Below are 144,179 nucleotides of genomic sequence, written 5' to 3'. Positions count from 1 at the left end.
AGATCCTAGCTTAGCTGTGTTGGTGACTTCAAGTGTGTGGCTGCAAACCTTGTTGGGTTCCTGGTCTCAAAGAGGAAAGTGTGGACTTAGGAACCAAAGAAAAGACCAAGAAACAAAGAGAGGAAGAGTCAAAAATCAATGGGAGTCAATGGGAGAGGAAGAGGTAGGTTCTGGGAGGAAGATGAACTTTTTATGTGGAAAAAAAAGACTGTATTTAAAATGCAGGTTCTGAGGTTGCTGTGGGAAGGAGGGGGAACCAGGAGCAGTGTCAGCATGGAGCAGAGTGGTCAGAGTCCAGAGATCAGGTTCAGAAAAGAGGCTGTGTTGACAGAAGAAGGACATGGAATGGCTGGAGTGGGTCCAGAGGAGGGCCACGAAGATGATCAGAGGGCTGGAACATCACTCCTTTGAAGACAGGCTGAGAGAGTTGGAGCTCTTCAGTCTGGAGAAGGCTCCAAGGAGATCTTATAGCAGCCTTCCAGGACCTGAAAGGGGCCTACAGGAAAGATGGGGAGGGGCTTTTTATAATGGCAGGTAGTGACAAGATGAGGGGAAATGGCTTTAAACTGGAAGAGAGTCCTGCGGGGTGCTGCAGTGGTGTGAGAAAGTCATATCCTGGGCTAGATATTCTTCTCTTATAGCTGCTGCTGGTTGAGTTGTCACCCTTTTCCTGGCCAGTCTGCTGGTGATGTCTCCTCTGGATGAATTTATGTCAAGAGACATGCTCCATCTTCACATGGTTGTAATTTACTCAAGAACCTGAGAAAAATGAGATTGTTTCTCTTCTATATTTGTACCTCTAAGTACCCTCTGTGCATATCTTGTAACATATGCAACAACTCTCCCAAATGCTGACCTACTAGCCATGCAATGACAGACCTGTTTGCTATAGCTGCAATGTTGGTATGCTCCAGGCTTTCCTTTGTAGGGAAATCATAATACGTAGAAGATCTGGGCACCCACCCAGTTATGGGACTTGGAAGACAACCCCTGAGCAGCAGATGCAGACGCAATAAGCCACTTCCAGCAGCAAAAAAGCAACAGAGGAGAGCTATCAGCAATCAACAGGGAAGTAGGTGGGTGGATTAAACACACAATAAAAATAAAGAAACTCATAAAAAAAAAGCTAAGATAGTCTTTTTTTTTCTCCCTATTTGTCTGTGCTTGTTGCAGAAATTCCCAGAAAAAAAGAATAAGGGTAGTAAATAGCACCATTTCACAAGCCAAAATTTGATTATGAGTGGAAAAACAAACTTGTCCAACAGCAGCTGCTGGTTTATATGTTGGCCATAAAACACTTGGTATTATGAAACATCTAATAATATTTAGCAACTGCAGCAATCTAGTTAACTTTTTTTAATAGATGTTCACTTACATCCTGTTTATAAGATGTTCCTGAACATCTGCAATACTACAAATATGTATTGTCACGACAATGTGATTAGAAGAGATGTCTGCTTGGGGTGATGGTCATTAATTAAGGTTGTTTGATTTATAGACTGGAGAAAAAAACATGAAAAAAAACCATAAAGCTATGTGTGATACAGTGATGAGTGATAGTGCAAGTTGATGTGGGTCATTCAGTCTAAATTCCTGTCCAAATTTCTATTCTGTTTTAATCAAAATGGTGCCATCTTGTATGCCTATCTGCCTACCTTTTATGCCTTATTTGCCTGTCTGCTTTGAAATCTTTACGGTTGTTTCAAGAAAAGGGTAGATGTGGCACTGAGGGACATGGTTTAGTGGGCATGGTGGTGATGGGTAGAAAGTTGGACGTGATGATCTTAGAGGTCTTTTCCAACCTTAATGATTCCATGATACTAAGATCCCATTGTTCTGATCTTATCCAAGACACGTGGATCAGGTTTGGGACTGAATTGTAGATTATATGCAAAAACAAGTGCTAACCCTCAAAGATTTCCACCCATGGAGTATGAACAAAATTGGGTGTCAAATAAACTTTCCCCCCAAATCCCAATTTCAGTGTTAGTTTTCCATTTTATAGAGATAAGAGTTCCCATGTAAGGATGCTCTAGGGACACATTTGTGTGTGCTAGATGGGTCTCATGCTGCCTGTGGGATTTGGGGTGACTGGAGCAAGTGCTGACACAACTACTGGACAGACTGAAGATTTACCAAACAAGCAGAGGGAGAAATACTCAGTTTCTCACTGTCCTGAGCCTTGATCCTCTTCACTGACCTCTTACATGTGATATGATGTAAACCATCAACAGATATGGCAGAGTGAGCCAAGCTCATGGCCATTGTTGTTGCTGGTACCACTGGTCTCATGGGGTAGGACTAGATGATCCCCAGAGGTCCTTTCCAAACCCTGTAATTCATGATTCTGTGATTCTTGCATCAAAAGAAGCAAGTACAGAACAAGAACAGAGGCTGAGTCTATCCGTGGGCCACCTTAGTGGCTGCGTTTTGCAGGTGTAATGTGGGAAAAGTGCGTGTCCAATGCCTGTCCTCTGCAAATAAATAGGAAGCTTCCTTCCCAAAGTCTTTCTGGCAGCTTTGAACAGCTCTGAATTCTCGCAAAGAACCGGGGAGAAAATAGCTGCACCCTGATCAGTTTGTACAGCAGTAGCATGAAGTGTTTGTGATAGCAGCCAAACAACTTATTTCCCCTTCTGGTGTGTAGAGATGTGCAGGAGTGAGTCCAAAATCAATAATACTCAGAAACACAACAACAGTGAGTGCACATATATAATTAAACCTTCCTGCCTAAAATATCAGCTCGGAGCACATATTTACCTACTCAAGTTTCCCACTAAAAATAAACAGATTGAAGTCACAAACCTACTGTGTGAGTAGGTGGGGGAAAAACACCACGGTGTGTTGATAGCAATTCCTCAGCGCAGTGCTTGCAGGCTCCCTTCCCATCTCACCCTCCCTCCCTTCAGCAGTCTGGATGGAGTTACTGGATGATTCCTGCCAGCAAATACTGGGACAGCATGCCTACTTTATGTCTGTGCTTTTATCACTTACTCACAGCCGCTGCAGCCACATTTCCATGTAGAAGTTATCAGAAGTTCTTCTTATTTTTTGTTTGCTTGTTTTATTTTTTTTTCCTACCTCTTTCATTTTCTTTTATTCTTCAGCTGGACATGCTTTGAGTCTAGGACTTGAATTCTAGGTCTGTTTTCTGGCTTTGCCAGTAGCTCATTGGTTCCTTGGGAATCTATTACACTCATAACATGAGGGACAGCATCAACCTATGCCCATGCAAGGTTCTGTACTGTTTTCCCAAATAAAATCACTTTAAAAGCTCATTTGGATCATTTTCTGTTGGCTTTGTGGAGCCAGGGTGAATCTGATGGAACAAAAAGTGGTGACTGCAGAGCAAAAGAGCAAAAGCAAGGGAAAATTAGTATGCTAATAGATCTCATTGTGTTCACTCAGCATCTTCTGATGTAACATCCATGTCCAACCCAAATAGCTAGACACACTGCATTTTTTTGTGAGTTATTCAACTGTAGAATCATTAAGGTTGGAAAGAACCTCGAAGGTCATCAAGTCATCCAACCCCAACCCATCCCCACCATCCAACCCCAACCATGCCCACTAAACCGTTTTCTCTCAGTGACACCTCTAAGTGGTTCTTGAACATGTCCATGGATGATGACCCAACCACCTCCCTGGGCAGCCTGTGCCAATGCATCACCACTCTTTCAGAGAATCATTTTTTCCTAATATCCAACCTGAACCTCTCTTGGTGCAGCATAAGCTCCTCTTCTATCACTAGCTGCCTTTCCCCAAGGTGCAAGTATTGTTTCTTGAGATCAGAAGATGAACTTGGACTCTCCCTTTGCTTTGGGTTAAGCCGCACAGGAACTGCTCCTACCAAATGGTATCTGGATATCTCATGCTTTTTCCCAAACTATGGCATGAAAGGGCGGATGGATTGTCCAGGGCAGAGATATAACGGGGATATATCAGCATTGTTGACACCGATATCCAAAGTATGGCCCACTACAGTCTGCACAGAGCAGCCACTGAATGGAAGCCCAAATTGTGGAACAGGAATGACTGCACTCAGCATCTGCTGGGTGAAAAGTATGAATCTCTCGAGTTGCCTTGAATATTTTGCAGTTATTATGTGCTCTTTTCCTGAGAGGTCCACACGAGACCACTATTACAGTTTAGTTGTTGTTGTTGTTGTTTTAAAGAGAGATTCTTTGTGGTTTATTTCACTCACAGCTGCAAAATAGGTAACAGATCTCTCATCTAAAAACTAAAATGAAAAATGCAGCGTGCAGCAAAATGGGCTTTGAATGAAACATTCCAGACTAACTCTGAGAAAGGCAAACTCATATTTCTTAATGATCTTTATCCCTTAATGATCCATGGCCCTGAACATCTGTCCCAAAATATTCAGGCTTGAGGCTGCCAGAAAAAGGACTGGAGGTTAAGGGCTTAAACTTCCTGGAGAAGCTACATTTGGCTAATGAGGGCTTTGGCTAAAGGCGTAATGGGAGATAGATGAAGATCCATCTCAGAGCAGAAAGTGACACGAGTAGTTTGCCCAGATGTAATGTTTTCAGTAGAGATTTAAGGACTTGTTGTTATTGTTGTTTTGGCTTTTTTGGATGGGGAGAGTGGGGGAAACTGCTTCTTTTTGCAAAGTTAATCCCCCTTCTGCAGCCACCTATCAGTAACAAAAGGAGATGGACTGGGAGACCTCTTTGATTTTCAGCCGAGATCTTGGCAGAATGAAAAATAAGAACTTGTTTCCTTTATTTCCTGCCAGCACTTTTAATATCATCTCCTCCAGTTCCACAGGGCATCAAACAGACACCAAATTTGGGTAAGACAATTTCCAGCACAATACATGATGCATGGCCCCTTTGACAAGCAGCGTTTGTGGGAAGCGCTGCACCTCGTGGTCTTTAACTAAACACAGGTGAAGCGCTGAGTTTATTCCTGAAGGCTGGGATTACTTCAGCCGTCATGGAACAGAAAGATAAACAGAAGTCATAAAGTAACAAAGCTTTAAAAATAGTCCCATCTGTAAATTGCTCGGTGATTTAACAGGGACTGCACATGGAGAGGAAGAAGGATACGTGACTCTATTCCTGGAGCTCTCTATGAGTTTCAAAGGCTGGGCAGAACTCCTGCCATCAGTTGTTGCCAAGCTTACGTCTACATGAATCTGGCCTGTAGAAAACAGGGTGTTGGAGGGCTCAGGGTCAGGAATGGGTGACCTCTGGGTTATAATGACTCCATAGATTTGAGCTGTTTTTATTTCTTGGTCCAACACAGATGTAACCAAATGCAGCCTCCATCTCTGACCTTATGAAATGTCCACTATTTATATAGTTAGAGATTAATTTCCCAAGCCCAGCTCCTCCCCAGACTAAATTTCATCATTTCATCCTACTCCAATGGAAGAAGTGGATTTCCTTTTCCAAACCCTATGACATCTTCAGGATGATGGCACCCTGATGGCAACCCTTTCCATAATAGGGATGAAACTGGATGAACTTTAAGATCCCTTCCAATCTAAGCCGTTCTCTGCTGCCATGACGAACCTATGATGTCTCCTCATGGCTCCTCCAGCTTTATTCTCACCCCTGCTCAACAACAGCAGAGGGAACTTGCTCAGGGATTTCAGTGCACGAAACTATCCAACCTTTTCTCTGCATTAAGATTCAGAACTTGCTCAGAGATTTCAGTGCATGAAACTATCCAGCCTTTTCTCTGCATTAAGATTCAGAGGGGCTGAAAAATAATAGCAAGAGGACAATTCCTTTAGCACAATGGCCTTCATTCCCTCACACAATGATGCTGAGAGGGATGAAAACTATTGTAGTGTGTTTTTTTTTCCCCAGAAACACAGTAGTTATGGCCTAATCCTTTGTGTGAACCAGGGTGGATCTGTGGATTGAAACAACTGTCTCACTAATGACTAAGCAGATTGATTTCTTCCACTGCTTCACTCAGCACCAAACAAGGTTCATCACCACTTAGTGAAATCTCAGTGCCCCTGGAGTTTTCTTTCCCAGAGCAATCTCCATGTATCTGGGAATTGCTTGTAGCATCGCTGTGACTATTAACAGCGCTTTGAGGTTTTGCTCAGTGCCATGCATCACTATCTCTCATTGCACAACGCAGAACTAAGCTACAGATTACCATTGCACACAGGCTTCATCCTGACGTGATCTACCTGTCTCTTTCCTTATCACTGTTCCGTTGTCTAACTAAAGTGCTGAATGCGTCTCACAGTAAATGACACTGAGGTCTTTGTGCCCAATTATATATGTGCATTGCTCGGCTTCAGAAGAAGCCCTTTAGCCCTATCTCACTGTAGCAAAGCCTCATGGATCTCTTTTTCTCTCTCTGAACATTTACTTTTGACCTGGAACAGCCGATGAATTGCGATTAAACAATTATTTATCAGGAAGCCTTCACTGTAGAAGGTTTGTAAATGTCACCATCTCTTAATCAGAAAGACAAATCTTATCTATTGTGTGGGAATAGTGTGTAGGAGGAGTTGCTGGTCAGCTTGATATTTTTGTTCTTTATCAAAGTAGCCTCAGGCTCCAAGGCTATATGCAAGCCATTTTTACCGTGTGAGCTCACTCCATTAAGAAACAAGTAGGAGGCTCAAGCGGAGGACAACAGGGACTGGATATATGTTTGATATTTTTCTGCCCCAAAGGGTACCAGGACAATATTGCTCATGGATGCTGTGGAGCAAAAGGACTCGGAACTATTTTTCAGCTGTCCATGGGCAGCCTCTGTCAGCTTTTTGAGTTGCCCTTGTTCTGCTCCACGGATGAGTTGTGCCTCAGCAGGATGCAGAGCTGAGCACTTCCTCGGTGTTTTCACCGCTGCTGGTGCTTTCCAGCCTGTTCACAAAGCTGGGGATGTCCCCACCTTGCACACAATGAAGTAATGAAGCATTTGTCTGGATGGGGATCCGCAAGGTTAGCACACTGCAGCCAAAAGCATGGCTGGGGTAAGCTTCATCTCATCCTCAGCTTGTGCAGGTCAATGGAGCTATGAATGATGGAGAAGTATGAACACAACTAAGCCAAGCATTCAAGTAGGTTATAAATATCCAAATATCCATTATCCAAGCTGGTTAAAAATATCCAAGATATTTAGGCTTCACTTCACTCAACGCTGCAGTGCTGTTTATGTTTTGGTGCTTCATGGTGTGTGAGATGGGTGGGAGAGGGCTAGAATGGGGACTTGGCAAAGACTGGGATTGAAAGCAAAAGTGATCAGTACTGTGGACATGACTTTCTAGAGGTTTTCAGGGTGGTCTCAATTGTAGTTGACTATGAGGACTTGCTGCTGGCAAAGGTTTGGCAGGATTTCAGTGTGCCTTAGTCTGATAGAATCACTGAACCTTAGACTGGCTAAGATTGGAAGGGATCTTAAAGATCATTGAGCCCCAACCCCCAAGCCATAGGAAGGGCTGCCACCCACCTGATCAGGCTGCCCAGGGCCCCAACCAATCTGGCCTTAAACGCCTCCAGGGACACATGTGAGATTCATTCTGACAAGGTCAAGATGTATCTGCCAACCCGCTGCCGCCTTCGCATGCAGTGAAGGCTCATTGTGAGTCTCTCAAAGCCAGTTGCGGTCGGTACATACCCTGTCAGCAGAGGCGGAGGGGGAGAACATCCCCCAGATCTGATGCCTTCACTGCAGTGCTCTCAGATGGATGATACAGGTGCCAAAATTCCGTGTGAGCAACCAGAGGTATGATACGGAGTTTCCTTCAGAGCTAAGATTCCCATTGCATAGGCTGCTTCCATTTCTTCATTTCCGCTGCTGTGACGGTGTGTTCTGATTTCAGTCTCATCTAGAGATCTTTGAGGTTGCAGAAGAGCTTTCGATTTAGTTGTTTTTATCAGCACCTCATTTCAAGCCATAGCTGATGTCATCTCACGTCTGTGTATCGTGGAGCCCACGTTCTTCATTTACAGAAAAGAGGCCGAAGCGTAACACAGAATCATAAAGTCTATAAAAGTTCATTGAATCTAACCATCAACCCATCACTGTCACATCTAAATAACCACTTCTGAAGCTCACAGAGCAACAGGAGAGGCCTGAAAGCCATGAGCACTTGAGTTCTTCATAATGAAGACACCCATTTGCAGGCTCTAGCGTGGGATGGATCCATGTCAGGCTTTGCCGAGAACTCCAGTGCCCTTCTGTCCCCCTCCAAACTGTGATGAGGTTGGGATGTGTCAGCAGTGAACAGCCGTTTCTGCAAAATTATGGCTGCCAACAGAAATCATCTTGTGAAAGACTTTGTTTGCTCAGAACTGCTCTTTCTTACCACACTTCCCTGGGCTGTGCTCCTGCTGCAAGGCCATAAGGGAGCAAGCCATCTAAGCAAATCACTGACTCACACTTTCACCTCAAATTGGCAAAGACTGCCAAAAGCAGAACCAGATATACAAGTTACAAAAACCCAAAGAACTTCCAGCTAGATTTCTGCATGCTTTCCTTGTCTTTCATAAATTCTTCCCATACTTCAGATTCATTTGCTTAGAACTCATCGCATTGCATGCTGTTCTGAAGTCATTACAACTTTTTGGCAGTGCTAGTTGTGTATATGGCTGCTGGTGCAAAGGCAGTTGGATCTGTAGGACTTGGTTTGATCTCTACTTTGTCTCCTTTCGATAGGATGAGAGGGAATTGCCTTAAGTTGCACCAGGGGAGGTTCGGGTTGGATATTAGGAACAATTTCTTCTCAGGAAGAGTGGTGATGCATTGGCACAGGATGCCCAGGGAGATGGTAGAGTCACCAGCTATGGAGATGTTCAAGAACCATGGAGAAATGGCTCTGAGGGACATGGTTTAGCGGGCAGTATTGGTGGTAGTTGGATTGGATGACCTTAGAGGCCTTTTGTGGCCTTAATGATGCTACAATTCCTACTAGAAACACTCCTCATGCTACCACCTCTTGGCAGTAGATAAGGAATCTTGATAGTGCTTTGGACTAACACCTGGGTGAATGTCCTTTCAGAGGGGAGGGAACAGGAGGCTGCCTTGGGTCAAGTCATCTGGCCCAGCAACGTGTGCAATCACAGAAGAACATGGAGTACGTCTTTCCATCAGGGCTGGCTTGTGTTGGATCAGGCCCAGGATGCATCATCACGGCTGTGATGTGTGGTAGCATTCTTTTGTATACACAACTGTGTTACCAAGTAAGGTTTCTTTTCAGAATGGAACTGGTTGTGCAGCAAGACTGTAGGCTTACAGGGAGGGGCAACATAAGCTGGTCAGTGTTTTTTAAGCTAGAAACCCCCACCCCTTTCCCCTTGAGTTTAATTTTTACAATGGTGTGTTGGGTTTGTTGCCAAATACCAGTTCATCACTTCTTTTGTGTGTGAAACCTTTGCAGCTGGGGACTTTCCATGGGACAGTTTGTTTGGAAAAAGTGATGTAAATTGTAAATGGAGTCTTAGTATGTCTTAAAATATCCAAGCCTGGGAAAACATGTCATTTTACTGAAGATAATACAGATGCTCAGCAGGTATCTGTTGGAAACTCACACCTGTAATCAAAGCCATGGTAACCTTTTAAAAATGGTTAACAAGCACAGCTGATCCTAAAATGAGATAATTAAGTTTATGTGTGAGATAAACCCTTTTTAAAAAAAAATATTTATTTTTTATCTTCCTACCAGCAGTGAGACCGTATGAAAGAATAATTGAGTGAAAGCAAATAACAATGGGTAAATCAATAAGCAAAAGATAAAGTTACCATGTTTCTTTTAGTGTATTGCTCAAAAGCAGAAGAAAGCATTGTCAACATACAGTAAAACTCATGGTTAAATGACATGCTCCCAAACTCACATTCTCTAATATGGAAAGAACTGTGTCTCTCTTTATTTGTATTTATTTATTCCAGCTTTGTTATGCAATAAAAGTAAAACCACAGTTTGCATCTTGAAGGAATTTACGTGTGTGGATATTTAAAGTAGTGGTTCCTTTTAATCATTTAGATGCTCTCTTCTTGAGGGGAATGGGACATCACCTAACTGACATTTGTCAGACTCAAACAAGTGCCTCTGATGTCTCTACCACAAATTCCCCAATGAAATAAAACTGCTTGGGAGATGTAATATTCAACATTATTTCAAAGCTCGTTGCACCAGACCTTTTACATTCTGTGGAAAGGGGGAAGACAACTTAAACCACATAATTTTCTAGACTGACATTTTAAAACCGTGCTCTTAAATTAGGCTTTAAAATCTATACTTAGAAACTTCAAATTTGACAGTGTTTCAAAGATGCTGAGTACCTCTGCTTTCTATTGGCACAGAAAAAACAATCTTGACACTTCTTTGAATGACATCACATTTCTCAGAATACCTAAATGGGGCTGTCTGCACCCAATTTTGACTCATTTGCCTGAAATTTTCATGGTAAAACTTGAGTTTCCAAAGCAGAGACTGTAAACTGTTACTGAAGCAAACCTCAGTGCATCAGGAGCTCGTGAAACAAATGTGTTGTGGTTGTGAGCAGTTATGGGGGAATGTGGGTTTACCAAAGAATCTGGCCATAAAGACTGTGGCAAAAACACCTCCAGGAAAGGTAACTGACAGTAATAAAAATATGATTATATTAATTGATTCTTTATGTGTTCCAGTGAGGCAGGGATTGGTATAGACTTTACCAATTAAAGAGGAAGACAGGCATCAATGGAGCATTTCTCTTGCTATGGTTTGAACCCAGATGGGACCTTTCCAGCAAAGAACAGAGCTCACATCAGGGTGAAAAGAAAGCCTTTTGGGGGGTCCTTTCTTCCTCTGTGTTTCAGTTGAAGGCACCACTCCACCATTTCAAGCTTTCTGGTGTTTTCACTCCAGAGGCACTGGGAATTCCCTTAGTTCCTGCAGGTTTCCAGGCTGTGCTTGCTGAAGCCATCTATGCAACAAAGAGTAAAAAAAAACCCAGTTCCTGAGATAAGGATATGAGAACAACTGCCCCAGATAAACATTACCTGGAGTGATGATTTTTTTAAAGGCACCTGACCATGGCTGAAATCCTCTCAGACAACCAAGCCAATAGATCATCTACAGTTCACACTATCATAGAATGGTTTGAGTTGGAAGGGACCTTTAAAGGCCATCTGATCCAGCTCCCCTGCAATGCACACACAGACGCCCACAGCTCCATCAGGTGCTCAGAGCGCATCCAGCCTGACTTTGGAGTTCTTCAGGGAGGGGGCATCCACCACCTTTCTGGGCAATCTGTGCCAGTCATTCACTTCCCTTACTGTAAAAAGCTTTTTCCTTATATTCAGCCTAAATCTCTCCTCTTTTAGTTCGAAACCATTTCCCCTTGTCCTATCACAGCAGACCCTGCTAAAGTCTGTTCCCTTCTTTCTTATTGACCCCCTTTAGATGCTGAAAAACTGAAATGATGATCATATAGATGACCTTACCCTCTCTCTGCCACCAACTTTCTCTTAAAACCCACAGCTTTTGCCACTGGTACAGTTTGGTATGGCTTGTGCTCTGGTCCTGGAGCTCACACCATTTGTCTCAAGTCTCAAACACTCTGGGGATTTGTCAGATTTCCATTCCTCCTGCCAGGAGGAAGCATGAAGAGCCATTCAGCTGCTCCATTGCTGTTTTCAACTCAGAAGGGCAGCAGCCACTGTGAGAATGAAAAGTAACACAAAAGGTAAATACCAGGATATTTTGGGGTCAGTTTTTCCAGTCATGGTGTTTCAGGCTTCCACGCTTTGTGCAACATATTGTGGGATGTGAAATCACTTGCACCTCCTGCATGCCTGGTACACAAAGCATGAGGTGCATCCCCCAGAGATCTCCCATAGTTTTCGTTGTGGCTGGCAATCTTACTGCAGCAGAAAGTTTCTACATATCCTGTAGTTCACAATGTTTAGACTTCCCGTTGCTACAGAGATTTTAAAATGATAAATAACAAGGTCTGACTCAGTTGATGTACTCAGAATTCAGACCAGAGTACCAGCTATATCTCCCTTCCCTTCCCTTCCCTTCCCTTCCCTTCCCTTCCCTTCCCTTCCCTTCCCTTCCCTTCCCTTCCCTTCCCTTCCCTTCCCTTCCCTTCCCTTCCCTTCCCTTCCCTTCCCTTCCCTTCCCTTCCCTTCCCTTCCCTTCCCTTCCCTTCCCTTCCCTTCCCTTCCCTTCCCTTCCCTTCCCTTCCCTTCCCTTCCCTTCCCTTCCCTTCCTTTCCTTTCCCTTCCCTTCCTTTCCCTTCCCTTCCCTTCCCTTCCCTTCCCTTCCCTTCCCTTCCTTTTATCTCATTCTTAATTATTTATTTCTTATCCTGTTAGTTAAATTAATGTCTTTCAAATGAGCCTGATTCTGTTGCAGTACCTAACGGGCTGTCAGGTCTTGGGCAAACTTCTGTGTGTGTGATATCTCACACAGAGCATTGGATGTGTGTTATACCACAGGTCTACATGTAATACAGACCCATGAATCCCCTCACAGTCAGTGGAGAGAAATGGGTGCCTTAAGGTTTTGGTTAATCTGCTTCTATGGAATGTGAATTGCACCCCAGGAGTGCAAGTTTCTCTGCTTTGATTATAAGGTGAATCCAAGCTGACTCAAATCTTAGTTAGATTCTGGTTTTGGTCAGACTAATCCCAGCTCTGTTGTCTGTGTTTCTATTGCCCACCTGTAAAATGGCTTTACAGCTGTCCCTGGGTCCATGTGGTCACTCCATGGATGTCCGTATTCTTTGAATGCTAGCAGTTACTTGTAAGTGGCAGCTGCTGTTTTTCACTATTAAGGACTCACAGTGTTCAGAAGTGATGAAATGTAACGTGGGTTGTAATGGTTTACATACGGTTATGCATTCATTAATTTGTGGTAGTGTTTAAAAAGCCAGAAGGATGAAAAATGAAACCACAGGAGCCCACATCTAAGAGATTCCAGTGTTGTTTGCACATTGATTTCCACCCTAATCACTGTAAATAGGTGTTGGGAAAGCTTCAGGAAGCCCAGCTTTTTACGGCTCTTTCAATAAACATGTCCTCAGGTTTTCCCAGAGGAGATGGGAAAGGGTGTTTTTTGCTGCCTTTGCACTTGTTGAGCAGCAGATACACAAAGATCAAAGATGGGACATTGGGCCGTTTCAGTTCTCTAATAACAGTTTGAATCCTGCATTGTTTTCTAGGTTTTTCTGGAATGCAAAAACCAGTTAAATAACTCAAAACCTTTCTTCCTAAGGAGAAAGACATTGAGTCTTAATAATGCTATTTATATTGGCCAGATTTCTTTGTGATGCTAAGATATGAATCCAGTTTAATTAGAAATAAATCCAACCCCCACTTGAATTGAGTTTTTCATTAAATCAGGAGGTTCTGAACCATTTGCTTCTAATACTACTTGGGGCTGGAATGAGAGGGAAACCTTGACCTTCTTCTGCTCCCAGCAAAAATACATCTGGTCCTGACACTGAACAGGCAAGGTGAGTACAGACAGCACAGCAGAAGGTGGATGTGAAGATGTGACTTCAGGTTAAAACGATGACAAATCATTGAGAAAGGTTGAGCGGCCGTTTCAGACTTTGAGATATTGCTCTGTTCATTCACTCACTCCCCGGGAATTTCCCTTCATGCGGCATTCGTTTCATGACTAAGAATTATTTTCTGACTCGTCTGTGTTGTAATGGAGTAAATGAAAACAATCTTGACTGCGTGGGGCAGTAATTGTTTGCACCAGTTGGTTGGTTTTTTTTTCTTCTCCCCAGAACACTGAGACGATCAGATTATGAGTGGAAAGAAATTATGTAAGTATCAGAAAAGCCCCAGGGGTCCAAGGCCTCCCGGTCCAGCCTTATACAAAAAATAGGCCTCCATGCTCTATTGACTGCAGTTTATCCACCATAGCCTACAGCCCACGTAAACACTTTCAAACACTTTTCAGTAGCACAACAGCTCACATTATTGATATTATATATAAAAATCTAGAACTGATTTTTCAAACAATGTCATTATTTTTAGGTTCCAAAGGTGTCCGAAGACTTCATCTAAGGTCACTGGAAGGCTTTGCTGTATGAGACGTTGTACAAACATGGATTAAATAGGCATAAATAACAGTAGTTGTTAGAAACAGTGGGAATTATATTCTTTATGTTGTTGGGGAACTGATGTGTGGGAGTAAAATCACACAAGGAGTGAGGTCTCCTCCAACACTGTGATTCTAAACAGAAACTAAACCTGGTCCTCCAAGCCCATACATAATAATTTCCATAAAGGTGTAGGGCACAACAAATAGATCCATATAGATCCATATTTGCCAGAGTGAGAGTAAAGGATGCTGCAGTAATTGAAGCACCTGTGTGGATGCTGTAAGAACAGGATGCATGGATATATAACAAGAGAATCTGCAAAATGGTATGTAGTCTGAATGGAAAACTCAGAGGAAATCTGAAGCTGAAGACGATACTATGAGAAAATTCTGTTGTTTTCCAGGCTTTCAGGTCATCTTGACCTTAGCCTTTTTACAGCCTTAAAAATCTCTATTTCCTTTAATGGAGTAAAAGCCTATTTTTGGCTTTTGGCCACAGTTCTGAACTTGCAGCACTGTTAGTTTGCAGAACAGCAGCAGAGGGTTGCTGGATGGGTTGTTCTCACCATCATGCATAGGGTACAATGATGCACCTTACTAGGTACCTTTGGACACCTCTTTGCATTGATTTACTCATCCACAAAAGGTGGCTGTTGAGGACTCTTTTTTTTGGGAATTTACTGATTCAAAATGCATGTTCCATATTTCTGTGTATTGTCCTGTCCCTATAGAAGTGGTACTAGGCTATGTGCTAAACTGCCTTTTATGCAAGTCTCATCTCTCTTATCTGAATTAAATGGCATTCTAATATATGTAAATTAATGTGTGTCCCATGCTAATGCTTACTCAGTCATTCCCAATAAATGCCAATTCAAAGCCAGGGCTTGAGTACAAGGTGACTTTTCTTCAGCATTAGCCGTCTCCTGATGTTCATACCATTCCCTTTAACAGGACTGCTGCAATTAAGTAAGTTTTGCCATTAGGAAGAAGTCCCCAACTTGAGTTCTTTTGCTGCCTCTTTTGTTCTCACTGTGGAGTAACAGATCGCACATCTGGTAACTACTTCTGTGGAAAGGCATGATACCCAGTGCCCAGTTGCATGGCCAGATTCCCGTGTGTTCTTCTATCCCTGATGAATTTATTTAACTGATGTGAAATGTTGTCTATAAAAGCCAGACCACAAAGCATGTGATGATAATAAATGATTTGACGAGGCAATAAACACAGATCCTTCAGTGCCTGGAGATCCAGTTTTCTCTCAAACACAGCCAGAGTTTCTGGAGCAGGGAATGCAAATCCAGGCACTTTGTGATCTTCCCAGATACTCCCTTTTTCCCTTGATACCAAACAGTTTGGTGTACAACACTAAATATTAGAATTTTCAAGTATCAGTGAGATAAATCAGTGGTGGTGCTATCTTCAGACAATAAACTTGGAACCTTAAATTAACAGTCTATTATTTCGTATTCATATGACCAACTTGTAAAAGAAATGGAGATGATAGAGTCAGCAGCAAGAAATACGACAGTCACATTTGGCTTGAAACTACAGCATTAAACATCTAGATTAGTATGTCTGTGATTAATTAGTCATCACTTGAGCAGACTCCTAGAAGCTTTTTCTCACTGAAGTCACCAAAATTCTGAGTGCATTCTCAATCCTCTGACAAATCTAGCAAAGCAGGGAGGGACACATTAAATCCTCCACACTTCAAATGGAAATTAAGATATCTGCTGACTCATACTGGACTCTTTGGACATGATGTGCCCCATAGTTCTGGAATAGATGACCGGAAAATAAACAAAACATTCCTTCCTTGCTTGAGAGTCTCATTCAAAATCCCATCATTTATCATTTTATTCAAAATCCCATCTTTTATTCAGTGAGCGTCTCAGAATGCACGGTCATATTTCTTTGTTTGAGAAAGGCCATTTCTTCCAGGACATCCTCACAGGACTACCCAGCATAGTTGATTCATGGTGGAAAGGCTGATTCAAGAAGTTAGTTTTCTGATTACAAGATCCTTTGGAGCAAGGATATGCCCTCCCACCCCAACCAAGTATTCACATCCTTGCGAGGCTAACAGCCGCATTCCAGAAGCTGCCCAGAGCCAAATATTTATCTGTAGTTTGAAATACAAAAGATCATAAAGGCACGATGCTTTAATGGGCTTTCCAAAATCCCAGCAAATCAAATCTGTAGGCCATAGAGATGATGTGTGTTTGTTATGTAACGCATTCAATAACCACTCCTAACACACAAAAACCTTTGTGTGTGAATGGATAAATATATGTGATTATCTTCTAGAAAAGAGACATGTTACTCTCAGAAGGCTTTTCTGGCCTATTTTGTCCATAGTTTTGTTTCTGACTTCAGAACACTGTCAGTATTGAACCATAACAGAACTCTGAGTTTTTCCAGTCCTACTGCCCCAATCGTTCACACCAAAGAAAATGCAATTTATGCTTAACAGTGAGCCAGCTCTAAAGCTTTGCTTCATGGAATGATTCACTTGAATCACTTCCTTTGCTTGAATCACTGTATGGCTGAGGCTGCACGCATCTCTGGGTGCATCTGACCTAATATCCAGAGTGGGGTGCCCAGCACCACAACCAAATGATTTTTGGAGCTCCCCAAGGAGCAAACCTTAGACCCTCTGTGGCCCCCTGGGCTTGCTTCAGTAAAGTAACTGGCTTTTGAAGCCTGCCTGGGCCTTTAAAAGTCAGGCAAATACCCTTTTTAAGCCTGAGACCCAATTTCAAGACAATCTGTTGGCATCACTGTGCTTTTGTGAGTTTGCATCTTACAAATTTCTGCAGATAAAAGCTATGACTGTGTCTACTCCTCACCCATGGAACTGGAGGTGGCTTTAATGCAATGTGACCTCATGCATTTGACTGTGAATAACAACACATAAGCTCGTCAGAAACAATCATAGAATCATAGAATCACAAGGTTGGAAAGGACCTACAAGATCATCTAGCCCAACTGTCCTCCCTTTACCATACCTACAGAAAACCACTAAGCCATTTCTCCTATCTCCCTATCCAGACGCCTCTTGATCACTGCCAGGATGGCGACTCCACCACCTGGGAATGGTGGGAAGGGCAGCTGGATCATAGAATCATGGCATCATAGAACCGCTGAGGCTGGAAAAACCATCAGGATCATCTACTCCAACCATCAGCCCATGCTATTGACAGCCTTAGACCACGTCACTCAGTGTGACATCCACTCTTTTCTTGTAAACCTCCAGGGACAGTTTACCACCTGCCTGGGCAGCCTGTTCCGATGAATTATCTCAGAGAAGAAATTCTTCTGAATATCCACCCTTTACATCCCCTGGCTCAACTAATGCTGTCAATCACCTCTCATGCTATTGCTGCTACCTGGGAGAAGATGGCCACCCCCATCTTGCCACAGCCTCCTTTCAGGGAGCTGTAGAGAGTGATAAGGTCTCCCCTGAAACCATCTGAATTCCCTCAGCCTCTTCCCATCAGACTTGTGCACCAGACCCATCACAGCTTCATTGCCCCTCTCCAGACCTGCCCCAGTGCATAAACGTCTTGTAGTGAGGTGGAACATAGTCCACTGAATGATAACTGCAGCAGGTTTTAAAAAATGCTGACATTTGAGCATCCGTGTATGAATAGTTCAAGCCATATATTTTTGTCTGGGTAATGGCAGCAGGAAGAAGACAAGGGTGGAAATGTCTCTCTAGAAACACAGGGGACACAGAGCATTTTCTTGGCTGTGTGCTCATTGCATACACTTTTAAGATCTGTTTATTATTTGCTGCTGAAACGAAACCTCCCTGCACACCAGATTCTTAAGATAAACTCATCCCAAGACCTACGTGTCAAGGCAGCTGTGAAGTGGAGAATTTTCTGTCTTGAGAGGGCATGGTGAAAAAAGCCATTGCAATGAATTACTCTCTTCCGCTGGAGAGAAAGGAATGCGTGGAATGATTGAGCTGAGCTGTGTATAGCCCAAGGCTGTGAGCCAAAGGATGGAGGATAGTCAGATCCCTTTTATAGTTCATCCCTACCGGACTGGAAATACACACAGCAGAGTGGCTGAAATAGAACAGATGGAAAACGCCAAGAGTCAGAGAGCAAGGACAGGGAGAAAGGAGGGTATCTAAAACTGTGCTCGTGAGAGCTTTGCTTCCAAGAGAAGACAAAAGGTACTCTGAGTTTGCACAGCAAGGTTTGTGCGGGTGAGACGCGAAACAGCAATGTGCACATTTGGTGCTTCAGAGCCTCTATTTTTGCAAAGACATGAAGGACTGGGAGAGATGAAGAATATCACCTGCCCCTTGTAGCTTTCTGAATTTTGCAGGCAAATTAATTAAACTGCTGGGGGAAGGAGGGCCTGGGGAAGCCATAGGAAAAGCTATCAGGATGCTCCTTCTCCATGAAGGGGTGAAAATTCAAGAGAGAACATGACAACAGCCATCATGGTAGTGACAAAAAATCTATATCAATGCCTATATGAAGGCATTTAGCTCCAACAACATATGATAAACTGTGTCTTTATGCAAGGGCTGGAGTAGTGAACAGCATGACAATCCCAGACTGCAGAATTGTGTCTTCACTAAGGCTTGACTGGCCATAGCTTTCCACTTTTTAGATCACTCTTTAATCTCTGTCTGACCTCATTCTACCTACTAAGTTCTCACAGTTAACTTCAATTAATTTAGGGGATCTCTTAGTCCCTAGCTAGTCAAAACCACTTCACAGCCAACCTGCAGCCCCTTGGTGCCCAAGCTGCAGTATTTTTGGACCATATTCCTCCTCTTTGCCTCCTCATGTTTGGAGTAGATCATCTTAATGTTTTTTTTCCAACCTTAGTGATTCTATGATTCCATAATTCTGTGGCCGGTGGAAACACATTGCACAGAGCATCATCACATTCACTGCCTTATCACTAGAAGACACTGAAGTCTTGAAGACACTCTTGTCTCAGAAAACTTTTACTGTAATCTAATGGCATAAAACCCTGCTTGGCCGAAATCCTCGGCGCCATGATTTAGCTGGACAGATTTATTACTATACTTAAAATTCCCATCTTACAATCTTTGTAATTAATGGACACCCAAAGAACATATTTCACAGATGTTTAGTACAGGAAAGGCTTTAGGGATCTTAGATCATGAATCTGTTTCTCGTTTGGCGCAATATGAATTTGAAAGGGGGTGGTTTTTTTTTCCCTACAACCAGAAACAAAGTAGGTATGAAAAATACAATGAAGTAGAATTCAAGAAAAAGGGGTGCAGAAAAAACAGTAAGCTTATTTATGTGGTTAAAGAACCAGACTGAATCCCAAGGGATGAGACTGTGTTCCCAGCTCTGACAAAGACTCGTCTATGATCTTGTCTAAGGTGCTTTGCCAGATCTGGACTAAGTATGTTAGTAATTGCCTGGTGTGCATAGCAGTCAGAACTGCTGCTTAGCCGCCGTCTAGATCTGAGGGTGCTACATTTCTGCTGACTGACACCTACATGTTAATATCTCCTGCAGCCAATAATTTGATCAGACTTCCTGCCAATGACATAAGAAGGAGCCTTTGGTTGTTTTTTTGGTTCCTTGTGGTACCAAATCATACAGGAAAGCTCGGAGTCTCAGATGGATGCATCCTCCTAGATGTATCCAAGATACACCAGATGACAGTGTGTATTTTTGCACTGGTCCTTCTTCATGGAGGTGACCCAGGATCTCATTACCAGATATTAAGAGACTTGCTCTCAATCTCCTTCATGCCCAAGGCTCCAATTGCTCCTCCCTAGGACACAAGCTGGCAAGCTCTTTACGATCATGGGACAAGAAGTGTTCCCTGAGCATAAATATTAAGCAACCTAGCAATAAGGAGACAACTGCTGATGCTGAAGCAGGAATAGATGATGTTGGTGGTTAAAGCATGTTTCCTTCTTCCAGACTGAAGGTCTCTGTTCCTCTGGACATCTTTTCTCTAGCAGGTTATCTTTGTACATACACCCTTGTATGTACATGTACCCTTGTAGGCACCTTACACCTTGCAGACCTGATTTCATTGTGTGTCAAAGGGGGGGGAAAAAAAAACAAAAAAAACCCACATGTTCTACAGCAATCACCAAGTTATTCTGAAAGAAGGGTCTGAATTTCTCAGTACGCAGCTGCTCAGATCCCACTCATCTCCATAGGATTTTGGTGTTGGCCTCTTCTCCTGTGCAACTATGATTAGGATCAGAGAGAATGGCCCCAAGTTGAACCAGTGGAGGTTGGATCTTAGGAAAAAATTCTTTCCTGAAAGAGTGGTCAGGATCTCGAATGAGCTGCCCAGAGAAGTGGAGGAGTCACCAACTCTCAAAGTGTTCAAGAAATGTTTAGACATGGTAATAAGGGACTTGGTTCAGCAGGGAAATACTGGTGGTAGGTGGATGGTTGGACTGGATGATCTTGGATGTCTTTTCCAACCTTTGTGACTCTATGATTCTGTGATTCTATGATTCTATGATTTCAGTGTGCTTTTGCCCTATTATATCTTCTCAGCCCTTGCCCATGAAATGGAAGTGATGACACATCCTTCCTGGAGTTGATGTACATGGGATGCACATTGGGAACAGAGATTCTCTTACCAAATATTTCATGGAATCATTAAGGTTGGAAGAGACCACAAGCTCACTGAGTCCAACTGTCAACCCATCCCCACCATGCCCAATAACCACGTAACTCATTGCAACACCAACCATTTTCTTGAACTCCTCCAGGGTCAGTGACTCCACCACTTCCCTGGGCAGCCTGTTTCAGTGCATCACCACTCTTTCTGAGAAGCAATTTTTTCCTAATATCCCATTTGATATTTACTCAGCATTTGGAACAGGCTGTTGTAGTACCATGTTGTATATCTTGTTGATGAGGTTGCTAGTAGTCTATACATGAGCATCACAAACCCTTAGGATGTTCTGTCAGAGCAATCAGAGGTGTTTTGTGAAGAACTTGGTCTGGCCCCCATATCATTTTCATCTCTCCCATCCTAATTTTTAGTGAGTATTCCTGCCCTGAGAGCAACCTGAGTGTAAGTTTTGTTTTTTCTCTTAGCCTTGAGACTTCCACAGTATATGTGGGTCTAGAAAGTCAGTGGTGGGAGGAGGGTCTTTACCCTAACAGCAGCTTTCACACACACTATGGTGAGTATTTCTCAGGAACCTTCACTTACATTCCTGGACCACAATAAAAATATGATCATTATGTGGCTCAAGAGATGACTGTAAGATATAAAAGGAGATAGGGTGGGGTTGGGGGATATCCCAGAGGACAGACAGAAGTCTGTTCCCACAGAAGGACTAGAGGGTGTGATGCTGATCCCAGCCACTTTCTAGGGTAAACCAAGGGCATGTTAACAGAAGTCAGTGACATAAACTAAACTGGGTGGCTGGGAGGAGAGACATTTCCAGAGATGGTACCAGATGCAGATGGAATCCTAATGGGACCAATATGTTGAGAACTTCATAGACTGCAAATCCCATCCCTGTGATCCAAGTGCTGGGATCAAGGATGAAAATCCACCAAAATCAAAAGCTGAAACATTAGTCATTGTTGAATAACCGAAAACTGACAATGTAACAGCTGCCTTGGTCAGAGATGTTTCATATTTGTATGGCCCCATATGGAGAAAGTTTGAATCAGAAATATAGTGAAGCCAAAAGGGAATGAGACATTTAGCCACCACAAGGGATAAAAGAATATTTCAATATGTAAACAAGAAGTTGTCTCCTGGGTTGCAGAGACATATATATAAAGGACAATGGCCAACAGTGATATGGGGCAAGAGAGGTTGAAGCAGGGTCAGTTTCCCTGTCTGCTCTAGGTTTTATGTGCAAATGTGTTGGAATGTCAATGAACAGGCATTTCCTGTCCAAGTCTGCATTGTTCGGTTACTCCTGGTTTTAGTTTAATGTATAATTGGCACTTATTACTTGCACAATAGATGGATGTATCATAGAGTTGCTGGCAGCAAGAAATGGGACAAAAAAAGTGGAAAACTGAGACAAAGCTCCTTCCTGTCATGTCCCACCTCAAAATATTTTTGACTGGACAGCTTAACTGGGCCTAGAACTTTGTTCCAATACAACCAGGAAATTGGTGTCCTGATGGACAACAGGTTGACCATGAGCCAGCAGTAACCAAGAGGACCCACAGTACCTCAGGGTGCATTAGAAAGAACATGGACAGCAAAGCGAGTGAGGTGATCCTACCCCTCTGCTCTGCCCTGGTGAGGCCACATCTGGAGTACTGTGTCTAATTCTGGGCTACTCAGTACAAGAATGTTAGAGAACTAATGGAGAGAGTTTAGAGGAGGACCACAAAGATGACTGAGAGCCTGGAACATCTCCCTTATGAGGAAAGGCTGAGAGATATGGGGCTGTTTGGCCTGAGAAGACTGAGAGGGGATCTTATCAATACTTATCTAAAGGATAAGGTGTTGAATGGATGGGGCCATCTTCTCTGGAGATATTCAATCTGGATGCTTTCACCGCAGTGTTGAACTAGATGATTCCTAGTGATTCCTCCCAACCCCTATGATTCTCCCTCAGCCTGGTATGTTTGCCTGAGTTCTTCACTCCAACACTGACAAAGTACGTTGGGTTTCTACAGCACTCTGATTTGCCTGGGAATCCTTTGAGTTTCCTAGGGCTAAAAGTGCTGAAAGAAAGCAGAGGTTTGGGCCACTGTACAGACCATACTGGTGGTTTAGAGTTGACCATAAAACTTTTCAAGCTGTTTTACAAGCACATGAGAACATCAAATTATTGTGCTAACTTAGACCACCTCCATAACACATTCCCATTACTTCTGTTATGGAAGTGATCCTTCTGCCTAATAGCATCATTTAATGGCTCTGATTCTGTCATTACAGGAATGAACAGTTCCTCTCTATGCCATGGTGTATCTGTTTGTAAATGCATTTATTGCGTGTATCTTGAGTCATCTTTTATCAGGTTGAACAGCTGCATTCTTCCTATTGACAAAAACATTTTATACCTCTTTTCTTTTAATATTTTTTCTGGTATATCCTTGTTGAGGAGTAAAGTTCCAAAAGCTAAAGAGTTTTCAAGGTTTGGGTATTCTGTGTTTCTTTTAGTGACATACCCTGTAGATTTCTCTCCCTGCTCCAGCGTTAGCTTCTTCCTAATAGATTTTCCTAAATGTTTTTTAACCATAACAGAACATTCAGCTGGTATTTTCATAGAACTCACGCTTACAGCACCTGCTTCTCTTTTCTAAGTGCCAAGGGGTAGCTCAGAGTTCCAACTCTGTAGGAAAAATGGTTTTTATGTCAACCTTATTGCAGCATTTAGTGCTTTTGATTTTTATCCCTCAACCACTCTGCAAGATGAGATCTTTCTATGACTTTTCACAGCCTCTTTCCTCTTTAGGATTCCTAATAGCTGAATGTCCTTCACATAAATGTCACCTCATTTTTCACTTTCTTCCATTTCCAGCTGATTTATAGATGTACTTCTTGTTCCAGTCTGTATTCCAGATCCTGTGGATGTCCCCTGGTGATACATCTCCACTGAGAAAACCAGTCATGTATCTCAACCCCTCAGGCTGTATCAACCTCTGCAATTTTTGCCTTCTATCCCATGAATGTCTTCTGAAAGTAGTGTACAACTAAGGGCTTGTATGAATTAAGATCTTTTTTTTGCTGTTACTTTCCTCTTTTTCCACCTTTTTAAGAAGAGACCCCAGAAAATAATATTGTGTTTTTGATACAGGAAATTCCATTGGACTCAACGTAGCCATTGTGAGAGATGTGTGTAACTTATGTATTTTTAGGCAAATATTCAGTTGCACACAAACTTAGAGTCTTCCTACATCCCGGAGGGGTCTTTTCGATGCAGCTGTATTTGGCTGTTACCATGGACAAGTTTTTGTTGATGGGGAGAAACGCTATGACACCAGGCTAGTCATGAAATATATACATGTATACAGTACCAGACAACACTAATTATTTTCTGACATGGTACAGCTTCTGTATGAGCAAACCATACTGCTCTTGTGATCCCTTGTGAATCATCAGTATGTTGGCCAAATCTTGTTCTTTTCTTCCAGGCATTGCCATGTCTCTGCCTTGCTATCTTTTTCAAAGCTGGGAAGTGATTGCTTGTCTAGCTCTCTTCAGCACAGTGCAGAGATAGGGCTGTGCTCCTTCTTCCTGCCTATGCTTGGCACTGCTTCAGCTCTGGTGATGCTGTATCTCTTTGCCTACCAGAGTTAAGCTAAGGAGCACCTGGGGATACTTATGTTGGAATGGGCATCTTTCCTTGTATATATCCTAGGGAAGGAAGAATAAGGTTTCAAGGAATCCTTAAACCCATCCTGTTGCAGCACCCTGTTGTGGATAGGTTGCCACCCATCAGATCAGACTGCCCAGGGCCCCATCCAAGCTGGCCTTGAATGCCTCCAAGGATATGGCACCCACAACATCTCTGGGCATCCTGTTCCAATGCCTTACAACATTCTGACTAAAAAATTCCTGTCTAACATCTAATCTAAACATCCCCTTTTTGTTTAAAGCCATTCTCTCTTGTTCTATCACTATCAGATATATAGTGTTGAACGTCACTTGTGCTCCTGCTTGTAAGCTCCATTCAGGTACTGGAGGGTCACAATGAAGCCATGCAGTACTCCAGATGGAGACTCATGAGAACAGAACAGAGGGATACAATCCCCTCGCTGCGTGCTGCCACCCATCTAAAATATGTCAAAATACAGCAAAATACGTATCTGTTGCTGTTATAGTTAACAGTTTTCTAAGTCTTTATTATTCATCCAACTTATTTCTTTTTAGGATACATTTCACCAAGGTCCAGACATCTGCCTTTGATGTGTCCCACTGACTTCAAGCTTTCTCCTCTGTGTGAATAAGAGGAAAACGCATTCCTATCTGTGGAAGTAGCTTTATTTCTCACGGACACAATTTCAAGCCCTGCCTTTGTACAGAGATGCATGAAGCACTGATGAGGAACACACGATGCACTGTATTTATCTATTTGAACTTACTGTCCATTTTACACATCAGTCTGCAAGGTATCCTTTCAGTGTTTTTATTTCTAGTCATCTCTGCGCAATGCAGATTGAAACATTCATTGGAATAATTCATACCATAAGATGACTCATAACATTTTATTTCTACAAGACACGCTAAATTTTGAAGCAGCATCAGACAAATACAAGGAAATTAGGGGGCATATTGGTGGATATTATACCAAAGGCAAGGGCTGTAGGCAAGATGCTTGAATGCCCATAGTTTTCATTAACAGATCTATAGCCTTCAAATATGAAAATAAAGCAGGATTAGATTCAGTTATCCTGCCTGGAGTGAAAATGATGAGTGGTACAGGATTTTCCTTGGCTCCTGTGATCTGTGGCTTGCAGACATTTTACAGAGGGCATAACAGCTCTGCAGCCATCAGTGTCTCAGAGCATATACTTTCAAGGAAGAGAATAGGCTGAATTTGATGGATAGACCAAGTTCAGGTTTGTGGCAGTTTCCTTTAGAGTACTTCAGGCACAAAGTGTAGAAATCCCAGTTTATGTGATACCTGACATTCTCTCTATTACTTTTTCCTGCCTCTGGCAGTGGTCTGCAGTGAGCACTTAGAGAAGGGGAGTGCAAGGGGTTTCTTCACCCACAAGCTCATATCTGCTAGCAATTGGGTCTAGAGCAGTTCTACAGTTGTAACAGATATTTCAGTGATGCTTTTCTGACTTAATGATGACTTAATCTTCCTTCACATGCATCAGGGGAAACCTCATCCCCTGCTTCAAACCTTAGCCAAATCACAAAGAAAGCTTACCCAACACAGGAGAGCCTGATCGTTTCTAAATTGCATCTTTGGGAAGAGTTCAATTATAACTGTTTCCTAAGTGTGGAAACAAACACTTTGTGTGGGTTGCTTCAGTGGTTAAGAACCTCCTACCACATCCTGATTTACAGTACAAGAAAATTGTCTTCCTCCTAGGTGGGATTAGAACAAAAGGAAAATCTCCTTTTAGTTCTCCTAGACCTAAAAACTTCTTGAAAGCCTCAGAAAACAAAACAAAACAAAACAACCAACAAAACAATAAGCAAACAAAAATACCAACCATCCCAAACCCTGTCTTTTCTTATACATTCGCCTATGCAGAACAGCTGGGAGCAGCTTGTTAAGAGACTCCAATTGACTTATCTGCTTTTGGTCAGCTTGTCCTTCATCACGAAAAGTGAATAATGATTGAAAATTAGGGCACTTCTGATGACAGCCACCATATAGGCAGCCAACAGATAGACAGCTAACATGGGGAACACTGGATAAGAAAGCCGCTCCCCCCCTTCATAAAAAAAAAGTCTGAAAAATTCCTTGTCACTGAAATGGAGCTGGCAAAGCTCATTCGAGATATCTTGACAGGATGATTTATTACTGTGCTTTTCCTAGCAAAAGGCACAAAGGAAAAATACATATATATATATATATATATATATATATATATTGGTCTGGCCTGAGCCATGTATCCAGGGATTTAGTGTATTTTATCTTTCCCCTCTCCTCGGTGTTTATGACATGGGTTTATCGCTTCTTTGTCATTCCCAGTTTATTTCTGGAAAGTCAAAATGAATTCACCTCATAGGAACAGCTTAAATTAAATCACCTTAAAACAAAGAATTCAAGTCACATCAAGGGTCTGTTCATGTTTTCCTTCACCAGGGCTGCTCTGGGAGCCCTGTGGGGTGCAAATCACCCCAGAGCAGTGGGGTGGGTCGTGGTGGGATGTGGGGAAAATTGATCCACCCATCCTATCAAGGTATATACATATCCTATACTGATATAAAGCATAGCAGGCATTTGGATTATGTGCAGTGCACAACCTAAGTGAGGCAAAGCTTTGGCTGCAGGACAGATGTCCCAGCCTAGCTGGAATCAATATCAGAGGTGAAGAACATGAACCAGCCCTAAATCTGTCTTCAGGCTGAGTAATTGGACTGATTCTTCACTGAACAACAAATGGTGTCTCATCTACAGCCAGATTCTGTTATCACGCTCGACTAAAAGTGAATGGTGATATGACAATCTCCTCTCCAGAGAAGAAATGGTTTATAGTGTAAAAGATGCATCTCAAACTTTTTGAAACCAGTCCTACTGAGCTGTGGTTCCTGATTGATTGCCTTTGGTGCCTGAAAGCCTGTGAATCCAAGTTACATTTGTGGGGTCACTTACAAGTCCCTTTCTCTTCTTCATTCCCCTGTGTGGGGTCTCAGACCTGCATTTGTAGGGGTTCTCTCTTGCCCATCTGCCTGTCTTCATGTAGTTAGTGGGAACAGAGTGTGGCTGAGACATGGGATAGACACAAAAGCCCACTCATTGCCCAATTGCTTTGGGAGGATTAGACAGAGACAAAATGGATTATACCTAAGAACAAAGGAATCAGAAAATGTTACAGTTTCCAAGGCTTTGGGGCTAAAGCTGTGATAATCTTATCTGAGTTGTACAGCTCAGACTAGAAAACTGCACCAAACAGCTTCCATGTAAAGCCCTTCTTTCTTTTTAGGAACAGATATCATCTAGAAGATTGAACGGTTAACTGGAATCAAAGAAATCAACATCCAGTATCCAATTTGCTGTTTAACTTTGTGTTACTTAGCACAGAATTACTTTGTGCTTTAATTCCCTCTAGGCAAAACAGAAATACCAATACCTCACTGTTTCACAAAAGGATTATAGCTGTTAAGTGCTTGTAGAGTCATTCAGATACCACAGCGGTGAGAGCTATGGAAAAATCTATACATAAATCAGCACTGTTTATATTTCTACTGATAGCAGAGATATCACAGAGTCTTTCTTGTATGTATTATTTTTTAATTCCCAAGTGTGGAGAAGAAGTTGCCACTATAAAAAATAATGATAATAATTTCATCATCATCATAGCACAAAAAAAGAAGGAGAACAAATACTTAGCAGCAATGTTATTCTTTGCATCTTCAAAGCACTTTTCATATTTCTGCCAGGAAGATGACTTTCCAGTCTGACATTCAGATTCCCAGGGTATTGTTTCTATTTTGGTGAGATGTTTGTTATGACAGCGTGACCTTCCTAAAAGAATAAGCTCAACATTTGAGAACCCACCCCTGGCAGAACTGCATCTCACAAGCTTGATTTTTAAGTGGCTCTTTTAAAATATATCTAAATGCGTGTGTTAATAATTCCATTCCTTATTATGAATTGACCAGGAGTTGTCTTTTCATAGAATCATAGAATGGTTTAAATTGGAAGGGGCCTCAAAAATTATTTAATTCCAACCCCCCTGTATAAGAATGATGCGAGTCTTTCTCATTTGGTGCATCAGCTGGAAGGATGTCTTTGTGGAAGGAACTGAGTTTTAACATCATAAATGTAGTTTGGGAGAAAAAAATCTGAAATGATGTACATTAAGGAGACCGTCTTCTGCCATTCCCTCTTTCGGAGGTGAAGAAGGGCACAATGAGCAATGCGGTTTTGTCTGAAATAGTGAACTACAGGCAGAGAGATGAGCTTTGGATGAGTTACCCTGTGGGACCTGGCCCTCATTCTGAGCATGAAAGGCCATTGGCCATAGGAAAGAATCATTTGCAATGCCATTATTTTCAGAGAGCTCAGAAATGGTTTTCTAGGAAACTGAATCTTCAAAATTCAGGATAGATGCCTTGGAAAAGATTGTTAAGGATCCTATAGCGTTGCTCCTCCAGACTCTACCCTCTTTGTTAGGGAGCCATGTAGCTTGGTCAACCTCAGGTTTGGGACTATTTCCTAGGACAGTGAGGCTCTGTCAGTTGGCATCTACAGGCAGTAAGAAGTCTGTTTGCCAGACCCTTCTTTATAAACACAATAGTGAATGAATGTCATCCACAGACATGAAAATGAACTTCTCAGAGAAAGGATAGAGACCTGAGGTGCCCTCATTGCATCCTTCCAGTACTTAGAAACTGTTTATTAGCAGGAAAGGGAACAACTTTTTACACAGTCTGATAGTGATAGGACAAGGGGGAAAGGCTTTAAACTAAAAGAGGGGAAATTTAAGATTAGAAGTTAGGAAAAAGAATCTTTACTCAAAGAGCAGTGAGGAACAGGAACAGGCTGCTCAAAGATGCTGTGGATGCTTCATACCTGGAGAAGTTTAAAGCCAAACTGGATGGGGACCTGGGAAGCCTGACTGGAGGGTAGCAACCAACTCATGGCAGGGGTTGGAACTGGGTGATCTTTGAGGACTTCTGCAACCCAAGCCATCCTACAGTTCTATGATTCTATGACTGCAGTTGAGGGAAAGGTTGTAGCATGAGGTCAGCCTTCCTTTGACAGCAGGAATCACCTGCATAACCTCTGTTAAGCAGTTTTGGGCTTGCTTTGTCATGGATCTGAAATTCAGGGTTTTATTTGCTCACTGGGAATGAAGGAGCAGAATGGAGGAGAAGGGTCGGCTCAGCAGAGGTGTCATATTTGATGTTTCACATCATATTCTAGAAACACAATCTAAGGACCCACAAGGATCATCTCCCACAAGGGATTTGCAGGCCGCCATGATGACATGCAGGTTCCCATGAGGAGCTGCAGGTTGCCATGAGGCCTCCCCTCAACCTCCAACCTCTCAACCTCTGGGCTAAACAACCCAAGGGACACCAGCTTCTCACATACCCCTTGCCCTCCAGACCCTTTTCCATCTTTGCAGTATCTTTGGATGCAAACAGCTTTATGTCTTTCTGATATTGTAGCACCCAAATTGGCACTCAATGCTCAAGGTGAGGCCACAGCAGCAGAACAGAATAGGATGGACCCCTCCCTTGCCTGGTAGCAGTGCTGGGCTATGCAATACACCCCAGGGCATATTTGGCCCTTTTTAGCTCCAGGACATGCTGCTGACTCAGACCCAACTTGCTGTCAACCAGAACCCACAGATCCCTTTCCAGGGCTGCTCTCCAGCCTCTCATCCCCCCATCTGCACACAGAGACAGGATTGTTTCATCCCAAACTTCCCTCTCCCCACCTAAGCAACAGATTGCACTTTTTCAAGAGAGCAAAGGCACCCAAGTCCTCCAGCTGCAGCACAGGCACTGAAATCAGCCACGTTGCAGGAATGGCCTCACTGTGGCTTCCCATTGTGTTGACAGGGTGCAGAGTAGCAACAAGCAGTGTAAACAGATCAGCCCGGAGAAATAAACATTAGACTAAAGATTATTTAATGGCTGCTTTTAATTAAGTAACTTACTAACCAGGGTTTGGCAGCACGGTGTCCTGCCTCTTATGAAGAGCTTGCGGATTACAGCCTGTAAGAGGTATAAAACAGGAGAGATTTCTCTGAAGTGCAGAGGTTGTGCAAATTTACACCAAGATAAGAGTCTGATCCTGTGGGTCTTCCACACAATTCTATTGGAGCAAGTGGAGGCCCAGCTTTAGCAAGACTGGAAATGTTTAAAGAGATGCAGTTTCTTGGAAACAGCAGAAGGAAGAAAAGCAATACTTCAAGATTTTGTTCTCCTTCTCTAGGAGAAATAACCAAATAGCCAAACAGAAAAACTGATCAGCACAGTTCCTGGTATAGCCAAGCATCCCTTTAAACATCTTTCTCCATCTGGAATATGCACAATTGCTATCTTCCGGTTCAAACCACAAAAAAAAAAGGCACTGTAAACATTTCAGAAGGGTCTGGATTCACCCTATCTAAATATAAGCAATGAGCTGTGCTTTCCATGTGACAAGAACATCACTCTGGGTTCACCCTGTAATTAATAGAAAGTGTGTATTTTTCTATGCCACTAAGCCAAGAAGGACAAGAACAAAAGACCTGGTTTAAAGCTGACATTCACTATGTACAGTTACCTTTAGCTAGAGTCAGTGGTTTGTGTTGAATTTACAACATGTTGCCCAGGGAAGTGGTGGAGTCACCATCTCTGGAGGCTTTCAAGTAAAGAGTAGAGTGACATGATCTAGTGCAGTCACAGGCGGAGGTTGATGGTTGGACTATATGGTCTTAGTGGTCCTTCCAGCCTTAATGATTCTGTCATCTTTGATTCTACATAGCCTGGACTCTGAAGCACCAAGACAATGTAGGCAGCGTTTATAGATGAATGTGGTGTGGTGATGGGATGGGATGAACCCGAAAAGATGTTGAATTTTCTGAGTGGTGATTCAGAATATATGGAGGAGTCTGGATATGCAAAGCTTGCTAGACTGCATGACTGGTTCTTATTTTGGATTGAGCTCTAGCTTGAACAGAGTCAGCAAGCTTGGGAACACTGAACAAGGGTGGACATACAAATGCTGACATTTCAAGCTCATCTCTGAAATGATTTTATACAGTAAAGTGTGTTGCAGTAAATATTTATTTAGGAGTCCTTTATTACTTTGCCAGATAGATAATATAAGGTTTGATGTCCAAAGGGACTTACACACATTCATAGCTGTAATAGCACAAAATATACACATGATTTAGTAGTGGATTTCCTACGCAGCAGCGTAGTGTCTCCTCCCCTTCTGATTATTCAGCGCTGTGGCAAAGCAAGGCTATTTTCTGTGTCCCAGAAAAGAAACCCTCACATGGGAGATTTATGGAAGTTAGGGCTGTGTTCAAACTATGTGAGCATATTTTAATAAGCTATATTCCAAAATGTTCCAAATTCTTACATGTTTTCTTGCATTAAACTTCAATACTCTTATCTCCTGACATGGTTATCCTGCCCTGTTGGACTCTCCAGGTATAAGATAGGAAATAATTCTTTATCCTTGGCAGAAAATAACAAACTGTGTTTGAATGTCATGTCCATAGAGACAAAACCTAAGATGACAGAAATTAAGATTTATTGGAGACAAAGAATCAAAGAAGGTAATGTATCAGTAGATCATGCTCTAGATCTGACAGTCTTGATGGCCTGGATTTATTTTCAAGCAGCTTGCTGATTCATGATCTGCTCTCCTTGGAGGATGCATTCGTGATCAGACCCAGCTGTTCACAGGGAATGAACGATGTAATCTCTGTGATCAAACTGGAGAAAATGTTGGTAGCTATGTTGGCTGCAGCTGAAAAGTGAAAGGGTTCTTGCAGCATGTATACACCAGGGTGAGTTCTTGGGAGAAATGACTAAAAGGTGATGTGGTCTATCTTGTTGCTTTGTGTTTGTTTCCTAGAGACCTATTCAGTCCTTTGGGGGAACATTTGGATTAGTGAGAATTTTGCCTCTGGGCTGTTACGATCCACGTTGCTGTCTACATATGCTGCCATTGAAGTCCTGCAAAATTCCCAAGGGATATGAAATATCTCCTGTTCATCAGCTTGAGTTTCTCTATCCAGATTTTCAAATCTTACAGCAGGGATGGCTCAGGCATAATCTGAGAAGACAAAACTGCTTGTTGTATAATGTGATGTCCTACCTGAGACATAACAATACTCATAAATGGTGCTGTTGTGGGTGTAAGGAAAAAGCAGAGCTTTCTCTTAGCGATAGAAGTGCACTCAGATTAATTTTAGTACAGCATATTTAGCATAAGTGAAAGGAGGAGGTCTGATGTGGCATACAGTGCTTTTGTACAAACTCAAATCTCAGTGGCAGGAATTACATCAGTTTACTTTATGGAAAAGAAAATTGCTCTCTAAACCAGAAAACAAAACAAAACAAAACCCACCTCCAATAATAACTGTAATAAATTTTAAGATAGTTCAAGCCTAGGCCAACTGGTGTGTTTCAGAATCAGAAGGTGCCATGCAAAAGTTGCAGGGAATACAACAGTGAGACACAGCAGTGATCAAAACAGCAACTCAGCAGCTCTTAGCTTTTAGAGAGACCGTATGCAGTGAAAAAGATTATCTTTTCCCCTCTCAGTGGTTACCAAAAAGAACAGATGTTTAACCAATCTTCGTTGCTGCCATTGTCAGGTCAGTTAGAGAGGTAGGATGTAATTTTTCCTGTATCTTTTTTATGCCCTATTGATCAATCCTGTAATATTTTTATGAGCCTGGAGGATTAATCTCAAGCAAAGTTTCCCCTCTACACCAGTCAGCAAAGAGTTGTGCCTTGAAAACCCCCCAAAACTCTCCCAGATATTTATTGTGACTTAGTGTCAAAAGTTACATCACTGATGGTTGAGCTGTGAACTCAAGCATAGGTCCTCAATGCTTAGAAAATTGTTTGTGGATCGTAGGAGTTTGATAAATCTTTTGGTGAGTGATTCATTATCCAAAAGCTCACAGCGCTAATCAAGATAGCTTCAAAATAACTGCAGCCTCTGCCTGTTTTTCCCTGAGAAATCTTGCCCTTATGTAGGGGCACAAGAAAACATGTAGTAATTCTTAGCTGAAATGTCTCAAACTTCAGTGCTAGAATTTCAGAGGGTTCAAGCTGAGCTGAAGGAGAAATTAATAATACTCAGTTAATGGAGCCAGAAAGGTTAGACTGGTCAACCGAAAATAGTTTTAAACCAGGGAACCTATTTTACTCTACATTTTTGTCTTGAAGAGGCACATATTGTGAGCTGTACATGCAACATAACTACAGGTAAATGCCATCAGCCACCAATGCTCTGGAGGAAAGATCAGCTTTATTTCCTGAAGCAAAACCAAACAGCAGTGACCACAGTGAAACTGCATGGAATGGAACCCCACCAATACACAGAAAAAGCTCTGCCAGGTCTTTGGTAGGTTCATCTACAAGGATGGATTATTCCTCCAGCCTTCACTTTAAATGATTATTCTTTTTGTCAGGGGGAAAATGTACATTAGTTTTCGAGCTGGGAGGATGTTATGGTCCTACATTTGTTTTGTTATCTCGTTTTTGTTCTTATCAGAGACTTCTGTTGCTCCCCTGGGTGGGTCTGATACGTCTACAAGTCATCCCCTGTTTATTGCCCAGTTAATTCCATTACAAATTTCAGTTGCTCAAGTCCCAATTCTACTTTACGTCTCATTGTCCTGGGAGCTGAACAAGCAGAATGGGTCTAGTTTGAGTCAGTCCTAGCAACTGGCAGACACCTAATTATCTCTTAGCTTCTTGTCTCTGAATATCTTTGCTTTTATCACTGAGAAAAAAAGGTAAAAAAAGTAGGATGTTACTTCTGGCCCATTATTTCTTTGGTTGTCTTGTTCTCCAGGCCAGTGAAGGGATTATTACTGTACTTTACCAAGCTTCAGAGGATCTCCCTTAGGAAAAAGGCATTACCACTTTCAGATCTTTTTTCCCTTTTCTCTTCCACTGTATTTTCTCATGGGGTTAGCTGATCACCCCACGGGTGTGGTAAGAAGAAGCAAGACTGATAACTATGCATACCAGAACACATATTCAGAATAATATTCTAATATTTGGACAGTTGAATTGGAACCATATGTATCTCCGCAGAACTGAAAGCCAAAGAAGAAAGTTCCTCTCTTGGGTTTTATGTACTTCTATTGGCAAATGATGAATAATTGCAATTGAAAAAAAATAATAAGTGCTACTTAAGGGCTGTCTGTACAAATGCCCTTTTTCTCTAGTAGAATTACCCCAATGGTGTGGACATCCAAGGATGCAAATGCTCAGATTTCTTTATTCATGGATCTTCATGATGGGCCAGATTGTATGTAAAAGTTCTAATAGGAAACACCAATGAAATCACAGCTACATTCCCTGGAAGAGATTCATTTGAGATGCCTCAATCTTTAAGCACCCAGACTGAGATATTAGCCACAGGAAGAGTGAAACTGTCATCTATGAAGTAAGAGTTTATCATGCTCAAGACTTGGCATTCCAAATCAAAGGCAGCTTGATTGCCAATTTAAAATTCATAGCACGTAGAAATGGAGATGAATAATTAAAGAAAGGATTGCATGTTCTGCAGGAGAAACTGTGCCACATTTAATGTGCATCCAGAGTCATCAGCTCACACTTAGAGGAGGTCTCAGTGCTCCTGATGTCAGGACCTTTAGCCATGACCTGACCCAACACGAAGCAGCTAAAGCAAAGAGAAGAGCAGCGTGCAGGTGATTTTTCACAAATGCTCCCATTTTCTTCAGTTAGTTCTTCAGAGCATAATAAATGGGATAATAAGTGGTGTCAGGACATTTGGATTTTGTGGCCCATTCCTCTCTTTATGGGAAGTGTTGTCTCTTGGCTGAGTTGAGCTCTCTGTTATTAAGACTGTGTTTTCAATTCAGCTGGCTGGGGAAAGAGTCCTGCCCCTGGGCAAGCTTTCAGAAAATGTTATGAGCATTCATGCAACACAAGCATCCCATCTACAGAGCTGAGATACACCCTGATGTTGGTGGTGGTGACGGGGAGTCAGGGAGAGCTCCCTTCTCACTCCTGCTGATTCTCCTCCTCCTTATGTCCAGACAGGCAAGGGCCAGAAGGCACTTTGAGTGGGATAGCTGTGATTTGTCCAGCAATCTCCATACATGGGGAGTCAATCCAGAACCAGAGATGCGGAGTATACATAGCCTACAGGCCACCAGCAGTGGCTCAGTGCCAGTGTTTATTTCAGTCCCATGTAAGCCATGCCTGGACATTTATGTCAAAGTTTCTGAGACTGAAAAGCTTTTTCTTCCAAGCACAAAGTTCATAGACTTGTGTCCTCTTGATAAAGCTGATAATCATCTGAAGCAAAGGGGCGTCTACTAGAAAACAGCCCAGATAGCTTGGGGACCTCTGAGACCAGCTTAGCTGGATACAGCTGGGGAGTATGGGAGAAAGGGACAGCCGTAGTTGAGATAACATTCCTTAGCCTTCTCATACAAGTCTTCTGCTGGAAAATACACTCCAAACTTGACATCTTTTGAAGATGGAAGATTTATGCCTATGACTAACTTCATGACTATCTAATTTCTTCTCTTTTGCTGATACTATTAGGATGTTTTTCAGAGGAAACCTGTGAGAAACTGAGGTCTAGTTCTCCGCAAAGCACTGAGATCACACGGCATGTGATGTTTTTCCTTTTTTTCCCCTCTTGATTTCAAAGCAGAGAGAGAAGACAAGCAATGGAGGGGGAGGTTAGTAATGAAGTTATTTTGCACACAAGCATACAGACACTTAAGACCTCAGTGATGCAAACCAGATGTTCACTGTCTGACTCTTAGGAAGACGCTAATTTAACTCATCCAGAGTTGCAGAAAATATGGAGGCTTCTATCTAAGTTTTGCCAACAGGAGGGTTTAGATGTTTCTGGTAGGAGCTACTCACTTACATCGAATAGAGTTGGTAGAAATTAACATTTCTTTGCTTGAAATGTTCCTCAATCAAGCAAAATTTTCTGATTTCCATTAATATTTGCGAGGAGAATTTCACTGAGAATTCTTCATTCTGTGGTAACAGTTTCCATTTTCTCCTTTTGTGGCTCCAGTTCTGAAATTTAACTCCATTTTAATCAGCCTGATGTCCTCAGTGTAAAACTAATGAAATTTCCACCAGTCTGCTCATACAACCCTGCTCATAACTTCAGTGACCTCTCAGTTGGAAGCTGCTGATGTGTGCTTCGTTGTTTTTATATTGTTCATTTGGGCCCCTACTACCCTCTTGCTTTTGGGTTTGGTGGTGTATTTTTGACACGTAACTCATATGGTTTCTGTTAAATGCTTGGCTGTACACAATTTAACTAGGAGGATGACAGCTCTGAATTACAATTCCAGTGATAAATGTCAAGTGAATAAATGTTACGGTTCATTTCAGGACTCCCAGAATTGCTCTCATCATCTTCCAATAACCGATAACAAAATCATAACTAAATCTTGTCAGTCAAATTGAACCAAAAGCTGAGTTTCAGTTTAAGCACATGTCTACAACTCCGGTTTTAAATTAGTTTTCTGCTCCCTGATTACCAATGGTCATCAGGTTGCTCTTCAGAAACAGATTGCTGCCTGTCCAATGTTTTGGTGTTGCTGAGACATTCTTTAGGTGAGATTTGTCTCACCTGGTTTTAATGTACATGTAGTAGAGTTGTCTAAGGAGTTCTAGTTGTCCAAGTTAATTTGCAGTCCATAGAGACAAAGTGACATTTTGAAGACTCAATTTCTTCTTTTCCATATATTCTTGAAGTAGAAGGTGTTTTTTACCTTATTATTGTGTATTCTTCTTTGTATATTCTTCTTTAAGTTGATATAATTACCTCAGCTGATAACTGACATCTGCACTGGATTTCACCCTTTCTACGTCCATGAAGAATTCAAATTAAATTCAAAGTTCAAATGAGTTACTTTGAGACTGAGTGACAACCTCTCTGCTCCTTGAGAAGCAGCTATCATCACTTGTCCTTCCACTCTAGCTGAAGATTCTCTCATCTTTTAAGCAATTGCAATTGCAAATTACAACTTGCTGCCTATTGGCAGAGGTGCAACCTTTGTGCCACTAATTTTATCAAACAGCTCTAAAATCTGCCTGTAACTTCCAGGGACGTTTCAGTCTGATCCTGCCTGTGAGGGAATGTTGGAAGGAGGCGTTTCCAGGCAGCCTTCATGCTTGGAGTGGTGTAAGGAAGACTGGATGAAGATGGCTTAAGAAGTACCTTGCTTGTATCCTTTCCCAAGCTGCAGGTATGCTGCCATTGCAGATTCCTGGTTGTGTTAGATATGGAGGTTGGTGGCCCTGTGTGGGGTGTGGCTGGAGCCTGATAAACCTTGTGGTCCCATCCAACTCAAGCCTTTCTATGATTCTATGACTCTATGACCCTATGTGCTGTACAGCACCAATACATCTCCATGTGAGTATATAATTCCTTTACGGGAACCATGTTCCTGGATATCTAGAGACATGAGAGGAAGGATTAAAGAGATTGACATCCAAAGACTGGCAAGGAAAGGATTAAGGAGGATCATAAGATAGTGGTCAGTTGAGATGTGAACATAAAAGGAAACAGGGGTTCATTTACTGAGTCAAGAGGAAATAGTACAAATGAGATAAGGCCCAAAAGAAAAAGTCAGCCTGGCTTTCGGGAAACAGGATGCATTTTTTTGGATGCCCATAGAGAGGATTAAATGAGCAGTTCATTTTTAGATAAGATGCTGATTCATGTGAGATAATCATAATAAAACATAGAATAGAGCCCTGGCCTGGCTGCTGGGCGCCACAGTCCTCTCTCTGACTTCTTCCTCTGCTTGACAACCTTAGGAATCCTACTTCTTGCCTTGGTCTCTTTCACTTCTCATCTCATTAAGCTGTAAAAACTTCTGAAAGAGACTACTGGGAGCTGTTTTATATTTTGCAATGCCTGCTTTCAGACTGCTGTTTCAATGGCATTAGTAAATAGTCTCCACTATGGGTCAGATTTGCTTTGTGTAATGCTGTTTTAGCTAACGAACTTCTCCTGAGTGGTTTATGCGGGATTCAGAAGACATGAGGTGTTGCTCCAAGGATAAGAGCTTACACTGCTACCTAAGTTAACAAACAGAAAATGTATTGGGAGCACATGGCTTTATCTGCAAACCCTGAAAAGGACCAGGTCAACGTGCACGGACGTGGTGGAAGGCATTCTCAGGACTGATCAACTTTCTTCTCATGCTATTTGAACCCTCTCTTACACAATGTGCTCGAGTAAAATGTTCTCCCTTTTAACTCAAGATGTCCTTAATGCATTCATGGAAGACATGAAAGAGTCACAGAATCATAGAATCATTTGAGTTGGAAAGGACCTTTAAAGGCCAAATGATCCAACTCTCATGCAATTAACAGGGGCACATACATGGAATGTCTCCAGCAACATGGCATCCGTCACATCTCAGGGCAACCTGTCACAGTGCTTTATCACCCTTATCCTAAATACATTTTTCCTTATATCCAGTCTAAATATCCCCTCTTTAAGTATGAAACCATTTCCTTTTGTCCTGTCACAACAGACCATGCTGGTCTGCCCCTTCTTTCTCTTATACACCATTTAGATACCAAATGGGTGGATCAAAGTCTCTCTTTGCTCTCAGGTAACTTGAAGACATAGCTCCTTCTCTGAAACAAGAGTGCCCTTACAGCATAATAAAGGACCACAGCACAGCACCACATCCCCTACTGGTGTGTTGTGGGGAATGGTAACATCTGGATGTATTTACCAGGCCAGATCCTAAAGAGAAGATGGAGAGACATATTGTTTAGAAACTCCATTTTTGAAGTAAGATGAATGTTGGAAAGCTGATACAAAGACTTAGGCTGTATTTTTTACACCACTATTGTAAGCCACTATGGAGTGCTACTTCTGGAAACACAGACAAATGCAATTTTAGGGATTTCCAGTGCTAGTGAGAAGCTAATTGGAAGGTTTTTTCATTATGCTAATGCCATATGCAACAATGAGATACTTAAGCACGATGTGGAATTTCGTGTGTAAGCACTGAAAGCTTATTTTTCCTACTTGTCTGAGACCTCCATTGAGCTTACAGCACATCGTTAAAAGAACATTCCTGGTGAAATGAGAAATTGTAGAAATAAATTTAAACTGAAATAAAAGAAGGATGTGTTAATAGCAGTAAATACGACAGTGTTTTCTCCCTCTCTCAGCAGCACTCCTCTGCTGGGAACTTTGCCTTCAAAATACCTGCTGAGAGATTCCCTGGCAGAGATGAAGAAGGCAAAGTGTTTCCAAGCTAATGAGCTCCAAGAGATAAGCCAGGAACTTGTTTGGCAAGGAAACGACTCCTTTCTTTTGCCTTCCCAGGGAGGATTTGGAGTAGCATTATTGGGTAACTGCAATTCACAGAAAATATTTTCTCTTTGGGTAATGAAGCTGAGAGTCTCAGTTCTGGCAGAAAATCTCAGTAGTCCTCAAAGAATATGGAACACCACTGACTCCACAGTTTGAAGCACAAAATAAAAGCTTCCTCCACTGTGATTTTGCTTTAAACAGTATTTTTAGGCTTAAGCATAAAATTAGTGTACAGTCTCTCTGCTCTGAATTTCTCCTCCACGCATGTTATTTCTGACTTTTCACAGTCTTCAAAGAGCAGATAGGACAAAAGTTCATGTTTCCTTTGATTTCTGCACATGTAATAACCTGCTGGCAGAGCTGCAATGATATCGAGCACTGCATTGTAAAGAGATGTGATCAAATTGGGTCTTGCTATGCCAGGTGCAGATCTAAGCGACAGTCTTTCTCCCATAGATAGTACAAATGATTTAACATACCCGTTAGAAAAATGAATACATGTAAATACAGAGTAAAAGGAGATAAGATGATTATAAAATATAATAGAGTGTATATATCATCTACTGAAAGATTATTCAATGCTAAATGCAGTTCTCATTGACTGGTAGGACAGCTGTCCCATAGATCAAACTGTAAACTGGACTTTGAGCCCTGAGCTTGGTTTATGATGGCAAACCACAGATGAGTCATTGCCTGTTAAAATCAAGCAGTTATCTACGTTTTTAAGCACAAGACAAAATTATTTGTTAATCTCCAAACCGACCCTCAATTTTGGGAGCGTTTTCTGGATAGTTTCAGGAAGAAGCTTGGGGCAAGGATGAAGGCAGCGATGAGAATAAGCAACATCCTTGACAAGATAGGATGGTCTGATTCTTTGAACAGGGTGTGAAAATGAAGTGGTTTGATCAGGATTTGAGACTGGAGATGAATTCTTTGTTTCATCCAAGGGTCTCAAGACCCTACACAAATGCACTGTATTTTGTGCTAGAACTGCCCTTGGGTGCTCCAGCCCTTCAAGGGGATGTCTTTCCATTGCTCTGTGAATTTAATTGCAGCAGATTTTATTTTACGTTTCATGACTTTTGGAATCAAATATGAAATACATGATACAAAGTATAAAGGAAATGATTGAAGCTATTAAAACCAGTGCATAACCCTCCCAGTTCTTCTGTCCTGAGGACTTCATAACATACTGGTTGGCTCACATTGATCTCACAGGAATAACTAGAAGAGAGAAATGTACGGCATAAACATCTTGAATTGGGAATGTCATTCATAAAGCAGGGAAGGGAAGCTTCTGAAATTCTTGAGTTCTTTAGGGTTTCAAACAGGATAAACATTTGGGCTCAGGGCATGAACTAGCAGCATGCTTTTCCCCAGAAAGAACAAACTCTAAGTTATTACATCTGAATGTTCCTTATTAAACTTAATAAATAAATAAATAAAATGAACGATAGCACTAATTAAATTATCCATTACTAACGACACAAACAATAAAACAGGAAAATAAATGCCTCCTTGTTCCATCAAGGAGAACATTTACATCAAAACGGGATGGTTTTTTTTGCAGATACTATCCCATGCAAATAAAAAGTTGTCCACACGGGCCTGTAATTTGTGAATTAAACCCAATTGTGATGATGTGACTGAGAAAGGAGTAGGGAGCAAGTATCACCAGACTGTGAGCAGACATTTGTCCTTTCTCTATAGCCTGTCCTAGTCCTTCTAGATGAGCAAGCAGAGACACGCTCTTCCAGGCAAAGTAGAGTTGGCCCAGTTGCTTGAAACTTTTGTTCAATAGAGCTAATAAAACTCTCACAAAAAGTAGGGCAATGATTTAAAGGTGAAATTCTATAGAAACATCAGCTCCTGGCATTGCCAGTGAAGTCCATGTTCTAACAGTAGGTGTCTTCCAAGTAAAACTTCCACAAGAACACACTGTCCTATAAGGAACAGAGGAGAACAAGCTGTGATAGTGAAGAGAAGTAGATCTGAAGAAGAGCACAACACAATGGGCTTCCTCTTGGCAGTAGGCAGTGTCTGGGAGCTCAGGGAACTAAAGAAGCAAATGAGTCAGACAGGCCTGAGTTGCTGGGGTCAATTTGTGCTCAAAACCCCCATTCTTGGCAAGCCCACAGAAGAGCTTCTGGAGGGTTCTGCTGACCTCTTTGGGGCTGAACTGGTATAAATGAGAGTAAAGGTTGACCTGCCTGTTTCTGCTATGTCTTCTCTTGTAATGATGCAAATTAGGATATAAAGCCAAGAATAATTAAATATTCTGGATTGAGTTCTACAGCCATCTGGTTTCCAAATGTGAAAGCACTGCCTTTACCTTGGCTCACAGTAGCAATTCACATGCTAGGCCCTCAGGGCCACCATTCAAGTTCCTTGTAATTATTTTATTATTATTATTTTTGTCAAGTAGGAGCCACCAATCAGTTTTTATCAGAATTACGCTATTTGCCTTGGTTATTTATATGCTTACACGAATACCATCTCAATTAGTTTATAGTCACCAACGAATGCAGAGCAGCATGCCACTGTTTGCAGCGTAGCTAATTTTTTAACCAACTTTCTCCTCTTTTTGAAAGCTAGGACATTGTTCTCAAGATAAGCTTCTGTTTCAGGAAGGCTGGTAACCCAGACTCAGGAGTATGAAAGACTTTGTTTTGGGACATTCCCATGTGATTGCTGACTTGATGGGGCTAATGTTGTCACTCCACTGACCAAGCCACTGGGTTGGTTTTGAGGTCAGAGCTATGTGTGTGCAAGAGGGCTATGTGGTAGGCCACTTCATATCAAGATCTGGAGTGGTTTGAGATCAAAGAAAATGGTATTGCCTATAATAACTTGGAGAAGGATCTGAGGATGTTTGCTGGAAGCGAGCCTGTGAAGAGTATGAGTCTCATGTATTTGGCTTTCTCCTCATTTTTGCTTCCTCCTAATCAATGCTGTAAGTGTTAATGGATTGCTTTGTGCTAGCTGAGCTTGATAAACCTGTTAAATAAGGCTGCAGGATGATAAAGCCGTGTGTCTGGAACATCTGAGTCAGATCCCATAGCAGAGGGAGAGATAATTGTTTTGCTTTGGGTGGAGCTAACAGCTGCTGCTGTAGCTGTTGAAGAAGATCTGGGAAGTTGGTAACCATCTGAGTGCTTCAGAGACATGGAGAAGGCCTGACTTCTGATACCACATAGCCAAGACACCATAGAAGAGCGTTACAGATCTGAAATGCTGCCTCTTCCCACTGATGATGGTATACTGAAGTTGTGTCCTCATGTGAGACAGGGTGGACCAATGTTATCAGTGGGGCTGAGGGTTTGTTTTCTGATGGGTGTCTGCAGATGCAGGCTTCAAGTGATGCTCCCACGTTGTCTGAGGCTGTTCTCCTGGGAGCATGCTCCTTGTTTTTGTCCTCTTTCATTTTCCAGAAGACAAGTCTGGTTAAGCAACCTTTGGTCTCATGTTCAGCCTATAAAGTCCTGCTCATCTGTGGGAGGGAATCAGCAGGGAATGAAGGACAGTAGTACATCATCTCTGACACCTCTGCCAGTCAACTGAGAAGCTGCCCTTGGTACCTTTAGCAGACCTGTAGAACTAGCACAAGGATTATCTTTTGTGCAAAGAATGGACTATGGATAAGCCACTGAGATTTTGCATAGGGAAAGAAATACATTATGTCTCAGGTGGTTGTCCACTCGAGATTAAAATAAGATACTGTTGATGTAAAAATGACATGAGAATGAACTGACACTAGACAACACATCCATTCCACATAAAGCAAATTCTGTTTGTGTTCTCACACACTTTCACACAAAATGGCCAAGGATGGAAGGCCTGGAGCTCATCTTGTCCAGCCTCTGCTCAAGCAGGACCACCAAGAGCCAGCTGCTCATTGGAGACGTTCCAAAGTCCAGATGGCTTTTGGATGTTTCCAGTGATGGAAGTTCCACAGTCTCTCCAGGTACTTCTTCTTGTACATAGAATCATGAAATCATAGAATCATTAAGATTGGAAAAAACACTGAAATTATCTATTCCAGCCATAAGCCCATCACCATCATGTTCACTAATGGTGTCCCTTCACCAGATGACATTTAAAAATGACTTTCACTAGAATGAGGTACCAATTTTCAGTGTGTACATTTAAAAACAAACAGAAATTGAAAGTTTCAGAGAACAGAATCAAGAATAATTGAGATATTAAAGAACTTGCCTTGTAGCAGACGTTACAAGGTACTCAGGATGTATTGCAGGCCAAGCTACAGGGAAAAAATAACCAGGTCCTTACAGTACTTATTTCAGAAGCTGATTTAGGAAGATTTTCAGTCTTAGAGGCAAAGCAGGATGATGCTTAAAAGCTAGAGATGGAAATTAAGTAAATTCAGATTTAATACAGGCATTGGAATAGCTAGGAGGGTTTGTGGTTGATTTTCCATTATTAGCAATTCTGCAAGTCACCCAAGTACATTTTTCTCTATTTTAAACATGAATTAATTTTCAGAAACCCAACAGCCTCTTACGCAGGGAGTCAGACAAGATGATCACCAGGATCTCCTTTGGTCTTCCAGTCGATGACTAATGTGTCAGGTGTTTGTTCTCTCATCCTCTCTGGGGGCGAAGGGGATGCAGTACAACTTTTTTTTCTGTACTTAGTTTTGAGAAGGGAGGTAGAAGTGTGTGTTGTATTTGGAACAGAGATCTTCAATATTTGTGGAGGCTCTTTGTTCCTGTGGGAGCTTTTTCCCATTCGGGTCCCTGAGAACACTTTGAATTTTGTCACTCTTTTGGTAGAAAGTTCCATGGAGCCAGAAGAGTTTTTCCAGTCTTAAAGCTGTGAATGATCTTTTGCCAAAGCTTTTAAACCTTTGTGGAGCAAGGTTATGGCACTGAGCTGCAAGAAGCTACTGTGCATAGAGTAGGCAGTGCATCTGTGTCTGCTGTGACTTGCTGTGGTCTTTGGGCTCTGCAGAAAGATAGATAACCAACTTCTGGTTTGGAAGACCTGTGGGGATCCTCTGCTTATCCACAGCCTTCCTTTCACAAAAAAAAGTGTGATGTTTGACTCAGCAACGCTGGCCATGGGGATAGTGTTGGCCCTAACAATTGTGTCAAAGGTTGAGAGATGGGTGTCCAAGGTTTCTGAGTCACATTTAAAGCATTAAGATAGCTCATAATATCACTTGAAATCAGCCAAAGATAACTATTGCACCCTCAGACATCCAAGATGTAAGTAATCAAAATTATTTTTAAGAGGAAAAATATTTATCTGGGACAACAGCTTTTATTCTGATTTTAAAATGTGATCTCTGGACAGTGTGAAAGGGAAAGCACAGTGTCAGCTTTGCTGTTGGTTTCTTCTGCAAACTAGTTAATTTATACCCAATTAATGAAACACTAAAAAGGAGGAGGAATAGGAATATATAGCTTTGTAAACATATAGCTGAACACTAAATATACTATGTATTGACTGAAACGTGGTCTCCATTCTACTTGTCAGCAGATCAGAGCAGTGAACAGTAGAGTTTGTTATTTTATGTATAAAGAGATGAGATATTACATGCACAGAAGAAGTCTGCTGCACTCTGAAATCAATAGAGGCTTAGATGCGTAAGCATTATTTCAGATTCGACCTCAACAAACTGGTCCAAAGTCACAGAGGAAGGAACAGAGCTCTTGTTCATTCATCCCAATCTGTAAACAGCTGCTGGTCTACTTTCCTTACTAAATTACTTAAAGCAGAAATTAAGCTTTCTGTTATGGAAAACTTGTAATTTACCTGAACCAGAGCACAGAAGTTAACAAACCTGATGTGGGAATAAATTCGGATTCTTAATTTAGAGAGGAGCCAGCAAAATAATTTTGGTAGCCAACAATAAAAATAGTTAAGCATTGAGTATCGTTAGTATCATTTGCAATTAAAGGCATAGGGTTTAGTCTGCAGCCTCTTGCTGTACATTTTCAACATAGACCTGCTGAAAAGGAGCTGGGGGTGCTGGTGGATGAGCACTGCGCCCTTACAGCCCAAACAGCCAACTGTATCCTGGGCTGCATCAAGAGCAATGTGGCCAGCAGGGCAAGAGGTGATCCTACCCCTCTGCTCTGTGCTGTGAGACCTCACCTGGAGTACTGTGTCCAGATGTGGAGTCCTTAGTATGGGAGAGATATCTTTAGGCCACAAACAGGCAGAATTTGCACAAGTAACAAAGCACCAATTTACTGTATCTGTGCTATTGCAAAACCTTTTTCATGCATACAATAAGACTTTCTCTGAAAAGATCACACTCTGCATTAGTAGGGAATATAGAAACTGAGTGTAGATAGGGTGAAATGAACTATTCACTAAAAGGAGAAGGAATCAGGATCAGACCCAAGATCTTTTGAGCTTTATCTCTGTGAAACTGCACAAGAAAGAGGAAATCTTGTTTCCTGCAATTCACTGGCAAGGTAACAGCCTCCTCCCAGAGATTACGTGTTGATGAACTCGTAGAATCATAGAATGGCCTGGCTTGAAAATGATCTCAAAGATCAGCTAGTTTTGACTCCCCCTGCCATATGCAGGGTTGCCAACCACCAGACCAGCCTTCCCAGCTCATTCCCAACAAATACTTTTACCCTCCTTACCAGAAACACTTGAAGCACAGCTTTTTCTAAGAGTGACCAATGAAAAAGTGCACCCAATTCTATTTTGTAATTTCTTAAGATGTTGGTTTTGGGCTGTAGAATCTCTTCTTTGTCCCAGTTCTGCTAAATACAGCTGCAGCTCATCTGTACATGGCAGAGCTTTGAGAATTCTCAGCTATTCATGTTTTTACATCTTGAAGAAGCAAGCCGGGTTGGAAAAGCAATTCCAGCAAGTCTGAGTAGAAATCTAGACCAACAGGCTGGATCCAAGTTCAGACCATCACATCCTCATTTGAAGTAAACCATTTTATTTTACTGGATGAACCCAGACTCAGTAAGTTCTTCTGCACATCCACTATAAGGGACTGGAACTCAATATTCTTTAAGGACCCCCCCACCTTAAGCCATTTTTTGATTCCATGATTCTACGAGCATTCTGGAGAAACCTTTCTTCCTAAATATGTGCTTTAAAATGCTCTTTTACAGAGATCTTATTAAATTTATCCCAACATGGAATGGTTTGTGCTTCCCAATGGTGCCGGGAAATGTAAGTGGTTCATGTTTCCCTTCTGCCCATGTTTCCGATGAATGTGCTATTGCAATTCATCTGTGACTCAGGTTTATTCAGCACGCTGTCAGAATTGTTTATTGGCTTTATTCCCTTCCAGGCCTTTTATAGGAAATCACAGAATGTTGCTCTTTCACCACATACACCTCTCATATCAACAAACTCCTGAGCAACACAGTTCTCCTTCCCCTACGTGACAGCCTATCTTACAGAAATCTGCATGTCTTGCTCTGGTTTTGAAGCTAGTTGGCTTTATACTCAGAGATGGAGGAGACCCAGACAAGCTGACATATTTTTGTAACATGCCTTGCACTCAGATTCAATATTTTTCCTGCTATTTCTCAATTTTGGAACTGCGACAAAAAAGTGATTTATAGAGAAGAAGTTCTTAAGACGTTGCTTTCAGATTTTCCTGTTGGTGAAGGAGCACTGTGTTTGGAATAAATGCTTCTGAGCAATGTCAAGAGTGACTTTGACTGCAGATCTGCTCCTTCTTGAAAGAGAATGAGTTGAGATAAAGCAAAGATTAATTTTTTTAATGGGGGATGCTGGACCTTTCACTTGTACTCCCCAAGCTCCATTGGAAATGATCCTCATCCCCTGTCCAACCACTCCTTGCAGATGCTGAACTTTGTGAAACAGCTTTCAGGAAGGGTGGCTTAGAGGTTTGGCTGAATGTTTCTGCTGACCTTTGCCAATTACCATTGCCATTGCTGTGCATATTGCACAGCGTGCTTACACCTCCACCACCCATGTCCAAGCTGAGTTCAGCTCTTGCATCTGAATGCCTTAAGGATGTGCACGAGCCAAGTGTCTGATCTGAGCTGACAAGACATAACTCCTTAACCACCCCCTTAATGATATTTAGGGCTTTCTTTTACTTTTTAACCCCGCACGCTGATAGCATTCATACACATACTTAGCTTTATGTATTTAAGTTTGATATCATTTAGCCCACTCTGATACATTAAGATTAGGTTGTGTATATTATGTTTGCAAGAAGGAAGCTTTGATCCTGCTTATATCTTTCATATCACTAAAGGAAAAAATAACTGTAGTCTGTAAATCCAGCCTCTATGAAAAGCTCATCTTGTCACATCATTCTGCTATTGGCCATCTGTATTATTACTCCCATGGGACACAAATGCTGCTGAAGGACAATATGTGAGGGCTTGAGCCAGCCAGTCCTGAGGAAAGTTCCAGACACAGCCTCTAAATCTGGATCAAAACCATGCAGAGCAAGTGAGAAATGTCCAGAATCCAGTCATTTGTTACACTGAAATAATAATCTCTTGCCCTTATTCATGCCAGAATTTTACCACTGGAAATAGACTTTGGGCTTTTTGGAAAATATATATATGTATTTATAAGACATTAATTTCTCTTCTAGAGTGAAGTTAGCAAGGCATTAAACTTGAAAGTACGGTTGAAAGCGGCTAAATTTCCATTGAGCTATACTGAAGTGTCAGGTGCTGTCAGGTGAAATGGCTGATATTTGTAACCCACGAGGCACCATTCACCAGAAACTGGCAGAGCAGCCATAAGGCTTCTAAAAAGATGGGCTGGAGAGCCCCACTTAGCATAACATTGTGGAGCAAAGAGAGAGAAGAGACTCTCTGCATTAATCCCCAATTTGATGTTTTGAAGAATGGGTAGTCAGATGTTTAACTCCTTTCCTTATACAAAGGAAGAAATCTTTGCCCTCTCCAAAGATTAATTCTGTGAATTGCATTGAATATTACATGCTGTATCCATTCAACTTCATTGTAACAACAAGTTGATCTCCAGTTAATTTTTAAATTCATGCTACCTTGAAATGCAAATAAGTTTTGCTTTCATCTCAGCACTTGATTAACTCCTGCTTGTTCAAAGGCAGACCATAGCTATTCTCACTGCTATAAATTCTGATTTTGCTGGAGGGCATAAATGGAATTTGGCTCCTGATGCAGCTTGAAGGAGCCCAGCTTGATTTATTGTCACATAAGATTCTAGAGAATGTGCCATCTCTGGCTCTACATCATCCAGTCCTCAAAACTTCTGCCCGCACAGTGTTCATCCTCTTGCTAAAACATCTGGTCTTTAGAAAGCCAGAATGCAAACAATTATAAACTGTAAGGGTGCTCTTCAACCTTGCACATTATCACTCAATAGCAGGTATCATAGATGCTTTACTTCTAATAAACATCACGTGCACTGAAATGGCTTTGGAGATATCTCTGCTTTGCCAGTAAGTAGGAGATACTCAGCTACATCATCAAGGCTCTAACTTTAACCAATATCTGAGCCTGAATTTCTCAAGATATGCTGTTGACTTCAGTAGAAAAGAAACACACAGGTAGCTTAATCCAATGCTAATTGATGAAACAAACTAATTGCCCATATCTGGATCACAGATATGATATATTCTTAGGGCATCTGTTTGTTTCTTTTGTTTTTGCATATCTAAGCTGCATTATAAACTACTAAGTCAAGTGTAAACCAATTTATTTATTTATTTATTTATTTATTTATTTATTTATTTATTTATTTATTTTTGAGACTTCCTTTTATCTTTATTCATAAGGCAAAGGCAATGATCAAGGCAAAACTCAGTACCACTGTCTAAGTTAGTTATGTCTCACTAATTGGTTACTTTCACTACCCTGGGATGTTAGGAAGAGGAAATAAAACAGACTCTGCAAAAATGAAGCCTTCATAGACATTTAAAAGTGAAAAATGTGAGTCTTAGGCAGAAGAGTTTTTATATCCATAGGTAGATAGATAGATAGATAGATAGATAGATAGATAGATAGATAGATAGATAGATAGATAGATAGATAGATGATAGATCATCTGCAAGTGACAATTTAACCTTGTTCAATACAGAATTTGATTCAGAAGTGATACAAACAAAGGGAAGAGGGAAATGGCCATTGCTCTTCTCTCCCATCTGCTGTTTTTATCCTTCCATCAGGGCTTGCTGGATAAAGTGCATCTTAAAATTTCAGCACTCCACTTTGTTTGCAAGAGAAGAGTGTTTCTGTCATTTGCAGTTGACATCAGAATATTTCCTAGATGCTGGAGGATGAAAAGTGCTGCTTTTGTTGCACTGTACCTTTAATGGGCATTTAAAGGGACTATTTGGGTAGGCTGAATTGTCTGCTTTCTAATAGCATTGCTGAGTTCTGGTAAAAAGTGAAGATGGGGAAAAAGGCAAACCAAACCAAAACAAAGAAAAACCACATTTCCACAATAATCAAATAGTGAGCGGCACTTCCTAGAAATTGTTGGGCTTGTTTGCTCTGTGCCAGTGCTGTAAATGCTTCGTTCTGCTTTCAGAGTTCCCAGGTCAAAACCCAAGCCCTTTTTTACATGACTTTTCAATAACTGAGGTACACAGAAACGCAATGTTCAGTCCAAAACCTTCCAGTTTCGTCACTTACTTAGAAAAGTTCATATGAAAGTAGGAAAGTAAATATTGTGGAAAGGAAAAAGAGGACAACTGCTACGTAAATAATTGAATTACTTAAGTGTCTATGGCAGGATTTCAGATGACTGTTTGTTAATCATTAGATTATTATGTGATTTCTGTATATCATTAACAGTCTCCCTTTGTAATCTGCATATTTTTCTAATATACAATTCCTTTGATGCCAGTCCATTCTGTTACACTTGGCAGTGTTTCTAATTACCAGTGTCAGTGCATCATTACTCTTGTTGGTATTGCGCTCATTAATGACACACGTAGTTTTTTCCTTTTTGATGTCTTTCCCAGCTCAACACACGATGAAACAGACAACGCTTGTAATGAGAAGTATAATTTTGGGAATCAAACTCATTTTCCCAATAATATTTCCAATACTTTCCCATTTTCTGTTGATCCTCCAGCACATGTTTGTAATCTCTCTTGATGCCAGAACGCCATCTACATGTTCTGAAAACCCTGAGACCCAGTTTTCCAATAGCAGTGATGCAATCATTTACACTGGATCGTTTTAAGACCCAGTGCTTTTGATGTGTTCAACCAGATGTACTTACACTTTATCTGGACGTATGTGGGCCCCAGATCTTCTAGTCTCTCAAGTAATGCCATAGAAGTAAATGAAATATTTCAAGTGTCAAACAGCACATCTTAAGACTGGAATCCCAAGCTTAGAACGTAATAAATCTGAAATTACTTAGCGCAGTCCTGAAGACAAACCTTCTAAGAGTCAAAAGCAGGAGTAAACATTTCTAAACAGACAAAAGGCCAAATACAGGAAAGAGATTGTAGGGAACGATGACTAGGTTTTATTATATTGTTTATATGAAAAAATAGAACACACTAAATATGATTATTTTTTAAGTGGACAAATCCTTTAAGAGAGAAGAAAGAACAAAATTTGCAAGTGTTCAGTCTTTGAAATGTGGATCAAAGTTGTTTGCAATGCAGAGACATCAGTCAGCTCAGGTCTGTTTCTGCTTCTTGAAGGCATCTGTTTTGTATTTCACTGGGACTACTGCAAATTGCTTTCAGCTATAAATTCACAGTGACATTTCTTCCCAGAAAATGAAACACATAAGTGGCAGCTTATGAGCTAATGAACAGTTCTCAGTCCCAGCTAAGGCTCTTTGTACTGCTCTGAATGGTGACTGTCTTTGTGTAGAGCTGGTGGAGCTATGGTTTGTGAAGGTTAAACTCTTCAGACATATTTCTGTTGCAGTCACCAAAAAAGAGACTGAACAGATAGGTCAGATCAACTTGAAGTGTAATATTCAAGCCACTTTCTATTGGAGCAAACAATTAGATTGAGCAATGCAACACGACATATTTGGATTAGAAACAAATGGAAATCAAGGCTAGATTTACAAGCTCATAATGAGATGGAAGAGAAGGAACTCTTCAATATTCCCCCTGCGGAAACAGATCGTTCTTGAAATAAAGATCAAGTATTCAGATCTCTCTGAGTATCCTCTAAAGGAAGCAGCCCAACTCCAAGGGTTTAGAGCTGTTGTCAGTGATAAGAGCCATTCAGCATTAATGAGTTGGACAGAGAACACAAGCAGCATCATGACATCTTCCCCATTGGATGAGAGACCCATGTGCTGTTCATGGTGAGTGATGGGTTGATGGTTGGACGAGATGGTCTCAGTAGTCTTTTCTAACATTAATCATACTGTGATTCGAGATACTTCAGGACCATATGTAACTCAAATGTACATGACACCTTGTTCAAAAAATGTTCTATGCAGTAATGTTTGCCCCACTGAAAATTGCCTTCAAAAATGTTCTATGCAGTAATCTTTGCCCCACTGAAAATTGCCTTTTGCAGTTGAAGTTCAGGCTGATAATCCACAGAAAATGGATTTTTCTTTCTCAGATGGAAAAGTCTGGAAATATCTACCTGTCCTGCCTGGACTCCATAACAATTTGCCAGATATTTGCATGCCATAGCAGCATGAACAGCTTGAGAAATCCTAAATAAATACTGTGCATACGCAAGAACTTTTCGTAAGTTTTCTGCACACAGTGTCCTATTGTCTGGTTTTAATTTATAGTTCCCCTCTTGCTCCTTTAGCTTCCTTAGCAGGTTCTCAGATTTCCCTTCCAACTTGGCAGCGATGCCCTGGAAACTCCTGGCAGGAGTTTCACCACCCTCTGTTTAGATATATATGCAGCTGAAACCTCCCAGTGGCCCTTTTTAGGTTACGCCATCAATTAACCTTACTGAGAAGAGCAACCTCTCCCACATGTGTAACCTCTCATTCTTGGGGTGGTGGGTAACTGTTATTTATATGTATTGGTTAATCTTTATAGTATTTATTTCTCTGATGTTAATTCCATATTGTTGTTTATTTCAACTGGGCTAGTTAAAGCTGCCAGTTTTCAGAAATTGGAGCTCTACAAACAGTACTAGCAGTGCAAACAATACTGGGATACGAGCAAGTGACTGTGAGTCACAACGTCTACATTCAATTTCCACCTACACATTTACACTCAATTAACTCCTCCAAGGCTTGTTTGCAGTGCTTAACAAGATCCCAGCTATTACAAAGAAGTGCAGCATTTTGGGTCAGCTTAGGTGACAAGGGCTTAGATATTCATATAATCATAATTAATTCAAACACTGTAAATCACAAATAATAAGGATGAATTGACCGTGATTTCCATTATTACCTAGTGATGATATTACCTCTGCCCTCCTGGCCATTCAGTTCCCGTGAGTTGTGATTCAAGCCAGGGTTTGGGCCATAACTGATCAACACAAATCTCACTAACTACAGCAAGCAAAAGTCACTTGTGTGGGGAGTGAGGACACAGCCAAAGGGAAACCATGCCAATAGGAAATTTATTTTCCCTTTAAATTGCCATTGATAACTAGGTAGAGAAAAAAACAACGACAACAGAAAGGTAAAACCACTGTCCTGAACTCCATATCCATGTGTTCCTTGGGCTAATGAGATCGTCCTACATGAGACCTCACAAGTGGAGACTGAGACCTCAAAGTACCCCAGGAAGAGAGCGTCTGATACTTTGTATGACTTCTGCCCACACCTCGGTTGATTTCTCATGCCCCTTTGGCTATTTTCCACGCCTCTCCAATTGGGACATTCCTCCCACAGTGAGAAAAATGTGATGTTTGGCTCACTAAATCAGCTATCTTTTCTGTAGCTGATAATCAGGGAGCTGCTTATCTGTTAATAGCCCTAGTCAGGAGTAGGCAGCCAAAGAGTCTGCATGAGTAATGTTGCTGAATCAGCCAAAAACCTTCCCTTGGGCTGTTCTACAGCCTCTCTATGTCCTCCCAACCTATCTTCACTCTCCAGGACACAAAGTGAGCAAAGGGCTAAGGTCTGCTTCCAGGGAGTACCTGAGTTTCAGTTCTGTCCCATGCTTCTTTTGGGTTTGCTGTAGGTTGACCATATTTCTCCTCCACAGAGTTGCAAAAGATTTGGCTTTTCACATGACCCTGTAAGGAAATCAGGATTTCAAGTAAAGTGTAGATGTGGCACTGAGGGCCATGGAAAGTGGATATCGTGGAGATGGATTGATGTTTGGACTAGATGATCTAAGTGGTCTTTTCCAACTTAAATGATTTTCTGATTCTATTAAATGAGGCTGCTTGTGTTGATTAACCATATATAGCAAAGACATCCCAGTTGCCTGTTGGACCAACTATTTTGGTCTTGTTACATTAGCTATGATCCTTGGATCATTCCCTAGACTAGATGCGATAAACAATGCTGGCGCACTTGTTCTGTAATAGTTTTTTTCAAGTTGGATAAAAACAGCACTAAACACCAGTAACCGTCTGGTTATTGAATCATCACTGCTAGACCAAGTAGACTGGCTGGTTCCACTTTCATTAGACATTTTCTTAATTTAGTAGAAGAGAGTGCTATTGGACAACTACATTACCTCCTGGCTCTGCAGCCACTGAGTTCACTTTGAGGCTGTCAGTGTTATGGGAATCTAGTAGGGCATGAGCCAACTATGTCTGGGGTCCGTGTGCTTCTGGAGAATCCACGATGGAGGTTGTGAGCTCCAGCACAAGAAGCCAGGCAGATCAGAGCCAGGGCTGGCTTGTGGCTGACCAGCTCAGCATACAGGCGGAGTAAACATACATCTGTCTGCACCCATCCATGAAGATATACCCTAAGAGAGCTCAAAGAGAAAGACAGAGCTGCTGGGGGGAGGTTTCCAGTGCCTTTCCCTAGAAGCATTTTCCCTGGCATAGGAATTGTTTGAAGCAGCCCTCCTCAGGGGGCTGTTTCTTTGATGGGGCAATGTACTCATAGCCTGATATAGTGTTGAGTTAAAAGGACATGATTTGTGACGCATGTTACAGCGTGAAAGGAAAACAGTAGTACTGACTAGCCCTGGCCCAGAGGAAGCATGATTTATCCCCTACTGCTGTATCCAAGTGCATCCTAGAGAGGCCAAAAGTCTACTGCTGAGCCCCCTGGGGATTTTTTCACCACACAGAATCATCCTTCTCTCTTTCCCTCCACTGCAGTGAGGAGCTGTGCTAAAATACTATCCCACTGTGGCTAAACCACAGAAAGGTGGACTCTCACACTGAATGAGTCCAGCCCCATTCTGGAAACCACACATGGGTTTTTGAAGCTGAATGAAAGGAGGAGGGCAGTGTCCCTTTATGATGACAATAGCAATAAGCCCCATACAGTAGAGCCTTGATGGAGGAGTCAGACAGTCTTCTTGTTAAACTGGAAACCTCAAGTTAAGCCCCAGTCCCCGGGGACCTAAAGAGACAGAGAATGGCATTTCAAATTCATCAAACATTTAACATAATACTTGGGTATGTGGCTGTTGGGCATGGTGAGGGTGGGTTGGGGTTGGACTTGGAGATTTTAGAGGTCTTTCTCAACCATAGTAATTCTCCAATTCTATGATTCTAGGTCCTCTGCTTCTATGGAAGGAGCCAGGTTGTACTTCTTCCGAACAATTTTTGATTGAGTTGCACTGGAAGAACTCCTGTTGTGTTTTTATGCACTCAGCACAAGGCAGTCCTGACCCTTTGATTTGTTCATTTGTAATGCAGGCAAGGGCTCCTCTGAGGAATACAAAGAAAACTGTTCTTCTTCCTCCACCTACATCTAAAGAGTATATATAGATTTTTACGTGAGGTGTATGAGATACCAACTGTTGCTCTGAAGTCTTGATGTGCTATGGATAATACATATTACATGCTGATTGATGGAAGAAATACTTTTAACTATCCTCAGTGATTCAAATCCTTACATAATGGAAATCAACAGACTCAGGAAAACGAAGTTTCTCCCATGAAAATTTGACCTTTTACTTCTTTAACAGGACTTTTATTTTTACTTTTTTTTAATGCCTCCACTATGAAAAGTCAAGACTAGACATCATTTCCCTTTGGTCTGCATCCTGTTTTTGAGAACAATAGCTGCATTTTTGACATGGTGCCAGCCCATAATTCATGCTTTTCTGCATCCCTTAGAGCGCAGACTTGGCTGATATTACAATATTATGTTTCACTGAAATGACAGTTCCAATTACATTTTTTTTTTCCTAATCAATATTATTCCTAAAAATGTAAACGTTATAGGAATAATAAACAAGGAAGAGAGAAACCTTGTCTCTAAATGAAAGATGGGTCATAAATTCCTTTGACCTAATCTCCAGTCAAATATAGTGCAGTTCAAAAGTTCACCTTGGGCTCAGGCTTCATTGGGTTTATGTCTTGTTTGGGACAGACAGCTTGAAACAAACAAGAAGAGTCCACTGAAAAGCAGAGGGGAGGAAGGCTGTGGTCAGGATGGAGTAAACAGAACAGCTAGGGATGGAAAGCAAGAAATGCATTTAAAATAAAAGAATACTGCTCACAGACCCACATTCTTGAAGGAACCACCAGTTTTGACCTTGATTGTCCTCAGAGCACAGTCCAAAGTTGCTGAAATCAGCCCTGTTTACATCCATTTTTCTTGCACTGAATCTGATGAGCATCACCTGATGACACCAACAGTCCCATATGTGTTGGTAGTATCACTTCTAGAGCAGAAAAAAAAGAACATCCCACAGCAACAGTGCCTTTTCTGGTATTAATGAAACTATGCCACCTAAGGGTTGCTTCAAAGCAGGATATTCCACTTGAATCATCCTTACAGAAATAAACACATTTTTCATTCACAGAGCAAGCAAGATTTGAGCACTCAGATGGATTTGATAGAGTCATCTCAGAAGGCCTGAATAATTCACATTCCAATATTTCTAGGTCCAAACTGATGGGAAAGCATCTGCTCCATTCCCCTTGCCCACAACCTCTTTCAGGAGGGAGCCTTTGTTGAGTCTTTGGGGTTCAGGATCAATCCCGAGCTACATTTACATTTACATCACTACTAAGACTGTAAAAAATCCACCCTACTTTTGACTTATATTTTCTGTGTTATTTTGGTGTTTGATTTCTCCCCTTCTTCCCTACTGATTCAGAATGTTTAAAACATCCCTTTCTGTTTATGTATTTTAATTCTCCTCCTTCCACAGTGAACCCATTCTCATAACCTTTCTGCAAAGGTCCCATTTTTCACACCTATCCCAGTGGCTGCTGCATCCCCTCTGAACTCTCTCACAGCGTCTGGTTGGAAAACCTCACCACATTTTGCAACCTCATTCCTGAGAGAAAGGAGCAGTGATCTTAAGGAGTGCATTCAGGATAGCAAAGAGAGCAGAAGGGGGATAGCAGCAGCTGCCATGAGTTGGGCCTCATGGACAGGTAAATTATCCCTAGTCAGGATGTAATTGATACTGGGTGTCATCTCAACCTGTCCCAGTTGTCAAGAAAAGCATAAAAATGGTTTCTGTGACTTCACAAACAGGGAGAGGAGTAGACAGTTAGTGGGGTTCTGGCTTGTGATCAGAATCTAACTTGATCACTTTCAGTTATGGCTAGGTTGTCTTTGAAAACTGCACTGATTTGACCAGCAAAATGGTTGCCAAGCTGTCACAACTCAGATACTATCATGCTGTGTCTTTGATTCCAATTTGTAGAGGGGTCTGAAGAACTGCAGTGGAAAAGAAAAGATATTTGGAGCATTTTTATCCAAAATTTATCATCTTTAGATACATGTTTAGACTTTTCTTAATGGTTTGTTCTGGGGAGAGGGAGGTTGGGAGGAAGTGGAAAGAAAGTAAGGGAAATAAACTCTTTTTATTTGAACCAAATAAAGGAAGATATTTCTTTGAGATAAGGCTTTATTCCCATAACAACTCTTGCATAAGACCTACATCTCAACAGGCAAGTTGTGAAATAAGAAGGGGAAAGAAAAAGATAATAAACATTCGGACCTTGAGATCATAGAATCATAGAATTGTTTGAGTCGGAAGGGACCTTTAAAAGCCATCTGGTCCAAATCCCCTGCAATGAACATGAATACCACAGCTCTATCAGGTTCTCAGAGCCCCATCCACCCTGACAATGAATATCTTCATGGGTGGGGTATCCATCACTTCTTTGGGCAAGCTGATGCATTGCTTTATAGGCAACAGTAAGTGGGTTCTTTCACTGTAGAGCACTCAGGTATTCTGCTAGGAGACACCTGAGAATATCTCATGTGGGTGAGCCTGGAGGTCTACTGAAGAGCGGTAGGAAGTGCACGATGCAAACCAAATGAAGTGACAAATTCTGTAGCACTCAAACACATGATGTCATTGCACTCCATTGTATCTACTGGAAAGTCTCCCTGTTAGCAGCCTAAGGAAGCAAGAGGCTGGAAAAGCAATAAGACCATGTGAAAAGAAGAAGAACACATAACAAGACACTGAATATGCACAGACAGAAAATTTTGCAAGCACTTTCTGGCTGAAAACCAGTCTTGATTTCTGGTTTTGAGAGTGAAGTGACATTAAACTTCGGAGACCAGGTCCAACATAACAGCCAGGTAAAGCAAAGGACTTGGAGTATCTGCTCTTCAAACTAATTCTGACTTCTTATGCAACAGACTTGGACTGTTCTATCCAACCAGTTTCTTGCCAAAGACTAAACCTTCTGTCTATATGCTTATGCAGGTGACTTGAGCCTTTAGCCCAGGCTTAAGATACTTCAGTGTTGGTGACTAGATGTAGGCGTCACTATGCGATCTGACGGAGATATATTTAATACAGTTGATAGATGAAGAAAGGTTCAGCTAACTGGGTAGCTGGACTGTAACTTTCCCAGAGGACCCACTTCTGACATCAACATCTACAACTTTTACCAACTCTGAGGACACTTGTACTGCCAAATCCATTCTACAGCTGCAGTGCAGGGAGTAGATACCACTAAGAATTCTGTCCTTAGAATTTTCTCTACCCATTCATAAAAACATGACCTATTCCTCTTTCTTTTTCAGAGACTCATGGGATAATTCAGGTTAGAAGGGGTCTCTGGAGGGCTCCAATCCATCTCCTAGATCAGAACATGATCAACTCCAATGTTAGATGTTGACCAACATCTGTCTTCTTTCTAACTGCCCTTCCAGTATTGCCAAAAGATTTTCCACCATGGTCTCTTATTTGAGATGAAAAAATCTTGTTCTTTCCGTCTCTTCCTCAGACATCACATGCTCCAGCCCCATCTTGGTGGCCCCACTGGATGTGCTCCAGTTCATCTGTATCTGTCCTGCACTGGGAGGCCAACAGCTGGATGCAGTATCCAGATGTGGTGTTATAGGTGCCAAGTAGAGGGGAAAAACAGCATGCATTGATTTCTCAACTCAGATTATGTGAATGTAGTTGAATACTCAGCTAGATTTCATTCTCACTAGGGCATGATGTTGATTCATGAACAACTTGTTGTACACCAGTACCCTCAGGTCCTCTTTAGCAAAGTTACTTTGGCAAAGCTATGGTCAATTAGTCCCCAGACTAGCCAAGCTTGTCCTGTCCAAAGTGCAGACCTTCACTTTTTGCTAAACTTCATTAAGTTTCTGTAGGATCATTCCTTTACTGTGGGACATCCTTTTGAATAGCAGCTCTGTCCCAGCATGTGAACCACTGCTTCACCTGGTGTCATCTGCAGACATGGTGAAGGCTCTGTCCTACCACCCAGATCACAAATGAAGGGCTTCAGTAATGCCAGTCTCCCAGTACCAACCCCACAGTAACAAAATACAACTTAAATACAGAAATTTAGCTAACACAGTATACAGCTTGCCTTGTATTTCATTCTACCCTTATTCTTCCTCTCACAACTTCTTATTCATCCTAACCATTCCATCCTTGTTCCTCTTCCAAATTCCTGATTTAGCTGTGCTTATTTTCCTTCTGTTCTCCTCACCCCATGTATCCTCTTCAGTCATCCATTGCAAACCTTCTTCTCCTTGGTGGCTTTCCTGCATGAAATTGGATTTCCCCTTCTTCTCTCATCTAGTTGTCAAATCCCAGAACTCTCCTTGCCACCCTATTTTATGGAGAAGTCAGAAACAGTAGAGATTAATCTCTTTTCACCTTCCAGAATATTTCTTCCTAAAGCTATATTTCTTGATGTCACCTTTGCTGTTTGCTATTGCAAAATTCATTCATTCTCCTGGGTATAGTTGTGATATCAAAGGAACACTGGGTATGACTTCTGAACCTGGAAAGTGCATGTCTTTGATATAATGAATGCTATAACTGAACAGGAGAAAAACATCTGTGGAACTAACCTGGCCCTGCATCACAACATAACAGCTGTGATCAATACTGTGGGAGAAAAGTGATTCTCCCTCTCCAAGTTGCAGGACTGTCCCCTTACATTTACCAGTATTTCCTTTAGTATCCTGTTGCACTAGTCATGAAGTGCCTTTGCATGAGAAAGAAGTTGTGTAATTTGACAGCCTTCCTAGAAAGCTTTTATCTACTTATTCAGTTTCTTTTCCTTATGTTTCAGTTTCACCTCATCGGTGAGTTGGGGAGCAGTGGGTAAGTACTACTTACTTCCAGCTCTCTAGGATGCTTTTCATTTTGGAGAGTATTACATCAACACTTTATGGTTTCCCTGTCCCATTGTTCCCTCCTCAATGGCTCTCAGCTCCTCTCATCCCCATTTCCTCCTGTTTCTTGGCCAACTCTGCTTGGCCACTCACCAAGCCATGACCTATGAGACTAAAATCTGCTCCAGCTGGATAGTTGTGACACTGCCAGAAAGCTGCAGACCCTCAAGTTCGATTTTCTTCATTCCTTGTGGTTAATCCTCATCTGAATAACTGTGGGGTATTTAACTTGGCCCTTCTGAGAGCAGACCACAGGGCAGAGGAGCCACTGGTCAGTGGCTTTGCTGTATTTCAGCTCTTCAAATACTCATGACAAGGGCATGGTGGGCAAGGAGAATCTCAAGTGAACGAAGATGTGTGAACTTGCGCAGTTTCAGTTTTGCTTGGGGATGTGTAAGACATACTTCAGAGGTCTGGTTTTGAAAGGAGATTGCAGGAACACATAATGTTTGGGTTGGAATCATAGAATAGCTGAGGTACAGACTGCTCAGGGAGGTGCTGGAGTTACTGTCCATGTAGGGGTTCAAGAACTGCGTAGATGTGGTACTGAGGGAGATGGATTGGTGGGCAATACTGGTGTTATGTGGAGGGTTGAACTGGATGATCTTGAGGTCTCTTCCAATCTTAATGATTCTATGATTCTATGATTCTGTGCTTCTAATATTTAAGTGATGTATTTCTGATTTTGGCCTGTGTGTGCTTGTGCCTTTGCATGTGTGCACAAAATTGGCAATTATTTATAGAAAATAAGAGCTATGACCAGAGGATACTTTACATAGAATCGTAGCATCATAGAATGGTCTGGGTTGAAAAGGATCATGATGCTCATCTGTTTTCATCCCCCCTGCTATGTGCAGGGTAGCCTGCACCTGCACATATCCACACATATCCAGCCTGGCCTTGAATTACTGCAGGGATGGGGCATCCACAGCCTCCTTGGGCAACCTGTTCTAGTGAGTCACCTCCATCTGTGTGAAAAACTTTCTCCTCATATCCAACCTAAACCTCCCCTGTCTCAGTTTAAAACCATTCCCCTTTGTCTTATCACCGTCCATCTTCATAAACAGCCATTTCCCCTCCTGTTCACACGTTCCCTTCAAGTTCTGGAAGGCCACAATGATATCCATGCAAGGTAAGACATGTTTTTCTCTTTTAAAAAGATATGAAGGATTCAAGTTGTGGACTTGATTTGTTTCTTCCCAAGCATGTAAAAGGGTACTGAGTGGCTAGAGAAATAGATGGGAGCATAATATAAAACACTCTGTGCTCCTGAATTATTAGCAGGCACTTGATGGTATTAACACTAATCCACAGTGGCTTGTTCTGAACTGACTGAGGTTTTACCAGAGACCTCTGCAATCAAAGGTTCTGTACTCAGCTCAGGTGTTATTTTGTTTCAGCCTTGCAGGAAAAGCTCATGCCTTTGGAAACTGGGACGTGACTTTCCGTGGATGACCAAATGAGTCACAAGTTGCTGAACTTTCTGTGTCCCACTTTGGGAGTTCTCCAGTGCTTCCAGTACTTATATCTGTCTGACTCCACTACAGAGAGAACAAATGTTAGAGAACAAATCACAGGAACCAGTTTGAGTCTTACGTGTAGCAACTGTGTGATAGGAAATACGTGAAGGAGGTCTGTTGTGCTGCCCCAAGCAAACTCAGAGAGGAAGTTGTGTGCTGCTTGCAACAGCAAAAAAAAGCTGCATTTTCTTCATAAATCCCACATTACGTACTACGCATCCCACAATCCCAAAAAGACATTTCTTTTGTTAGCACAGACTTCTTTTGCATAAGCAGATGTTGTTGCAGGGACTTTATGAAAGAGGAATCTATAAGAATCTATAAGAGGAATCTATTATTTACCAAGAGAGTGGTGAGGTGCTGGAACAGCTGCCCAGAGAGGCTGTGGATGCCCTGTCCATCCCTGGAGATGTTCAAGGCCAGGCTGGATGGATCCCTGGGCAGACTGGTCTGTTATTACGTGTGGAAATTGGTGGCCTTGCATGTGGTTGGGGGTTGAAGCATCATGATCCTTGAGGTCCCTTCCAACCCAAACCATTCTATGATTCTGTGATTCTATAACCGTGTAAACCAAGATTACAAAATCAAAGCTTACCTGTATCTTTCCAACTTATTGAGACAACATTAATAAGTGGTGGAAAGATGTGTAATGTGAGAGCAATAGCTAGATTTGGTGCAGGGACAGATACTTTGATGTCTGAGCTTCAAGATCTGAGGCTAACATGCCTGTACCCTTATTTTGAGGAATAAGAGCTTTGAATTCTTCAATTTCTCACTATTTTCTTTCTTCTAACTCCTTCATTCAAATTTCCTTCCCCTCACAATCCTCATCCCGTTTAAAATAACCAAATTGGCAAGAGCAGGCTCGTGTCACTTCTCACTTGCTTATGTTGCTAACAGAGAAATCCAAATGAGCCATGCTGCATGTTACTCCTGGGGCTTATTCCTCGAGAAAGCTTTTCTGCTCCCATGGAAGTCAATGGAAGCCTAATTGGTCCCAGATGTTTAGTAATAACAAGCACTTCCTTTTGGTACAGCCAAACAAAAGCAGTGTTAAAACTGTTAATTAAATGGGTTTGGCTCTGTCGTCAGGTTATTAACTAATTCCAGTCCTGGCAGTCAAGCTAATACTGTGTCTCAGAAGGAGATGTTATCTTACTGTGCTCAATAAGAAAGGCATGAACTCAGAGTATGGTTAAATTGCCCATGTCAGGGGCACACATCACAGCTTGCTTTCACATCAAAGGAATAGCAAAAAGACTTCAACACTGGGCTTCCAACTAAGCCCAGGGATTGTTGCTTGTGCAAACTTTCTTCTAAAAGAGTAAGAACTTGAGAGAATGCACAGTGCCAGCTCTCACTTGCTTTTCACTGTTTGAATATTGTCCTGAGCAATGTGCTCTCGATGGCCCTACTTGAGCAGGAGGATTAGCCTAGATGAGCCCTTCCAACCTCAACCAGCCTGTGATTCTGCGATTCAGTGATTTTGTGATTCACACATATTAGACCATTAGGGCATGGTCCTGCCAATGGGCTGTGCCAATGAATTATTCCAACATCATCTATGTACATCTCCATTAGATATCCTTTACGTTCAATGGCTGTCTTCTAAGATATATCCCAACTGGGACTGGAAGTTATAGACCTAAATTCTGAACGCCATAGAAAGAATAGGGAGACATAACTTTTCGCCTGTGGAGTATTCCAAGCTGGTGCTTTAATATATTCACATCCCTGTGTATTTTACAAAATTCAAAGGGTGTTTTTATTGTACAAAATCCTGCAACAAAAACGACCAGCCGGTTACTTACACATCTGCTTTAAAAAATAGAATTATACATCCTTTTGTAGTGTGTTAATTTTGACATTCACTAGCATGAAGAAAAAAGTAGTGGAGCAGCAATTGGACTCTGAGTTATTTACCTGAATAGGTTTTGCTTTGACTTCTATTTCTCTTATGTGCTGAAATGTACATTTCCTGGCATTAACAGAGAGCCCATTGTGGCTCCTTTCAAAGCCATTGGGTCCCATAGGTAGGTCAGGCTCCTGCTGTTGGAAAGCTTTTATTTTTCACTTCAAAAGGGTGAATTTGCCATCAGAGTACAGGACATAACATATGTCAGGGTCTGCTTTTAGCAACACAACAGGTTGATCATATTAAATCATCACAGATTGAAGATCTACAGACTTGTACTAGCAACCAGCCCTCAGCAGGGAAAGATAGTGGACCTCTGATCTGAATAATGGCCCAGGACTCAGTTCCTTGCATCTTGTTTCACGTTTTTATCTTTAAAACATGTCTAACCTTCTGTGACTTTTAAAAATAGATATATTGTCATCATCTTTTCGCATTGAAATGCAACTGTATGCAGTGAGTTCCCAACAGTTTTTTCTTAGAAATACAAACATTTCAGTCCAACGATGGCTGGTTGAAATTCATTCTCTAAGACTTTTTCTTTAAAAAAGTGTCCACCCAGAGATGAATTTCTTCACATTAAACCCAGTTAAATATGTATTGCACGAGAGGGGCAAATTTCTCCTCTTTGAGTTGAACTGTGGACCTGTAACTTTCTGAGCAAGCCTGGGTAAAACGTAGTGCAGCTGTTTCACACCTGAGATTTCTGTTACAGTGAATGATCCTATTTTGGGCTGCCCTGGTGATTTTGTGATTTCATTTTAATGCTCAGGAGATCTCATTTCTAAGGGTTTTTTTTTGTAGAAAGAAAAAACCAACGCAGAAATCTCAGTGTAAGGAGTCACATCTCATAGAGTTAAACTACTTTGAGAAGGGCTTTCCTATTCAGCTGATGCCATCAACAACTGGCATAAAAAGTGATTGCTATAACACTATAGATATCTATGATGTTATATGTATATATATATATATATACATATACATATACATGAAACTCTCTCTATGGAGGTGACATCAACAAAGCACCTCTGAGTTTAGTGAAATTAATGAAATGTCTCCTGATTTAGAGGGCTTTTCCTTTTGGTCTGGTTTAAATCGCACCTTTCTCACAACCACAGGGCTTTACAGAGTCTACAACAGCCCTATGAACCTTTAGGCAAATCTGCTTGTGAACAAAGCAAATGCACAATGTGGTAGACTCTCCCTTGATTCACTGCAACCATGTAGTGGGGGTAGTTCAGGGGAGCTGTGAAATTGCCTTAAAATCCACAGTTAAAAGTCAAGGAGAAGAATTTTACCCTTCATTTCTACACAGCGGCAGTGTAGCACCTGATTTCTTCGGTTTTCAAGGCAATCTCTGTGCTATGCTTTAAACTGTTGGCTGAAGTTCTGCCTGCGAAAGCAAAAGAACGAACCCACTCCGATGATGATCACAGATAAAATCAACACAACTGTTAATATAATAAGAAAGTTGATTTTTTTTAGATCCTCTTTTTCACAGTCCTCTGGTTTAATGTTCCCAATGTGCATTTCTTCCTGGTATCCAAAGTTCTGGGTGTATTGGCATGTTAAGTGCTCTATGTTTGAGATCTGGACGTTTTTGTTCTGGATCATTGATGACAACCAAATATTTCCACAGCAGTTGAGTGGGTTACCAGTGAGATACAAGTTTTTAAGCGAATTTTCTAACGCTAAAATATTGCTATTCTGTAATGTACTAAACCTATTGTTCCGTAGGTCCAGAACTTCCAGTGGAGAGCCACTGCCCCACTTGGGCAGCCAACTCAGCTGATTTTCAGAGAGGTTTAAGTGTCTAAGGTGACTAAAGCAAGGCAAGTCAATATTTAATTCTATCAGGCTATTGCCATGTAAATGCAAGTATTCAAGTGACTGTTCCAGTCCAGATAGAGCATTAACTTCAATTGTCAGCCCTGGGTTTGTGGAAAGATCCAAGAAAATCAGAGAAGTCTTGAAGAAAGTGTGTGCTGGTAGGATGCTCAACATGTTGTCAGCAAGAAACAAGTGCTGAAGAGCAGGAGCATCAACAAATGATATGCAACCATTTTCCTCTCCAGCGAGTCTTTGCTTTGCTAATCCCGAGTACATGCTGCAAAGAGTGATGTTGTTGCTCTGTAGATTGAGCCACCTGAGGCTTGGCAGTCTTGAGAAGATATCAAATTGGAGGGTTTGAAGACGGTTGTTTTGAATATAGAGCTCCTTCAAATTCATCAGCGTGTCAGCATGTAGGAGGAGGCTCTGCAAAGCATTGTAGCTCAAATCAAGGACAGTTAAGGAGACCAATGTACTGTCAAAAGATACTTCAAAAGTCTGAAGACAGTTTTTACTGAGGTTAAGGGTTTGAAGAGACAACATAGATTCAAAGAACTCATCCGGAATGGATTTGATTTCATTGTAGCTTAAGTCTAAGTATACAAGTTGGGATAAATTAAGAGAACTTTTGTTTCTACTTTGTTTCTGATCAAGAAGATGAAAAGGAGCATGTAACCATTCATTCTCCATGTAGTCCATTTTATTATGAGAGGATTCAGCTGTGAGCTGAATTAAATTCTTTGATAAATTCAGAGTTACCAGCTTGTTCACCTGAGGGAAGACTGGGAAGCGAAGCAGTTTGTTTTCACTCAGATCCAAGCATCTTAAGCTGTACTCATCATCTGACTCCGTGGTGTGGAAGGACTCAATGCTGTTCCTGCTGAGGTCAAGTATCTCCAACTGCCTGAGGTTAAAATCAGAGATGCAAGTAATTGAATTCATGGAGAGATTCAGTCTGGAAAGATTCAGTAGAGTCTCAAAAGCACCTTCTTCAATTTCCATGATGATATTACTCTGCAGATCTATCTCCACAAGACTGGGAGATCCCTGAAACATCTTGTGTGATATCATTATAATACTGTTACCTGCCAGTGAAAGATAGCGCAGTGCTGGAGCTTGTTTAATGAAATATTCAGCCATCCCATTGTAGAGACTGTTGTGAGATAAGTCCAGTATCTCCACCTTGGGTAAAAGTCCAATCCCTTCTGTCCCAGTCTGAGCAAGCTCATACAAGTTGTTGTTAGCTAAATTTATTTCCAGCAAACTTGTCATGTGTGCAAAGACTCCAGGCGTGATGAAGCTTATCTGGTTGGAGCTTAAATCAAGGCACTGGAGGGAAGTGTAGAGGGGTAAAGGCATTTCAGGGATGCTTTGTATCAGATTTCCAGATAGATCTATCTTGTTTACATTTGGATGGAGCTCACGAGGGATTTGGTGTAGGTCTTTGTTGTGGCAAAATGCCTGCAAGTTTGCCTGCCAGAAAAGAAAAGAAAAAGAGAGAGAAAATGGGAGGTCACCTGACAGATGAAAAACATATTTGTATGAAACTTAAAGAAAATAACACTCAACAACTGGTAAGGTTCTTCTCATACAATTTTCTTTGACCATTCATACAGAAAGCACAGCCATTCTAAAGCTTCTTTGCAGTTAAGTGTTAGCACTTCTTTCATTTTATATATCTAACTTAGACTAGCAGAGTTGTATCTACATATAATATCTACTACACATTTTCCTTTTTCTCAAGCTTATTTTAATAGGTACAAGTGAAGGTGTTTTACTTGTTTCCTTTGTAATCAAGAACTATGTCCTCACTTTCCTTCTGATCTTTGCCTTTCTCAGCTTTATTCTAAGTCACTCTAATGGGTTCTGCAAACTCTACATGCAAGAAGTGGCACTAAGAAGGGCTCCTCTCTCTTGGCAGCATAGTTCCCAAAGCAGGGACATGGAAGATAAGGAAGCTCTCTCTTCATCAGCCATGCACCTCAAATATCTGACTTTGCCTTCCTTTAGAGTCATGGTGCAGGTAGGCAGTGTGTCCTTAACAAACTGGGTCAGCCAACTATTCATATACTACAGATGCAAACTTCCAAACTCTTTCTGTTTATGCTACACATAGGAATCCTTTTCCTAAGGCAATAATTCCTATCTCCTCTCATGGGGTGCATGCCATATGCTCCATCCATGTGCTTCATCCCCACACATCAATCACAATGGACATAATAATGTTGGACAGTAGGAAAAAACTTCTCTGAAAGAGTGGTTGGGCATTGGTACAGGCTGCTCAGGGAACTGATGTTGCCAGCATCCCTGAAGGTGTTCAAGAACCGTGAAGATGTGGTACTTAGAGATATGATTACTGGGCAGTATTGATGGTAACCGGACAGTCAGACTAGTTGAACTTAGAGATCATTTCCATTCTTAATGGTTCTATGTTTGTACGAATGCAGCAAGGAAGTCATATCATGTAAAGCCATCTTTGAGGAGAAAAAGGTATGTGGTGATGGCCACGCTTTTCTCACCCACTTCTCAGCAGCAGGGTGGAGAAAAATTCAACCTCATCAAATTCATCTCCTAAATAAACGCCTATTTAACTGCACCTAAGATTGAATCCATGTCCAAAGGAAAATTTGGAATGTGTGTTCATAAGGAACCCTGGAAACACTGAGATAAATGTTTTTTGCATAATGCATAAATGTCAAGCTTTATTTTGTTATTAAGGGGAACACACGGCAGTGGGAGGAAGTGGAATGCAAAAGGCTTAGACAGCATTTAATCTACTGGAAGAAAACTCTTGTTATGAATGTATATGGGTGACCGGGTCATGTACTGTTTGTAGAAAGATCAGAAAGAAAGAAAGAAAAAAATCTGATGAATCTTAACTTCTGTGAAAAAGAATCCAGATTCCATGACGTAAAGCGCTGCGTTAGCTTTTCCAACATTACAGAAACATTAATTTAAAAAAATATTATAAACCATCTGTTTCATGTGAAATTCTTGCTGAATGAAGTGACAGATCTGCTTAGGAGAAGTGGGGCAATAGTCTGTATTTTGTGACTCTCTTTTGCATTGTGAGAGTTTTGAAGAGCACATAAAAATGTGATGGAGAATTCTAAGTGCTCATATAAATGTCAGATATAAATAGGATTCTCCACAGTCTTTTCTATGGTATAACTTCCCCTAAGATCTGATTTTGCAGAAGGACTTGATGATCTGCAGTTGGACTTGATGATCTTGAAGGTTTTTTCCAACCTAAGCAATTCTATGATTCCATGATTCTGTGATTGAATCACGCACTTTGATTACTCTCTGCTTACACCGAGTAACCAACATCATCCAATGCCATCAGTGCCACTCAGGTTTTCACTGAAGACCATGATGGAGAACTCAGTCACCGCTTGCAGGATTGGGCCTTTAATCTGAATGCACTGAACTCTCCAAGTGATAAATGGGTCAAATAAAATCTGTACCTGACAGTGTCTAACATTTGTTCCTATGACATTTTCCCTCTCAATTTTCACTGCTCTGTTGGTGCTGTCACTGGATTATTTAAAGCCTGTTGGGAGGAGTGTGGAACACTTGGTTCATTCTGTGTTTGTCTTCTGGTAAAAAATGACACTTCAACTCAAAAGTTGACCACTGTTTGAATTCTGACTCCAGTCCTTCACTGAGTGGATGTTGTCACCCACCTCAGTGACAGCCCTGCAAACAAAGCAGCTGGATCCAAAGCTTTGGTGTTCCATATCTTTTCATGAGTGTCTGAGCCAAAGAATTTGGGCTGGAGCTGGCTGGGTACCAGCCTGTATGTTCTTTAGAAGTGCTGTCCAGGTAAAGGCTTCACCACACAATGAAGTCTTAGCAATTTGTATATGCACCACATGTGGGCTGATAATCTATGGTAACAAGTATGATATATTATTTTGTGGCATTGATGTAAGGCAATACACAATTTTATGAAAATCCTTCCCTTGCATGATATATTGGAAGATCCTCCATTGCCAGTTAACATAAATTTCTTTAGGAGAAAAAACTCCCTCCTTGGAAGGCAATGTGAGCTAGGAAGAACCTCTTGACATTGAAGCTGAGAATTCTTGTCTTGTAAGAGAGCAAATGGCTGGGTCTGACTTAGCTCAATAGAAAGATAATGGCTTTTATGGACGTTTTACCTCCTAAAACATTACAAGATCAGTGCACCTACATGAGTGATGAGAGATCCAGGTTTCTGAGTTATGCCTCTTACTGGAGACTTGGGATGAAAGTTTCCAATTCTGAGCCTTTCTTATCTTAAAGGTGCCACTGCAGGGAAGGCAACATGTAAAAAATGATGCAGTGATAAAAAAATCATCCTATGAAATAAGTGGGACTCCCAGTGGGCACATCAACAAGCCCTGGAGCCTCTTTGAGCAGTGTAGAAATGTGTTTAGATTTACACCCTCCTCCATCCATTGCATGAAACGCTCAGCAAATGAAGAGTGGCAGAGCTCCACTGACTTTAGCGATGCTGAGCTGTTAATCTATGCCAGATGAACATCCCAACCCCCAGCTGCAGCCAGAGCTGAATTTATCCCAGACTCATTGCGTACAGCCTTGGGTTTTTGGCCCGTATATTGGTCTGTTGGAAGCAGTTTATAGTGCAGTGGTGGAAACAAGCATATGTTTACTTCTCAACAATCAGTCTGATCTGTGACCCATCAAGAAATGGAACGGAGTGAAATCTGCTCAGATTATTGCATGTCTCGCCTGGCATTGATGTGACTGTGATACATGGGACCCAAGCTGTCATGTTTACAGCGGGTTCATCAGTCTTCCCTCAGCAGCCAATGAGCTGAGCTATCCAGTCACCTTCCCAAGATCTTTTTATATATACTAGGTCTTAATTTCTCTGGAATTCAGGAAGCACAGCAATACAGCAGGGTGGGCAGGAATGGAATGAGTCCCATAAGGGAGATGTGTACAGTTAGCAAATTATTATTTTTTCCCTATTTTGGAAATTCTCAAGGATTTGTGCTGAACAACTTCAACATTAAAAATAAAAATAAAAAGAAAGAAAGAAAGAAAAGAAGTATTTTTAAATGGCATGTTACTGTCAGCAGCACTTGGATATGGAATGGAGAAAGCTCTGCTATGAATAACATTTATAATATGGTACCAGTTGCCTGCAAAAATTCAAGAAGGAAATGCTGTAAAGAAGCCAGAGGCTTTGTCACTTTCTTTAGAACTAGTCAGGTGTAACTCCCTGACAGCAATGCTGTGTCAGGGCAGAGGTCAGACACAATGACACTATGAAGGCTGCTGTAGATGTATTTCACAGAAGAGGCTTTATTAAAAGCACAGAGAACTTAGACCTGATATAAAGAAGTAGATTGCAGGTCTAAGCTCCTTCTCTGCCTCAGTCACAAGATCCCTGTTCAGTCTTGGGGAAATCAGGTCAAATTTCTTCCAACCAACTACTCCTTAGAAAAAACAGAGGGAATGTCTTTCCCCTTTTTTCCCCCTTGTATGTACTGTGGCTGCAGTGAGAAATGGTCATAACCCAGCAGCAGTCTTCAGAGCATCTACTAACCCAGCAAAGCCTATTTCTGCCAACAGGAAAAGCCTTTACACAGAGCTTTCTTCACAGAGAGCATCATTATTTGGGCAGCACCTTTAACAGATAGTTGCAACCTCATCCAAGATAATGAGGTGACCTTACCATTTGACAGGGTATCCCCTCAGCAGGCCAGTGATTGGACATCCCTCCATTCACCACTGACAGGAGGAAGACAACGTACAGTCTCATGGTTCTGCAAGGAAATTGGTTATGTTTAGATGTCAAACATGGCACCACAGTCAGTTCATGCATGTATGAGAAAGCTGGCATCAGAACATCACCTATCACAGAAAGGCACATTTGCAGTACAATAAATTAGAATAAAAAGTAATTAAGGTTGGAAAAGGCCAGTAAAATCATCTAGTCCTACCATCAACCCATCACCACCACGTCCACTCGTAGAATCATAGAATCATTAAGTTTGGGAAAGGCCATTAACTACTGACCTATCACAACTATGTTCCTAAAATTAATGCATCCACCTATGTGTATCTGTGTCGCTTTGAGACAAGCAGGAAAAAGAGAGATCTACATAAAGACTTGAAAGAAAGGTTCAAGGCATCTTGTGGGGTTGACCTGGGGTGATTTATTTCAGCTGCTACCTAGGTGATACCCCAGTCACCCCCTGAAGTCTAGATGACCAAGCTGGGTGTCTGGTATCACAGAGAAAGACAGCTACTCAAGATTAAGTGACCTCTTAGAGCCCCCTGCTTCTTCCCATAGAGGCAGCTCGGTACTTTAACTGGTCTGGAGTTATAGGTGCCAAGTCCTGATGGAAGTCAAGGGACTGTCATTCAGAAACAAGAGTTGGGAGCCATTTCCATTTCCATCCACAACAGTTTCCACTCCTCTCATCCCACAGTGTCAAAGAGCTTTTACACACATTAGTCACCATGCATCTAGTTTTGTTAATACAAACAGTTTAAATAAATAATGGGCTGAGAACCTTTCGCCCAAATGTTACTTTTCCATTTTACATACACCAGGTATGGGCAGGCTTTAAAATACATTTGAAAGCTGATGACTTAAAGAAAGACAGACACAAAATGGAACAGATCTATGTGAAAATTCATTAGAAATAACTGTCTGAAAAGCACTCCAGAAAACAGTGCAGAAATAACTGCAAAAAGACTAATGAGATCTGGAAGATCTGACAGTGGGCACTGAGGGAAAAGTGAAAACAAGTCCAAGGGAAAGCATTCTCAAGACAGCATGTTTCTAGATGGACCACGAATTGTATGAGCTCAAGCATGAAAGGTCAGTGGCCCCGACATCACTTCAACTGCTTGCTTAGAAATGCTAAAGGAAAGAGTTCTTTGGAAAGAGATGAGGGCCCATATGACTCAGGGTGTTCACCAGCAAACAAGTAGCTTGAACCACTAGAGTTCAGTCCCAGGGATCCCAAATCCAGCCTGAGCTTGAGTATCTCTGATGTTCCTGCTCCATTCTCCATTGCCCAGACTACAGGAGGTGGGTGCTTGGGGATGCTGTGCAAGGTGTTTGTGTGGGAGTGAGAGGAGAAAATGATGTTTGTTGTTTGGGTTTGCTGAAACTGAGAGAAAAGACAAACACACTGATGATGTGTGAATTATAAGGCTTTAGTCAGAGCCTTCAAATGGAAATTATTTCTGTCTAAATCCAACAAATTAAGATGGTGAAATCTCTGTGGATGTCACCTACAAAAGGCACCATCCTGATGGACAATGTGCAACTCATGCAGTTTGCTTTGTCCTCTCTTGCCATGACAACAGTGCAAAAAAAAATGAACCCTTTTCATTTTAAATGATAACCTTGGCAAAATCCATGTCTTAATATGTTTATGAACTTCCTAAATTATGAATTGGTAAAGCAATTTGGAACTTGAAGCATCTGAATGCAAGAACATGATTTAATGTCTTGCTACGTAAAACAGATCTGTAGTATCAAGGACGCTGCCCCTCAAGGTGCTCCTGAGTTGGCTGTCACCTTGGAGCCCTGTCCCGAACCCGTAGCATTGTTGTGATGTAAGTGCAGGACCCAGCACTTGCTCTTGTTGAAACTTATACAATTGGCCTCCACTCATTGGTGCATCCTTCCCAGATCCCTCTGTAAGGTCTTCCTTCCAGACAATCTCTAGACCCACTACAGCAACATTTGGTATGACACAGTGCTATGTCCCAATGTCTCTGCCCTCTTGGCAGGTCTCAGCTGTCTGCTGAAGGCTCACAAAAACCCCATTGCTCTGCTGTAGGATGAGATCAACACCCAGTCCTGCTGCATGAAACAGCTCCATGCAAGCTGCCAGTTTGCTCATTCAGCTTAGCCAGTCTCATCTACAGTTGTAAAGTTGAAGTGGATTAAGTGAGTGACTCTCCTGAGGATTCTAATCAAGTAGGTCAATAGAAAAAGTGCATAGAAAAAGCTTGGTACTCATGCTATGTCAGCATGTCCATTAAAGAGATGGAAGGGCATATCAGTGATTTGCCCCCCAAAACGTATCTAAAGCCCAAGGAAGATTTAAACACAGTTCATCCATCTCCCATTGCAGAACAACAGTTACCTCCATCTCTTATACAGCATTAAACCTGAGACCATTCACGGATGCTGTTTGCAGTTAACAACACTAGCATCTCCCTAAAAGTAATTATTTTGATGCTTAATTAATTAATGCAATTAACAGTGATTTTCTCCTATGTCAAAGAAGGATTATATTTGAATTGCAGAATCCTAGAATCAGAGAATCAGAGAATATCCTGCATTGGAAGGGGCCCACAAGGGTCATGAATTTCAGCTCCTTATAGAGAAGACATTAAGTACAAACAAAACTCCACAGGTCTGATACTTTTTTGCACAAGAAGCTTTGTTGCTCTGTTAGAATCATTAAATCTTTCAATAGTTAAGGTTGGCAAAGACCACAAAGGATCACTAAGATCAACCCCAACCCACCCCCACCATGCTCACTAGCCCACGTACCTCAGTGTCACATCTCTATGGTTCTTGAACGTCTCCAGGGATGCTGACTCCACCACCTCCCTGGGCAGCCTGTGCCAATGCCTTACCACTCTTTTTGAGAATAAATTTTCCTAATATCCAACCTGAGCCCTCACAGTTTAAAACAGCCCTCAGGGTTAAGAAAGAGCAAATATTTCACATTTACCTGGTTCCAAGGGCTTCTCACATCCCCATACACTGCTTGTCGTCCCTTTAAAAAGCATATCCAGCTCTCCAACAAAGATTCAGCCCTGGTAGAAGGAAATTAATCTTCAGATTCACCTTCACCCGTTCGAGACACCAAGAGACAACTTCAGATTGAAGACATTTTCAGGGGAACAACCTCATGTGGGTCAGTGTCTGCTTTCAATTAAGTCGCTGGTCTTCCTGCAGGCTTTTGCTGTGTCCTACAGCCACCACTGTGCATTCAGAGCAGCGTCATTCCCTGCGCGGCATCCTGAGGTCTTCACATGGGGCAGGGGAGGAAACAGGGATTTTTTCCAGGGAAGCTGCTGGGATTGAACTGTGGGGAATGAGTGACTTATTGTCACCGATGCTATTGTTCGGCTGTGCACGCAGTGCAGGCAGGGTGTTTATTTTAGGGCTATGAGCCTGTGGGTTTCATTCCTGAAGGGTTGCAGCCTCCGACCCCTGCACCTAAATCACACTTAGGAAAACAGCCACTTGGGGGTTAAAGGTTTAAATATCACGGCTGAGAAACAGAAAGCCTGTAATCTTGAATCCTGAGCTCTCTCCCTCTTGTTTTTACTGCACAAAGCGTCCTATGATCTGGTGACAGGATGGGCGTTCTGTGTCACAGAATCATTAGAGTTGGCAAAGACCACCCACGATCATCCAGTTCATCACCTACTCAGCTATAATGCACCTGAACTGAAAATTTATTGGGGTTTTCCAGGCAGTAAGCAAGACTTCAGGAGACTGATGGAGTCAGAGTAGTCCAAGCTTCTGTACATAGTACTGCTCAGCGTGCCCGACCTATTAGTAACAAATCCCATTGCAAAAGGGACGCTTTTGCTATGATGTTTGCGAGCTCTGCTTTTTATTTATTATTTTCTGCTGCCCTCTAGGGCTGGAGCAGCAGTCTAATTGCTGGTTTCCTCACTTCCTTTTGCTAATTTTGGACTGATTCTGGAAAACAGTCCTTTATACTGATTTCACCACCTTTGTCTCCCAGGCTCAGGAGCCTGAACTGTTGCAACATGCTTTTCCTGTGGCTGGAATACACCAGAACTTGGCTCTTATCAAATGGTTTGCTTGCAATGCACCCCAAAATGAGAGATTGAATGCTATGAAGAGGTGATAGTATGTGTATAACTGGGAAAGGGTACAATTACGTACAGGAGATAGAAAAGCTCAGGCTTAACTCTTAATGGAGCTGCTTGCCAGTGAGAATGTTGCTAACCTGAACCTGAGGACCACTGTGGTGTCTGGAGGTTACGATGCCTTTTGGATGCTCTGAGTTGTGTCATCAGCATCATTCAATAGTGCTTGCAACATGCAACTACTTTTGCAAAGAAAATGTCAAATATCCCCCCCCCACACCCCAAAAAAAGATCAAAAATATCAAATACTTTTTCTGTTGGAAAGAGCACATTAAAGTTAGATATCAGGAAAAAAATACTATCTAAAAGAGTGGTGATGCACTGGCCCAGGCTGCCAGGGAGATGATGGAGTCACCATCCTTGGAGATGTTCAAGAACCATGGGGATGTGGGACAGGACACAATCAGTAGGGGTGGTGGGGATGGGTTGAGATTGGACTCGAACTCAGTGGTTGTTTCCAGCCTCAATGATTCTATGATTAAATTTTATTTGTATTTGGAGATGGAATACAAATCTACCTACAACAAAAAGTGGTGAGTGCAGCCTCACATTCTCTGACACCTGAATTTTCAGAGCACTTTGGGAAGCTTGGATTTGCTGGTAGAATAACAGGATTTCATTGCATTTCTATACCTTAGGCTGATTTATTGAGCGGCCACACAGTTGTGACAGCTCAACTGTGATGATGAGCCTGGACAGAAACAAATGGCAAAGCAGGAGGGAAGGGCATGCACTGATTCTGCTTCTTCGAACTTTACTTCATTAAAGCTTCTGCCTTAGAGGCACAGTAAACACTCTGGGAATGATCAGCCATAGTGGTATCCTTACTGTCTTTGCCTTCTTTCATAAAGAGGATCAGAAAACAAAAAGTTTCAGATCCTGGAGCCTTTGGATGACTTCATTTTTTCAATATTTACTTGCTGTTTTCTACCCAGCAGTCTTTAACTTAAAAGGCTTTTTAACCATATGTACTTTTATGTGCAGTCGCTGTCCCCAGAGGTGTCCAGGAAAAGGCTTGATTTGGCACTGAGGGATGTGTTTAGTGTTCATGATGTGTTGGGGTTGGACTTGGTGATCTTAGAGGTCTTTTCCAACCTCAGTGATTCTATGATTCAGCACAGAATCCATCAGATGGATTGGGTCACCTGCATCAAACAGATTGGAAGATATGAACAGGCTGCCCAAAGGTGTTGTAGATACCCCTACCCCAGAGGTGCTCAAGGCCAGGTTGGATGGGGCCTTGGGCAGCCTGAGCTGGTGGGAGGCAATCAGCCCATGGGAGGCATTGGAACTGGGTGGGCTTTGAGACCACTTCCAACCTAAGCCAATGTATGATTCTATGAATTAGGGATCCAACACAACACAGAGATGGGTGTCTCATGAGATCACTCCTCCAAAGCCTCTTCCCAGCATAGCTCACAGTAGAAAAAGCAAATCCCAGCCTTTGGCTCTCACGAGCCTACCCACAATTTGCTGCAGGTTCCCAAGGGTTTCTGATAAACAAGAATATGTCTTGACGATTATATGTCTTGAACTTTCAGCCCTTTTGGAGTCTGTCCATCCATAACGCTGCTGCTTTCTAAGGCACTGCTTTTGGGTTGAGTCCTGTGTCAAGCAGCATGAATCAAACTCTCCAGAGAAGTAAACAAAACAAACTCCTGCCTTAGAAAGTGGGTCTGAACTGCAAGGGCAGGAGTGGGACACATCTTGCTCCCTTTGGCCAGAATAGCTCCCCAGTGATTCATCCCCCCAGGGAGCTGGGGGCAACAGCAATATTAACCCTATTAAAAACTAAATAGCTGAGGCTATCCTCAGGCATGGACTTTCAGAAGGAGGCACAGCTCCAGTTCCTGAGAGCCTACAGAATCTCTCCTGCTTCAGTTCAGTTAGACGTCAGGGGGAATTTTTTCACTGAGAGAATGGTGAGGCATTGTCACAGAATTCCCAGAGAAACAGGATGCTCCATCCCTGGTAATGTTCAACACCAAAATGGGGTCTTGGGCAGCCTAATCTACTTCTTGATCTAGCAGTTGGCAACCCTGCCTGTGGCAGATGGTTTGGAACCTGATGACCCTTGAAGATCCTTACAACCCAAGCCATTCCATTCTATGATGACAAGCACCATGCACAGGTTCAAACTCCTGTCTCTCTACCATCAAGTCCACAAACCAATCGATCCCACAACACCTGCATGACTTATATCGGGCTTTTCCCCTGCCTATTGCCTTCCTTCTCTCTCTCCCATGTGGTCCTCTTTCTTTAGGACCAGGCAGCCAACAGCATTTCCCCACCATAGATTATCTGGGAGACATCAGCTTTCCAGCCCACTTGGACAGCAGATACACACAGGATTTAATGACTTCTCCTATTTCATTCACCTCCGTTTTTATATAAATAGAAAAATATATATATAAAATGGATGAGAATTGCATGAAAACGTCAGCCTCAAGACATTGAAAGAGAGGGGCTGGGCAAAGGGATGGCAAAGGCATTGAAAGAGAGGGGCTGGGCAAAGGGATGGCAAAGCATGTGAAAATGCAATAAGTTCTATCTACCCAAAGATACATGAGCTGGCACTGGAAGATGAAACTATCTGAATATGAAATTCTCTCTGTGGAGAACAAAATTCTTGGAGAAACTCAAAGCCACAAACCAAACCATAATGCTTTCTGACCAGCTTTAACCTACGCACAGTAAAACACAGAGAGAAATCAGTTTTTATTTCAGTAATTTTTCTGACAGTGGAGTCAGGTTTTTTTGATAGTAGATGTATTCAATTTGTATGATACAGCAGGGGATACTCAATACAACAGGAGATAAAATGAAGTGAGGAAAACTATTTCTGGCACATTTGACTTGCGCAACATCGATACCCTCATGTGAATTCATTCATAATTGTATTAATAAAGGCCAAGCACTGATTCAGTCACTGATCTGCTCTAGAAAGACAAGACTGATCGTAACTTTTGATGTTGAAATCCAAAACAAAATTAATCAATAGGATTATTTTAAATCTGGAAAAAGTACATCTTGGTAAAAAATCAGATTAGTATTATTACTATTTATTTTTATTTTTTTTTTTGTGGAAAGCCAAACTTTGGATTCTGTATAAGGGAAACATATGTGTACTTTGATCAAAAATACAACAGAGCTTGGCTTTAAAATGTTTTCTGTGGCTTTTATATGAACCAGGATTTTGTAGAACTTTGCTATTTCCAAATATCCTCTAAACATCAATTCCTCACGAGTTTGGATGCAACACAAACAGCAACTACCAATAAGTCACTGTTCACCCAAGGTGACATTCAAGCTGTGAGGATAGGAGCAATAGACCAATGCTGTTAACCCATACCTTGTGTTCCAAAAGGAACAGCCCAGTGACAGCACTGATAGCAAGGAGAGCAGCAAGCTAAGCAGCATTTCACTTCATTTCAGCCTGGGACAGTGTGATTTGCCCAAGGCTGTATGAGGACGCAGTGTCAGAGTGCTGGGAGAGCAGCATTAATCAGTGAGCACAGTGCCAGTCTCTGCAGCACTCCTGGTTCAGGGCACTACAATGCAGTAACACCATAAATAGAATGAAGTGCTGTGAAGAAAGGATAAAACTTATCTCTCCATCTTTTGTGGACGCTAACACAGTTAATGACTGTATGGCTACAAATGAACCAGTGCTTCCTTAACTTAAAGAGTGCAACTCTCTGCAGCTCAAGTCCCGATGACTTGAATATACAGCTGTGCAGATAGAGACATTTACATCGAGTGTTTAACCAGCGCATAAACATAGCTATCTTATTTACACAGCACCTTCCCCATCTGTGCTATTTCTAAAGGCTGCAGCTCTGCGTCCCCGCAGCCAAAAAAGCTCCCAGCTCAACTTCCCAGCGCTTCTTCACATACCTGATGTGGGGTCGGAGGAGGAGGATTCGCCTCTGCCCGCAGTTTTCTGCCTCCCAGCCGCTCCCAGCAGCCGTCCCAGCGCGAGCTGGGGAAGAGTTTCCTTGGGGAAGTCGAACCTCTGTTGCATGCCAGCTGACTAAAACTCTGCGAGCTCGGAGAGAAGTTTGAAGTCACAGGGAGAGAAAAAAAAAGAAAGAAACAACCACGCTCCCCATAGACCGGTCCTTGAATTCATTCCTTCGCAGTCATGAGCTCTTATATATTCCCAGGCTCCCATGAGCACGTGAACGCATAGCTCCGTAATAGTTTTAAAATGTGTGTGTCCTCTTGTGCTTCTCTTTATTTTCCATTTCGTTCATTCAACCTTGGCTTATTTCCTGCAGTTTCTCAGCTGGTGATTACGCTTCTCTCGTATTGACGCTCGGAACAGGCTGTGAGCACCACAGAAATCCCCTTTGCAGAGCTCGGTGATACAGGCTGGGTTGGGGCAAACTGTGGGGACAAAGTGAAGGTAGACAGCCCTATAGACCCATAATAAAGATGGGACTGTTCAAGGGTCATAGACCCACGTACACTCCTAAAAGGGCAAACCCATCAGCTCTGTGCAGGATGGAGTGTGAGGGGAGAGGGTAATTTTGGAGAGGGATGAGCACAGCACTTTGTCCTCCAGCCTCTCTCTGTGACACAACAGTGAGATGTACCCCTGGGGGAAAGGATAAACTCAATTTCATGCTTGAATGGGTAATAGCAGAAATACCTTCTGAAAAGGATGATGAGGCAGACCTGGTTTTCTTTTCCTTTGATCATTTTTTTCCTTAGTGTTTCCTTGGTCATTGGTTTGATTTCTTTCCTTGTTGTCATGTGGATGGGTTGGAGAGATGAGAATTGTTCATGTTGTCTTCTGCTCAGAAGTGCTCTGGTCACTGGGCTGGTGTCCACTGGCCTCACACACCAGTTTCCAGAAATACCAGTTCTGAGAGGGTTTTGCCAGCTCTAGACTGGATGTTCTATGATTCTAGGATCCTTAGGATGATAAGACTAGATGTCTTAGGGGCAAGCTGAGTCTTAGCTTTGTTAGTTGTGTCCTGATCTCCCTTGGACTAGTACACCCCATCGTGGAATCCCAAATGGCACCGAGGCTCACAGCCAACCTCACACCCTATGCCTATGGGGACCATCTCCACCATTGCCACTGCTGGCATTGTGCTGCAGTGCTGCACATGTGTCTGTGATGGCACAGACCTTCTCCTCTGAGACAGTGTGCTGTGCACTCTTGGAAGACGTCACAAGTGCTGGCAGATGTTAGACACCTTGCTTCCCCTGCACGAAGAAGACACTCCAAAGTGCCAGTGGTGAGTGCTAAGGACATCCGTGCCATGCAAAGCCCATAGAGGAGAAGTCTGGCTTCAGCACTGGACATTTCCCACCTTTAGACCATTATTTGCATTGATTTCCACTGGTAAATAATAATAATAATAATAATAATAACAACAACAACAAGAAAAATGCAGTGCTGACTCTTTTCTCCTGGACAGCATAAATTCTGCTCTGCTTGTCTGGATCCATTTGGTAAATCATAGAATCGTTAAGGTTGGAAAGACAGTTAAGGTCACTGAGAACAACCATCAACCCACCATACCATTAAACCATGTCCCTTGGTAAAGACAGATAAAAGGCATATCCTTTCATCCCATGTGCCAAAAACCTTTGAGGGTTCTGTTCAACACATGCCAGCATGCAGCCTTTGCCCCTCCACAACAAGTTGCTGATGGGTTTCTTGTAGCACACCAGCCTTTGTGAGTCAGAGTTTTTCCAGATCTGCAATGTAGTGGGAGGCTCTGGGTGAAAGCATCAACAGATGTGTGAGATGTGGTTCGTTAAATAGCATAGTAAATACATCTTGCATACGTTGCTGTTTTAAGTGTGTAACAAAGACGATAAATAATGGTGAGTATATAATAGAAAAGAAGCAAACAATGGCTTTATTACTTGCAGTAGCCTTGTCCAACCCAACTTTAAAAACCCCCAGTGACCCACAACTTCTGGAACAAGAGGGGAATGTTTTTAGACTGAGACAAGGGAGGTTTAGGTTGGGTATTAGGTTGGGTCTTCCAAGAGCCTCCTCTTCTTCAGGCTAAACAACCCCAACTCTCTCAGCATTATCCCTGATTGACATTACCCTGCATGGCAAATATAAGGATGGGCATGTCCTTGTGCCCTTATAGAAACTTTAATGTTTTAAGAGTATCCTACAAAGTCATGATTCACATCACAGTATTTATTTAAGTCTAATGAATGTTTTCCAGCGTGACAGCGTGACATGTATCAAGAAGTAAGCTTATGATCTGAAAGCAGCATGGCCCTTGACATTTTGTGCAATGCCTGAACTAACTATCCACTATTGCTCCATCCTGTGACATCACCCCTAGTGAATGGCTACACAGTTTGGTTTGGCACAAGCTCAACATTGTTTTCTTGAGGAATACCTGCCATCCAAGCTGAAACTCTTCTCTAATTCCATGCTATTTTAGTCAGCTAGGAATTACCCACAGAGAAAGTTCACCAAAGCACAAGGGTATGTAGTTTCACCTCCTGTCACTGAGCCAGGAAGACCTGATGGCCAATTTGATGTCACGGCAGCCATGTGGACTGGCTACTTAGAGAAGTGAATTCTGTTGTATATTCCAAGTGGAGCATGAATAGGAAAGTGATCCATCACTGAAAGGGGAAAAAGTCTTCCAAAAATAAATTTAATCCACATATGGAAACAGAAGAAATTATTCCCACAGACTCTACTATTGCTGCACCTCCAGCTCTGTTGTGTGGGTCTCAGAAGATATGGGTCAACCTATGGCTGATTCCAGGTGACACCTGAGGGATGATGTTTCTCTGGTTATATCTCTTGATCTAATAATGTCTTTCCCAGGGAGAGAACCCTGACCCCATCTGCACAGACCTGGCCCCTCCTCATACTCAGGCATCAGGATGCATCAACAAGCAAATATCACTTCAGAAAAAAGGACCACTAGTTGGTGCATGGTCACACGAGGTCAACCACGAGCCAACTCCTGCCACAGACTCAACCCCTACAGATCTCATGGGATTCCCAATCTTCCATGGGAGAAAACAGCAAGTTTGGCTGCTGGAGCTGGCATGGAGACGAATAGCCATGAATAAACAGAAACCAAAACTTCCCGCTACTGAGATGCTCCAAGGCATCACTGCCAGTATAAGCATCATTATCTTGAGATGGCATTAGTCTAGTTGCTTTTCAGAGACTACAAATTAAAAAGAAAATAATGGAAACCAGCCAGTCAGAGATGAACTGGCAGAATTAATCACTTGCAAAAGATTAACAGTTGACCATGTGCTCACCTCACGCTTAAAATAGGTTGTATCATGTCAGCAGGATGCCCATCTCTAATTATAAATGATATTTCCCCAGACTAAACAAAGTTTGATATTTCTGCTCTATTTCCTCCAGCTCTGATTATAGCCTGTTCTTTTTTTTTTTTTTTTTAAATAAAAAATAATGCACTGAGAAACAGAGCTTCTCTTTTTCTGTTCCTCCAGCTCTTTAGGGAATTTTGCCACTGGGAGGATGATGATGTTTTACATGCTGGGATTTTGGCTTGCCTTGGTGTTGACATTGGTAAATAGCAGGGTAGGAGGGTTGACCTCACCACCAGACTAGCTGTGGTTCCTCTCTTTGGCTTCCTTGTGCAGTACCTGCAGGTTTCAGACACTGTCATCAGTCACTTTGGAGGGAGATAGTACTCTCAGCACCTCCTTGGACTTAGTGGCTTAGTCTCCTCTGGTACCAACCACAACCTTCTCCAAGTCAACCTGACCCTGGACCATGAAAACACTCTTGCTGCAAGACTCTAACTGCTCAACTTGCAACTGTAGTGGAGGTATACCTTATTATACCTGATCTAGCTATAAACTAGCTACCAATAGTCTAGAAGCCCAAGTAGCTGTCAAGTAAATCTGAAAATCAGGGTAAAAAAAATGCATGACCAATTCTCCTGGGACACACCATACTCCTCCATGCACCCAGATGTGACTTGTCAGGAAGAGGTTTGCAGTGTCTACTCTATCAGTGGGTCAGGAAATCATGCTCCATGGGACAGATCTGGTTCATCTTGAAATGTCTCCCCCAGAGGGGACTGATGTGGTTTTGCTTGCAGATATTTCTCATACCACTGCAATAACAGAAGGATCAATGAATTGACTGGTTCCAAGCAATGCACAGAACAGATCCATTCTTCTTCCTTCTTTACCTTTTGTTTTGAGCAGGGAAAAAAAGAGGAAAGCTGGTCTTTTCCCCTGTTGTTTCTAGTCCCCACTATTGGCTCAGGTATTGCCAAAATGTCGTTAAGTTATTAAACGCTGTTGAACTGTCAGCATTGTATCTGCAAGGTCTTGAATGTGATCATGAAAATCTTCGAACTCTTGATGATCAAGAGTGTGATCAGATCAGTGCTTTGCTCTAATTATCTGACCTGATTTTTCAGGCAAACCCTGAAAGGGAATTTTGCAATCATAATCCTAGGGAGAGAAGAAATGACTTCGAATACTCTATTTTTGTCCTGTTCCTTAAACCCTTTGATCCTTCCCATAGCCCCTTGATCCATCCCTACGTCATCACTGATTGAATTATTTCTTTTTATTTTATAACCCACAACTGGATTCTGGATTATCTCCAACATGTCTGTGCAAAACATTGGCCTTCTCTGAGTAATAAAATGCACCCTTCCCAGCAAAAACTTTAGAGCTGCTGTGGCTGCTTTTCCAGTAGGAGGTGAAATATGGAGAATACAGAAGCACATACAATTTTTCTTAAACATGTACCATTCCTCCCCAGCCAAGCACATTTAGTAAAACCTGTAAGGGTAACAGTGAAGAGCTGAGTAAACTCCTGATCTTCTTTTCCTTATACAAATCAGTAACCTCACCTCAGAATGATATAATAGAATCATATCATGGAATTGTTTGGGTGGAAAGGGACTTTAAAGGTCATCCAGTTCCACACCCCTGTTATGGCAGGATTGCCGTGTAAACCAAAGAGGTGAAATATCACTGATTAAATGTAGACATCTATAAGGCTGACATCTATCAAGCCCATCTCAATCCACTCCACAGATCATGGAGGGAAACAGGAGCCCTTCTTGATGAGTGATTCATTTAATTCTCCAGCAGATATCAAAGATATCTGTGATGAATCACCCACAGGGAGCTCCTACTTTCTCCTGTAAACACAGCAGGAGTGGAGAGTGACTAAAAAAACCAGAAACTGATTCAAAATTAAAGGAAATGAATCCTTCTCACAGTGGGAGACAGAACCACCTGGATGTGTTAATGTTGGAAAGGCCACTAAAGTTGCCATCAAGTCCAACCCCAACCCATCCTCACCTTGCCCACTAACCATGTCCCTCAGTGCCACATCTCCAAGGTTCTTGAACACCTCCAGGGATGGAGACTCCACCACCTCTCTGGGTAGTTTGTGCCAATGCATCACCATGAGCTGCTGGAGCTCAGAGGGTGTTTGGGCACTGCTCTCAGGCATAGGGTGTGAGTTTGGGTGGTGCTGTGTGGAGCCAAGGGTGGGACCCTCAACTGGGATATTCTATATGGGGTGTCTGTATTGGAAAGAGGATGCTTCTAGCATTGAGGCCTGCAGGTATGGCCATATTGCTCATTGTTTCATATGATCCTTGCAGGATTGAGACTTCATTTCTTTTTTCTTGTCCAGTACTATACTCTTGATTAATGTATAATACAGTTTGGAAGGGACCAATTCTACTGTATATCAGTGAATACCCACTGACTGCAAAAAAGTAATTTCAGGTTACCTTTGCTGAAAAGTGACCTACCTCTTTCTCCAGACACACGTAGGACGATGTCCACTCCTCTTTTAGCCATAGCACTGGGTCTTCTCACCATTATAATGATCACAGAATCATAGAATCAGTAAGGTTTAAAAAGACCTCTAAGATCACCAGGTCCTACCCAAACCCCAGTCCCACCATACCCACTAACAATGTCCCTCAAAGCCACATCTCCATGATTCCTGAACACCTCCAGAGATGGTGACTCCAACACTTCCTTGAGCAAGAGCTCCCTGTGGTTACCCTGTGGTATATCACTCCCATCTTTCATCCTTGAAAAACACAGACAGCTTCTGGAAAAGTAATAAAACAGCCAGCACACTGTGCAACATGAGGCTGCTGTAAGGCTTGAGGTCCACAATAAGAAGGTCACCAGTGATAACTTTGTTGGAGATGTCAAAGTAAACATTGGCAATATCTTTCTGACCGCTGAACATTTCGTTTGTTGATGTGCAGGGAACACATAGGACAGATGATTTACATATACTTTGCCTGCCCTCTGGTGGCTGCTGATTAGCGTGTTTTTTTTTTCATGCAGATGCATTTTTTTTCTGTACACATACTTGTGAATACGCATATGTACTGACGTATGGCAAAGAATGCTGTCATCCAAATTGCACCTTCAGTCTGAATGCTGCAGATGTGAGTAGCAGTGGTTGTCGTGGGCTGTCACTAGTCTTATTTATGTTGAAGATTTTCCACTTGGCTGAGACTATGTTAACATTCAGCTCCATTAAAACATCAGCATGAAAATGAAATAAGCATAGCTAATATACATACATGTATATATAAATTTTATCAACTTGGAGAGACCTGTGAGCTCTTCATCTGTCCTTTCCTTCTCTATAAATAGACCGTGCTGCAACTGAGTCAGCTGCACAAAATTCAGAGCAAAATATTTCTGCAGGACCTTTTCTTACAGCAAATACAGGACTGCATAAAAAGAACTGCATGGATATGCTTTTCCTTATGCAGTGCCAGTCTGGATGACCAAGAGATTGCAGGGAGTATGGAGGTTTTGGACTGAAAGCAGAGTGGCTATGATTGCTGGGAGGAGATATATTCCTTTAGGCTCCCTGTGGGTTTTATTGTCAATCCAGCGAGAGCTCAAAATCATTTTCTTTCTCTTTTCCCCTCATAGCTGCAAAGAGCAGAGGGATTTGCACCTGCACACTTCACAGAAGCAATAGTGCCCTATGGAAAATAGGAGAATTTAGATGGCAATAAAGTCATCCTTCCCTGTTGAGGTGGATGCAAAGAGACAGAAAAACTCATTTAAAACACCTTCATTTGACTTGGGTTGGGTTTCCCATTTGGGAAAACAGCCTCCAGCCCTTGGAGTCATTAAGATTTGCAAGTCCTTTTGTAGACTATGTTCATGATTTTGTGTTTGCCCTGGATCATGTTTCAAAGCCTTGCATAGGGAGAAGTACACCATGCCACTGCACTCATACTGTTTTGGCAACATGGATATCATGTCAGTTGTGACCAAACCGACTAGTGTATGTGGTATACTGACTGTGGCATTACACCTATGTGTTCTTCTTAGCATCATGATAGCTCTGTCTGAGCCAGTGATCAGTTCCTGTGTATTGGATTCAGCTGTTAAACTGCTACCACTGGTGGTCTCTAGGCCCCTCCCAAACACACTGAGGTTATCTCTATCCTGATCTAGTGCTTGATCCAGTGGTCAGCAAAGCTGCCTGCAGCAGAGGGGCTGGAATTAGATAATCTTTGAAGTCCCTTCAATCTCAAGTCATTCTATAATACAATTCTGTGAGTCTATCTCTGGGAGCAGGAATATTCCTACCAGGTATTCTGGGTGCTCAGTGGCAGAAGAAAATTGACATTTCAGATAGAATGAATGATTTGCTCAAGATCTCTGAGGATGTGAAACCTGCCATCCCACCACAATTGGAGGGCTCTGCAGCTGAGGAGGATCTTCACTTAGTACATTTCCACCTGCCAATCTTCTGCTGGCTGGGCACATATAGACAGCAGTGCCTGAACATGAAATGATGGCAGTTTCATTCCACCTAAATAACCGCAGAATCACAGAATCATTAATATTGGAAAGACCACTAAATCATCTAGTCCAACTGTCAAACTACACCTGTGACCACTCAAGACCTCAGTGCTATATTTTCCCTTTTCAAGCTGATCCCTGCTCTCCATAGCCCCCAAAGCAGCATTCATTTGGTCACTCTGCTTACTGAGTCTAGGCTTGGATCCACCATGAGTAACATGTCATAGCTCCTCACCCCAGCTGTGCTGCAGCCATCACAGGTGCAGCCAAGCAGAGCAACCTCAGTGACATCTATCTGTGAATAGATTTTGGCACTTTACTTGGATAACAACCTGTGATTATTCTCTCTGGAGTTTTCTGAGTGGCGATGGTGTCTGGGGAGCTAAAGTTACAAATTTGGCCAGGCAGACGATCACCTCTGCAAGGAGCCCACACAAGTAGGTTAAACAAAAGCTTTATTTCCACACAGTGTTCTCAGGACCCGGTGCCAAGACTTCACAGACGGTTCAGAACGAGGATTGGCAAGGAACACTCTGCTCCTGTGATGCTTTCTCATTACAAACAGCCCTGAGTCACAAACGCGTGCTCAGATCCAAGCCTGAACTTCCTTTAAAGTTAGAATTGTTCAGGTTAACAAATTTCAGGCTTGTGTTTTAAAGCAACGATGTGTCAGAGCAAAGATCAAAGAGTCATAGAACTATTAAGGTCGGAAAAGACCCCTAAGATTATTTAGTCCAACCTTCCACCCACCACCAATGCAGAGACTAAAGGTACACTCTCAATTCAAGAGTAAATCCCTCTGGTTCCACTACATAAGAAATACTGAATAATGAATAATGAAATCTGTTCTGATTACTAAAGCAGTTAATTGTAGTACCATCTACCACGAGATGTTATTCTCTGCTATGCAACATTCGGACAATGCAGTCTTCCTGGTGAGCAAAAGGTTCAAGACCAGAGTTCAAGGCACACACTCTGTTTGCTGTCTTCTCTTCCTGCCTACAACTTTCTGACTGCTGTGGAGAAAGGTCAGTTGGTTTCCTGTAGGATTTCAGGATTTTGAAATACTATTTCAGTTCCAGCTTCTGAACAAAGAAAATAAATAAAGAAGGAAATTGGATGAGGAGGTTGGAGCTGAGACATCTGCCTCCAGGGCTGCTTTGCAGTGGGGCTGGGATAAGAGAGAAGGCCCAACAGGCGGGCAGCTGAGGTGTCTGGCAGGCAAACTGTTAGAAACCCAGTCCATTTTCCATTTGGAAACTGCAGAACATTCACAACTCGGCCAATTCTAGCAACAATAACAAAAAACTTCAGCCTTAATAAATGTTTTCTGTTCAAGAACAACTGGAATTTCATGCATTGAATCGTGATCTTTGGACATCAAGACTAAATAGATATAACATGCAGGAGTTGGAATTGATGAGCCTTATGGGTCCCTTTCAACTAAGGTTACTTTATCATTCTGTGACTTTATACTTCAGAATTGGTCCTTGGCCCAACATTCACTTTCCTTGAGCTTCTCCACATATGTTAATGTTTCAGACATTTAGCTTTTTGAAACTGAATGCATTTCTTTTCGCAGTCTGTTGTACAGGTCTTTGAAAGTGCCTGCAGCCTGCACTACCTAGTTTGACTCATAAGTCCTGGCAGAAGAGGGGCTTAATTCCTTTGAATATAAACATTTCAGTCTTCTAGGAGAACAAGTAGGTTATTTTTTTAATTGACTTTCAGGTGTTTAATGGATTCTGTGCAGGAAAGGAGACTATGTTGTACCCCGCAGTGAGAATGTGAGGGACAAAAGTCGTGGATCAATAGAATCATTACAGCTGGAAAAGACATACTAAGATCATCTAGTGAAAACTACTTGTTAGAGGAGGAAGGAAAACCATGGGAGACTGAGATCTGCAGATATCATGAAGCCAGGATTTGAGGAGGGCTGTGAAAAAGTGGGTGAATGAAGAATAGGATGATGAATGAAAATACCAACAGCTGTAAAGTAATTACTATCAGAGAAGTATGAGGTGTTTCTTCCACTGTGCAGGACATGGAGTTGATCATTATAAGAATGACCAACATAGTTCATTCCTGGTCTCCTCTTACATCAGATTTTCTGTAACCTACATTGGCACCCTCACAAGTTGACCCAGAAATCCTATAACTCTTCATCAGGCAGTTTGCCTGCAGAATCTTTATCTAAGGACATCATTCCATAGGACCTCAGTGTGAGCATGGAGAATCAGTGGTTTTCTGCCTTCTCCCACCTACACATTTATTGATGAGAATCATGCTAGGACTCTGTGGCAAGACTGAAGGGAAGCACAAAGATGTTAGTGAATTGGACTAGATGACCCTTAAGAGTCCCTCCCACCTCAAATGATTCCATGACTGTATGAATGACTACAGAGGAAAAACGTCCTTAGCCCAGCTTCACTTGTGATGTCCGTGGGCAACCAGTTGATGACCACTGCTTCTGAGTGTGAGTAGATGAGAGAGGGAGCTTTAATATTATCCCTGCGTATAAGACCTTGCACAATTAGAAGGAGGCAGGTTGACCTGATGAACTACATTCACTCAAAGGAGGGAAAAATCCATTACTGATGTGAGGACAGAAGGTTATAGAGAAAGGAGGGCTCCTGCTGCAGCGACCATGCTATCCCTGACCTCATCACCAAAGGGCAAATCCCTATAATGCCAAGGTAAATAACCAGAGCTTCAGAGTAGGCAGATGTTGTTGCATGAGGATGTCAGAGACAGCATAGTTTCATGAGTTCAAAGAGGGGTAATAATGCAGAAGTGCTCTCAACCCCTCTGCTGCCTTCATCCAAATCCCAGGGTAGAATCTCAGTGTTTTCCAATGAAAAATGTGGCATGATTCCCTACACATTTGCATCCTCTAGTGTGGGAAACTTTCCTAAATCACAGAATCATAGAATTATAGAATCACAAAATCATTGAATGATTGAGCTGGAGGTGACCGTAAAGCCCATTCAGTTCCAGCCCCCTGCCATGGGGCTGGTTGCCACCCACCAGCTCAGGCTGCTCACACCCACATCCTTAGCACCTCCAGGGATGGGGCACCCACAGCTTTCTGGGCAGCAGTGACAGTGACTTACAGACCTCATAATAAAGAATCTAATCTAAATCTGCCTTTTCCTTATAGCTCTTCAGTCACTCATCTATGCCCTTCTGCATCTCACCACCCCCACTACCCCACTGTGTTGCTCCTGGTTTGGGCATGTTGAGATTTTGTTGAGATCTGTATCTAAATAACTGAGTAACTGAGTGAATATGTGGGGTTCTCTATATGGATTTATCAGTAGTGAGTGCTGAGAAGTAATCTGAAAAAGACACAGATACAAAGAAGAACAAGACTTTCACAAAGAGGAACAGGTCTCCAAAGATCTTTATTGACATTTGGATTTAATTCACTGTTAAAAATACTGTAGACCCTATAGGAAATATAAACTATTTTTGGACAGCGAGTATTGGACAAAAGTGCACCTCCTACAGCTGCCAGCATGATTTGCATGATTACGTTAAAATTTATCCCATAAAATGAGCAGCAAACCTTCCTGCAATCACTGGTTGATAGTATTTTCCTGAGTGTATGCCTGTCCAAGAAATCAACCAAGAGATCTGTCTGCAATCACCTGAGATGCTGTATGTAAAGCTAGAAAACTTAGATTTCCTGCTTCCAGCAAATATCTTCCTCTTATAAAACTCAGACACTATTTTAGGAGCAAAATAACAAGAAAAGAGTGTGATACAATGATTACATTAAGTACGGTAAGAAATCTCATGCATCAATCTAAACCTGTCTGGACAGATCAATGCCAGGAAATTATAGATATGTTTTATAGTCTTCTAACAGCAGAGGTTATCACACTTTGGGATGAGTCCTTGGCCTCTTCCTGTTGGAATTAAGAGTTAAAAAAACACCGCTGGCTTCAAAGTGAATTTAGAATTATCTTGGGATTACTCAAGTCGTCAGTGTTCAGAACTTTGCTTTTCTGCTCCCTTTTCCCACAGATTGACTGTTTTATTATTTTATTTTTTTTTAGTGAATTCAAAGAATGCTGTTTATTTTTGAAGACAACAGACTGAAGAAGGAATTCAAAAACTGTGTGCAGAAGGGCAGATTGAAATCTTCTTGTACAAATGCTCTTCAGCTGGAAAAAAGTTTACAGCTATTGAACATTTTCTTTACAGTGTCTCCTTTTGCAACAAAAAACACACTCAAAATATTATTTTTAGTGTGTAAATATGAAATCAAAAGCAGGATGCCCTAAGACTGAAACATATTTTATGTATCCATGCCTATATGTAGACCACTGAAGGTGGAAAATATACACCATGGTCAACTGAAGAGTTGCTTTATGGTTGTTACTGTATTGTTGTTGGTTTTTTTCCTCATGCATTTACAGTCTTCAACTTAACACATATCTGAAATAGAAGGTTATTCTCCTGCCTGCTCACTGTTACAGTGCCATATAAGTGGATCAATGAGAAGTCATTCAGGAGGGATGATGGCATGTTCCTGAAGCTGACAGATATCTTGAGTCTCTGACTGCACCTTACAGAGCTATACGTAGATAATGTTCCTTTCAGAGAATGGCTTGGGTTGGAAGGGATCTCAAAGATTACCTAGTTCCAAATCCCTGCTGTGGGCAGGGTTGCCACCCACTTCGTTATGTTCCTGTAAGTGTTTCCCTTCATTTGGAGGCCAGCCTTGAATACACCGAGTCATACACAAGGCAAACCCAATGATCCAACTCTTACTTCAGAGGAAATGCCATGTCAAAAGCAAAGGTGGAGGAGATCATCAGATTCCCATAGAAAACATGAATTTCTGAGAAGCGTTTTTAGACAAGAGGAAAGTTATTGTAAGCCACAAAGCTATGCAACAGAACAGCTCTGACGAATGTTTTTAACATGGGAAGACTACGGAAAATATACATAAGCTGATTTCAAGCTCAAATTTGTACTGAGCAACCCAGATGACATCCTTCCCTGGAAGTATGTATTGAGGTATACTGAGAGAGAACTGCTTAACCTGCATCTTCCACAGAATGTTTTTCCTGGATGAACTTTCACATAGAGGGTGATGACGCACTGGAACACGTTGCCCAAGGATGAATGCCCCATCCCCGCAGGCATTCAAGGCCAGGATGGATATGGCTCTGGGCAGCCTAGTCTGCTGGTTGGCAACCCTGAACATAGGAGGGGGTTGGAACTAGATGATCTTTGTGGTCCTTTTCAACACAGGCCATTCTATGATTCTATGACTCTAAAAATTTGAGTTGAAGTGACATAACAGCCCCTTAACAGCTATCTTTCAAATGCCAGCTTCTCCCACCTGGAATACCAGCTTTCATCCAAAACAGCCAACAGTTACAGCCAAAATGACCAATGCCACAGAGTAAAATCTGGATTTTGAAGAGCATGAATAAAGTTTCCTCCTATTTTCACTAATAGTTAAAACATGAACGACTTTGATAATGCACGTATTATACTTAGCATGGTGAATTAGCTGCTCTGACAGTAACTTCCTTAGCCTTTTGTGTCTGACTTGCTTCCTTTCATGAACATTTTTCTTCAGTAATCTAAGAGAGTTATTGGTTGTTATTTATCATTTAACTGGTAGAAACCATTTAACTGGTGGAAGTTCCGGGTTCTGTGTTGAAAAGAGTTTAATTGGGGCTTGAGGAAGGTCTTGGTGTTTTCACTGAGCACCTTTTGGTGGCAATACTGATTAAATTACCCCATTTGCAGTTCTCTGCAGCCTGGAAGGGGCGACATTAACAATTCTCAGAAGTTTCTTAGAAGCCAAAGAAAGAGTAAAAAAATGGACAGAGAAGTGGCCAACAACCAAAGTATTTGACACTGATGAAGAGTGCTCTGTGGGCAGCACCTACAGTCCAAGAGCTGGCCCTTGGCAAAAAAAGCTGCTTTTGCTCACTGATGGCTTACTTTGAACACCAGTGGCTTTGAAACTACTTAGAGAATGAGGAGGAAAAAAAGTGTGATGCTTCAGGCTTTTTTTTTTATTGATTAAATGATGGAACTTTCCTTCTCTCAGCCTCACCTTTAAAGTTAAGAAAATTCATGCCTTGTTATCACTCAGCTAAAGGGAAGCAAAACATCATTCTCTGCAGTTCAGTTTTCCAACACCTTGACATTCTCTCTTCATCCTCCTTTGGGATGATGAACATGAAATGTTTTAGATGGAGTACATAGGTGTGTGTATAAAGCAGGAAAAAGAAGGGAGGGTTCAGTTTAGATCTAGAATTGCAAGGATGACATATTTTGACATTTTGATCAGAATCCCATTTTGGCATTTGGAAACAAGTATTGATTCATACCGAACTGCTTAGTTTCAAAACTGTCATTTTAGTTTGAAGATAACATTAAAACAGCATTTGCCACTGAAATGTCAGTTTACAAGACACCGTTCCAGCTGAAATTGACATACAGCAACCAAAACATTTTGATTCAAAATTTACATTTGTGGGGGAGTATAGAATCTCTTTTTGCTGTTGTGAAAAAAACACTTTCTTGTGAATTGTACTGATCTTCATGAAACCTGAGTTTCCTACAACAACAACAAATCTATTTATTGCAAAGTGTTTAGCCTGTTCTGCATTTTCTGACTGACTGGAATACTGATGAAGAAGTGGTTACTACCCACCACCATTACTCTCTTTCCAAAATTACACAAGTGAAATCACAATGAAGCAGGGCCCAGGTTCAACCAAAAATGATGGTCAGGATTCATCCACCTGCAAGAGCTATGAGGCCGTAGCAATTCTACTTCCTTTACCTGGAAGGAAACTAAATGTAGGGTGTGGGCTTCTCTGCTGGGGTTGACTTCAGTGTATCCACCACAGTCTTATTAGTTCTTCATTGTTCTCAGATTTCTTCCTCTTCAATACTTATCTCAGCCTCCTTTATGCTCCCCATTTCTTTAAAGGCTTTTTTTGTCAGTGTCCTCTTTGTGTTCCTCAGGACAAATTTAAGTTTCCTGGTCAACATGCCTGACCAGTTGTGGCTGTAAAACAGAAGACAGGAGGAGTCAGCGGCCCTGCTCACTGAGGAATAAGCTGTTCATTTTACATCATTTTGCATCAGACCAAGCAGAAATATTAGGTTTTCTCAAAGCCATCAAAGATCAAGCAGGGAGAACTTCTGGTACATAACTACAGGGAACCGTGGTCCCAGGAGACCACAAAAGCACTTGAGGAGTTGCATGGTTTAGTGAAATACATAGAGCTTTCAACCAAGGATATCCATTTTGTAAAGGTAAACATCATTTCCATTAAAATTCCAAAGGGCTTCAGCTGCTCATGAAGTACATTTCTAACTGTGCATCACAAGCCTGATAAATCCTCTGTCTGCTAATAGCAGAGATTCCTTGTTAACCAGATGGGTTTCTTTGCGTTTGAGGTCGTTCAATGACACTTATGGGAAAGGCCCAGAGGCACAGTCCCTCCTTGTCTGACACAGGAGGCACAATGACACATGAAAGACCTGACAGGCACAGAGTTATTGTAGTATAGTGAGAGTTTCAGAAACAAACCAAATACGAAGGAGTTGCAGAAGGCCAGAAGCTGAGCTTTAGTTAGTTTTCAACTCTGCCTACAACTTGCCCTACATCAAACATCACATGAAATCAAATTCACTCTGCACAGAAGAAAATTTTCAGGTTGTAAGCTAAAAAGAGCCATATTCTAACACATTTCAATATCAGTTATCACTATGTAGACACCAATGAGAATAATTTGAGAAACTATTTTTTACATACACAGATATGTAAGGTTTTGAACTGTAAACATCACTGCTGTGAACAATGAGCAAACAATTGCTTTAGAAGAAAAATACACGTAAAACTGACTATATAAAGCAAGGGTCCCAAGGCTATAAGACAAGGGGCCTTGAAAGTAGAGGAGCAGGAGGGTATCAGGCCCAAAAATTACGCACACTAATGAACTATTAATAGTATAGAGTTATTTAGCAGCCCAATGAAACTGTCCTCAATGACAGCACAGGATAAGCTATTTCCAAAGGATATACAATGTATACAAAGCATATACAAATACTAATAACTCTGGAACCAGAATTGTGTTGACCACTCTGACACCCACCACTGCTTTTGTGTTATCATTTAAGGAAGCTACATTTAATTGTTTGGTCTGAGGTTCTGCATATGGTCTTTGAAGGTCTGGTAACCTGCCCCTGAGGACAGGTTATTCAATTTGGAAGTAACAAAAAAGCCAGGACTCCCTGTTCTCTGCACATAGGATAAGAGTTAATAGCCTCAAGTTGCTTCAAGAGAGATTGAGGCTGGATACCAGGAAAAATTTCTTCTCAGAGTAGTCAGACATTGAAACAGGCTGCGCAGGGAGGTGCTGGATTCGCCATCCCTGGAAGCATTCAAGAACTGTGTAGATGTGACGCTTGGCTTGGTGGACATGGTGATGAGTTGATGGTTGGACTTGGTGATCTTAGTGGTCTTTTCCAACCTTAAGAGTTCTGTGATTCTATACTATGGTCTCTTACACATGGTGGGAGACCAAGGACAGCCAAGTGCAAGAAAACAGCAAGAAATCTGAAGGCACATTCCTCAATCTTAAGACACGGCAAATGTATCAAGTCAATGTGATTTAGGATTCACCCCAACAGTTCATTTATTCAACTTTGTGAGAAAGAGCTAAGGAATTTATAAAAAATGATCAGAAGTCTTGTGCAACCACTAAAGGAGTCAAGGAAAAGCAATTTCCTTAGGTGTGTTTTTTTTAAGCCTTCTTGATGCTAATGAAAGATTTGTCTCATACTGTGTTGCTGAGATGCCTCTGCATGCCAAGTCAGAAGTAACTGATGCAGAGCAGCAGATGGAAGAGAAGAAAGATGTGGATGGGAGAGAAATCAACAAGAGTTATGTTTTTATTATTTAGAGAGATCATGCAAGCAAAATCATCTAAGATTATCCTAGCAGTGGGGCTGAAGGAGAAATAGCAAGATGTAATTTTATTGGGCTTCTGTGTAGAGGTGGGTTTCACATTCCAAGCTCAGAGTGAATCTTTGTCAAATACTCTGTGCTGAATCAGCTTTCAGACCTCAAATTAAAATCTGAACATCAATGATTTTGTGATCTTGAGAGGTCTACTCTTACTGAGCAGAGTTCATGGATGAAGACATTAGAACAGAGGGAGAAGTTAAAAGTAAATAAATAACTATACACCATATAATACACCACATAACTTCTGATTTCCAATCAGATCATCCTAACTACACATTTACTTCTCATCTCAGTCGGTACCATACCAATGAATAACAGAGCTGATCTCATGAGGTGTGCTAAAAGAAAGCAATAGGCCGTGTGGGTTCTTCCACACTTTAATTACAGCTTCATCTGAGTTTCCCATGGTCTGGGCTTTTCCTGGCACACTGCACATTGCCATCAAGTGGAACAATAATAGACTGCAAGTAGATGCAGTAGTACCATATGTCTTATAGGAATGAATGGGAAAGTAGGTCATAAGTTTGCTAGAAGATCACCCAACAAGGCTACTGCTGTCCCTGAACAGCTCTGGTGCAGTTCCCAGCACCTTTTGAATGAGACACTTTAAAAGAATAACACATAGTTTTGACCAAAAACAAACAAAAAAGGCATACAACTAAAACCAGCAATGTGCAGACAAATGACACGCAAGCGGACACTAAACAGCAGAGCTACATGAGGACTGTCCCACAGCTACTACCTCGGATCTAGGCCTTTTTGCCAAGTTGTTTTGCAGCTTTCCTCCTTTTGAACTCTGCAATTTCTTCCGAGGGTAACCCATGAGCTTTACACCTGCAGTGAACAGGTAGGCCATTAGAGAAAGAATCAATTCAGTTTCATCTGCAATAAAGAACAGACCATACTGGTGACTATGTGAAAATGTGTCCTCTAGTGCGAAGAGAGGAAAAAATTGTTGGGCCTTCATCTTGACATACTGCAAAGAGTGAAGTTAGCTAATTTAATTTTAACTGTCCTGAAGGTGCTGAGACAGGCACATTTTGTAATCTCTATAGCCAGCCATTTCCAAACTGCTCTTGACACATCCTAGACACCTCTCCCAGGATGAGATGAATGACTTTGTTGAGTAAGGAGCTCAAATTAGATTTTAACTAGATGGTTGCACCCTGGATCTTTTAGACAACATGAACCCTGAGGTAGGTTGCTCTGATTCTTCTGATCCTGCTTCAGTTCATCAAAAGGAAGAAAACCAAATTCCTATGAAGATCTTACTGTCTGATTTTTGGGTGGTCTTGTGTGGAGCCAGGAGCTGGACTCGATGATCCTTAAGGGTCCCTTCCAACTCAGGATATTCTAAGATCTTTTATTTGTTTAGTGTAGTTCCTCTCTCAGTACCTTTTGCTCTCACATGGGGTGTTGGTTTCAATGATTCTTATCTCTCAGAGCTATGGACATATTTCCAAATGGAATTTCTATATATATTTCTGTCCCTTGAGGTTGTCAGTTTTATCTGATATCTTAGCACAGATTTTAACAGACTTTCTGGAGGGAAAAACAAATCAGTTTTCAGCTCTTTTACCAGTTCTGTCTTATAAATTATTATATTTGAATCATAGAATCATTAAGGTTGGAAAGATCACAAAGATAATCAAGTCCAACGATCAACCCATCACCAACATGACCACTTAACCATACGTATAACCACGTTGTTCTTCCATGACTTACCTAAATCCTCAACTTCTACAATATCTTTCCTTCTCATTCCTATTTATAAACCTTCCTGAGAATGCTGGAGCCTTCAGGGATGGGTCCTGAAGACAAGGAAGACCAAAGGACTTAATTCATATGAACTGAATGAGAAATAGCTTCTTCTGGGAACACATAACTCTGGTGGGAGTTATCCCACTCCCCAAAACAGAGGAATTTCCATTGGAACAAAAAATCTGGGGCTCTCTTCTGAGCCAGTGGAGGGAGATAGAAATCGCTGAATGAGAGTGTGTTTATCTTAAAGATGTCTTCTACAGGGCAGAAGAGTGGCACCTGGAAATGCCCAAATCTCAACTTGACTCTAAAAGCTGTATAACTTGCAAAGCTCAGAAGGAAATGGCTATGCCAGAGCTAGATTAAAAACCCTTGAGAGGATCTATGGTCTATATCTAATATCTGAATTATATATATATATATATATAAACTTGTTATATATATATATATATATATATATATATATAAACTTGTTATATATATATATATATATATATAACTCGTTATATATATATTATATATATTATATATATTATATATATATATTCTCCTATTGGCACTATTTAGTTTAAGGATTAGAAGAGACAGCTACCAGGGAAGCTGTAGGAATTTGCCTTGGAGCAAGGAAAGGACCAAGGAGTCTATTTCACTGCCTCTGCTGTTTTCTGGAGGAGGTTAACCCTCAAAGAGAAAACTCTGGAGTAGGAGGCAGCATTACAGTCTGGATATTAAACCTTCACTTTCCCTATGTCCCTGTGTCCTCGGACACTGATGAACATGAACCCATTTCTCATACAAACAGGAGGTGAATGGATTTCTTACTTGACTTCCAGTAAGCTTTCTACTTCTGAAAACAGATATACAGATCCTCTGTAGCTTGACATAAGGTTGAGTTTATGAATTGCCTTTTCGTTCATTGGATTTTATGCATGGTTGGAAGAAAATAGAGGTAGTAAGAAGCATATTAGGAACTTCAATTGAACTTATTTTCTTCTTAATTAAAATGCACTGTATCCTATGTGAGTAATGTCACCTGCAGCACCTGGCTGTTAAGAGTTATGTGTGTTTATCTGAACCTCCTTGCACAATTGCAGATATATTAAGGCCTCGTGCTGACAATGGAATTCAATGATTGTGTTCCAATTAATGCTTCCATAAGGCTGTAATTGGGATTAAACAGAGAGGTTGGTGAATATCAATTAAATTCAAATTATGTAGATGCAGTAATGGTTCCTTTGTTAGTCATTTGGTTATGGCTTGAGGTTTATTACTAGACAGCCAGATCTATTCTCTCACTAATTTCAACAATACCAGAAGGAATTGTTTTCACAGTATTTTATGGGACTATTATTATTAACAAAGTCATGTAGTTAAATATCCTGCCACGTTTTTACATGTGCTGAAGTTTGGCTTCTAGCCTGCATTATATGCAGGTTCACCTATGCAAGCCCAGGATCATCTTCCAGACCTAGGCATGCCAACACTACAAGTGCACTGATAGTTTGAAGTAGGATAATGAAGCTTGAATGATCCCTAGAGATCTATGAACAGCAATATGAGCTACCTGACTGTAGACCTGCTCATGACTGCCCACCAGAACTAGAAAATTGGCTTCACATACATCAGGAAATCTTCCTGACAAGGTCTGGGCTTTCATCTCTATTTAGTTGATGGGTTGTATATCGTGGGGTATAAATTTAACACTTTCTTGATGTTACACTGTAGTGTAGGACTGAAATACTCTGTATTTCACACAGTATTTTAATGGACAAAAATCACAGATTTATGTCAGTAAGAAGCACTAAGATGCTATAAGTGAGACTAAGTTCATCAAGCTGTCCAGGTTCATATGATAACTCATGGGGTCAGACACAAATCCATTTTTATGAAGACCAAATCAGTCTTCCTAGGATTACTCTAAGCCCTTTCTCCACATAGCACTTCCATCTCAAGGATTTGAACCTTAAATCCATGGCCCCCAGACCTTCCCTTCCATAGTACAGACATGAGACCAATCCTAATTTATTAACCTTCTCTTAGCAAGTACAAACTCTCAGCAAGACTACCACAACTGCCTGTCTGACGAAGTCTAGGCCACTCAAGCTGTAAAATAAAGCATAAGACACAGGCAGTTGACATTTTTATCTCTTAACTGACTGGGGAAAGCACACATCAGCAGTCAAGATAATCCAGTTGACATATGGGGAAGCGTGGAGCCATATAGTTCAATTTAATTCTGCTTTGTGAAATTCCTCAGAGCATACAGTGTGTGAAATACCCTCATCCAGCTTGGTGAGCACTCATTACTCTTCAGAGCAGTAGGCATCACGAATTAAGGACAAGTTCAAGCAAAATATCTCTCCAGAGTGCCAAGAAGATTACATTAAAATAGACATTACAGGCTCATTTGGGTAAAGGGATTCTCCTAGCCCAGGAGCTGAAGATTTACACTGGAGCAAATCCCTTTTCCTTGTTGCTCAGTACTTCGTGACCTGTGGTGGTCTAAGTCAAGAGTTCAGACAGAAGGCATGAACTATGAGTTGAAAGTCAGCAGGTCACCACTCAAAGGAGTGTTACTTTCTTTTGTGAGCCATGAAGGTGAATGAAGTGATGAGGAATGCATTCCTCACTCATACAAACAGAAGTAGAAAATCTGCTGATCCCACTAGTTATGAAGGATCAGGTTGTACAAGACCTAGTGGAAAGATCTAAACAGGAGTTACTTCAGGATGAAGTGTAAAGATGAACTGAAGAGGAAGAAGAAGATTCCTTATCCCAAAAGTCTACAGATGAGGAAGTTCACGAGAATATCAAGCAGTGGCTTGAAACCACCATACTGACCAAGATATAGGTATAACAAAGGAATAACTATCAATCCCTAATAAACTGGCATAAACATTTAACCTCAAGACAAGGCTGGAAAAACAAGACACCATGTCTGAACCTTGCCTGATAACAGGCCTGTACGTGAGGCAATTTTCATGTGCTTGCTTTTCTCCTGCAGGACTGAACTTTCATTTTGAACCCTTAAATTCATTTAAGGACAAGTTCAGTTTCATTTAACTTGGATTTTCCATCTGATTACTTCTACATTCATTCAACTACTGTGGAGACAGAAATAGCACAAAAGAACAGTGAAGATCAGGGCACAAGTATGCTCAAAATCCCTCGATCTTGGGTGTGTAGGACATTTTTGTCACCATTTAAAACTTGTATTTAAAAACAGCTCTAATCTGCATAAATCTGACCAGATACAGGCTCATATTTCCAGATGACTTTTTGAGGGCTGTCAATAATCAACAAAGGCCTGACAATTGACTTTAAGATGGTAAAGCTGAGGTGGACTTAGAAGATGTAGTGCTTCCTTGGTAGCATGGAGAGAAAATTCACTTTAGCAATCTGGCAAATCTCCAAGATTTTGTATTTCTCATAAAAAAATGCATAGAGCATATCAGCACACATTAATCAATAGCTCATTTCATCAAATATTAACAATAAAATGCTTCCAAGTATAAGGTACATTGTGAATCTTTCAAACTTATCTTCCAGTCACCTACTGTCTTCCAACCTGACACTCAAATACCTTAAAAGATATGGCCCAAAATGCAATTAATTTCACGTTACTCCAAGAAAACTCTGCAATTAGTCCGTATGCATGGGCTGTCCTGAATGCAACTGTCCAGTAGTTAAATGCTATCTGAAAAGGGAGATTAATACCCTTTCCATTTTACTAAGAGGAAATGGGGCAAAACTTAGAAAAAGATTGCTCAAGAGAAGTTAGAATTGAAATAAAAACATGCACTTCTTGCTGTCGGACACTACAGGACCTCTTTACAGTCAACAAGCATCTTTCAAGTGCAGTTTATCATATTCCAATGTAGAACTTCAAGCAGTCCAGTCTACTTACACTCTGCCAGCATGTATTTGTTGACTATAAAGAGTGTCAAGTTTGAGTAATTCCAATGTGGGTGACTACACTGTTCTTGACAAACAAGTCATACTCCCAGTTTTCACAACTTGACCACAACATCATTTCCAGGCACTCAGCATAAGCAGGGACATTCAATCTGCAAAGTCAGGTATGGCAGAACTTCAAGATGGCTGAACAAGTTATACTAATCCCCTCTTGCATGGAGGCGACATCATTACGTCTTTAATTGCATAATGTTGCAATTATCATTATAATTACATATCTCTAAAACGAAATATGTTCTTACAGTTTGGTTGAAATGAACAGTGCTGCAGGGAATAAATGTGTTTGTAATGAAACTAGTGTTTTCTGGAGGAGTTTGATGGAATGAGAGAAAATGAGAAAGTGTCACACACATAGACACTGGGTAGGTGGGGCATTCAGGAAGGAATTGCCTGATGCTCCATTTCTAATGAACTGCAGGATAAAAGCAACAAGCTGCCATTAGACTTTCTGGGAGCTGTGATTCAGGAGAAGTATTGAAACACCTGCACCACTCCAGGGTCCCAGTGCTATGCCTGAGAACACATACATCACCTAAGACAAAGGATGCAATAACTTTGCAAACAGACACCAAAGGCAGTTATTCCAGCAGTTAGCTCCAACAGTGACCTTTTCATGAATATAATGAACAGTGATTAAATCACACTTACCCTGGCTTAATTTCAGGAGGTTTAGGTAAGGGCTTCAGAAATCCTCTTTTCCCAACCAGCCAATATGTGTCTTCTACTCCTTTACCCTAAAATAAAAACAAAAGTCCAGATAAAGAACACCCTCTGTTCAATACATTCTGAGGGCTTCACATATATCCAGAGACAGAAAATGGCAGGAAGTCTTTTGCTCTCCTTTGCAATGACTCAGGGAGAATTTCAGTTTCACTGCCTTTAAAAAGCAGACCTTGTTCAAACTGCTTCATACAAATGACCTTCTCTTATCAGGGTCATTGAAACTACACAGTTTAATAGAAATGAGGATCTCTAATCATCTTATTTTGCAGCACTGGCATCAGTGATAGAGAGATTTCACAACTGCTTGAGGGCTGAATATCAGAACAGTCACTTCCTTTCCCTACATCAATAATTTAGCTTTTAAAGTGAGATGCATCTGTTACAACCCAGCCAACTATATCAGAGCCAACCATCCCTGTCTGGAGCCAGTGCTGGAAAACAGACACTTTTGGGGTGACATTTATCTTCACAAAAACTGGACACAGAAAGTAATTCAGATTAATAATTTCCTGAAGTGCCATTTCACTGACTATGCAAAGGCTTCTTTCTATTAACTAAACCTGGAGTGATTACCTCAGATATCCCATTGCAACCATATGAACTTGGGTGACAAAATACTTCGATAGCAAAGACTGTTGGGAGAGCTGGGAACATAATCATGCCTCCTATTGTAGATGTTTAAGGTAAGCCAGACTACTTCTTTCTAGCGGTTTTCTAAGAAGATAAGCAATGTTTTATTTCGTTTTGTGGTATTTTGTTTAGTGATGAATTATTGTGTCTGGTTTAGGCACTGTGAAAATTAGCAGCTTTTGTCAAGGCTGGATTAAATAGAGTCCTAAACTCTGAGAGTATTTCTGGCTGAAAAGTAGTTACATTGTGAATGATAGAAGATATTACTGTGATATTAAAATCCTCATTTCACATGGTGATGCGCTGCTCAATGGAGTAAGGTCCGCTCTTTGTCCCTTAAAGGTAAGCTGAGTATACAAAGTCATACAAATGTTTGTAAACCTGCATAGCATGGATGCAAATCAGCAAAGAGTGGTTCTTTGTTATGTATGTGTCATGAGTCAAAGACAGTGTTAAGGTGAGAAAGGGTGATTGCACTTGACTGAATATTCAGAGTTTGATGTCATGCAGAACCCTGTGTGGTAGAAGCTGGAAGGGGTGTGAATTTTGGTATTTGATATGTGGTTTAGATAAACTCGTATTATAAAGTTCCAGAAACAAAGAATAGGGAAAATAAATAGCTTTGGAAAAGACTTTTGCCTTTCCATTCATCCTCTACACCAGGAATCCTCTCATGGTAGAGGATTTCAGATGGCAATGGCATTGTTCAGTGCTTTCCCTTTTATCACTAAATGTTTCAACAGTTTTATCTCCTGATTTATAGAATGAATAGATACAGACCATACATCTGTTTGCATGATAGAATGATTTTTTTCCATGGTCCTTCAAGAATTACCTCATGTATTGAACCAACTGATGGGGATCATTTAGGAAGGATTGTGTGGAAGCGTGATGGATGAAGGCCAAAGAAGAACATATTATGAAAATTCCTTAAGCAAGAAAACTCCCTCATGAAGCATTTCACACAGACCAGGCCTTCTTACCTTCAGTTCTGTTTTTCCCCTAGGAACAATTTCATAGCCTTCATTTAGAGACCGAAGTGTATCCACCGTACTTTGGCTGACATGAATTCTGTAAGCTGAGAACAGAAAGCCAAACAGCTGGGTCACTGCGCTGCACACACACTGTGAATCTACACTACTTTGTATTGACAAAGAAAACTTCTCCAGGTCTTGTTGGCGTGCTGTAGTTTTATGGTGTAGAGTACAATGGTGATGGATCGGAACCTTTCAGGGAAGGTTGTAACAAATACAGGGTGAGAGGAGATCTACACTGGGGACTTCTTTGAGAAGGACAACAAATACACTAAGCATGGGAAACCTTGCTCCTCATAAAGATGAGAAGTGCCATTTGAGCACCATTGCTGGCTGGAATGAAAAATATTAGTATCTTTTGCCCCAGAGTAAAACTAGGCAGCAAGAAAAATAATTGACTGAAGTTCTGCTCCAGGCAGCGAGCATCATTTGAAAAACAGGTGTTGGGATTAAGAGCAGAGAGGTGGGGTTTGCAATGAGACAGAATGGTAATGTGGCTGTACATGAAGATCTGTCTGGATTTTTCAGTAATTGATTCCACCCAGAGCTGCTGTTAACATTTTAGCAACGAAAATGGCAAAGGCAGAGATCTTTATCAAATTCCCATCTCCCCAATTTGTTTTGCAGCCATTGCTGGAACTCACTGAAATTCATTGCTGTGCTATTGATGCGAACAAGCCTGGAAACATTTCCAAACTACTTTCCCCAAAGCAGTTTAATTGTTGTTGATGTTCTTAAGGTCTTTTTTTCCAGTGTTTCAATCCCATTCTGTTCCCCCCATGAAGAATGTTGGGTTTGGTTGTTTTTTTTCCCAGAATGATTAGAAAAAAAGAATATCAGTTAAGAGGAACTGATGCAGATGAATGTCGCACTGCCCTTTGCTGCACTTAAAATAGCAGTAAGCTACAGTCTACCTATTGGTGTGTATCTGTACAGGTTTCTGTTAGTATACAAAGTATACTAACATATATATAGTATACTTCTTGTATCTGAAGTGTTTCAGGTTCCAGTCTTAGTGAGACTTTGCATTTCTAAGGTTCTAAGCCTCACAAATCTTCACATTTAAGTTTAATTCAGTTGTTAGCCTTGATTAGTGTAATTGAAATCATTAGAAATAGAAATGTGATGCTTATATGACAGAAAAAGAAAACTTGTCATCTTACATACATACTGCAGAGTAATTTTATCATGACCATTCCTCAAGATTTGAGGATTAAATATCACAGTTTTCCTATAGTTTGTGGAGTATATATATTAGCCAGTCTATTAGAACTGTTGAAAATATCAAAAGGAAGACCAGAGAAGAGCAAAGGTTAAAATACACAGGATATTTTGCCTTTGGAAATCAACTTGTACTGATGGACTGAACATCAAAAGTGAATTCAGAACTCTTCCTAGGCTCTGAGCATGCTGTCCACAGTTCATCCACCATGGCTTACAGATCCATGCTTCAGTCAAGGACTCAACAGAAAGCAAATCTGTTTATGCATATGACTGAAACTCAGATAAATGCTCCTCTCCCACTGTTCCTTTTCCATGTCTAGATGCCTCCATCTATGGGACAATAAGAAACAACTGTGATGTAGTGTTGCATTATCAGCTGTAGTCATTGGTTCTAGGAGTCAAGCTTCTGTAACTTAAAGCCATTGGAGAATTAAGGCAAGAACTTGAGGGGAAACCAGCATTAACATCAACTCATCAAGAAAGTCATGAAGAATACTGAGAGGAGAAGGGAATCTTAAGGATTTGATGGGACCTGCCAATACTTGTTCACAGAGTTTCTATTGCTGATAAATGAAGCTCTCACAAAACACACCAGTAAATCCCCCCCCAGGTTGCAGGGCAGCATCATCTGTGGTCTGCTGCTCTCTCTATCATGATAGAATAATAGATTCATAGGATATCCCAAGCTTATCCAACTACTTGAACTCCAACAGCTGCATGCCATCACCACTGCCTTGGGGAAAGCAGTGCCTGTATTTCCTTCCCCACTTGCCTTATACTAGCTATGGCAGGTAGGTGCATCATTATACTGCACAAGAACAGCTCTGAATTAAGGGTCCTCAGAAGTCAGAAAGCAAGATACAACCCCAAACTATAGCAGGACTCATGTTCATTTCAGATGATGGAATCCAAATCAGAGGACTGTAGCTACAATGCAGGGTGTGAATCACACTGGTTACTGGACCAGACTAAACATTCTTTTGAGATTTTACAGGGAAAAGAGGAGCAAAACTAAATGATCTCTGTCTTAAATATTGAACTCTGAAGGCTTCAGTCTGCTTTTAATTTTAGTTTTGGACTTGACCTTTTCTTGAGAGCTGACTGAGTTACAGTTCCTGTAACTTAAGATGCATATTTCTTTATCTCCTTCAAGAAGGTCATAGTGAAGTGGGGATCTGCCTCTTCTCACAGGTAAGTATTGACAGGGCAAGAGATTATGGCCTCAAATTGCACCAGAGAAGGTTCAGCTTGGACGTTAAGAAAAATTTCTTCTAAGAAAGAGTGGTCAAGCATTGGAACAGGCTGCCCAGGGAAGTACTGAAGTTAGTGTTTCTTGAGGTGTTCTAGAGCCTTGTAGATTTGGCACTGAGGGACATGGCTTAGTGGGCATGGTGGGGTTGGGTTGGGGTTGGACTTGATGACCTTAGTGGCCCTTTCCAACCTTAATTGTTCTATAATCCTATGATTCTAAATGTGATTCTAATCTACCCCAGGCACTGCCCCAAATACTCACGTAGACCCGTGGACTCCATTCGTGATGCTGTGTTCACTGTGTCTCCAAAGAGGCAGTACCGGGGCATGGTCAGGCCAACTACACCTGCCACACAGGGCCCTGAAAGACACAACATCTGTATAACCCAGCAATGACACTTCACAAATCACAGAGTTCTCCGACACACAAATCTCATCTTCTTTAACATCCAAAAGCCAAATGGGAATACAGGTATTCAGTGTGTGTACAGAGAGGGAGTACTGGGGCATTGGAGCTGGCTGCCCTGGGAGGTGATGGAATCATCATCCCTGGAGGTGTTCAAGGCAAGGGTGGATGTCACAGTGAGTGACACATGGTTTAGAGGTATGGTGGTGATGGGTTGATGATTGAACTACATGACCGCAGTGGTCCTTCCAGCCTTCATGATTCTATGATTCTATGGTCATGCCTACTATGTCTGTCTCCCAAGACAAGACTTTGAAAACGCCTCACCTGTACAACCCAACCATTGTCTCTATACAAACCACAAGGCTCACAGACAAGCAAATTTCATCTTCTCTGGTATCCAAAAACTCCATGAGTAGTGCTTTACCATCATTATGGTGAAAACCTTTTTCATTACATCCAAACTAAATCTCTCCTATTTTAGTATGAAACAATTTCCCCTTGTTCTATCACAACAGACCCTGCTAAAGAAACTGTCCCCTTCTTTCTTACAGCCCTTTTTAGATACTGAAAGTCCCTTCTCAGGTTTCCATGGAGCCTCTTCTTCTCCAGACCGACCAGCCTCAGCTCTCTGGGACACATCCCAGTATAGCAGGATTGAGAATCAGAGTTAGAAGTCAAGAGATGTTGGCAGCACACTGGACCACCCTGTGTCCCCTCCTTGGAAAGGAACACATCATTAGCATTCCTGTCTAGCCAAAAGCTGTTTATTTTTCCTCAGTCTCATCCCGAAGACAAGATCCACTCCCTTCCAAAGTAGCTCCCAAGGAGCTGGTGCCAAGTTCTCAAGGGGAGATGTGCATGTAGGATTCACATGAACACACAGAGCTGAAATGAAAAGTGTCACAGCCAAGCAGCACAGATGTATGTCATATGGGGCACCTGGATCAGCTAATGCTTGGACTGGGCTCTGAAGGATGGGTTGCTAAATTTCATCACCCACGACCTAAAATATCAAGGTTGCAAAATAAATATAAAAAGGAAAAAAAAGTTAAAAAAATAAAGCTTAAAAAAATAAATAGTCTCAGCAATCTAAGTAGATATGGAACACTCTGCAGAGAAAAGACATCTGTGCATTCTCTACTGAATACATTTATGGTACATGTTTTCATGAGGCTCTGCCTGCCTTTTAAATTTCATTATTTTTCTGGGTTAAGATTTCACAAAACTGTATGAAGGAAATGGTTGTGGTGTGTGATTCTGACATATTTTGCCATGCAAGTTTATAAGAATTGTCTGGATAGAAACAGCATGCAGGGAATGCTGGACTTGGTTTACTGCTTTTATTGCCAACAGCACACTGTGCAACTTTGGATAACTCGCTGACCTTCAGTCTCTTCTAACTCAATTCTCACTTTTATCAATACTCTAGTTAGGTTCAGGCCCTTCAGGAGAGCATCAGAGGAGGTGGACCTGTCATGTTCAACGGGACTCTACTGACCACAGAGCAAGAGTAGACCCCATAACACTCATGCGGTGTCTAAACACCTAAATTTAGATTTCCAATCCATCAGTGCAATCAGCCTATCACTTCCACAAAGTTCACAGAGCTCTGCATCTCGAGTGGTGTGTTCAGTTTTTGGTCCTTCATTGCAAGAAAGACATTGAGGCCCCAAAGTGCATCCAGTGAAGGATAGTGAAGCTGTTAAGAGGTCTGGAGCACAAGCCCTACAGGGAATAGCAAATGGAACTGGGATGGTTCAGTCTCAAGAAGAGGAGGCTCCCTTTCTCCTTGTATCTTTGTGTTGAGGAAAGGATTGTCTTCTACTTGGCAATGACAATAGAATGTGTGGGAACAGCCTCAAGTTCCCCCAGGGGAGGTTCAGGTTGGATATGAGGAAACTTTTCTTCTCCAAAAGAGTAGTCAGGCATTAGAACAGGGTGTCCTGCGATGTGATGGAGTCACCATCTCTGAAGGAGTTCAAGAACATGGAGATGTGGTACCAAGGGACATGTTTTTCAATGGGCAATATTGACAGAAGGTGGATGGTTGTACTAGGTGATCTTTTCCAACCTTAATGAAAGATGTTTAGGGCAACATAATATCCTTTGAGAGCATTGCCATCGTGTTGCAGAAAGGGATTAATTCTAAACCAGTGTAAGAGTTAGCATGACAAAACAATTTCTCAATTCTGAAAGCACCCAAGAGTTAATAATTCAATTGCTGCCTTCACTGCCTGTGTGTGAGTTCCCCTATGTCTAGACTGCCTCAGCAAAGGGATAGCAAAAACTTGCAGAGATAAATCTCTGACAGTAATAACTTTAAAGGAAATTGGAGACCCTGTGATGAGAACGCTTTGGCCTGGTTGTTTAATTACACAGGTTCTCCAGTTTGTTTTGAAATGGCACTTGGCCAGGGCTTTGGAGGGTCAGTTAATAAGTCATGCTGCCTGAGCCTCTGCAGCAACTGTTGGTGGTGACTTGGAGGTTAACAAACTCAATGGAAATGAAGGACTGCCTGCCAGAGAGTCTGACTGATAAACAGACCTTAAGCCTCCAAGGAGATGCTTGTCTTCTCACTCTCTCAAGCCATCCAGCCCCAGCCCAGACACAGCCAGCATGGGAACAGCTGATTCAGCTAAGTTCTTCTGGACAGGCAGTTGAGATGAGAGAGACAAGAATCCAGGGTGCAAATAAAGCAGGGTAGGAACTGAAATCAAATGCTGGTCTTTTTGTCCTCTTATGGTCACACGCATGGTCCATCAGACATTCCCAGAGCTAGAGAGCAGTTGGTCAACAAAACTGGTGTTCACACCCCTTCTCCATCCTTTACAGAATGCTGCGATGGCCAAGTCCTCTTCTCCTCAAGCCTTCATGCTTCATGATGTGATTTCTTCTTCATGATTCTTTCCTCAGGTGAAATGGGATCTAGGGTTATTCAAACTCCACTTTCACCTTAGTGATTCAGAGACTGATTTGTCTAGGAGCACAGATTTTATGCTTCCGTAATAATTTGACATTTCCAGATCATTGCAGAATCATGTGCCATAAGATGTCTTCCAGGAGGTTCTGTTCCATGGTCTCCCCAGACAAACAGGTGAGTATCACCAGCCTGTAGTTTCCCGGGTCTTCCTTTCTCCATTTCTTACAAATGGAAGTGATGTTTTCTTTTTCTAGTCACCAGGAACTTCACCTGAAAGCCACAACTCTTCTAGTATGATGGAGAATGGCTTCAGGAATTGGGATACATGCTGTCCAGCCCCATGTTCTTGTGTATGTTCAGACTCATGAGGCAGTCTCTGACTTGTTCTACCCTTACAAAGAGGGAGGTTTCTGTTCCCCTGACTCCCAGCCTTGAGGTTCAGGTTTGTGCAAAATAAGATCTAGCTTCTGCTTCTTCAAAAATATAATACTTCTTTCCCTCTTCTCACACCCTCAGAGCAGCACTTATTTCCAGATACACAGAGTTCAGAAAAAGAAGAAAAAACCCACAAATAACACTCCCCCCTCCCAGTCACCTAGGGATAGATTTTTGGCTGACACATGGAAAGCAGTGCTGCAGAACTGGCCAGCACACAGCAGCAGATGTTGCACGCTGTATTCCTCACTTCTTGTGTTGAAAATGTAATGCTCCTGCTCCAGAGACTCTTGCTCTGGGTCACAGACTCATCTGATTCCAACCATACTATAAAACCCACAGTATAAAGCCCACAGTGTGTCTGAAATCACTCCTTAACACTTTAGGCTCCTGTAAAGAGCCAGCTAAGAACCCCAAATTGCAATGAAAACAATAAGGACAATGAATCTTCAGAGACAACCTCCCTTCAGGAAGTTATAGAGAACAATAAGGTCTCCCCTGAGCCTCCTCTTCTCCAGGCTGAAATAATTCATTGTTCATCATAGTTCATTGAATAGATTCTGTTTTCTGCATTAGAGGACATTTACTTTATAGCATAACTTTTTAAATATCTGTATCATGCTCTTCCAGTTACATCCTATCTAAAATAAGCATCCCCACTCTTTTCAGTCACTTTGTATCTTGGTGGTGGGTTGATAGTTGGACCAGATGATCCAACCTTAATGATTCTCTGGTTCTATATAATGATTTTTCTTTTTTTCTTTTTTCTTTTTCTTTTTTTTTCTTTTTTCCTTCCATTTCACAACAGTTACAAAGACTTGGATGTCTCCATATCATGCCAGTAAAGATCATGAAGCACATAAAAAATCCACACTTAACAATGCAGCCTTTGGAACTAACATTTCTGATGTTGCTCCTGACAGTGACAGAATACAGATTTTCACCCCTGAATGACACCAAGGCATTTTTCTACTTTGGACTTGCACTTTCATTTTAATTACCTTGTTGCTATGGAAGGTTGTTAAGCATCTTCTAAGGGCTCTTGCTTTGGGGTGAGCAAGGAGAAAGCATTCAATGCTGGAAATACAATTGCAGGAACTCTTTGATGTTTAGGTGCCTACCTGTGTGCAAGCCGATTCGAATCCTGAGGGGGATGTCTGGCATGTGTCTCATCTTGAACGTTCCCACCGAGCTGAGGATGTCCAAGGACATGTTGGCTATCTCAGCTGCATGCTTGTTTCCATTCCGTTTCGGAAGCCCTGAGGCAACCATGTAGGCATCTCCAATGGTCTCTACCTAGCAAATATCACAGCATCAAAAAGGCAAAGAAATAGAAGATGGGAAAGAGCAGTATAACCAAATTGAAGGAGGATTTGACTCAGGGATGGTTTGGTCCTCATGCCTGGGTACACCTCACCTTGTAAACATCATGATTTCCAATAACAGCATCAAACAGAGTATAAAGGTCATTCAGGAGGTCAACTACTTCAATGGGTTCACTGAGGGCTGAAATGGTTGTGAAGCCCACAATGTCACTGAAGTAGATGGTGACTTGGTCAAAATACTCAGGCTCCACAGTGCCACCAGTCTTGAGGGCTTCTGCTACTGATCTGAAATTGTAACACAAAGAAAGGTGACGGGGCAAAATTCTGATATGAAATGATAACACAAGGAAAGGTGACAGAGCAAATGCCCTTATTGTGGCAAGCCTAAGAGTTCAGAAGCTCTTGCCTTAGTGTACTTAAAAGATCTTCCAATAAACAGAATGGGTTCACATTGCTGTAACAAGTACTGATGAAAGTTTTTTGCTTTGTTTGATAGATTCTTGTCAAAACTGGAGATCTGCCCTGAAAATTCACTCAATTTGGGAGAATCATTTTGTCCAGTCTAGCTATGTAACACCAAGGGCTTTTTGCCATCTAAAGTACCAGTACTTACGGAGGAAGCATTTGTGATAAGAGTTTTTCTGTCTTCTGTTTTTCAATCTCTAGCTCTTCTGTCCGCTCCCTGATTAAATCTTCCAAGTTGCTTGAATACTGTTCAAGCATTCTGAGCATTGAGTCAATTATATTGGTCTTTTTGCCTTTGTTGATGGTTTTGAACTGGAAAATCAAAGTGGAGAGTTACTTCTCTATCTCATTACATCATTGTAATGCCCTCTAAGCCTGAAAAAAAGCAAGCACTTTATTTTTAAGTCACAACTCTAAAGACTAGCCCCCTCAATGGCAAAACTTCAGTAATAAAGAGACAAAATGGATGATGAATTTGTACCACTAGATATGGAAGCTGCCTAGGGAAAAGTTGCTCCTCTGCAATCTTTCTGTGAAGGTTAAGTGAAGCACCACCTCCCTTGGGATGATAAGCAGGTATGTGAGATTTTTTGGCGTCATACAGTGCTGCAGGTTTGCACCCTCATTTGTCCCATGATAAATTCTTTCTGACCAGGCTGTAGAATCATAAAATCAGAGTCATAGAATAATTTAGATTGGAAGAGAGCTTCAAGGTCATCAAGTCCTATCATCATCTTGACCTACCAAGTCCCACCACTAAAACGCATTCCTTAGTTCCATGTTCATATGACTCCTGAATACCTCCAAAGTATTTCCACTGCTTTCCTGAGCCTCCCTGGATATCCTGTTCCAATGCCTGACCACCCTCTCCATTAAGAAATTTTTCCTTATTTCCAATTTAAACATCCTCTGGTGCAACTCAAGACTATCTCTTTATGTCTTGTCACCTGAGACAGGTAGTTGTAGAATGTGATGATGTCAGTGTTGCCAGGGCATTGGCAACTTTTGTCTTACTGGTCTTAAATTGCCTTTGTACACAGGCATGTATGTGCAGTTACACCCTCACCACACTGAATTGTGCTTGCTCCTCTTGACCTGAAAATGAGCCCTAAGACAATTTGGAGCAACTGTGGTTTCAGATATTTAATTAGGATCAAGTACGGAGCGACATGAGTGTGAAATTAATTTTAGCTTCATAGAATTGGAAGGTGCTAATTATGGATACTGGATTGTCTAGTTTGATCTTAAAAGAACATAGGAACAGCATTACTGGATCAGACAAAAGGCTTATTTTGCTAGTGGGCAGTAACAGATGTCCAGAAAAGATGTTCAAACATGGCTTGTGTGCAGTCATACTTTCCCAGAATATGCTCCCAAAATCCGCCAGTTTGCAATGCAGAGACTTCTGATACCTAATATGGTATTTTTGTGTTTAAAAGCCCTTGATGAAGCTGTCCAATTCACATATATAACATGTGAAGAACTTCTTTTTGTTTGCAAGGTTTTCCTGTCTGTTTTCAGTTGCTCCTTCTCCAGGCCTTGACACTGAAGGTGATTCAGTTTTGGAACTCTTGTAACCAAGAATACAGAGTACTTCTGTGAGACTTCAGAAGATGAAACAACATACTGATCTGAAAGCTACATCATAATTCACAGCTTTTTTTTTTATCTCCATGAGACCATCAGGATAGGCATATCACAAATGTGAAGACACTAGGCCCATGTCTTTCCTGTGTTACACCCCATGTTGTAGTCCCACTTGAGTCCAAGTTCAGAATATGGTGTAGATATGGCACAGTTGATGAAAACAAGCATCTAGACACCACAATCTATAAAATAACCCAACAGCAAAGCCTCTAGGGCTCTAGTGTTCTCTCAATCATTTCCTGAGGGCTCACTTATAGAAAATACTTCCCTGCTAAGTATGAACAGAGGATCACACCTTGTTCTCTGTACACTGACCTTATGAAATACCTCCTCAAAAGTGGGACGACGCTCAGGGGCTTCAACCCAGCATTGCTTCATTACCTGGATGCACACGAGGGGGGCCATCTCAGGGGCTATGTTTGGGCGGCACAAGGGAGGTGGTTTCTTCACCTTCTTTATAATTTCTGTGGCAAAGAGAAGAATCCAAAGCACAATTTGAGATGGAGGCACTAGGTGAGGGTGAAAGACATGAGAGTTTTCATCTGTTTCTTGCTCATTCTTTCATTGACACTATTATTCTTCATGCTTCTATGGCTGTGTCAAATGAGCCTGGGGATTTCTGCTTTCCTCTGTCAGGAGTCTCTTGGAGGATTTACAAGACAAGCAATTCAATTGCCTTCTTGTCCCTGGAGAGCCAGGTTACAAGCAATAAAGTGGCTGGATGAGGGAAGCTTGTGTGACAGATGGGTATGTGTGAGCCTACAGGCTTATATTTAATGAAACTGCCTCTGACTCTCTCCATCAGGATTTGTGGTCCTCTAAGACAGCAGAGGGTTACAGCCAAGCCCAGACAGGAAGGATACCAGCCGTTGACACTTCATCTTTAACTGGGAAATAGTATGTAGGAGGTTTTCAGAGAAGCAGTGGGGTTTTGTTATTGCTTTTTAGCCTGGCTTTCCTCTATTTAGACTGAGAGTTACCTTTAGGGAGCTAATCGTGCCTTGAAAAAAGTGAAAGGTAGACCTCTATCTTCTTGCTTAAAATATAACAACTGTGATTGTTTCTGAAGGTTTCATTTGGTGGAATGCTGAGCAGTTATCTGGAGAGAAAACCACAGTCCTTCTGGTGGGGACCCTGCATTTCCACAGCTGTTACTGTGAGCACCCAAAGCTTTTCAGTGTTGACAGTTTACTTTAAAGCTCTTTAGCCTATCCCACCAGTCTCCACCAAATGAACTAAACAAGATACTTGGCCCTAACATTTCCAGGGTCAGCCAAGGGGAAATACCTTCCTCAGACAGTTTTAAAGTTCACACCATGAGTAAAAGCTCCTTGAGGATTAGGAAGAAATGAGTAGGAATTCATCATTTTATCAAGTCAGGAAACTAGAATGCATTTCAGCATCTGCTGGAGGTTGCCCAGTGGGGCTAGGTGGGAGAACACCTGCAATTTATATCATCCATCACATCGCAGTCCAGGTATGAATTACAGAGCAGGTTGTACCATGGTTACCATTGCCATAGTATTGCTGCAAGAGCCACTGCCATTTTTTCAAGCACTGAACTGGCAGATCATAGAATCATTGAATCATAGAATTACCCAGGTTGTAAAAGACCTTGAAGATCATCAAGTCCAACTGCAGCCTAACCAGTACCCTAAATCTAAAAACCCTACACTAAATCATATCCCTGAGTACCACATCCAAACGGCTCTTAAACACAACCAGGGATGGCGATTCAACCACCTCCCTGGGGAGCCTATTCCAGTACTGATGGCTGTACCCCACCTGCTGGCTGTCTAACATAAAATGGGTTTACAATGGGCATTCATTGAAATCGGCTCTTTTTTGACTGCTCTCACCCCCTCCCTATCCAAGTACTTATGTGAACCTGATTGAGTATATTTGTTCTTCCCATGCATTCTCAACAAGATTTGAACTAATGAGAGTTACACCATGAGCAATTCGTAACAAATTCACCTATATACTAGTTCTGGTACTAGCAGACTTCAGCATAAGACATCAGAGTTGTGATGCATCTCTGATGAGGAGAGAGAAACTCTTTAACTGTGGAAACAAGGTAAAATAGATTGGTAGATGAACAAAATAGGAAGAAGCCAAAAAGCTCAATAACCTCACCCTTCTTATGACAGACAGAAAAGTAATGATGGATGGGAAGCAAGGGAATTTCCAAGCCATGAAAAATTCTGCTGACAGATTTCACTGCACACCCTGATGAAAAGTCAGAAGTGTGAAAGGGCATTGGAAGTGCTACAGCAGGGCTGAACAGCTTTGAAGCATCTGGGGAGGTGACCCACTGTCCCAACACCCCTAATAGGAGTGATTAGTCACGCAAAGAGTCTAAGGTCAGAAACATGCATTTTGATGTTCGTTATGGAACGGATGTTATGGATATTTTGTTAAAAACAACCTTCTTTTTTTTTTTCACCCTACAAGAATGGTCATGAGATTGAGACATCATTTCCACACCAACATTTAATATAAGGGGCTTGAACAGACCTTTTGTGAGTGCTCTGTGTAAAGAACAGAAACTGTTGCTTACCTTCAGCTGAGAGTTCTGAAGTGCAGTATGGTGGGCCCCGAACAACAACTTCTTGTAGGATAATTGCAAAGCTGTAAATGTCTCCTTTGAACGTGCCTTTTCTGCGCATGTCTGGGTCCCTCAGTAACTCAGGGGCTGTCCAGAGCAACTCTAAACAAATCAAGAGCATCAGATTCTTTATAGAATCATAGAATGGCCTGGGTTGAAAAGGACCACAATGCTCATCTAGTTTCAACCCCCCCTGCCATATGCAGGGCCGCCAACCACCAGACCAGGCTGCCCAGAACCACATCCAGCCTGGCCTTTAATGCCTCCAGGGATGGGGCATCATCCACAGCCTCCCTGGGCAACCTGTTCCAGTGTGTCACTACCCTGAGTGTGAAAAACATTCTCCTAATCTCTAACCTAAACCTCCCCTGTCTTCATTTAAAACCATTCCCCCTTGTCCTGTCACTGTCCACCCTGTAAACAGGGCCCATACTGCTGTTAATTTCATGGATACTCCCAGTGCTGAACTGCATCCTTCAGCTCAGTCATTTGATGAGGGGATGGAACACACACCACTGATTACCACATCAGGTCTTTTCTTTCTTGTGATGTGCTAAAAATACTAAGCTTACATGCAGTCAATCAATGTGAATTCTCCAAATTTAACTCTGTCTTTTAATATTTTTTTTTGCCTAATGAAGAATTCACATTCTATAACACCAGACTTGAACTTCTATGTAAGCCATCTCACCAGTGTCAAGTTTTAACTCCTTTTCTGTACAAAAAGCGTCACTCAGACAAAACGTTGCTGCTAAAGCCTGGATGTTTTATTATGGGTGTTCCTCTTTAATAAAATAACAGCTGATTAAATACTTTAAGTAATTATTCTCAGATGAAAGCAGTTCCAGTAACAGAAGTATGAAGTACGGATCAATCTTTGGTGACTGGAATATAGAGGATTTATTTCCAGTATCACCAGTATCTCCCTACAAAGACATAGCTGGAGCCAATTCCACTTGTCACAGCAATTCAGGATTATTTCAGTTTTGAGATGCACTCAAATCTTCCCCAAACACAATGAGCTTAAGCTCCATCGCTGCTTACAATAAAATCTCTGCTATGAGCTTTTAGGAAGTCTGAAAAGCTTTACATATCCTTTTCTCCAACAATGCACTGCCTGGTGCCTGGATGTTGTGAGATTGAGCATAACAATCCTCACATGGCCACTGGCTTGCAATTGCACTAGGACAAACATCTACTAAATCAACAGACAAATATTTCCCCCAAATCTTCCCTGACGCCACCTACCTTCTGGAGGAGGCTGAACATAAGGGCATTTCTGGGCTTCTAAGAGCTCATTATAACCATAGTCAGTGATCTTCAGCACGAACCGTCCATCCACAACACAGTTACGAGACTTCAGACGTCCGTGGGCAAAATCTCGGTGGTGCAGATACCTAATTCCCTATGAAATATAGGAAAGATTGAGGCAGTTCTTTGAGATTGTAGTATTAGGATTCAGAGCCACTGAGTCAACCAGTCACCTTGGAGGGCATCAAATGCAGCACTGACTTCATGCCAAATGCAAAAGTCAGTTCAGGTACCAGGCTCTGGAATAATTCAGATCACATAACCAGCTTTAATCAGCCCAGGAAACAATGGAAAAAGTTTAGAACTGGATTAGAAATAAGAATTGGAGTTAGCTGTCATACTGGAAAGGACTAGCACCTTTAAGAGTTAGCTACCTCCTTCTTTGTAGCCTTAGGAATAATTGTGCCCAGAAGCTGTACTCTTGGATGAAGTTAAGAAGGTAGATACAAGTGATACTCAATTATTAGGTCAAGAGAAGCAACAGAGGCAATGAAAGCTGGATGCCATAACCCAAGATCTTAAAGGAGGAAGATCACATTGTTCATGAATAGCTCTGGAAGTAAACCATCTGCAAACCACCTTCCCAAGGCCCCTAGCTCACTGTAATGGGATATGAACACATGGGATGTGTCTGGAAGTGAGCGAGCACTCCTGCAAAGTGACTGTGCATGTAGCCATCTTATGACAAGAGATTTCTATGGTTTGGTTCTGTGCTGGAAGCATTTCTGATTTACATCAAGAGAGGGACTTCAGGAAGGAGGTTTATGTCATCAGATTCATTGTTCGGGTGATCAGCTCCAGCTTGATGGGTAGTTTTAACCTCTCATCCTGTTGAGTGGATGTAATTCTATCACCCTAAACCATGCTTCTCATATAGTAACAAAATAAGCAGTTTCCATCAAAGGCCAGTATATACAATATGATTACATTCATATTGGCTTTCCCTGCTTTACATTAGTCTGAGAATCCCATAGTCCTGGATTAAATAGCTATGATAATACAAAAATCACATGCAGGTCAGTCTTCAGCAGGAACAATGGATTTACTTTAATTAGATCCATCATGAGGGAGGACTTGAACATCCAATCCAGTTTCATATCTTCATTTCTCAGCAAGTCTTCCAGACTTCCTCGGGAACAGTACTCTGTCACTATGGCAAAGATGCCACAGTCAGAGAAAAAGCCCAGGAACAGATTCACATTTTCATGACGCAGATCTTTCATCTGAAACAAGACAAGTGAATCACAGGAGACTAAGTCAGCCAAACATCTGCTTAGAATTATTACGAGCTCTTACCATTCCTATGCTTCCAAACAGCTTTTCCCATCGGGAGAATCACAGAATCATTAAGATTGGAAAGACCTCTAAGACCACCAAGTCCAACCCCAACCAACCCCACCATGCTCAATGACCACATCCCTCAGTGCCAATGTTCCCTAGTTCCTCCAGGATGGTGACTCCACCGCCTCCCTGAGCAGCCTGTGCCAATGCATCACCACTGTTTCATAGCATAATTTTTTTTAAACATCCAACCTGAACCTCTCCTGGCACAAACAATTTGCCACTTGCTTTTGTCTATTCAAATCTTTGCTCATCCTAATCTAACTACTAAGACAAACAAAGGAAGATGGCAAAGGTAAGCTGAACAATACTTTGTTTTTCTTTAGACAACCTGGACCTCTTACCAGGACAGAATGACTTAGCTGGGGAAAACTGAGTTCAGCTCAAGTTTGATCTGGAAAGCAGTGTCTGGAGTACACGAAGTCATTCGTCAGTGGTGACAACAGCTAAATGCCCTGGTAAATTTGCTGTGTTACTATAACGCCACTCCTGTGTTAACAGTAGTTGCCAACAGCTTGTGCCAATCGCCTTGAATATGGAAAACAAGTGTGTTTGTTTGTTTGTTTGTTAGTCAATAAGTTGTAAGACTGAACTTCTAAAGGGAATTTTAGTTGGAAATGCATAGCAAATCCCACTGTATCTATCTGTACACTGTTAGGTAGTCAACAAACAACATATAAAATAGCTACCACTATATTATCCTGCCCTGATACAGAAAGGGATGATGTACCCCAAACCACTCTGCTTTCACAGACAATTTTACTTAAAGAACTTTTTATACCCTTAGTGCTGCACCAGCTCTGAAGTACCCAGCCCAGGGTGGGGTTTGGTTACTGCCACTCACTGGTCATGATCATGTTTGTCAGATTCAATCCTACACGATCCATTCCAGTAGACTTAACCAAGCCAGAATTATTGACAGTCATGCAATATGATTCCATAGATATAAAAGGGAGACAAAGAGAATAAAATCTCCCTGCCATTGCAAAGCCCCCCCCCCCAAAAGAACCTTCCCTCCACATCCCAAGGCAGCCCCTGTGCTTACCTTCCTCAGGATGCTGGTAGAGCTTTGCCGCAGATGGTGAATTGCTCCCGTCTCAAACTTTTTCAGCCATACCCAGTCTCCCTGTGCATAATACAGGTGGGTGAATGATAGAGCGAGTCTCTGAGCAACAGTTAACACTGACACCTAGGTTTGAATTCCAGATTCTTGACTTTAAAAGTGGATAAAATACTTGGATTGTGCCTTGCAAAAAAGGTCCTTATTAGAGATGTCGCCACTTAAAGGCTCTGTCTTCTAAGGAAGCTTCTTCACAGTGCTTTTAGAGGGTGACATCTCAACAAAGATGAGACTTGGCAATACTGTGTATTGTGTGCTGCCTGTTGAATACCTTAACCACACATAACTACGTCAGTTTGTGGGTTGGGGTAAGGTCACCTTACACATTGGTAACCCACATTGGTAACTCTGTGCTTAGGAGAAGCTTATTGTAGAACCATAGAATCATTTGAGTTGGAGGGGACATTTAAATGCCATCTGGTCTAACTTCCCTGCAGTGATAGGGTCATCTACAGCTCAAGCAGAAGCTCAGAGCCACATCTACATTGACCCTGAATGTCTCCAGACATGAAGACATTTCACACTCTTAGGCCACCAGCAACACCCATACCCTGGCATCTACAGTACTGTGGCTGAAGACTTTCCCCACATAAGCAGCCCAATAAACCAAAGCAGTGGTTTGTTGACTGTGTCTATACCTACCTCATACAAAGCCACGTTGGAGGTTTCATGGGTGGCAGAATTGCTTTTGAAGGAACCAGAGCGGATTGTGGATTTCTGGCTTCTGCTTTCAGCTGTTACACTGTTTGCATCAGTCAGACTGTCCAACGTTAGTCTCTGGATGCAAGGAAAGCAGATGTAAGACAGTCAACATCTCTAGAGGTAAACCTCCACTCCAGCCCTGCCCAGGACATCCATGTCACCATGCTAGTAAGGTTTCCTGCACTCCAAAACTCTCCATATCACCTCTAAAATACTCATAAGTATTAACTGGAAACACTGCAGCAGTGCTTTAGGTGATGGAAGTGAGGAGGGAGATTTCAGTCTGAGTGAGTCACTGGGTAATTACTCCTCTGGCACAGATAAGAGGCCTGTAACTGTGCCATCAACCTAAGCAGTGAGATGGTCTCACAGCAGTCCAAATGGTTGGCATGGGCCTGGCCTGTGCCAAATAGCAATCCCCCAAACAATACTCAGAGCTGAAAGAAGCCAGCCAACAGAAGCCAGGAGCAATTCCCAGTAAGCAGTTTGGTTACAAACATTTTGTTTTAGGTATTAAGGTGGTTTATCTATGTGGATATAAGCAATACTATACTTTCCAACCCTAGGAACAAAGAATAAGCCCCAGCTACTAGAATAAACATAACCAAGAGTACTATTTTACATTATAACAGCTTTGATTTTATTTATTTGTGCATCTAGCCTGAAATTCAAAACCACTCAGCATATAGGAAAGTGTATGGTGTGAAGGGGGAAATGAAGCATAGAGAAATGGGTATGAAAGTACTATAAGCAAACCTATCTTTGAGTATGCTCTCAAGTAAATTGCATGTGTGGACAAACTTACCTTTTTATGCATCTCTGGGTTGATAAAGACGAGGTCCTCCAGTGTCAACATGATCTTGTTAGGACCTCTGAATAACTGGCTGTTCAGGATGCTATGCCTGGGAGATTTGGAGAGCAGCAGTTATGACTTTTAGGTAGGTAAGTCATTTGCAACACTGAATCATAGATTGATAGGAAGGACCTCCAAGAACATCAAGTTCCAACCCCCCTCCATGAGCAGTGTTGCCAACTGCTAAGTCAGGCTGCCCAGGGCACCATCCAACTTGGTTTTCAATGCCTCCAGGGATATCTGGCCTCACTGTAGTATTGGGAATATGCAACATGTTGGCACAGGGCTAGGCATGAGTGGGAGCATGATGACCTGACTTGGCTGAAATCCTTCCACTAAAGCAACAAGGGCTGCCCAAATCACAGATGACCAAGGCTATAATCCCAAAGAATATCATCACAAATAGACATTTTGAATCAACCTGCTCACAAGTGTACGATATGCTGACAAGTGGTGGAAAACCTGCCACTAATGGCCTCTTCTGCAAGGTGCTTGGCCCTGAGGCAGACACACTCCATGCTAAAACAAGGAATTGCCTGAGAGGGGAGCCCATGTCAAGGAATAGCTGTGGAAGGCAGCAGTCTATGGCAGGGAGTTGGAACTCAAGCCATTTTACAATTCAATTGCAAACTGGCTGTGTATGCAATGCATACTTTGTTTTGCTTAATTTTCTTTTTCATTGTCCATCATGAGATAATATTAGGTTTTAATAGACCAGCCTATCTGTCTGGTAAAGACACAGACAGAAGGAAAGGCTGGAAGGGATGAGCAGTTTTCTGTGCATGACAATGCAGCGTGAAGGTCTTGGAAGTAGTATTGCTGATCCAGTACTTTTCTTCTCCGTCATGAGTGATTAGATAAAGCAGAAGACTGCTGATTCAGATCTACATGCAGGATCTGAGACAGACAGGATGCCTATCGCATACTGTGCAGCACAGGACAAATGTGCTTCTGGCATCTCCCCAAAACACTGCTGTTTTCCAAGAAATGACTCTGGGCTCCTTTATAGACTTCTAGATTTGCAAAATTGCCACAGAGAAGTCAGAAAATTCAATGCTATTTATCAAGTCCAGGCATTATTCAACGCTAATTATCAGGTGTTATCTTATACTTGCCCAGCTTCTCTAGAATTGACAAGGCAGGTAAGATCATGGCAAGAAGGGACATGCTGGCAAGGACCGTATGATCATGGGCTAGTTCATACAGGCTTACACAAACCAATGTGGAACGTTCCAGAGTTTCACTGGGATTCATCTGATGCTAATACCCACCACACGGACATTTTATGGACACAGGAAAGAGGCTGAAGTCACACACTGTTGCTTTTTTTTTAACCCACTCTTTCAATGAAGGCTTGGTCTAACACTGAGCACAAAACATACCGTCTATGAGACAGTACAAAATTCATCAAGCAGGTGAAGAGAAAGGGAAGGAAAGCATCCCATTGCTCCTGTTATCACTTTTCTTCTTGGTTCAGAGAACTCTGTCTATGCTCCAGCAAATATTTGATTGTCTGCTGAGACAACTAAAACTATTCCCAGAGAGAATATTTGATCCTCTTGGCAGTAGGATTCCTATTATTAACCATATTGTGGAAGGACAGGTTTTGTAAAATATCCACAGATTGCAACGATTTACTTTCTCATTGTTGCATGCATTACTCTGGACACTTTAGAATAGCACAGCTTTCCGGAGTTCAGAGTTTACCCGTACATCTACATCACTTTGGCTTGTTTATTATCACCTTTCTCAAAGTGCTTTTTTCCAAGCCACCCAAATCAGCTCCACACAAAAAACTCATCACTCATGTACCCTTCATCTGTCCTCCCGAAAACCTCGCTCCATCATTCACATCCTCTCCCCCAAGCATGGAGGAAAGCACTCTGCTTCCCACAGCAAAGCACAGAGAGCAGAGTGACTCATTTAGGGTCATGCAGCAGAACCCTGGCAGAGCTTAGACCAGTGCTCCCCCATATGAACTCAGTTGGTGCTGTGGTTTAAATTTAGTCCCAGACATGCCCTTCTCTGACATAAATCACTGTCTGAGTCATGCTAGACATTTTATTTCCCTCTGCAGCTGGTCATACATCTTTACTCACAACTAAGCCTTCCCAGGCACAGTCTGGTACTTGTGGAACAGCTTAGATTTAGAGTAGGCAGAAAAAATTGCCTTTTATTTGTGTAATTGTAGAGGCTGGTGGCCAAGGAACCAGAAGCAGCTGTGCGTCATAGACAGTGGAGCTGCTGGGGTGGTGCTTGTTGGGTGGCCTTATAATCATATAGGTTTGAAGGGATGATTCAGGAGTGAAGAGAAAATGTGTCTGGGAGTTATCTGCCAGGCAGGGCTGGATGGGATAATATGGGAGCCTTGCTCTGTTGAACACATTGCTGCTGAGTGTACACCTTCTAATTTCAGTCTTGTGCCATGGAGATGTCACCAATGACAGACAGATTCCTCCATGGGTGGGTTCGGAGTGGAAGACTACACTGGCTTAAGGCTGCACAGTCCTTGCCAAGGAGAAATCCACCAAGTCCATGCTGGCCCTCTAAAGGGAGCCTTGCTTTAACACAGAGAAAAAAGGACAGAGGATCAGCCCTCGTGTTTTGTAGAAAACACAATCATATTAGAGACAGAAAAGAAGGGAAGAATGATCTGGAGAATGAAAAAAGACATCTAATATGGCAGCACACTGCATCACCACCCTGATGCTCTCAAAACAGATTCTAATTGTATGTATGCATTATATTCTATTGTTTTCCTGTGGCATACTTTTCTCTTCCAAAGTGTTAGTCATCTTTCTGATGCATCAAAGCTATCATCCAGTTAATCCTTCTAGCAGCTGACAGAAATCTGGGCTGGATTAAGTGTGAAATGGCTCCTTCTGAGACTATAGAACCAATGCTCACTCTGTTCAAGCCACAAGCAATAAACAGAAGAGATGTTCCTCTAGAGAGCAAAGACCACAATCAAACCTGCAACACATGTTCCAAAGTGCTGGTGTAAGCCTCGCACAGAAAGTAAAACTGGCACTGAATCAAAGATGTTCTACTGTTCTTACCTGATAAGATAAGCCAGGCCCACAGCACACAGCACCAGGGCAAATACCAGCATTGCACCCAAAATCATGATTGTAGGCTCAATTCCTGTGCAAAGAGGTGAAAAAAAATATACGTACCAGTGGATTAGAAAATCTTATTGATTTAGTGAATAGCATTAAAATTGCCAGCATTAAGCCAGTATTCACCTAGAGGAATGTTAGAAAATAGTTCTTATTTGTTTTTAATTCATGAATATACAGATGTTGATTTTATCTGCATGAAACTATTTTAGTTATATATGTACATGCACTTTTTTTTCTATACCAGATCCAGAGCCCCAGTTTTTCACTGATTAAATATAGACCCACAAGGAAGAGATATACTTTAGAGGCAGCTTTAGAGACAGCTTCTGCAAAGTTCATAACTTTTGAACATTTGACCCTTTTCTTTCCAGGAACTGAACCACTGAAAATTCTTTATCATGTGGTACCAAACTGACTGCCAGTGAGAGCCATCAGTCCATCTGGGATTTCTCAGAGAGAAGAGAGAAGGGAAAGAAGGCTGAATTCTACTTCAATGGCCTCATTGACAGAAAGTACTGGAGACAGTTTACTCATGAGTTGCTTTGCTAGAGTGCTGAGGGAAGCTGACATGAACAGATGAGCTCAATTCCAGTGGGAAGTGTTTGTTGTCTTTGCCTCTTCTGTCTTCTATTTGTTTTTATTGTATTCTGTCTGTGTTCAGAGATCCTTCAACACAAACAAGCATGGAGAAGTCTGGGTTGATAAAAAGTTCATGACTCTAAGTCTCTCTTGCATCTAAATCACAGCCCACTTTGGGAGCAATGAGACATAGAGCTTCCCAGTGAAAGCTGCATGAAAATTGGTATAATTTTCCTGCCAGATTTGGACTCACTTTCTGCTTCAGCCCATGGCTCCAGTCTCTGATCATGCGCAAAAGTCACTCTGCTTTCATCTTCCAGCCTGCAACTAGAACTATGCACCCCCCTCTGAGAAGAAATACAGGTACTATAAAAATTGAATGCTGCTACACAACCATTTCTGAACCTTACAGACAGTATACAAGTGTAGACCAAAATTTCATTCCACCAATATGCGATAGAAACCAGGCCATCTTTCTCCAGGAGGTTTCACCTTGAGTAAGAGATTGAGGAAGATCCCACCAGGCAGGCCTGAAAGGAAGTGTTTATCTTAGAAGACAAAGGGGCTGCCATAGACATGCCTCCGATCCAGAAGGATTGGGATATGTGAATCAAAGAATCATTAGGGTTCGAAAAGATCACTAAGATCAAGTCTAACCCCAGCCCACCCCCACCATGACCACAAAACCATGTCCCTCAGTGCCATATCTCCACATTACTTGAATACCTCCAAGAAGAGTGACTCTATGACTTCCCTGGGTAGCCTGTTTCAATGCATTACTACTCCTTCTGAGAAGATTTGTCCCTCCTGGATAAATGCATTTGCCTCTTCTGTAGTTTGCCAGCAGCTGTATGATCAGTACATCTCCAATGTCTAAGAAGGCTGTCATTACACAAATGCCTTGTCCCTCAGAAGGACAGGGGACACAGAGCTGGGTTGATACGCTGGCATATATTGATTGCTCTCTGGCATACATTACTTGCTGTCAAATTGATAGATGTTGACTGTTAAATCTGGAAAACTTTTCCAAGCACACAAGAGTGGCAACTTGGTTTTAGTCTTTTCACTCTGAGGGGACTTAATTGATCATAGAATCATAGAATCACAAGGTTAGAAAGGACCTATAAGATCATCTAGTCCAACCATTCTCCCTTTACCATACCTACAGAAAAACCCCTAAACCATATCTCCTAGCTCCCTATCCAGACGCTAACTCCCTTTCCAAACAGTGGCAATCACTCCGCGTAAGAGAGAAGATTAAATAAATAAGAGACATGTGCCATGTGACCATACTGCTTTGTCTTTCTTACCTCCAGAGCAGAGAACATCTGGATCAAACCAACAGCTGCAGTCTTTCTTGGGTGGGGCTCCTCTTGGAAAGTGAATGTTCTTGCCTAAGGGTTTTACAGACTCTGAAGACATGTCCAGCAAGTGGGTTGGGGACAGCTGGCTCCCATGACCATCAGTGTCCAGTACCACATAATTGCACAGCCACCTCCCACAGCTGTCTGTCTCTACCCAATGGCTAAATCCATGGAAACTGATGTTTCTCGTATGTTCTGTTATATTAGATCCTGAGACCCAGGCTCCATTCCTCCGTGCACCATTTATTGCCAGTGCCATGAAGTAAATGGCATCATAGATTGTCCCAAAGAGTGGAGAAACCTGAAGTTACAGGAGAAATTAAGGTCAGGATATAGTGCTGTCAACCTCTGGCTTGACATTTGCATCAAAAGATGTCATATTACCTCAGCTGTAAACTCAAAGATTGAAACCTGGTTTTGTTCTCCAGGTCTGACATATGAAACCTCAGACTGATAGCTAGAAGGATATATTAGAGGAGTTGAGTGTTTCACCTACAGTGAAGAATCCTACACTCAGTATTGTTAACCTGGCTCCTATTACAGAAAAGGAAAAGAAATGGATGCTTTCAAGGCATGAACCATCTCCTTCTGAAGTAGACATCCATGCAGATCTGATAACTGTATAACTATTGCCTACCCCATGTTTTCTGTTGCCATATCCCATGAAAGTACAAGAAAAAGAATATTTACCTGTGTATCTTCTAGCTCACTGGCTATTTCACCATTTTCTTTAGCTTCCCTGAATGAATCATAAAATGTCCTGTTTCCAGACTCCAGTGTGATGGTCAGCACAGCATCATAAGCTTCCTGGAGCTTTCTGTCATTTTCGAGGACATAGAATGAGTTATTTGGGTAAGGAAGGCTGTAAAGTAAAGTGTCATATGGAATGAAGATGTATCTTCCATCCGTTAGTCCCATTTCCTGTGCTTTTTTGAGTAAGGCAGCCTGTTCCTCCCCTCCAATGAGCACAGAATGCATGCACAGAAGGATAACTGAAACATAAGGATCACAGACATTGTTGTTAATCCATTTGGGCTTTGCAAATTTAAATAGCTTCCTCCAGTGAAAGAGCTGTCTGTATCTGGTCAGATCCTAATGGTCCCCTACCCATATAATGAGCCAAAGAAGCTGGGAATTACACTCATCTTGTTTGATCTCTGCAGGTCTGCAACATCTAGCAAAGGAGGCTGTGAGCATCATCCATTCCTGGAGTCATACAGAAGGATGACTACAGAGAAATTCTGACAGAAGTGAGCCATGGGATAACATGCAGTATAATTATGGCCCTCTGCTCTCACTGACTGAGACAGGATCTTTCCCTTTATGTGCCTTAAGGTGGCATTGTGCACATAGTCATTAGCAGCACCCAGGCTCCATCCATTGATCCTGCCACCATCTGTATGCCTTTTGGGTTGGATATTGTCTTGTTTTACAACTGGTTCATGATAGACCATACCAGAGTCTACATTTTAATCTTCAGAAGATGACAGGAAGCATATAAACAGGAGGGGGAATGACTTTTCATGAGGGTGGATAGTGATAGGACAAGGGGGAATGGTTTTAAACTAAGACAGGGGAGGTTTAGGTTGGATGTCAGGAGTGGCTGAGGCTGGAGGCACCCCTGGGTCCATCTGGTGTAACCTCTGCCCCCGAAGGGACACTCAAAGCAGGATGCCCAGCAGCCCCACATCGAGGGACTTTTGGAGATCTCCAAAGAGGAGACTCCAGTTCCCCTATGGGTGTCTGAATTACAGGAAACAGATTGATATGTCTAGGCAGAGATTTATCACATACTATTGCAGGGAGTTTAAACTGGACAGATGAATCATCTTTGAAGTGAAACTTGTTCCTTCCAATGGTTATGAAAGCAATCCATCATCTCTAACTCACATAGAGTGTTGTGAAGGTGATGAGATTAATTCATCCAAGGTGGATTTGGTTTCCAGCACAGATATGAGCTCTGATAACACTCCAAGTTAGACAGCACCTTGCTGCCCTTCTTAGCTGAAACGTCTTAGCTAAAATGCATCATCATCTGGATTTGCAGAGCTGGTTGCAAAGGTATACAACCAGGACTGGAGCTTCAGTACAGACTTCCTAAAGGGGTTTTGAACCAGGAAAAAATTTACTTGCTTTTCTCGAGATAAAACAGATGATTCTTTGCTACTGGTGTTATAAACTATCAGGGACTCTCCTACTGCTATAGTGTGTATAACACTGGATTTCACCTCTGATACTTCAGTGAACACTGGTACCAAGGACACAGCATTTCCAAAGCACAACATTTCTGATAATACATAGTCAAAACCACTAACAATATAAAACTTTCCTACAAACCCCTCTTTACACTTGGTAGGTTCAAGCACAGATATCCATCTGCATTAAGTAGTACCCAAAATTTGATGGTATAGAAGACCATTTTACTCTATCCCCACCATGTACAAGATGCCCAGCATTCTTTCAACTGAAGCTCTGCTAGGCTATGCTCACTGGATAACAGTGGAGAAAGAAGTATCATGATAATTAAGAAAAAAAAAGGAATTAGACTCAAAGCACTTACTTTTAATGCCACTAACTTCTTTGATCTTGTTCCAAGTGTCTTCAATGCCTTTTTCTCCCTTACCCATGGATGTAACAATGCCTACAGGCAGCCCCTGGTTCCTGAGTGCGCTCGCTAACTTGTTGGATGTGTCCATCCAAACTGCCTGATTGGAAGCAATGATGCCAACGTGAGCCAACTGAAAATATTTCATTATTGTAAACAAAACTCGGGTTGGAGAAGGCAGGGTTCTGGCAAATGCAGGGTGGTGGGTGGTAGAATCCAGTTTGTAGTTGATGCACATCCATGAGAAGATGGCTTTATTCCAGTTTTCCACTAAATATGTAGCCTCCTCGCAGAAACCAGGGTTCAAAGGGCCTATGAAAACTGAGGAAGTCTTTCCAAAGTCAATGAATCTAACCAAGGCTCTTGATGTCTCACACTCTTCTTGCAGGACCACGTAATCCAGCCTCTGGCCAAGATCTATTGAAGGGTCTTTGCTTATTCGTTCCACTGCTAACCTGGCAGCAGCATGGGGGAAGGCTTTGGAAAAGAAGGGATCACAGTTCCAGGGTCCAAGCAGTCCGATTTTAAGAACAAAGCTATGTGCTGGGGAGGTAAGTATGGTTATTCCCAACAGCACCCACCAGACAGCATGGAAAAATGTCTTCATTGGATTCCTATTATTGATGTGATGCAATTCAGTGTGCTGTGGCAGCCCCCAGAGCAAGCTGTTAGAACACAGTAGGAGGAATGGCATTGCTGTAGAAGTGGGGAGACTTAAACTGAGTTCTTCATGAAGCCACGCAGAGCAATATCAGCTGCTGGAAGAAAAGCAGATTACATTTGCTTTCCTGCATACAGATTTCTTCAGTGCATGTAGACACAGCTGAATCAGCCCAAATTACTCAACAGTTCTCAAGGTAAAGTGTGTGAGGTGCCAAGAATTTGCGTAAACCCATGGACATGCACCCCAAAAGGCCAGTGTACCACACAGACAACCATTGAAATTATCAATTTAACTTGCCATAGTCCTGAACTGCACACTTCATAAAGATGTTTTAAACTGTTTTGATGTATATTGTGAAATGAGCCAGAGAAGAGAGATTCTGCTCGCAGCAGAAAGCACAGCCCGTGGGTATCCTTCTCATTTGGAAGCATAAGTCCCAAATCACACAGATAAACACACAGGTAAGAACACACAAATGTGAAATGCACTGAGCCAGCCTATCCCAGAGAGTTCTGAACACATGCTAGGGCCTATGTATACATAAATACATGCATACATGTACTGATCCATATATGCATGTACTTACAGATGTATATATACATGCATATTAAAACTTGCTGAAAAAGATTTTCAAGGATGAACTTGTCTCACTTGCCAGAGTCTCTCAAACTTGGCAGAATGAAAGAGGCATCAACAGGTAATCACAAAACAAGGGAAAAGGAAGGTCATGATTCGATGTAGATAAAAATGTTGAACAACTGCCAGGGCAAAAGCCTTGTGTTCACTCTTGGCATCAAATACTCTTGGTTAAAGACTCAGGGCTGTATGTTTGTTGGGAGTAAAAACCTTACCCTTCACATCCAGGCACAGAAATCCAAAACACACAACAGTTTCTCAACCACTGACAGTGTCATCGCAGGGCTTAGAAAATTTGCTGAGCCAAACAGGTTTGTGCTCTAAAAGTAACGTGTCCCTTACCAACCTACCTGTTCATTTCTGGACAAGTATTTTTATCCTGGATTCCCAACCTCCAAGAGATGCAATGCAGAGCACCGCAGTGCTATAAATACATTCACAGGTCCCTTATGGGGAGAGGTCTCCAGAAAGAGCCACCAAGCAGCAGAGCACCTCCTTACTGATGATGATGGCTCTCCTTGGATGTGATCCTTGCCCCAGGGGAAGGCAATTTGTGGTCAGCCTTCCCTGTAAATGTGCTTGGGTGCTTACCTCCTTCAGCTCGTGGTTTGCATGGGGCACTTCTTGCTGGGATGCTCCCTGTGGTGTCAAAAGTTTCCTGTGTCCCCTTTGGTCAGGACCATGCTTCTCCTCCATGGTTTCATGACTTCAGGTGCATCATCCCAGGATCTTTAGCCCTCAGTGAAGAGAATTCCCAAGCTTCTTCCTTTCGAACTATCTCTGTGCAAAGACTTACTCGTATCTAACTCAGCAATTGTAGGGATGGCATCTTAAAGCTCTGCCCTTGGATTAGGAGGATTAGGTCTGTCCCTTGCAGAACTGCTGAGCCTCTGTGCACCACAGCAGTGATAGCTCTGCTTGTGCCCTGAAAGCAGAAGATCTAGGAGCTACTTCAGGTCTGGGTTAAACAGAATATTTGCTTTTGGGTTCCATCATACTACTGATGTTTTTCAGTTTCGCGTTCTTTGTTTGCTTTGATACCCATCATGACACTCACAGGGTTTTTTACATTTGCAGCAAAAGGTTACTGATTATTTCCCAGACCTTATAGGGCTCTTCCTGCAACTGAGCCCTTCAATAACCTCCTGCAGACTCATTCCTTCCACAGTGGACCTGGCAGTGAAACTGTCAAACTGGAGAGAGATTGAACATTGCCACACCTGCCCTAGTTACAGTACAAAGCCCCTTAGACTAATTTAGCTGAGTTTATAGGACCAGCACTTTGTCTAGAAGGAGCCATTTGTAACTCAGCCCTTCAGCAGTACTTCAAGTAAGCCATATAAATTACATATATTTCCTCGGTGTGTGTTCAGTAGTAGGTCTCCCTTTATGACTAATGATTATGGGAAGCCACAAAGTCACCCAGCGGCAGTGGGCAGAGCAGCTCCCTCCATTCATTTCCTTCTGCTCATTCACTTCCTTGCACAGATTCAGGAAGGTTCCTAGAAAGTTGCTTCAGGGATGGTTGGTGCAGCTCAAGACAGTTATCAGGAATTACTGAAGTGCCTCATATTTGGAAAGGGCTTAAAAGGAATGCAAACTTCAAGCCTGGACTTAGGATGCTGCTTAGTATGCAACCAGCCAATTAAGCTTGCACACCAGGTTTTGATTAAAGAATGAAATGATACAAAGTTTGTGCAGGTAGGAGTGTGAACATAAAAGTTTAATAGATGTGTATAAGTATATACAAATATACCTATTCTGAGATTACCTTTAATGGTGCCTTCCAACTCAAAAGAGGTGTTCAAGGCCAGGTTAGATGGGCAGCCTGGTCTAGTAGCAGGTATAGAGGCTGGCAGCCCTGCCTGCAGCAGAGGGGTTGGAGCTTGATGATCCTTGAAGTCCCTTCAAACCCAAACCATTCTATGATCCTATGATATAAAACATTCACTGTTGTCTCTATTTTTGTACTGACAGTGGTACTGTACTGGTGAATTCCATTCAGTGTCAGCATTTTCACATTTTTCTTCATGTAGCACCACAGGTTCACTTCAAGGCGATGTTTATAGCATCAGAACATCCCATGTTGAAACAGAAAGTGTTTTAAGTTATGTTTCCAATGATGAAAGACTAAAAAGTAGTTGAGGTCTTTTTATTGCTGTACTTACCCTGACTCTTAACAATTAATATTTTTCCATAGCCAAGTGGGCTGAAACCTCCTAGCCTTTCTCCCTCCTGCTTCTTGTTTGCCAGTGGAAGAGTAGACCCTCATGTGATCAAATAATACCAGTGACAGGAGGCCATCCCCTATATGAGAAGCTAGTTACCTCCAGTAGTTCTGCCCTGTCCATCCCATGCTTAGGATACCCAGGGCTGGATTTAACTCTACTAGCTCTATACAGAATCATAGAATCAGTAAGGTTGGAAAAGACATCTAACATCACCAAGTCCAACCCCAACCCATCCCACAACTCCTAGTAATTATTTCCTTCAGTGCCACATCCCCATGGTTCTTGAACACCTCCAGGTATGGTGACCACCCCCCCCCCCCCACACACACACACACCTCCCTGGGTAGCCTGTGCCAATAATTACACAGCTGAGGCAAAAAAAAGAGTAATTAAAAATGTTAATAAATCAATCTGTCTGGAATTATTGTTAATGATCCTACCCATGCCTCCAAAGCTTGCTTTTTCCCCCACATCTTAAACTTATCACTGCTGCAAACACCCACATCATGCAGTGTTTCTCTGCCGTGCTGTTATTTGTACACCATCAGATTCCCAGTGCTTCTGCATTCACTGAAGTGTGTGGGAGCTGTATGTATTTATGCATCCCTAGCACTTCCCATGGGAAGGCTGAGCTGCAGCTGTAAAGCTTTGCTTTAAATGTTTAGAGCAGAAGAGGGTGCTCTAATCTCTCGCTCTGCTCTCCCAGCAGCAGCCTGGCCAAGCGTGTTGGAAATAAAACACATTTTGTAACCGCTTATCCCCGAGGGCCCTGCCGAATAAAGTTGATCTCACTGGAACCCTCTGCAGCCAGCAGACAGAAATGGGGAATGCTTGGCTTCTGTTACCACACTCCCAGCAGAAAAAATTTCCATCTCCACTTATTATAGAGAAAATCAAGGCAGAGCAGCATAGCAATGCTTCAGCTTTTCTTTTTTTTTCCATGTCCTCCGAGCATTAATTAAAAGCTCCAGCCTTGGAGGATCTGTCAGGTTCCCATGTCTATTATTCCATCTGTTAATTAGCATCAACGTTAAAGATATCCACCTCACGTCTAGTGTGTCTGGCTTCAGCTTCCTGCAATGGGATCTCACCCTGATTTTGCCTAAGAAACAAAAAGCCAGGAAGCACAATGAATATCACCTCCCCACAGGCATTTGCAAACCAGAATTAGATCACATCCTATTCATCCTCTGCACAAGAAATGTCTCCTTAAGGCTTTTGCCTTAGAGCATGCTTCCAGTTCATCCTTACAACACTTTGGACATTCATCTTTTTAATTTTTCCTCATCCATCTATTGGATGAACTAGAAATAGTATCCATGAGTAAGTGTCACTTTTATATGGGTGAGTATAGAGGTGATGCCATCATTTGTCACCTGCTTTTCTCCACTTATAGAACCACAGAATCATTAAGGTTGGAAAAGACCACTAAGGTCATCTAGTCCAACCACCCACCCACCACCACTACGACCTCTAAAATTCTATAGTTCATATGAGCACAGTTGCAGCAGCACTGTTTGCAAGCTCAGCTCTGCATTCCTTAATACAAATGCCTTCCTTGGAAGTATGACATGAATCCTTCATTCCAATGTATATGAACCTGCTGTATGGAACATGTCTAGCATGGGGTTGGACTTGATGATCCCCAGAGGTCCCTTCCGTTCTCTATGATTCTGTGGTTCTATGATTCTGCGTAACCCCATTTTGGTTTAAAGGACACTTTTTAAACATGTCTGCTTAATGAGAGCTTCGGACCAATCTGCAAGTTTTATCAATAATGATTTTTTCTGTTTCTTCTGAGATAATGTGACACAGCTATTGAACAGTGCTGGGAAAAAAAAAATGAGATCCCCCTGAGGCTCCGCTACCAAATGAGGCATCCTCATCCATTGTTTTATTTCAAGATATCAATTAATCATTTCTATTTCCTTCTGATGTGGACACAGTGTCTGTGTAGCACAAATTACCTCCCTCAAATATCACCTTTCATTCAGACGATGCCCTGCAGGATTTAAGAAGACAACATCAGCAGTCGATGTTGCATTTCAGACTTGCAACTCAATAAAAAATTATGTAAAATCTAGCTGATAAGATTTATTACCTTGCCAACCTCCCTGACTGGTCTTAGTTAACTTTCATCTTGTAATTCATTACCAATTCCTCTCCACTTTGTCCTTTCCTTGACTTTGAGTAAGCTTGACATCAGCTCAATCTGACATCAGCTTCCTGGCAGGGTGGTACAGAAGGGTATGACATCCCATGGTTTTTGGCAGCACCGTGTATTTTTGAGAGGAAACGTGTCCTGCTCTGCCATATTACCCTGTATTCAAGTTGTAGTCCAGTATGTACAATCCCTTTTATTCTTTTTTATCCCTCCATTTTGTCTGGTTTTGCTCCAGCCCTGGAGAGTTCTGGAAAATCAGGCTCAAAGGGCTTCTTCCTGAAAATGGTTCGATTTAATCAGCTTTCTTTTGCGCTACTTTCTTATCTTGTGAGATCTGAAGTCTCTGGTACTGACGTTAGTGGAATATATGACAATGCAGGTAGTTAGCACTGTCAATACTAGGGCTGGCAGAGAACAGCCTTATAACACCAGATGAGGTCTTAATATATATCTTTATTTAGGCACAGAAATCCGAGTATTTAATTTGACAACCTCATCTCTAGCAGCTCATTATTTAGTAATAAATAGAGAAATCTCTTCCAGGGAACATTTCCAACTTCTTTGAATTGCTCTCTGATTTGAACTAAGAAGTGACTACTGTTCACCATTTTCTCTACACGAGGCTTAATGAAGCAGGACTATTTAAGCAATTTAAAATTACGTGCAGTAGGAGATAAGAGTATCTCATGAAAAACACTTGCCCAGCGAGTCTCTAAGTTTTTCTTTCAATGTCTGTGTCTGGAGGCATTAGGAACTGCCAGGAGTTTTATCAGTGAGCAGAGATACCAAGCAAGCTTGTCTCATATGTAGAATGGCTTGGGTTGGATGGGGTCCCAAGGATCATCCAGGTAGTAAAGCTGAAAGCAGGTGAGTGTTTGATATATACTCTGCAAGTCCAGCCCTCACAAAGGAGACGGGAAGGCAGCCATAGCAGCTCAGTGACAATGAAATGGCTTTAACAGACAACCTGAGGAGAACAGCAAACCCACCCAGCGCTTCTGGAGTTTCAGGAAGTTTGCAGTTCTTTGGATATCTTAGAACTAAATGGCTTCAGTTCAGTATAGCCAAAATAAATAAATAAGTAAAATCCATACTAAATGTTCTGGCAGAGAAGAATGATGGGTTTTGGCCAGCTCTGTTCACGGTGAATGGTAACACGACTTCCAAATGCGTCAACTGACTCATGAATGGCTGGCTGACGTTTTGTATGATGACTTACTCTTTGCTATGTTGCAAACTACCCTGCAACCACATAACCTCACTGGAGCATTTATTAGATTCTGACAGATCTGATAAATTGAATTTTTCCATAAAATAAAGTTTGAACGCAACACTAACTTGCATTTTGTTTACTTTGAGGCTTACAGACTCCATGGAGAAAACAATCCCAGAGCATCTTTTGTCCCAGTAGGTCTCTCCTACCCTTTGGAAATGATGGCAGCTTGAAGAAAATAGCCCATTTTACAACTTTATCTATACATCTGAACTTTTCAATGTTTCCTGGAGAAGCATTAACTCGGATATTGAACTACAGCACAGACCATGCACTACTGGTGCTACCACTTCACCTCCAACCTTGCACATCATTATACTTACCTTTGTACCCTGTTGTCAAGCTACCCAAGCATCTGGAGGATGATTGGTCATAGAACAGAACCACCATCATCAATTAAAGGTTTAGAAACTGAGAACACACGCAATTCGGCTGCGTTGTTTAGGCTGCTTAAGAAAAGTGTGCACTTTTTTCATAGTTTCCAATTAACTAACCCTATTTAAACTGGCAGAAAAGCTAATCATAAGGAATTTTTATTAAAGCCTTTCTGAGGATCCTCTCTGAAGGAAAGCAGCCTTGTTCTGGTTTCACTTCTTTTCCAGAGCCTGCACAGAACTCTAATGAGGGCCAACATCCATTGTTTCAGTGCACACCTATTTTTAATGTCTTTTATTTGTCACTCATAAAGATAACCCTTGAGATGTCTGTTTCTGAAAGCCATTCTGAGAACACTGACTGAACTCCCTATTCATTGCAGGGAAGTTGAACTAGATGACCTTTAAGAGTCCCTCCCAATCAAATAATTCCATGATTCAAACCATGTGGGCAGTTGCAGATGGTTATTTCACAGCATTGCTCAAACTCAGTTAATCCAGCTAGAGTAGCTCACCTGCTAATCACTACCTCAACTCTTTAGTAAAGGGAATATCTGAGATAACAAAGCACTTCATTAGACTCTCCTTGAAAAACCAAATTACATGGTTGACATCAACCTTATATCCAGACTAAATCTCACATGTTGCAGTACTTGAAAACCCAGTTCTCCAAGAGTCAGCCCTGTACGAGCCCCCAGATACTAATCCCTACATATGAAACAAACACATCCAGGCTAACACCTCGCTAAGTCCTTATTATCTGTTGCTGCGCAGCATGGTACACTATAGCAGGCCAAGTGACCTCAGAGAGGGGGAGAGAAAAAACAAATCAAAACCACTTGTGAAAACAGGCACTGAAAATATGCAGCGAGGCACTGGTCAATAGCAACAGCCTGCTGCTGCACAGCACAGCTTTAAAATGACCGTCACATAGGGTTCATTTAAGAGAAACGAGTATAGTATTTTATGTGGATAAGGGAATCCTTCTGTGGCAGAGGAACTGAATTTTGCAAAGATCAACTGTGGCTGAAAAGCCAGAGTATTAGCTGCTGAGAATCATCATGGCACTGTGGTGGTCCTTGGAGCAATTTATATGATGGGATGAATGGCGGGAGAGTCCTGCAGCTCACCTCTTCTGGTGCCTGTTTAAGGGAATTGATAATATCTTTGTCTCTCTGGATGTGAAAGTGTCTCTGCTGATTAAAATTCCCTGGAGACCTACATCTCCTAAGCTGATAATGGTAAGCCTCTCAGATTGGCTTTGTATTGTTCCACTGCCTCCAGCAGTGCTGTGGATGGGCAACAGACAGGAGACGTTTGTGCTATTTCTGAGTGTTCTGCAAACCAGCATGGAAATCTCATATGTTTGGAGCCACAGGAGAAAAAAAGGAAGAGTAACAGCCAGATCTAGCTCACACTCCTATCAGAGAGCTTCAATTTACTCCAAGAGCAGAGATTCCAGCACCTCTCTGGTGACCTCATCAGGGCTGCTTTATTGTCCAAGAGGGAAAGCTTTCTCTTATTGAGCAACCTGAAACTGCATCTTCCAATCATTATGTACCTCACTCCCTTTGTGATATTATGTGGCACTCTGAAGAACTGGGTCCTGTTGTTTTTTCAGTTATCCCTAAGTTGCTGGTTGCTATTGAGTGGATGTCTCCTCTATATTGGTCTAAATGAACCCATCTGATCGAGTGTTTCCCTATAAGTTATAAAAAACATGACTAAGCCTCCATAGATCACCCTCCACAGACTGTAGAGGATGTCCTTCCACAGATAACCTCCACTTTCGTTGCATCCCTCTTGCAGCCGGGGGGCTCAGAATGGTTATTCCAGGTCAGCTTATTATGGGTAAGAATGCAAGGAAGGCAGACTGCCTTTTCCTACTAGCACTGCAGGCTTAATGCTGCGAAAAAGAGTCACAGTTACCTCTTCTAAAGGAGCTGTCGCTAGAGATGAACATGCTGCATTACACAATACACAACTCTGGAGCTGGGATGCTTTTCTGTGTTTCAGAAAGCATGAAACATTTCCAAGCCTGCATGTGGATCAGCATCAGTGAGAGTTACTGAAATACTAAGCTGACATTGCAGCAGGTGTGGCAGAAAGCTGTCACTTCTGTTCCTTTCCTGAGACAGTAGACATATGTGAAAGCCATGTTTCACCCCATGTTTAGCAGTTTACATGCACTTCCTGAGCACTAGAGTGTTTAGATGAGGGTCTACCAAAGGATTCTTGCCTGGATGACTGCAGAGATGGGTATGTGGGTACAACGGGAGCACAGTAATTTGTATCTTCTTCACTGGGTACCAAGGTAGGTCCAAAGAGGTGAGTGTGATGCAGGAGGTGGGAGAAGTGGGTTCAAGGTTCCCTTTTTTGTCACAGGGGTTTTAAAGATGATAGGCCACATTATTTCATCCATACAGCAAAAAGAAGCACAGCTGCATCACATTATAAGGGGAGATAAAGAAGCATGACACCATAAGGAGACATATTTTCTTGAGCCAAGAACCATGCACCACTTCTTTACATCCTTCTCCTTCTTTTTGTTTACCTCCTCACCACCACAGACAGAATAACCCATATCCAACATTTGCTGGCTTTGCTACCACCCTCATGTGGTGGTGGCTTTGCCAAAGCCCCAACATGGAGCAAGACAGAGCAAACCCAGTGCATCCATGCTTTGCAGCAGGATGTCCTACATGATCCTGCAATTCACAGCCCCCAGCCTTGGACCTTCTCTTTCATTTCAGTTGGCCTCAAGCAGTATAATAATGCCAAAAGGGGCTCTGATGGTGGGGGTCTTATTTGTCTTCCCTATTTCTTGCTTTTTCAAGGAGATCAAAACAAGCTGACATCTGGTTGCACTTCACTGCCATGCTGGTTTATCATGTCGTTCTTCCACAGTCTTTCATTTCCTTATTAATCACCAGCAGCTGACACAAACTCACACCCCACATAGCCCACGAGAGCGCTCCCTCGCTGGTAGTCAGTACAATTTTCCAACTGGTTAAACTGGAAAGCAACACAGCTGGAGTGGCTCGGTCCCTGGGCTGCTCTCCAATCCCCTGCTCACCCCCAAATCCCAACAAAGTCAGTTCCCTGGGAATCAGACACTCTGCATTAGCATCCACTCTGTCGGAGATGTTGCAAGGTTGTTTGAAGAAAGATATTTCTGCAGGACTCAAGGACTCACCTGCAAAGCAGGAGGGCACGATGAGGGAGGGGTTTTCTGTTCTCCCAGCCTCACATTTTACCAAGTGCAAGTGTGATTTAACACTTTACATCATCCAGTCTGAACTGTCACCAGCAGGACCTTCATCCTTAGGTCAAGCTGAAAACAGTGCTGGCAAAATATATTTCATTGCTCTCACCCTTTTTTGTAAAATTATTATTATTATTATTATTATTATTATTATTATTATTATTATTATTATTATTATTATTATTATTATTATTATTATTATTATTATTTTGGTATCTGCTGTCCAAAAGTCTCCGTTATTCCAGTAAAAAAACTGAGCACGGTGTGTTTCTCTGATTAAGTGATGAGCTGTTCTGGAGAGAAGAGTGGTGAGCCTCTCACAACGCATCACTTTAATTAAGTTTCCCTTGTGGTGAGTGTCTGAGGATGACAGGCAGTTCAGAGGACTCCCCACATGCCAGACATCTCGCAACCACTCCTCATTTTATGCCAGTCTGAGTTTTTTCCTGCTCTGACGATTGCTGGGTCTCATCAAGCCGAGTGCCTAAGAGTCCTTGTGCTGAGCAAGTCAGAGATGCAGCCCCCCACTTACCACACCCTGCAGCTGCAAAGTAATGCTATAAAAACACTTAATGAAGTGTGATGCTTGCAAAACACCCAGCTTGTTCCTCCAGGGAACAGGAATGCCCTCAGCTGTGATTAAAGTGATGCTTTGACCCAAGAAGGGGGAAGGCAGTGGTGTCTGGCTGGTGTGGTGGATCTCCTTTCCTGACAACCTTCAAAACTTCCTTTCCTTCCCTGCAGTCCTCCAGCTGTAAGGAACCCCTTCCCAGCTGTGGCTGGCAGCAGGCACCTCCCTTGCATTTGCTCTTTTGTCCATTGGAACCCTCCAGCTGTAGCCAGGATGTGTCTCCCTGTCCATGGGTACCCAATCTCCTGTCACAGTCATTGGATCCATCAGAAAGTCTGTAGAATTAACTCATCTCCTCCAAAACATCTGGGCAGCTGAATAGCTCTATTTAGTGGCACCCCCATGTATTTAGTGACATTTCTTAGAATCACAGAATGGCTTGAGTTGGAATGGAACTCAAGGATCATCAAATTTCAACCCTTTTGCTGCAGGTTGTTCTCCTCATGTTCCAGCCTATGTGTGAGCATTCAAGGTCAGGCTAGAACAGGCTCTGAGCGACCCGATCAAGCTGTACATATCCCTGTTCATTGCAGGGGAGCTGGACTACATGACCTTTAAATGTTCCCTCCAACTTCCTGTGCGTTCAGAGCAACACTTTGCCCTTTGAAAGCTGAGGTTTATGTGTGCGCACAGTAATCAGTAGTTTAGTCTTCACTAAAAGGCTAAAGACAACTGCCCAGAAAGGGAAGGTTTATAAAGAAGCTTCCAAGTCAGCCCAGCTTGAGTGGATGGGCTAATGGGAGGGCTGACACTGCTAGTTAATCCCCCTGGTACAATGCCTCAAATGATAAAGTGCTTCCAGGTCCATGTATGATCCCGAGTGCAAGTGCCACCAAGCCCAAGCAATAAGAGATGTGGTAAGAAGGGTAAGTAAGTGAGGAAGGGAGGGAAGATTTAGTTTGGATGTCAGGGAGAAGTTCTTTACAGAGACAGTGGTGAGGTGTTGGAACAGCTGCCCAGAGAGGCTGTGGATGCTCCATCCCTGGAGTTGTTTAGGGCCAAGTTGGATGGGGCCCTGGGCAACCTGGTCTGGTATTAAATATGGAGGCTGGTGGTCCTGCCTGTGTTAGGGGGGGATGGAGATTCATGATCCTTGAGGTCCCTTCCAAGCAAAGCCATTCTATGATTCTCTGATTCTGTGAAGGGTCACCTTGGATCTGAATTCAACTTTATGTTTGTCCAGAGGCCTTCCATTGAAAAGTCTTTCTGCTTCTAGGCAACATATTTGGATTGTTTAGTGGGTCAAACACCTTGCATCTGCTATTTTCTCCCTCCAAAACTAATAGACATCATATCATGGCATGGTTTGGGGGTGATGGTGTTGGACTCTCTCCTCGCCTGCAGCAGCAGGGGTTGAAATGAACACATCACTCTAGTCAGAGTGCTAAAACAGACTAATACACACTGTGCTGTGCCTCATTTCCCCAGCTGCAGCCTGCAGACAATACCTCCTCACCTCTCAGGGATGTTTTGAAGACAATTGCACAAAAACGTTGAGGCCCTTCATTGCTATGGAAACAGGAGTCATTGAATTATTGCAAAGGGGTGGAAGGAGTCAAGTTGAAATGATAATGGAAATGCATTTGTGTCTCCTGCTCAACACTTACATGTAAGTCTTCATTCACTGGTTGCTTCTGCGTAGGTCTTTATTCTCTAGAGTTCCCATTGTGCATCCACCTAGGAGCTGAACACAAAACATCACCACTCCCTGTCCATGGGGCATGGTTTTCAGAAAGGGTTTTATTTAACTATATCAACACTCTTTATTTTTGAAGTCTTGTAAAATACACACGACTCCTCCTGAGTTTGTTTAGCTGGAACTGGCTTATTATAAACATCCAGTCGAGGATGTTAACTCCTATTATTTCATTGTCTGTCAGAAAAACAGATAAATAGAGGAAAAGTAAGCAGTTCCCCTGAGTGGACTTCTGTGCCAATACTAATGGAGATCTGAGAAAATATATTTATCAGTAGAAGAAGACAAATTTTGGGTAGAATAAACTTTTGCAGTAAGAGAGAGGACTGTATCAAAGCATCTCTTCTGCCCTCACCCCCAGATGGACCCCACTCCAGGTGGACATCTCCCCTCACAGCACCCATCTCTTCACAATAAAGCCTTGTTCCAGAGCAGAAGACATATTGTTCCCGGGAATGAACCTCTGACACCAGTTCAAGCAGTGACTAAGCAGGGATGAGGTATTGTTGCAAAGGAGAATAAAGTTTATTGCTAGCCAAATTCCAGTTTTTGCTGTCATGGTGCCAAAAAGCTGTGTATTTAAGCCCACTTAACTTAATGGTACTGCTCGTTTAGTTCAGGAGAAAAGGAAGGGTGATTATTTTGTTGTATCATGAAGAAAATGAAATGTCTTCACAAAGTTCAGTGCTCCCAGCTCAGTAATGTTGCACAGACTTCTATGCATGAAGCCAAACAGATCAGACCAACGTCTTGGGGTCCTCTCTCATCAGTGCTGGAGGAATCAAAGACAGGATGTGGCTCAAGCTTCCCAGCAAAGCTGAAGATTGATTAAGAGCTAGAACATGGCTTAGACTGGATTTGGGGAATGAGGAAAGGCAGGAAAAGCTGGATAAATGGCTCTCCTGCCCTTGCTGCTCCTTGACAGCCTGCTGCCATAGATAAATGGCTGTATACTTAAGAACTTGACTTCAACAATTGGTCTTGATGACTCCAGTTTACTTACCGCCCTGAATTATCCCGAGCCTCTGACATGCAGCACAATGTGCTGGGTGCAAGAGGATAAGCCATTTTCTGTTGACCATCTCTCTTCCAAGCTGTGATATCTTCATAAAGCTCCTTCACACTTTGTATTGCTGCTAGTCACACTGTAGGGTGAAGTGCCAAAATCTGCTGTGGATGCAGGGAGTGACACCAAGAGCAGCAAGATCGACTCCAGCATTCTCCTACGCAGGACAGTGTTCCCTGCTTCCCATAGCAGCTCTGTGTTTGCTGTCAGCATCTTGTGGGAGGAAATGCCAGCTCTGAATTCAACTGGAGCAATAAATCACACAGTGTACCTCAGCTTTAGTTGTTTGCTCTCTGCTGATGGAAAGCTCTGCCCTCAGCTAATTGTCCAGGGGAATTTATTTCAACATTTCCTCCAAAATAATAGATATCCGAATCTGGCACTGACTTTTTGAGGATCTTCTGTTCATTAGCCTCTGAATTTCTTTAGGTAAAATCCAAGGAGCACTTGACTAGAAGGA

The 144,179-nt window shown here is 41.9% G+C and overlaps 2 protein-coding genes and 1 long non-coding RNA gene across 4 annotated transcripts; 1 reads left to right on the top strand and 2 right to left on the bottom strand.

Moving 5' to 3' along the window:
* Nucleotides 1-63,525: 63,525 nt before the first annotated feature.
* LRRC32 (leucine rich repeat containing 32) lies at nucleotides 63,526-79,615 on the bottom strand. Of its 2 annotated transcripts, none has more exons than XM_015852487.3 (3): nucleotides 79,383-79,615; nucleotides 71,275-71,365; nucleotides 63,526-67,058 (listed from the first exon to the last, which is right to left on the bottom strand). In XM_015852487.3, exons 2-3 carry the CDS (start codon nucleotides 71,359-71,361, stop codon nucleotides 65,118-65,120), a joined length of 2,028 nt encoding a protein of 675 aa, XP_015707973.1. In that variant the 5' UTR covers nucleotides 71,362-71,365; nucleotides 79,383-79,615; the 3' UTR covers nucleotides 63,526-65,117. The 2 variants fall into 2 exon arrangements, with proteins under 2 accessions (XP_015707973.1, XP_085365991.1); XM_085509865.1 differs by lacking the exon at nucleotides 79,383-79,615 and adding an exon at nucleotides 74,309-74,894.
* Nucleotides 79,616-90,685: 11,070 nt separating this feature from the next.
* Nucleotides 90,686-130,418, bottom strand: LOC107308518 (retinal guanylyl cyclase 2). Its single transcript, XM_015852470.3, has 18 exons — nucleotides 129,675-130,418; nucleotides 127,805-128,106; nucleotides 127,061-127,415; nucleotides 125,109-125,193; nucleotides 122,002-122,098; nucleotides 121,137-121,271; nucleotides 120,420-120,500; nucleotides 119,080-119,256; nucleotides 117,971-118,127; nucleotides 116,675-116,824; nucleotides 114,430-114,578; nucleotides 112,616-112,779; nucleotides 112,095-112,287; nucleotides 111,799-111,973; nucleotides 107,176-107,274; nucleotides 104,388-104,482; nucleotides 102,700-102,785; nucleotides 90,686-94,347 (listed from the first exon to the last, which is right to left on the bottom strand). The coding sequence occupies exons 1-18, from the start codon at nucleotides 130,411-130,413 to the stop codon at nucleotides 94,209-94,211; spliced, it is 3,378 nt and encodes a 1,125-aa protein (XP_015707956.2). The 5' UTR covers nucleotides 130,414-130,418; the 3' UTR covers nucleotides 90,686-94,208.
* Nucleotides 119,699-127,037, top strand: LOC146762899 (uncharacterized). The gene is made up of 2 exons (XR_014932178.1): nucleotides 119,699-119,832; nucleotides 125,543-127,037. It is a non-coding gene; the product is annotated as an uncharacterized LOC146762899 (long non-coding RNA).
* Nucleotides 130,419-144,179: the final 13,761 nt, after the last annotated feature.

The sequence above is a fragment of the Coturnix japonica genome, chromosome 1, assembly GCF_054131305.1.
Source record: "Coturnix japonica strain WE chromosome 1, WE-NBRP24, whole genome shotgun sequence".
Taxonomy (NCBI): Eukaryota; Metazoa; Chordata; class Aves; order Galliformes; family Phasianidae; genus Coturnix; species Coturnix japonica.
Note: the sequence above shows the minus strand (reverse complement) of the source record. Positions and strands in the feature narration are given on the sequence as shown.

What these genes read in the sequence shown, in the direction of transcription:
- LRRC32 (XM_015852487.3), bottom strand. Translation starts at nt 71,361, where the DNA reads ATGAGACTGTACGTTGTCTTCCTCCTGTCAGTGGTGAATGGAGGGATG. An exon ending in AGGGGATACCCTGTCAAATG is followed by an intron (nt 67,059 to 71,274) that starts GTAAGGTCACCT and finishes CTTTTCTGGCAG; the next exon opens with GCAAACTTGCAGGCATTTTG.
- LOC107308518 (XM_015852470.3), bottom strand. Translation starts at nt 130,413, where the DNA reads ATGCCATTCCTCCTACTGTGTTCTAACAGCTTGCTCTGGGGGCTGCCA. An exon ending in TTCAGAACTCTCAGCTGAAG is followed by an intron (nt 114,579 to 116,674) that starts GTAAGCAACAGT and finishes TCTTTGCCACAG; the next exon opens with AAATTATAAAGAAGGTGAAG. An exon ending in TTGAGGAGGTATTTCATAAG is followed by an intron (nt 112,780 to 114,429) that starts GTCAGTGTACAG and finishes TTGATTTTCCAG; the next exon opens with TTCAAAACCATCAACAAAGG.